The 143,408-nt window shown below is 34.0% G+C and overlaps 7 protein-coding genes, 2 long non-coding RNA genes and 5 pseudogenes across 27 annotated transcripts; 7 read left to right on the forward strand and 7 right to left on the reverse strand.

Moving 5' to 3' along the window:
• Positions 1–1,584: 1,584 nt before the first annotated feature.
• Positions 1,585–7,617, reverse strand: LOC148588049 (uncharacterized). 3 transcript variants are annotated; one of them, XM_088517191.1, is made up of 4 exons: positions 7,281–7,324; positions 7,067–7,134; positions 2,096–4,099; positions 1,585–1,937 (listed from the first exon to the last, which is right to left on the reverse strand). In XM_088517191.1, the coding sequence occupies exons 1-4, from the start codon at positions 7,322–7,324 to the stop codon at positions 1,585–1,587; spliced, it is 2,469 nt and encodes an 822-aa protein (XP_088373317.1). The 3 variants fall into 3 exon arrangements, with proteins under 3 accessions (XP_088373317.1, XP_088373319.1, XP_088373312.1); XM_088517193.1 differs by lacking the exons at positions 7,067–7,134; positions 7,281–7,324 and adding an exon at positions 7,578–7,617; XM_088517186.1 differs by lacking the exon at positions 7,067–7,134 and having other exon boundaries at positions 7,285–7,339.
• Positions 7,618–9,911: 2,294 nt separating this feature from the next.
• LOC148588050 (uncharacterized) lies at positions 9,912–10,739 on the reverse strand (annotated as a pseudogene).
• Positions 10,740–10,770: 31 nt separating this feature from the next.
• Positions 10,771–18,242, forward strand: LOC148588051 (putative LRR receptor-like serine/threonine-protein kinase RFK1; annotated as a pseudogene). The gene is made up of 6 exons (XR_015911588.1): positions 10,771–10,804; positions 11,164–11,259; positions 11,352–11,573; positions 11,801–12,021; positions 17,582–17,732; positions 17,853–18,242. The product of XR_015911588.1 is annotated as a putative LRR receptor-like serine/threonine-protein kinase RFK1 (transcript).
• Positions 18,243–19,106: 864 nt separating this feature from the next.
• Positions 19,107–27,850, reverse strand: LOC132169337 (uncharacterized). Of its 6 annotated transcripts, XM_088517148.1 has the most exons (7): positions 27,139–27,850; positions 25,025–25,168; positions 24,728–24,875; positions 24,221–24,288; positions 21,599–21,619; positions 19,616–21,475; positions 19,107–19,459 (listed from the first exon to the last, which is right to left on the reverse strand). In XM_088517148.1, the coding sequence occupies exons 1-7, from the start codon at positions 27,848–27,850 to the stop codon at positions 19,107–19,109; spliced, it is 3,306 nt and encodes a 1,101-aa protein (XP_088373274.1). The 6 variants fall into 6 exon arrangements, with proteins under 6 accessions (XP_088373274.1, XP_088373269.1, XP_088373271.1 ...); XM_088517143.1 differs by lacking the exons at positions 24,221–24,288; positions 24,728–24,875; positions 25,025–25,168 and adding exons at positions 25,754–25,897; positions 26,047–26,190; positions 26,265–26,408 and having other exon boundaries at positions 19,616–21,619; positions 27,139–27,607; XM_088517145.1 differs by lacking the exons at positions 24,221–24,288; positions 24,728–24,875 and adding an exon at positions 23,710–23,853 and having other exon boundaries at positions 19,616–21,619.
• Positions 27,851–32,144: 4,294 nt separating this feature from the next.
• Positions 32,145–33,487, reverse strand: LOC148588052 (receptor kinase-like protein Xa21). The gene is made up of 2 exons (XM_088517221.1): positions 32,710–33,487; positions 32,145–32,488 (listed from the first exon to the last, which is right to left on the reverse strand). Exons 1-2 carry the CDS (start codon positions 33,344–33,346, stop codon positions 32,145–32,147), a joined length of 981 nt encoding a protein of 326 aa, XP_088373347.1. The 5' UTR covers positions 33,347–33,487.
• Positions 33,488–37,295: 3,808 nt separating this feature from the next.
• Positions 37,296–56,425, reverse strand: LOC132169341 (uncharacterized; annotated as a pseudogene).
• Positions 56,426–63,923: 7,498 nt separating this feature from the next.
• On the reverse strand, positions 63,924–66,598 carry LOC148588053 (uncharacterized). Its single transcript, XM_088513955.1, has 4 exons — positions 66,208–66,598; positions 65,570–66,159; positions 65,368–65,413; positions 63,924–64,195 (listed from the first exon to the last, which is right to left on the reverse strand). Exons 1-4 carry the CDS (start codon positions 66,596–66,598, stop codon positions 63,924–63,926), a joined length of 1,299 nt encoding a protein of 432 aa, XP_088370081.1.
• A 5,118-nt stretch (positions 66,599–71,716) lies between these two features.
• On the forward strand, positions 71,717–74,358 carry LOC132168645 (uncharacterized). 2 transcript variants are annotated; one of them, XR_015912631.1, is made up of 4 exons: positions 71,717–71,869; positions 71,932–71,999; positions 73,510–73,656; positions 74,252–74,358. It is a non-coding gene; the product is annotated as an uncharacterized LOC132168645 (long non-coding RNA). The 2 variants fall into 2 exon arrangements; XR_009438897.2 differs by lacking the exons at positions 73,510–73,656; positions 74,252–74,358 and adding an exon at positions 72,233–72,630.
• Positions 74,359–74,934: 576 nt separating this feature from the next.
• On the forward strand, positions 74,935–76,108 carry LOC148588054 (uncharacterized). The gene is made up of 2 exons (XR_015912632.1): positions 74,935–75,149; positions 75,267–76,108. It is a non-coding gene; the product is annotated as an uncharacterized LOC148588054 (long non-coding RNA).
• An 804-nt stretch (positions 76,109–76,912) lies between these two features.
• Positions 76,913–82,186, reverse strand: LOC132169343 (uncharacterized). Of its 5 annotated transcripts, XM_088512047.1 has the most exons (5): positions 81,798–82,186; positions 81,268–81,653; positions 81,048–81,191; positions 77,423–79,426; positions 76,913–77,265 (listed from the first exon to the last, which is right to left on the reverse strand). In XM_088512047.1, the coding sequence occupies exons 1-5, from the start codon at positions 82,184–82,186 to the stop codon at positions 76,913–76,915; spliced, it is 3,276 nt and encodes a 1,091-aa protein (XP_088368173.1). The 5 variants fall into 5 exon arrangements, with proteins under 5 accessions (XP_088368173.1, XP_088368183.1, XP_059436376.2 ...); XM_088512057.1 differs by lacking the exon at positions 81,048–81,191 and having other exon boundaries at positions 81,268–81,510; positions 81,655–82,186; XM_059580393.2 differs by having other exon boundaries at positions 81,268–82,186.
• Positions 82,187–92,805: 10,619 nt separating this feature from the next.
• On the forward strand, positions 92,806–101,104 carry LOC132168629 (putative leucine-rich repeat receptor-like serine/threonine-protein kinase At3g14840). 3 transcript variants are annotated; one of them, XM_088512100.1, is made up of 22 exons: positions 92,811–93,105; positions 93,182–93,253; positions 93,336–93,404; positions 93,719–93,790; positions 93,901–93,972; positions 94,082–94,153; positions 94,263–94,334; positions 94,431–94,502; positions 94,627–94,698; positions 94,790–94,861; positions 95,310–95,378; positions 95,662–95,727; positions 96,281–96,345; positions 96,461–96,497; positions 96,633–96,676; positions 96,888–97,264; positions 97,333–97,528; positions 97,872–98,009; positions 98,824–98,942; positions 99,079–99,289; positions 99,410–99,647; positions 100,430–100,552. In XM_088512100.1, exons 1-22 carry the CDS (start codon positions 93,044–93,046, stop codon positions 100,449–100,451), a joined length of 2,289 nt encoding a protein of 762 aa, XP_088368226.1. In that variant the 5' UTR covers positions 92,811–93,043; the 3' UTR covers positions 100,452–100,552. The 3 variants fall into 3 exon arrangements, with proteins under 3 accessions (XP_088368234.1, XP_088368226.1, XP_088368233.1); XM_088512107.1 differs by lacking the exon at positions 100,430–100,552 and adding an exon at positions 100,823–101,104 and having other exon boundaries at positions 92,812–93,105; XM_088512108.1 differs by lacking the exons at positions 99,410–99,647; positions 100,430–100,552 and having other exon boundaries at positions 92,806–93,105; positions 98,867–98,942; positions 99,079–99,187.
• A 7,507-nt stretch (positions 101,105–108,611) lies between these two features.
• Positions 108,612–118,991, forward strand: LOC132168630 (putative LRR receptor-like serine/threonine-protein kinase At1g07650; annotated as a pseudogene). Its single transcript, XR_015909781.1, has 24 exons — positions 108,612–108,711; positions 109,547–109,736; positions 110,429–110,500; positions 110,576–110,644; positions 110,725–110,796; positions 110,884–110,955; positions 111,073–111,144; positions 111,438–111,509; positions 111,604–111,675; positions 111,796–111,867; positions 111,958–112,029; positions 112,316–112,384; positions 113,418–113,483; positions 113,899–113,964; positions 114,057–114,092; positions 114,246–114,289; positions 114,514–114,890; positions 114,956–115,151; positions 115,453–115,590; positions 116,351–116,469; positions 116,644–116,854; positions 116,979–117,216; positions 118,119–118,269; positions 118,432–118,991. The product of XR_015909781.1 is annotated as a putative LRR receptor-like serine/threonine-protein kinase At1g07650 (transcript).
• Positions 118,992–124,236: 5,245 nt separating this feature from the next.
• On the forward strand, positions 124,237–136,865 carry LOC132168622 (putative leucine-rich repeat receptor-like serine/threonine-protein kinase At3g14840). Of its 3 annotated transcripts, XM_059579615.2 has the most exons (24): positions 124,237–124,367; positions 125,096–125,279; positions 126,894–126,965; positions 127,055–127,123; positions 127,203–127,274; positions 127,376–127,447; positions 127,554–127,625; positions 127,739–127,810; positions 127,885–127,956; positions 128,051–128,122; positions 128,221–128,292; positions 129,135–129,200; positions 130,965–131,024; positions 131,121–131,186; positions 131,267–131,302; positions 131,400–131,440; positions 131,735–132,105; positions 132,181–132,379; positions 132,807–132,938; positions 134,299–134,417; positions 134,600–134,810; positions 134,941–135,178; positions 135,822–135,972; positions 136,257–136,865. In XM_059579615.2, exons 1-24 carry the CDS (start codon positions 124,256–124,258, stop codon positions 136,638–136,640), a joined length of 3,015 nt encoding a protein of 1,004 aa, XP_059435598.2. In that variant the 5' UTR covers positions 124,237–124,255; the 3' UTR covers positions 136,641–136,865. The 3 variants fall into 3 exon arrangements, with proteins under 3 accessions (XP_059435598.2, XP_059435607.2, XP_059435603.2); XM_059579624.2 differs by lacking the exon at positions 135,822–135,972 and having other exon boundaries at positions 136,257–136,385; XM_059579620.2 differs by lacking the exons at positions 134,299–134,417; positions 134,600–134,810.
• Positions 136,866–139,769: 2,904 nt separating this feature from the next.
• Positions 139,770–143,408, forward strand: part of LOC132169356 (putative LRR receptor-like serine/threonine-protein kinase At1g07650) — a 16,049-nt pseudogene continuing 12,410 nt past the window's right edge.

Here is a 143,408-nt window from a genome sequence, read left to right on the forward strand (position 1 = left end):
TGTGCATAATTAAATTCAGATATCTAATATATTGTGTAGAAGTGTTTTGATATGTCATGGAATATTTGTTAGAATAATATGTCAAGTATGGTTTTCAAATTTTAAATTATGAAGTGTTAGTTTACTCTAATGGGGGGTGCATATGAGTTAAGTAGAACTAATTATTTTCTTGAAGGAGATTTTGTTGAGCTAAATTGTGAGGGCATATTTCTTCGGAGGTTGTAAGCGTGCTCGAAGGGCGAATGACCATTCCGGATGCGATCTTGGAACCAAGTACCTATAGTGAAGATTTGAGGTTTAAGGCCATGAGGGACCTCCATCGACAAAGGCAAGAGCACAGTTCGAGCGGAAGCCAGATCCAAAACTCGACTACAGTCCATACATTTTGCTCTTCCTCTACATCTGGGTACGACTCTGGTGAAATCAAACCCGAATCAAGATCATGTTGAGTTGGGGTGAGCATTGTTCTCGGTAGTTCACTAGTCATGATAGGTATTTTTTTAACAGATAGATTCTTATCTCCATCAAGGAGACGAAACTGAAGTTTGAATTGTTTATGTGAATATTTTTTAGTGTGAGTGTCCACCTACTAGTAGAGATTTTACTTGGGATTTCAATTGTTTATGTGAATATTTTTTAGTGTGAGTGTCCACCTACTAGTAGAGATTTTACTTGGGATTCCTTGATTTGATATGATTTTTGTAAAAAACAATTCCATAGTTAGAGCAAGAATATATTGAGATTTTTTTTATTTTATTTTTTATTTATTTGTGTTTTGGTTTTATAAAAATTGTGGAATGTAATTTGATGAAAAAAATGCAAGAAAATTTGATTCTGACTTCTCTTCTTTTGTGGTTGTTATTATTTCCTGGAATGATTCATTTCTCCATTTCTTTATGAAACAACTTTCTTTTCAGATCATAGTGATGGCTTGAATAATGCATAGGAAACCCTTGTGTGAGTTATGTCCTTATCTAAATCACTGAATTTTGTAGAAGAGAAATGATTGAATTTATTCATTTTTCAACTATCTTTTAATTATCTCCAAAGTGAATGGATGAATCTACCATTAAATCTGTGTGAGGTTTATATGAGTTCACAAATCTAATGGTTGGTCTGTTGAATTTGTAGGATGGAATGAAAAAAAGATGGGGAAAAATCACTTCTCTTTATAAATGATGCAACTTATGACATGCTTGGCATGAGTTTATTCTAAGAAAAAATGAAGTGATCTGAATGCCCCATGCGTTGTTGGTGTAATATTTACATACAATGATACATCTATTATAAATTTATAACAAGTACCAAAATTACAACCCCACAATCGCTATCATTTGTGTCTCGAGATAAAAAAAAAAAAAATGATTTGTTGCCTTTAACACTTTGAGACTAACTTAGTATACCCATTAGTGACACATGATAGGTCACTACAATCATTAAATATACAAGTTATAAATGTTACTATATTAGCTACTATAAAAAAGCAATGGCTAGAAACAAATCTCATAGGAGTCTCAAGATTATTATATTATTTCAAAAGCACAAACATGAAAGGGCTATAAACAAACTTGATATTTTCTCATATTAGCTTCCTTCCGTATCATGCAGAAACTTCAATTTAATTTTGTTGAGTATGATTGAAATATTGTTTGCCTTAATCCTCTGTTCAGGTAACTCAGCACAACACTGCAAAGCCAATCCCATTATGGATGACATACAATTCTCCATAGAAGCATAATCTCTTTCTGTTCTTAACAAATAGGCATCAACAACTTTAGTTACTGAATGGGGTGATGATTCCTCCACCCAACGCTTCAAGCTCATTTCTCCAGCAAAAATGTTATCAGTAGGTTTCTTTCTTGTGAAAGTTTCCATCAACAAAATACCATAACTATACACATCACCTCTTGTAGAAACAATCCCTTCCGATCCAAATTCTATTTGTAATAGAAAAACTAATCATCAGAACATAATTATATATTTCAAATATATAAAGTGCTAAAATCAGTATTGAACTAAAAACCTATATTTATCTATGTATGAATGAGTAGATTGAATACACAAGTAAATTCAAGTTGTAGGCTAAAAACATCACCTGGTGCCATATACCCAATAGTAGCAAGAGTCATAGTTTGTATCATAGAATCCCCATCACCAAGCAACTTGGAAATGCCAAAATCAGCAACGTGCGCGACCAAATTTTCATCTAATAAGATATTTCTAGGTTTCAAATCACAATGAGCAATAGGTGTTGAAGAACCATAGTGAAGGTATTCCAATGCTGATGCGACATTGATCATTATATTTAGTCTTTGTAAGATACTCAAACAGTGGTCTTGAGAATACAACCACTTCTCAAGGTTCCCATTAGGCATGTATTCCAACACAAAAGCTTTAAAGTTCATGTTACTACACGTGGTAATGATTTTGACAAGATTTCGATGACGAATATTGTGTAGTATCCCACACTCTGTATCAAAACTCTTGACTGCCCCTTCTACTGCCAAGTTGAAAACTTTTACTGCAACAATCATTCCATCTGAAAGTGTTCCTTGATATACTGATCCGAAGCTCCCATTACCAAGTAAGTTGAGTGAACTAAACCCTTCTGTTGCTTGTAAAAGTTCTTGTTGGGAAATTCTTCTCCATGTCGTTACAGGTAACGAGTTTGCATCCATTGGAAATTTTGTATTCCTTTTTCTGCATCTTGTCCATGCTAATACAAGAGTAACTACAAGCATTGTTAATCCAATTGTTGGTAATACATACTTTAGTATACATACTGATGCGGTCTTTTTGGCTCGGGAAACACCTTTTTTACACGGGGGAACTTGAAATCGGGGAGCACCACAAAGTCCATCATTTGACATAAATGATGTAGCGAAGAAGTGTACAAATGGTCCTCCTACAGGAATTTTTCCTCCTAATCTATTGAAAGAGACATTTAGATATTTGAGATACGAGAGCGCTTCTAAGGAAGTGGGGATCTCTCCAGATAAATTGTTACTAGAAAGATCCAAGAATTCCAAGCTTACTAGTTCACCAAATGATTCAGGAATTGAGCCTTCTAATTTATTGTTCGCCAAGGAGAGATTAGCTAGATCTTTGAGGCCACCAATTGTTGCTGGGATATGACCAAATAGTTGATTTCTTGATAACTCCAATACTCTCAAGACCTTCAAATTCCCAATCTCTAATGAGAGAGGGCCACTTAGATAATTTGATGAGAGTTGGACCTCCAAGATATATGTACGGCTCCACAAGCTCATGGGAATCGTGGAAGTTAATTGGTTGAAGCCTAAGTAAAGATATCTTAGAAATGTGAGATTATTTACACATGCAGGAATAGGTCCAGAAAGCTCATTACCACCTAAACCCAGAGCGAACAAGCTCTCTAAATGACAAAGATCGGATGGGATGGGACCTTCTAGTCTATTATTAAAAAGATTGAGAGCTTGAAGCTTGTGCAATCTTCCCACTGTAGTTGGAATAGGTCCATCCAATTTATTGAGATATAAAGACAAAGTCATCAAATTGCTTAAATTTCCTATATCTCTTGGAATGCTGCCTTTAATATTGCAATTATATATGTAAATTTTTTGAAGAGAAGTGGAGAGATTTCCAATGGAACTAGGAAGGACGCCATTCAATGGATTATCTGACAAGTCTAAAGTATTTAGATATGCCAAATTCGACAAAGAAGAGAAAAAGTTAAATTCTGGAGTGGATGATTCAATGGTCAAATTATTTCTTGCTAGGCGGAGCCACTTGAGGAGCCTTAAATTACCAAGTGGTTTAGGAATTAAGCCTGAGAATGAGTTGTCTCCTAGATCGAATTGAGTGAGTTTCGAAGCATTGGAGATAGAGCTAGGTATTGTTCCACCCAGTTTGTTATAATCAAGATAAAGATGCTGAAGATTTGGAAAGAAGAGGCCTGCATTTGATGGAAGATGGCCTGAGAGGTTATTCAAAGGCATAACAATTTCTCGTATTGTTGAGATATTAAAGATTTCAAATGGAATTGAACCATTGATGTTGTTGGAACCGATATCGAAGATCTCAAGGTTTTGTAGATTACCAATCTCATTTGGTATTGCACCTAACACAATATGAACAACCACACATTATTATTCAAAACAAAAAAATAATGTGCTTTAAATGAATCATACATACAAGTGAACAGATGTCTAAAAAACACCAACCAAAACTTCAAATTAAGAGCTAATTAATATATAAGTCACTCCATCAACTTTCCTCGTTTTACACGGCTAGTTGGCCACCTTGTCGATTGAGCCTCTATTTTATTAGTTGAGCTGTGTGGACAATCATATTAATTTGTTATTAGCGTGAGCCATGGATGTGATATTTTCTAAGCCTTAACTTTCAACATGCAAAGAATAGGAGAAAGGGAAAAAGAAAAAAGAAAAAAGACCACAAGAGGTGAAGACACAAGTTAATGCACTCTTTGTTTTAAACTAATCAAATACCAATTTGGTTAGTGTGTTCAATTGAGTCACGCAAAATGCATGACGAAATAATGGTGGGCACATTTGTTGTTGTCTAGAGAACGCTTTAAGAAGGCAATGCCCAATGGGCTTAACTTTGTTAAGTGGGTGTGGATTGAGGCAACAATGATCAATATATAGATAACAAACAAACAGAGTGCGTTTAGTCTTTTGCTTATTTTTATTTCTATACTAATACAACGTTACTAGAAAAAATGTTATTGTTGTTGCACTACTTGATTTGTGCATGCAAGCAGCTCCATTAGAAAAGCCCAACCCACATATCTCACTAATCACCAATCAACACTATGTTAGGAGTGCGTCTCTTCCAACCCAAGGGATAGCACTCTAGCTAGCAACAATATACTATGTTTGTTAATATGTTTCTTGGGATATTTTTCGTTTTTAAGTTGAAGAAAAAAAGTTTTTATATCAAAAATTATTTATTTGTATTTAATAGTTTTTTATGTTGAAGATATTTTTTAATGTTTTCGTTTTTAAAAGAGAAAACAAAAATATAAATAAACAAAGCCTAGATTACTATCCACTAGAGTTTTCTATTTTCATAGAATTTTTTTTAATTACGTTCTTTTGTTTCCTACACTGTTGTGCATAATTATTTTGTACTTCCAATTCAAAGGTATCCAATCTGACGCTATCAAAAGGCAACATCCTGAGTAAATGATGTTATTTATATAATCAATCAACTAAAACAGGATTAAACATACTTTCAAAGTTGTTGTAGTTAAGTTTTGATGTTGGGAGCAAACGGTTAAGTTTCAAATTTATGGAGATACACTTCTGGTGAACCTATTATCCCCACCAACCGAAAAATTGGAATTGTTAGCACTTGAAAGAAGTGAATGATAGATAACCTATAAAATAGTTACCATTTATAAACAAATGTGGAAGTTTAATCAACAAAAGGGTAAAAAAAATGCTAAACAAACCTTCAAAGTTGTTATCGCGAAGGTCTAACTTGGTAAGCATGGTTAAGTTTCCAATTTTCGAAGGTACTCCTCCGGCAAAACTATTATCCCGCAATGATAAATATTGCAATTGTTTGCACTTGAACAAAGTGGGTGGAATTTTTCCATGAAACTGATTATTAGACACATCAAGCCCTTGTAATTTGGGAAGATGATTAAACGTATCTTCCGGAAGTTCACCAGACAACTCATTAGCGTAAAGATATATGACTTCCAGTGAAGACATGTTGAAGATAATGGAGGGCATCGAACCAGAGAGCTTGTTCTCTATTAGATTAATTCTTTGCAAAGTGGATATGTTGAAGATGGAAGAAGGAATGGAGCCTGAAAGTTGGTTAAAACCAATGCCAAGTATTTGCTACGATGATATGTTAGATAGAGATGGTGGAATGGTACCTGTAAAACAATTACCATTTAGAAAGAAAAAAAAAATGAAGTAATTTCTAGTAGACTAAAATAAGACTAAATGTACGTTTTAATGTTTACCAATGATGCTATTGAACCCATGACAATATTGTTTTAAATTACCATAAAATCAAGCTACGTTTTAGAAAAATTCACTTTTCTTAAAGAGATATTTAAACTCGTCTCTTTTGATTAATTTTTGGTAAGTCTTGCAAAAAGTTAACAGAGTAGAAGATTTTCCAGTTAATTAGTCATGATATTTTGAAAAACGTTTCGTCCAAAGTAAACAATTATGTTAGTCATTTATGTTAAATTACTTATTTATTATCCTTTTTCTCTTTTGAATGAAGCCCACCCCTCAAAAAAAAAAAAAAAATACAAAAGCAAGATGAAAAAAACATTGCTAGATATTCAATTGAAAGGTACCCGGCCCATCGAAGGAAATGAAAAGGCATATATGTTGAGTCAATGATATCATCCATGGATCAATCAACTCAAGCATGACTAAATATTCCTCCAATGCAATTGTTGTTTAGGTATAATCCTATGAGCAAGATTAAGTCTCCAATTTTTGAAGGTATGTTTCATGTGAATCTATCAACCGACAATGTTAGAATTTGCAGTTGTTTGCACTTAAACAAAGTAGATGGGATAGTACCTATAAAACAGTTACTATTTAGAAACAAATATTGAAGTTTAATCTATAAAATGCTAAAAGAATACTAAACAAACCTTTAAAGTTGTTATAGGCAAGGTATAACTTTGTAAGCATGATTAAGTTTGCAATTTCCAAAGGTACTCTTCCCGTGAATCTATTAACCGACAATGATAGAATTTGCAGTTGTTTGCACTTAAACAAAGTAGATGGGATAGTACCTACGAAATAGTTACTATTTAGAAACAAATATTGAAGTTTAATCTATAAAATGCTAAAAGAATACTAAACAAACTTTGAAAGCTGTTATAGGCAAGGTAAAACTTTGTAAGCATGATTAAGTTTCCAATTTCCAAAGGTACTCTTCCCGTGAATCTATTAACCGACAATGGTAGAATTTGCAGTTGTTTTCACTTAAACAAAGTAGATGGGATAGTACCTATGAAATAGTTACTATTTAGAAACAAATATTGAAGTTTAATCTATAAATGCTAAAAGAATACTAAACAAACCTTCAAAGTTGTTATAGGCAAGGTATAACTTTTTAAGCATGGTTAAGTTTCCAATTTCCAAAGGTACTCTTCCCGTTAATCTATTAATCGACAATGATAGAATTTGCTGTTGTTTGCACTTTAACAAAGTAGATGGGATAGTACCTATAAAATAGTTACTATTTAGAAACAAATAATGAAGTTTAATCTATAAAATGCGGAAACAATACTAAACAAACCTTCAAAGTTGTTATAGGCAAGGTATAACTTTGTAAGCATGGTTAAGTTTCCAATTTCCAAAGGTACTCTTCCCGTGAATCTATTAACCGACAATGATAGAATTTGCAGTTATTTGCACTTAAACAAAGTAGATGGGATAATACCTATAAAATAGTTACTATTTAGAAACAAATATTGAAGTTTAATCTATAAAATAATAAAAGAATACTAAACAAACCTTCAAAGTTGTTATAGTCAAGGTATAACTTTGTAACATCCATGGATCAATCAACTAAAGCATGACTAAATATACCTCCAATGCTATTGTTGTAAAGGTATAATTCTGTGAGCATGATTAAGTCCCCAATTTCTGAAGGTATATTTACTATTTAGAAACAAATATTGAAGTTTAATCTATAAAATGCTAAAAGAATACTAAACAAACCTTCAAAGTTGTTATAGTCAAGGTATAACTTTGTAACATCCATGGATCAATCAACTAAAGCATGACTAAATATACCTCCAATGCTATTGTTGTAAAGGTATAATTCTGTGAGCATGATTAAGTCCCCAATTTCTGAAGGTATATTTCCTGTAAATCTATTAACCGACAATGATAGAATTTGCAGTTGTTTGCACTTAAACAAAGTAGATGCGATAGTACCTATAAAGTAGTTACTATATATAAACAAATATTGAAGTTTAATCTATAAAATGCTGAAAGAATACTAAACAAACCTTCAAAGTTGTTATAGGCAAGGTATAACTTTGTAAGCATGGTTAAGTTTCCAATTTCCAAAGGTACTCTTCCCGTGAATCTATTAACCGACAATGATAGAATTTGCAGTTGTTTGCACTTAAACAAAGTAGATGGGATAGTACCTAGAAAATAGTTACTATTTAGAAACAAATATTGAAGTTTAATCTATAAAATGCTAAAAGAATACTAAACAAACCTTCAAAGTTGTTATAGTCAAGGTATAACTTTGTAACATCCATGGATCAATCAACTAAAGGATGACTAAATATCCAATGCTATTGTTGTAAAGGTATAATTCTATGAGCATGATTAAGTCCCCAATTTCTGAAGGTATATTTCCTGTAAATCTATTAACCGACAATGATAGAATTTGCAGTTGTTTGCACTTAAACAAAGTAGATGGGATAGTACCTATAAAATAGTTACTATTTAGAAACAAATACTGAAGCTTAATCTACAAAATGCTGAAAGAATACTAAACAAACCTTCAAAGTTGTTATAGGCAAGGTATAACTTTGTAAGCATGGTTAAGTTTCCAATTTCCAAAGGTACTCTTCCCGTGAATCTATTAACCGACAATGATAGAATTTGCAGTTGTTTGCACTTAAACAAAGTAGATGGGATAGTACCTATAAAATAGTTACTATTTAGAAACAAATATTGAAGTTTAATCTATAAAATGCTAAAAGAATACTAAACAAACCTTCAAAGTTGTTATAGTCAAGGTATAACTTTGTAACATCCATGGATCAATCAACTAAAGCATGACTAAATATACCTTCAATGCTATTGTTGTAAAGGTATAATTCTGTGAGCATGATTAAGTCCCCAATTTCTGAAGGTATATTACCTGTGAATCTATAAACCGAAAATGATAGAATTTGCAGTTGTTTGCACTTAAACAAAGTAGAGGGGATAGTACCTATAATACAGTTACTGTTTAGAAACAAATATTGAAGTTTAATCTATAAAACGCTAAAAGAATACTAAAAAAACCTTCAAAGTTGTTATAGGCAAGGTATAACTTTCTAAGCATGATGGAGTTTGTAATTTCCAAAGGTACTCTTCCTGTGAATCTATTAATTGACAATGATAGAATTTGTAGTTGTTTGCACTTAAACAAAGTAGATGGGGTAGTACCTATGAAATAGTTACTATTTAGAAACAAATATTGAAGTTTAATCTATAAAATGGTAAAAGAATACTAAACAAACCTTCAAAGTTGTTATAGGCAAGGTATAACTTTTTAAGCATGGTTAAGTTTCCAATTTCCAAAGGTACTCTTCCCGTGAATCTATTAATCGACAATGATAGAATTTGCTGTTGTTTGCACTTAAACAAAGTGGATGGGATAGTACCTATAAAATAGTTACTATTTAGATACAAATATTGAAGTTTAATCTATAAAATGCTAAAAGAATACTAAACAAACCTTCAAAGTTGTTATAGTCAAGGTATAACTTTGTAACATCCATAGATCAATCAACTAAAGCATGACTAAATATACCTCCAATGCTATTGTTGTAAAGGTTTAATTCTGTGAGCATGATTAAGTCCCCAATTTCTGAAGGTATATTTCTTGTGAATCTATTAACCGACAATGATAGAATTTGCAGTTGTTTGCACTTAAACAAAGTAGAGGGGATAGTACCTATAAAACAGTTACTATTGAGAAACAAATATTGAAGTTTAGTCTATAAAATGCTAAAAGAATACTAAACAAACCTTCGAAGTTGTTATAGGTAAGGTATAACTTTGTAAGCATGGTAAAGTTTTCAATTTCCAAAAGTACTCTTCCCGTGAGTCTGTTAACCGACAATGATAGAATTTGCAGTTGTTTGGACTTAAACAAAGTAGATGGGATAGTACCTATAAAATAGTTACTATTTAGAAACAAATATTGAAGTTTAATCTATAGAATGCTAAAAGAATACTAAACAAATCTTCAAAGTTGTTATAGCCAACGTATAACTTTGTGAGCATGGTTAAGTTTCCAATTTCCAGAGGTACTCTTCCTATGAAATTATTAGCCCACAATGATAAATATTGCAGTTGTTTGCACCTTAGTAAACTGGATGGAATTTTACCATTAAACTGATTATAAGACACATCAAGCCGTGTTGAAGATAATGAAAGGCACGAAACCAAAAGCTTGTTCTCTCTTAGATAAATTCCTAGCAAAGTGGATATGTTGAAGATGGAAGAAGGAACTAAGCCTAAAAGGTTGTTATATTCAATACTTATTATTTCCAATGAAGATATGTTAGATAGAGATGGTGGAATACTACCTGTGAAACTGTTACCGCTTAGAGACAAATATTAAAGTTTGGATAATAGCCCCATCCATGATGGGATTTCTCTGTTTAGATCATTGAATGTAATAGATAAGTGTCGCAACCGGTAAAGACGAGCCAACTCGTTGGGCATAGAGCCATGAAAACTGTTGTTTTCGACACTTAGGCTAACCAAAAATGAGAGGTTCCCCATGTGTGGGGGAATGGTGCCAATGAGACCCATGTAAGAAAGGTTCAAGGCTGTGACTTGATGATGACGGAAACCACAAGTGATACTGATCCAACTACAAACAGAGGTGCTAGAGGACCAGTTGTTTGTCAAAATATTACGAGGATCATAAGAAATTTGAGCCTTTAAAGCAAGAAGACCAGACTGATCGGCAGTAACGTTGGGAACACTTGCAATAACTAGGCTTGCCATCTAAAAATGTACCATGAGAATTGCCATAAAAATGGGGAATAGAAAACAAGCTCTCTCCATGAGTGGTATATGTTTGTTGAAGTAGTAGGGATTAGTGCAGAGTTCAAGTGAGATTCATGATATATATATAAGGAGATTGAAACATCAAAGAATTGAAAAAGGGGAAAAAATATGGCTTTGGGGAAAAAGAGGGTGGGAATGGTTTGGGCGTTGATGTCATTGGCTTATATATTTCTTTTTTACTTCTCAAGCATCACAATCTTAAGTTCTGACAAGCGGTTGAATTGTTGCTTTTTAATGATGAGATCGATTGTACGATATTAGGATGTGATAGAAATTAATTATAATAAATGATATTTAGAAGAATAATACGTATAAAATAATTCCTTGGCTTACACTAGTTCACATGTGCCTCCTTGGACAGATGTTCAGAGGCTAGAGTTGCAGACAGGTACTTTTACCTTAAAACAAATAAAAGCTGCTACTAATGATTTTGATTCTGCCAACAAAGTTGGAGAAGGTGGGTTTGGTTCGGTGTACAAGGTACTACAACAAACTCTTACTTGATTATCCCATTTGAGCATAGATTTTTGTTCTATTGTTGGGTTCAAGGTCAATTACCTGATGGTACTGTCATAGCAGTGAAGCAACTTTCATCTAAATCAAAAGAAGGAAATCGTGAATTTTTAAACGAAGATAGGCATGATTTCTTGTTTGCAACACCCAAATCTTGTGAAGCTTCAAGGATGTTGTATTGAAGGGGATCAATTATTGTTGGTGTATGAGTACATGGAAAATAATAGCCTTGCTCGTGCTCTATTTGGTCGGTATTATGTCATTCTGTTCAGCTGTAGATACTACTAAAAATAATATGATACAAACTATTATTTTCTTGATTTTCAGTGAAGAATCAAAGCAGGGTCAATTACCTAATTTTCAGGGGTTGTTTCCCATTTTTTGTGCCCTTTCAATTATTTCATTACTTTTTCGCAAAACTTAAAAGTAAAGATTTGAGTGGTTTAGCTATGTTTTCTTGTTTTTTAGGTCCAAAAAACAATAAGCTTAAATTGGATTGGCCTACGAGGCTTAAAATCTGTATTGGGATAGCAAGAGGTTTAGTTTTTCTCCATGAAGAATCAAGACTCAAGATTGTTCATAGAGACATTAAAGCAACTAATGTGTTGTTGGATGGAGACTTAAATCCAAAAATATCAGACTTTGGATTGGCTAAGCTTGATGAAGAGGAGAAGAGTCACATTAGCACCCGAGTCGCTGGAACAATGTTGGTTTCCATCTTTTATAAAACTTATAGTTATTTATTTGTATACTTGTCAGAGTTACATACATGATATGATAAAACCCAAGAAAAATAGTGAGAGAATGAAGAAGGAAATACTTGTATATTTCTTGATGATAATTGTTTTACATGAGGATCTATTTATACAAAGAATTTGGGTTACATAGCCGTTAAGGATTGATGTTGTGATCTTCTATATAAGGAGATTGTTCACGTAGATGGAATGTTAACGTTACAGGCTTGAGATATTATTTTCTCAATTAATTTATGACCGTTGCTAATATTTTCTTCCTCAACACTCCCCCTCAAGTTGGAGTGGATATTCATAACGCTCAACTTGCCAAGTAGGTGATGGAATTGTTTTGAACCTAGTGCCTTAGTAAATAAATCAGCAGGTTGTTGAGTGGTAGGTATGTGAAAAGTTTGAATTATGCCATCCTACAGCTTTTTCCGAATGAGGTGACAATCAATCTCTATATGTTTTGTTCTTTCATGAAAGACGGGATTTGAGGCGATGTGGATGGCCGCCTTGTTGTCGCAATACAATTTCGCTGGTTGTGGATGTGGGATATGGAGGTCTGCCAACAGTTGTTTTAACCAGGTAATTTCACAGCAGGTTGAGGCCATAGCTCTGTATTCTACTTCAGCTGAAGAACGGGATATTGTTGTTTGCTTCTTTGTTTTCCAAGATATTGGTGAGCTTCCAAGGAGTATACAATATCCAGTGACTGAACGTCGAGTGTCTCTGCATCGTGCCCAATCTACATCACAGAATGCATGTAATTGAATGTTGCTTGTGGCTGATAAGAGAATTCCTTGTCCTGGAGATTGCTTGATGTAGCGTAATATTTTATGTGCTGCATCTAAATGAGATGTGCATGGCTTGTCCATAAACTGGCTCAACACCTGCACTGCGTATGCCAAATCTGGTCTGGTGATGGTTAAATAAATCAACTTACCAACTAGTCGACGATATGACGAAGGATCTGCAATGAGGTCTCCATCATGCTTACTGAGTGCCAGATTTTGCTCCATGGGAAAAGTGCTGGGTTTGGCACCAAGGAAGCCTGTGTCTTCAAGTACTTTAAGAGCATACTTTCTTTGTGATAGAAAGATGCCTTTCTTTGAGCGAGCCACTTCGATGCCCAAAAAATACTTTAGGTTGCCCAGATCTTTGAGTTTGAAATGGTCACCCAAATGTTTCTTAAGCTTTTAAATCTGCTCCAAGTTATTGCCTGCCAATATAATATCATCTACATATATGAGAATAGCTGTGAAGTTACCTTTGTGGGATCGGACGAATAGTGAGTAGTCGGCCTTGGATTGTTTATATCCTGAATTAATGAGAGTGGATGAGAGTTTTGCATACCATTGTCTTGAAGCTTGTTTAAGCCCATACAGGGATTTATTGAGTTTAAAAACTCTAGTCTCCCCCTTTTGTCTGAAACCAGGAGGAAGGTGCATGTAGACTTCTTCGTGAAGGTCACCATGAAGGAAGGCATTGTTTACATCAAGTTGATGCAAATGCCATCCGCATGAAGCAGCAAGTGCAAGGAGAGAGCGGACAGTCACCATTTTAGCGACAGGAGCAAAGGTCTCCGTATAATCAAGGCCTGCCTGTTGGTTGTAACCTTTAGCCACTAAGCGAGCTTTATATCGTTCTACAGAACCATCTAGGTGATATTTGATTTTATAAACCCATTTGCAGCCAATGGATTTCTTTCCAAGTGGAAGAGGAGTTAGAGTCCATGTTTGAGTCGACTCAAGAGCATCCACCTCAGCACGCATAGCATCATGCCATTTGGAATCTTGCATGGCCTGCAAAAACGACTTTGGCTCTTGTGCAAGGGAAATAGCAATAGTAAAGGCACGATGGTGGTTAGAGAGGCATGTATAAGATAAAAAGGCATCAAGGGAGTAAGGGTTACCTGACGAACACACCAACGCTGATTCAGATGATTGAGTGGTATGAGATGGCAAAGCCTGTGCAAGATGAAAATCACGTAAGTATGCAGGTGGCTGGGTCGACCGAGTGGATTGCCGAGTGACCGGACAAGGAGAGGGGGCAATCTGGATGGTGGAAGGGGCAACTTGAGCTTCAACAACAGGTGACAACGAGGTAGCGACATCATTAGGAAGATCAAAAGGGATAGGCAAGACCGGTAGAGATTGCTCAGGGGTGGTTTGGGCAAAACGGAAATGATCTTCATGAAAAAAGACATCACGAGAGATGAAGGTTTTGTGATGATCAAGATCATATAGACGGTATTCTTTCTGACCATAAGGATAACCAAGGAAGACACATTGTATGGCACGAGGGTCAAATTTTGATGGATTTTGTGAATGAGTAGAAGCAAAGCATAAACAACCGAAAACTCGTAAGTGATTGTATTGAGGTTTCGAGTTGTGTAACTTCTCATATGGAGATTTTCCAGATAGGAGGGGGGTAGGGGTTCTATTGATCAAATAGGTAGTGGTGAGGATAGCGTCTCCCCAGAAACGTGTGGGTAAGTGGGCTTGAAAGAGTAAGGCTCGGGACATATTGAGAAGGTGACGATGCTTGCGTTCAACAACTCCATTCTGTTGGGGAGTAGAAACACAACTGGTCTGATGAATGATTCCTTTGTCAGAATAAAAGGATGGAATGGTGAATTCAGGGCCATTGTCACTACGAATAACTTTGATGGTAGTCGAGAATTGGTTCTCGATAAGGTTAATGAAGGATTGTAGAAGAGAGCGAGCCTCAGATTTATGTTGCATCAAATATACCCATGTGCATCGGGTGTAGTCATCAACAATGGTCAGAAAATAATGTGCCCCATCAATAGAAGATGTGCGGTAACCACCCCAAATATCAACATGTATTAAGGCAAAAGGTGCAGTAGAAGAAATTTGACTATTTGGAAACGGAATACGTGTTTGCTTAGCGAGAGGACAAACAAAACATTGTTCTGAATTTGAACTACAAATTTCAGATACATTATTGGAAAGAAATGACAAAACTTTATTGGAGAGGTGACCTAATCGGCGATGCCAAAGCTGTGGGGTTGACTTTGCCACCTGACACCGTGAGGGTCTCGTGTTGGTGAAGTAATACAGGCCATCCCGCTCAGTGCCCAGACCAATCATCTTCATCGAGCGAAGGTCCTGAATGAAACAAAAATCAGAAGAAAAAATAATGAGATAGTGCAATGTCCTACATAGTGTACGCACAGAGATCAGGTTAAAATAAAAATTTGGACCACAACGGACATTATGAAGGATGAGTGATGGGGAAAAAGCCACAGATCCAATGTGAGTTACAGAAGCATATGAGCCATTAGGTAATTGGACAGTACGACCATGAACAGGATGGGACTGGGTCAAGGCAGTTGGAGAACATACCATATGATCAGTAGCACCACTATCAAGAATCCATAATGAATCATCAGATAAGATAGAAGATGTACCTGATAGATATGGTTCGGTACTACCTGCTTGGTGGGCCATGGACTGTTGTGGAGTGACGTTATTCAAAATTGCGAGGAGCCGTTGGCATTGATCAGGGTAAAAGGAAAATTGTTGGTAGTGGAAACCTGATGAGCATGGGGCTTAAGACTAGAGCCTGATCCTGAGTTAATCTTGCGATGAGTAGGGGGAATCCGTGAAGTTGGTAGCATCTCTCAGTAGTATGACCATCACGACCGCAATAAGTGCATTTCGGTCTTTCCTTCTTCTGAAAGCTAGAGCGGTTGTCTTTCCGTGGTGGTAGATTTCCTTTTTCAGCCAAGGCAATGCCCTCAATGGTGGGTGGGATGGTAATGCTGCGTTGGCGTTCCTCTTGAAGGACCAAGGCATATGCACGGCTGACTGAAGGCAATGGTTCTATCAAGAGGATATGTCCCCGAACAGCTGCATATGACTCATTATGACCCATGAGGAACTTGATAGTACGCTGACATTGCTGTAGTTTGAGGCCCTCCTTTAGTGCGCCACAGGTGCAAGGAGAGCTGGGCTGAAGTGCTGATAATTCATCCCATAACCCTTTGAGTTTTGTGAAGTATGTGGCGATAGGCATGGTGCCTTGAAAGAGGGTGCTGATATCTTGCTCTAGTTGGAACATGCGAGGACCATTCACTTGAGAAAATCGCTCTTTAAGGTCCGACCAAATGTCGCTCGCAAGGTTGCAATAAATAACACTAGTGCAAATGTCATTAGAAATGGAATTTAATAACCAAGATTTTACCATATTGTTGCAACGGCTCCATTGCGGATAATCTTTGGAGGAGGTCATTGGTGGAGAGATGGTCCCGTCAATGAATCCGAGCTTGTTCTTGGCGTTGAGAGCCATAATGATGGCCCGCTCCAAGTTTGATAATTCTCTCCATTAAGAGACTGAGATGCCAATGCTACACCAGGGTGATCGGAATGGTGGAGGTATAGATGATGATTGGGATCTTGGGAGGGAGGTATGGGAATGGTAGAAGGTGTGGCTTCGGTCATGGTGAAGACTATGGGTTGTTGTTGTTTTTTTTTTTTAGGGAACACTAAACGACCTGTAGCTTAGGGAGGATGGCTAAACTACCTGTAGTTTATGACATGGAAGACATGGAAGACATAGAAGTGTACTGTTTGTGTAGATGGGCTTTAAAAAAAAATTGTACGAGTTGGGCCAGGTCTTAAAAAAGCAAGACAAAATGAGTAACAAAAAAAAAAAAAAAAGGATAGTGGGTTAGGAATGAGCACCTGCTGGCCGAGCCTTCTAGAAGCAATTGCTTCTTCTTGTGCAAAGAGTTTGACTACAAGGAAAAAAAAAAAATTGACCCACCCAAGAGCAATTTTTCTTTTCTCCTTGTCTCACAGCGATCAACAGATCCAGCAGAAAAACTGCACCAACGGAGAAACTGAGGGATGGGTGGGGCAAATCTGACAACACGAGGTGGTGGGCTTGCTGCGGCTTGGGCATTCGACGGAAGTGATGAAACCGGCTGTACAACGCTACTGAATCAGAATTTAGGCACCGATCGGAGTGGGCTCTGACCAAACGGGTACCACACTGATGTAGATGGTGTCCTCTGACCAACGAGGATCATTGGGATGGGTAGAGAATGGCCAACACGTTTTCTAACCGGCGAAAGCGTGTAGGACGACTAGTACCCAAAATCTGGCAAAAATATTGCCGACAGGTAAAAAAAATGAGACTGTTTTTAATTGAAGAAACAGATTTTTAATCTCTAAGAATACGCTCTGATACCATGATAAAACCCAAGAAAAATAGTGAGAGAATGAAGAAGGAAATACTTGTATATTTCTTGATGATAATTGTTTTACATGAGGATCTATTTATAAAAAGAATTTGGTTTACATAGCCGTTAAGGATTGATGTTGTGATCTTCTATACAAGGAAATTGTTCACGTAGATGGAATGTTAACGTTACAGGCTTGAGATATTATTTTTTCAATTAATTTATGACCGTTGCTAATATTTTCTTCCTCAACATGATATTTGCAAAAAAAAATTAACTTTTGGTGTTGAATGACGAGACGTTTAGATTTTGGTTTGCAGAGGATATATGGCACCAGAATATGCATTATGGGGTTATCTGACCTACAAAGCAGATGTTTACAGTTTTGGAGTTGTGGCCTTGGAAATTATCAGTGGAAAGAACAATAACGACTATATGCCAAGTGACAATTGAGTTTGTCTTTTAGATCGGGTACTTTAGAATTCCTCTTTCTTGTTTGATCCATTACACATCCGTTGTCAATCCTTGTTACTTTGATCATAAGCTAAGAGGAACATTTGCATGATAGTTGTTAAATATTTTATGTCGCAGGCTTGTCATTTGCAACAAACTGGAAACTTGATGGAGCTAATTGATGAGAGGTTGGAGTCTGAGGTGAACCAAAATGAAGCAGAAATCATGGTTAAAGTAGCTCTGTTGTTCACAAATCCTTCCTTGTCACTTAGGCCTACCATGTCGGAGGTTGTAAGCATACTCGAAGGGCGAATGGCCGTTCCAGATGTGATCCCGGAACCAAGCACCTATAGTGAAGATTTGAGGTTTAAGGCCATGAGAGACCTCCATCGACAAAGGCAAGAGCACAGTTTGAGCGGAAGCCAGATCCAAAACTCGACTACAGTCCATACATTTTGCTCTTCCTTTACATTTGGATATGACTTCGGGGAAATCAAACCGAATCAAGATCATGTTGAGTGGGGGTGAGCATTCTTCTCAGTAGTTCTCTAGTCATGGTAGGTATTCTTTTAACAGATAGATTCTTATCTCCATCAAGGATACGGAATTGAAGTTTCAATTGTTTATGTGAATATTTATTATTGTAAGTGTCCACCTACTAGTAGAGATTTTACTTGGGATTCCTTGATATGATATGATTTTTGTAAAAAACAATTCTATAGTTAGAGCAAGAATATATGGAGATTTTTTTATTTTCCTTTTTATTTATTTGTGTTTTGGTTTTATAAAAATTGTGGAATGTAATTTGATGAAAAAGTGCAAGAAAATTGGATTCTGACTTTTCTTCTTTTGTGGTTGTTATTATTTCCTGGAATGATTCATTTCTCCATTGCTTTATGAAACATCTTTCTTTTCAGATCATAGTGATGGCTTGAATAATGCATAGGAAACCCTTGTTTGAGTTATGTCCTTATCTAAATCATTGAATTTTGTATAATAGAAATGATAGAATTTATTCATTTTTCAACTATCTTTTAATCATCTCGAAAGTAAATGGATGAATCTACCATTGAATATGTGTGAGGTTTATACAATGATACATCTATTATAACAAGTACCAAAATTACAACCCCACAATTGCTATCATTCGTGTCTCGAGATAAAAAAATAATGATTTGTTGCCTTTCACACTTTGAGACTAACTTAGAGTACCCATTAGTGACACATTATAGGTCACTACAATCATTAAATATACAAGTTATAAATGTTACTATATTAGCTACTATAAAAAAAGCAATGGCTAGAAACAAATCTCATAGGAGTCTCAAGATTCTTATATTATTTCAAAAGCACAAACATCAAAGAGCTATAAACAAACTTGATGCTCTCATATTAGTTTCCTTCAGTATCTTGTAGAAACTTCAATTTGATCTTGTTGAGTGTAATTGAAATATTGTTTGCCTTAATTCTTTGTTCAGGTAACTCAGTACAACACTGCAAAGCCAATTCTATTATGGATGACATACAATTCTCCATAGAAGCATAATCTCTTTCTGTTCTTAACAAATAGGCATCAACAACTTTAGTTACTGAATGGGGTGATGATTCCTCCACCCAACGCTTCAAGCTCATTTCTCCAGCAAAAATGTTATCAGTAGGTTTTTTTCTTGTGAATGTTTCCATCAGCAAAATACCATAACTATACACATCACCTCTTGTAGAAACAATCCCTTCCGATCCAAACTCTATTTGTAATAGAAAAACTAATCATCAGAACATAATTATATATTTCAAATATATAAAGTGCTAAAATCATATTGAACCAAAAACCTATATTTATCTATGTATGAATGAGTAGATTGATACACAAGTAAATTCAAGTTGTAGGCTAAAAACATCACCTGGTGCCATATACCCAATAGTAGCAAGAGTCATAGTTTGTATCATAGAATCCCCATCACCAAGCAACTTGGCAATGCCAAAATCAGCAACATGCGCGACCAAATTTTCATCTAATAAGATATTGCTGGGTTTCAAATCACAATGAGCAATAGGTGTTGAAGAACCATAGTGCAGGTATTCCAATGCTGACGCGACATTGATCATTATATTTAGTCTTTGTAAGATACTCAAACAGTGATCTTGAGAATACAACCACTTCTCTAGGTTCCCATTAGGCATGTATTCCAATACCAAAGCTTTAAAGTTCATGTTACTACACGTGCTAATGATTTTGACAAGATTTCGATGACGAATATTGCATAGTATCCCACACTCTGTATCAAAACTCTTGAATGCCCCTTCTACTGCCAAGTTGAAAACTTTTATTGCAACAATCATTCCATCTGAAAGTGTTCCTTGATATACTGATCCGAAGCTCCCATTACCAAGTAAGTTGTGTGAACTAAACCCTTCTGTTGCTTGTAAAAGTTGTTGTTGGGAAATTCTTCTCCATGTCGCTAGAGGTAACGAGTTTGCATCCACTGGAAGTTTTAAATTCCTTTTTCTGCATCTTGTCCATGCTAATACAAGAGTAACTACAAGCATTGTTAATCCAATTGTTGGTAATACATACTTTAGTATACGTACTGCTGTGGTCTTTTTGGCTCGAGAAACACCTTCTTTACATGGGGGAACTTGAAATCGGGGAGCACCACAAAGTCCATCATTTGACATAAATGATGCAGCGAAGAAGTGTACAAATGGTCCTCCTACAGGAATTTTTCCTCCCAGTCTATTGAAAGAGACATTTAGATATTTGAGATACGAAAGCGCTTCTAAGGAAGTGGGGATCTCTCCAGATAAATTGTTACTAGAAAGATCCAAGAATTCCAAGCTTACTAGTTCACCAAATGATTCAGGAATTGAGCCTTCGAATTTATTGTTCGCCAAGGAGAGATTAGCTAGATCTTTGAGGCCACCAATTGTTGCTGGGATATGACCAAATAGTTGATTTCTTGATAACTCCAATACTCTCAAGACCTTCAAATTCCCAATCTCTAATGAGAGAGGGCCACTTAGATAATTTGATGAGAGTTGGACCTCCAAGATATATGTAAGGCTCCACAAGCTCATGGGAATCGTGGAAGTTAATTGGTTGAAGCCTAAGTAAAGATATCTTAGAAATGTGAGATTATTTACACATGCAGGAATAGGTCCAGAAAGCTCATTACCACCTAAACCCAAAGCGAACAAGCTCTCTAAATGACAAAGATCGGATGGGATGGGACCTTCTAGTCTATTATTAAAAAGATTGAGAGCTTGAAGCTTGTGCAATCTTCCCACTGTAGTTGGAATAGGTCCATCCAATTTATTGAGATATAAAGACAAAGTCATCAAATTGCTTAAATTTCCTATATCTCTTGGAATGCTGCCTTTAATATTGCAATTATATATGTAAATTTTTTGAAGAGAAGTGGAGAGATTTCCAATGGAACTAGGAAGGACGCCATTCAATGGATTATCTGACAATGATAAAACATTTAGATATGCCAAATTTGACAAAGAAGAGAAAAAGTTGAATTCTGGAGTAGATGATTCAATGGTCAAATTATTTCCTGCTAGGCGGAGCAACTTGAGGAGCCTTAAATTACCTAGTGGTTTAGGAATTAAGCCTGAGAATGAGTTGTCTCCTAGATCTAATTTAGTGAGTTTCGAAGCATTGGAGATAGAGCTAGGTATTGTTCCACTCAGTTTGTTATAATCAAGATAAAGATACTGAAGATTTGGAAGGAAGAGGCCTGCATTTGATGGAAGATGGCCTGAGAGGTTATTCAAATGCATACCAATTACTCTTATTGTTGAGATATTAAAGATTTCAAATGGAATTGAACCACTGAAGTTGTTGACACCGATATCGAAGGTCTCAAGGTTTTGTAGATTACCAATCTCATTTGGTATTGCACCTAACACAATATGAACAACCACACATTATTATTCATAACAAAAAAATAATGTGCTTTAAATGAATCATACATACAAGTGAACAGATGTCTAAAAACCCAACTAAAACTTCAAATTAAGAGCTAATTAATAAATAAGTCACTCCCTTCACTGTCCTGGTTTCACACGGCTAGTTGGCCGCCTTGTCGATTGAGCCTCTATTTTATTTATTAGTTGAGCTGTGTGGACAATCATATTAATTTGTTATTAGCGTGAGCCATTGATGTGATATTTTCTAAGCCTTAACTTTCAATATGAAAAGAATAGGAGAAAGGGAAAAAGGAAAAAGAAAAAAGACCACAAGAGGTGAAGACACAAGTTGTTTAATGCACTCTTTGTTTTAAACTAATCAAATATCAATTTGGTTAGCGTGTTCAATTGAGGCACGCAAAATGCATGACGAGATAATGGTGGGCACATTTGTTGTTGTCTAGAGAATGCTTTAAGAAGGCAATGCCCAATGGGCTTAACTTTGTTATGTGGGTGGGGATTGAGGCAGCAATGATTAATAGATAACAAACAAACAGAGTGCGTTTAGTCTTTTGCTTATTTTTATTTCTATGCTCATACAATGTTACTAGAAATAATGTTATTTTTGTTGCACTACTTGATTTGTGCTTGCAAGAAGCTCCATTAGAAAAGCCCAACCCACATATCTCACTGATCACCAATCAACACAATGTTAGGAGTGCGGCTCTTGCAAACCAAGGGATAGCACTCTAGCTAGCAACAATATACTATGTTTGTTAATATGTTTTTTGGGATATTTTTTGTCTTTAATTTGAAAAAAAAAATGTTTTTATATCAAAAATTATTTACTTGTATTTAATAGTTTTTTATGTTGAAGATATTTTTTAATGTTTTCGTTTTTAAAAGAGAAAACAAAAATATAAATAAACCAAGCCTAGATTACTATCCACTAGAGTTTTCTATTTTCATAGAATTTTTTTAATTACGTTCTTTTGTTTCCTACAATGTTGTGCCTAATTATTTTGTATTTCCAATTCAAAGGTATCCAATCTGACGCTATCAAAAGGCAAAATCCTGAGTAAATGATGTTATTTATATAATCAATCAACTAAATCAGGATTAAACATACTTTCATAGTTGTTGTAGTTAAGTTCTAATGTTGTGAGCATATGGTTAAGTTTCCAATTTATGGAGGAACACTTCCCATGAACCCATTATCCCCACCTATCGAAAAATTGGAATTGTTAGCACTTGAAAGAAGTGGATATATGAGAGAGAACCTATAAAATAGTTACCATTTATAAACAAATATTGAAGTTTAATCATCAAAAGGGTAAAAAAATGCTAAACAAACCTTCAAACTTGTTCTGGCCAAGGTACAACTTGGTAAGCATGGTTAAGTTTCCAATTTTCAAAGGTACTATTCCCTTGAATCTATTCCCCGACAATGATAGAATTTGCAGTTGTTTGCACTTAAACAAAGTAGATGGGATAGTACCTATAAAACAGTTACTATTTAAAACAAAATAGTGAAGTTTAATCTATAAAATGCTAAAAGAATACTAAACAAACCTTCAAAGTTGTTATTGGCAAGGTATAACTTTGTAAGCATGGTTAAGTTTCCAATTTCCAAAGGTACTCTTCCCATGAATCTATTAACCGACAATAATAGAATTTGCAGTTGTTTGCACTTAAACAAAGTAGATGGGATAATACCTATAAAATAGTTACTATTTAGAAACAAATATTGAAATTTAATCTATAAAATGCTAAAAGAATATTAAACAAACCTTCAAAGTTGTTATAGTCAAGGTATAACTTTGTAACATCCATGGATGAATCAACTAAAGCATGACTAAACATACCTCCAATGCTATTGTTGTAAAGGTATAATTCTGTGAGCATGATTAAGTCCCCAATTTCTGAAGGTATATTTCCTGTGAATCTATTAACCGGCAATGATAGAATTTGCAGTTGTTTGCACTTAAACAAAGTAGATGGGATAGTACCTATAAAACAGTTACTATTTAGAAACAAAAATTGAAGTTTAATCCATAAAATGCTAAAAGAATACTAAACAAACCTTCAAAGTTGTTATAAGCAAGGTACAACTTTGTAAGCATAGTTAAGTTTCCAATTTCCAAAGGTACTCTTCCCATGAATCTATTAACCGACAATGATAGAATTTGTAGTTGTTTGCACTTAAACAAAGTAGATGGGATAGTACCTATAAAATAGTTACTATTTAGAAACAAATATTGAAGTTTAATCTATAAAATGCTAAAAGAATACTAAACAAACCTTCAAAGTTGTTATAGTCAAGGTATAACTTTGTAACATCCATGGATGAATCAACTAAAGCATGACTAAACATACCTCCAATGCTATTGTTGTGAAGGTATAATTCTGTGAGCATGATTAAGTCCCCAATTTCTGAAGGTATATTTCCTGTGAATCTATTAACCGGCAATGATAGAATTTGCAGTTGTTTGCACTTAAACAAAGTAGATGGGATAGTACCTATAAAACAGTTACTATTTAGAAACAAAAATTGAAGTTTAATCCATAAAATGCTAAAAGAATACTAAACAAACCTTCAAAGTTGTTATCTGCAAGGTACAACTTTGTAAGCATAGTTAAGTTTCCAATTTCCAAAGGTACTCTTCCCATGAATCTATTAACCGACAATGATAGAATTTGTAGTTGTTTGCACTTAAACAAAGTAGATGGGATAGTACCTATAAAATAGTTACTATTTAGAAACAAATATTGATGTTTAATCTATAAAATGCTAAAAGAATACTAAACAAACCTTCAAAGTTGTTATAGTCAAGGTATAACTTTGTAACATCCATGGATGAATCAACTAAAGCATGACTAAACATACCTCCAATGCTATTGTTGTGAAGGTATAATTCTGTGAGCATGATTTAGTCCCCAATTTCTGAAGGTATATTTCCTGTGAATCTATTAACCGACAATGATAGAATTCGGAGTTGTTTGCACTTAAACAAAGTCGATGGGATAGTACCTATAAAACAGTTACTATTTAGAAACAAATATTGAAGTTTAATCTATAAAATGGTAAAAGAATACTAAACAAACCTTCAAAGTTGTTATCTGCAAGGTACAACCTTGTAAGCATGGTTAAGTTTCCAATTTCCAAAGGTACTCTTCCCTTGAATCTATTAACCGACAATAATAGAATTTTCAGTTGGTTGCACTTAAACAAAGTCGATGGGATAGTACCTACAAAATAGTTACTATTTAGAAACAAATATTGAAGTTTAATCTATAAAATGCTAAAAGAATACTAAACAAACCTTCAAAGTTGTTATAGTCAAGGTATAACTTTGTAACATCCTTGGATGAATCAACTAAAGCATGACTAAACATACCTCGAATGCTATTGTTGTAAAGGTATAATTCTGTGAGCATGATTAAGTCCCCAATTTCTGAAGGTATATTTCCTGTGAATCTATTAACCGACAATGATAGAATTTGCAGTTGTTTGCACTTAAACAAAGTAGATGGGATAGTACCTATAAAAAAGTTACTATTTAGAAACAAATATTGAAGTTTAACCTATAAAATGCAAAAAGAATACTAAACAAATCTTCAAAGTTGTTATAGGCAAGGTATAACTTTGTAAGCATGGTTAAGTTTCCAATTTCCAAAGGTACTCTTCCCATGAATCTATTAACCGACAATGATAGAATTTGCAGTTGTTTGCACTTAAACAAAGTAGATGGGATAGTACCTATAAAATAGTTACCATTTAGAAACAAATATTGAAGTTTAATCTATAAAATGCTAAAAGAATACTAAACAAACCTTCAAAGTTGTTATAGTCAAGGAATAACTTTGTAACATCCATGGATCCATCAACTAAAGCATGACTAAACATACCTCCAATGCTATTGTTGTAAAGGTATAATTCTGTGAGCATGATTAAGTCCCCAATTTCTGAAGGTATATTTCCTTTGAATCTATTAACCGACAATGATAGAATTTGGAGTTGTTTGCACTTAAACAAAGTAGATGGGATAGTACCTATAAAACAGCTACTATTTAGAAACAAATATTGAAGTTTAACCTATAAAATGCGAAAAGAATACTAAACAAACCTTCAAAGTTGTTATAGGCAAGGTATAACTTTGTAAGCATGGTTAAGTTTCCAATTTCCAAAGGTACTCTTCCCATGAATCTATTAACCGACAATGAAAGAATTTGCAGTTGTTTGCACTTAAACAAAGTAGATGGGATAGTGCCTATAAAATAGTTACTATTTAGAAACAAATAATGAAGTTTAATCTGTAAAATTCTAAAAGAATACTAAACAAACCTTCAAAGTTGTTATAGTCAAGGCATAACTTTGTAACATCCATGGATCAATCAACTAAATCATGACTAAACATACCTCCAATGCTATTGTTGTAAAGGTATAATTCTGTGAGCATGGTTAAGTCCCCAATTTCTGAAGGAATATTTCCTGTGAATCTATTAACCGACAATGAAAGAATTCGCAGTTGTTTGCACTTAAACAAAGTAGATGGGATAGTACCTATAAAATAGTTGCTATTTAGAAACAAATATTGAAGTTTAATCTATAAAATGCTAAAAGAATACTAAACAAACCTTCAAAGTTGTTATCTGCAAGGTACAACTTTGTAAGCATGGTTAAGTTTCCAATTTCCAAAGGTACTCTTCCCATGAATCTATTAACTGACAATGATAGAATTTTCAGTTTTTTGCACTTAAACAAAGTAGATGGGATAGTACCTATAAAATCGTTACTATTTAGAAATAAATATTGAAGTTTAATCTGTAAAATGCTAAAAGAATACTAAACAAACCTTCAAAGTTGTTATAGTCAAGGCATAACTTTGTAACATCCATGGATCAATCAACTAAATCATGACTAAACATACCTCCAATGCTATTGTTGTAAAGGTATAATTCTGTGAGCATGATTAAGTCCCCAATTTCTGAAGCAATATTTCCTGTGAATCTATTAACCGACAATGAAAGAATTCGTAGTTGTTTGCACTTAAACAAAGTAGATGGGATAGTACCTATAAAATAGTTACTATTTAGAAACAAATATTGAAGTTTAATCTATAAAATGCTAAAAGAATACTAAACAAACCTTCAAAGTTGTTATAGCCAAGGTATAACTTTGTAAGCATGGTTTAGTTTTCAATTTCCAAAGGTACTCTTCCCATGAATCTATTAACCGACAATGATAGAATTTGCAGTTGTTTGCACTTAAACAAAGTAGATGAGATAGTGCCGAGAACACAGTTACTATTTAGAAACAAATATTGAAGTTTAATCTATAAAATGCTAAAAGAATACTAAACAAACCTTCAAAGTTGTTATAGCCGTGGTATAACTTTGTAAGTATGGATAAAGTTTCCAATTTCCAGAAGTACTCTTCCTATGAAATTATTAGCCCACAATGACAAATATTGCAGTTGTTTGCACCTTAATAAATTGGATGAAAGTTTACTATTAAACTGATTATAAGACACATCTAGCCATTGTAGGTTGGGAAGATGATTAAACATATTTTTTGGAAGTTCACCAGAAAACTTATTAGTGTAGAGATCTATGACTTCCAGTGAAGACGTGGATATGTTGAAGATGGAAGAAGGAACTAAGCCTAAAAGATTGTTATATTCAATACTTATTATTTCCAATGAAAATATGTTAGATAGAGATGGTGGAATACTACCTGTGAAACTGTTACCGCTTAGAGCCAAATATTGAAGTTTGGATAATAGCCCCATCCATGATGGGATTTCTCCTTTGAAATCATTGAATTTAACAGATAAGTGTCGCAACCGGTAAAGACGAGCCAACTCGTTGGGCATAGAGCCATGAAAACTGTTGTTTTCGACACTTAGGCTAACCAAAAATGAGAGGTTCCCCACGTGTGGGGGAATGGTGCCTATGAGACCCATGTAAGAAAGGTTCAAGGCCGTGACTCGATGATGACGGAAACCACAAGTGATACCGATCCAACTACAAACAGAGGTGCTAGAGGACCAGTTGTTTGACAAAATATTGCGAGGATCATAAGAAATTTGAGCTTTTAAAGCAAGAAGAGCAGACTGATCGGTAGTAACGTTGGGAACACTTGCAATAACTAGGCTTGCCATGTAAAAATGTACCATGATAATTGCCATAAAAATGGGGAATAGAAAACAAGCTCTCTCCATGAGTGGTATATGTTGGTTGAAGTAGTAGGGATTAGTGCAGAGTTCAAGTTAGATGCATGATATATGTAAGGAGATTGAAACATCAAAGAATTGAAAAAGGGGAAAAAATATGGCTTTGGGAAAAAGAGGGTGGGAGTGGTTTGGGAATTGATGTCATTGGCTTATAGAAAAAAAAAAAAAAAGAAAAAAAAAAGAATATATATATATATATATATATATATATATATATATATATATATCATTGAAAACTAGTGATACTTTTGCTTGGTTTTGTGGTTCTATTTACTTACCTGACTACCCTTTTTTTTTTTTTTTAATCTCAAAACTTCACTCCGATGGGATGGGGCCGACCGTTATATAATTATTATTTGTTTTTTTTTTTTTCCCTAATCGCATGGAAACAACTATTTAAAAGGAGAAGTAATTAAAAAAACATACGTGCACCGAAAAAGAAAAGGAAAAAAAAAAAGAAACGAAAAGAAGAAAGTTGAAAGATCTACCAATAACTACCTTTTATTCTATAAATTATCATAAATGGTTTTATTTTTTTATTTTAATGAAAAATAAGGAAATAAATAATTTTCATGAACAACCTTTTATAATTCCTTTTTCCTTGTAATTTCTTTTTCACGTTTATGAATGATTACATTGAACAACAACGTACATCCACCCAATAAACGTTTTAATTATCATCAAATCAAAATGCATTTTTAGAAATATTTGTTTTTATTCTCAAAGTGATATTGAAAATTAATTGTTTTAGAAAATGTAATAGAAAAACATGGAATCGAAATTCTCTTTAAGTTGAATTTTAAAGTTGCTTTTCTTAAGAAATTATTTGTCTCTTCCAAAAATAATAGGCAAAGGGTTATTACATGTAAGAAAAAAAGGCTTCGCCAATATTTAGGGAAAAGTGAGGAAAAGGGAAGGGGAAGGAGAAATGGGTTACCAAACCGGCCCAAAAACTCTTTTCACTCTTATATCACACCAATTAATTTCTATTACTGTTCCAAAAACTAATAAACTGAAAAGAACAAAAAAAAAAAAAAAAAAAAAAAAAGGCTTTGCCAATCTTTCATGTAAAATAAGAAAGCCGTGCACAATGGTGTAGAAATTAGAACAGCCATGATGAAGACATTCAACTGCAATGTCAATGGTGATATCCAATCTTTCAAGGAAATTAAGAAAATTGGTGTGAGAATCCGATCACTTTTTCAAATTCTCATTACCACCAAATACTACTCATGATAACTTTGACAAATTAATATTCTCTGAAAATTAGTGCGTGTGACCCATGATTTTAATTAATTATCAATTAATATTCCGTGTCTTCATGATCAAGCTATACTCATTTCTGTGCTGAATTAAGATTGCCGTGAACCAAGGGTCTAAATTATGGATTGGGATCCCCAGTAAAGGGGAAAAATTGCCGGTCAAAATTTTTAGAAATCCTGGCAGTTCAAAGTCATCCAAGAGTCTACAACATACCACGTGTCACACTAATAATAAAATAATAAAATATTATTTAAATTTTAAAAAAATATAAAACAAAATAATAAAAAATATGGAGTAGCCTGCCACCCAATTTTTGCCAAATGGGGTGGCCGGCCACCCCTAACCGGTCGCCACCCCCTAGGGCCCTAGGGGGTGGTTCGGCCATCTCTTAGGGCCAAACCCATAAATTATATTTATCGGTTTGGCCCTAAGGGGTGGCCGAACACACATGAGTGAGCTTGTTTGATAACACTTTTTATTTGGATTTTATTGCTTTGTACCAAAATATATATATATATATATATATATATATATATATATATATATTAACAAGCAACTTAAAACAAAAAACACTTAAAATTACTCTCACTTTTATGTAAAATGAAAACACTTTCTTCAAACAGAAAAACACTCTTGACTATGAAATGTCTTGCGTACTATAAAATGTCTCTTTATACTATGTTGTTCACAAACATTCTTGAACTCATCGTTTGTGTACTCAGAACAAAAATCTAACTAAATCTTGACTAGTCCAATGTAAATGTTTATGTTCTTGTGATAATATTTAGAAATCCTGTGATGCATTATATGATCTTTTTGATAATATGTAGAAATCTTCCAATAATAATTTCATGGACTTTACCAAGATTTCTTTTGTTAATGCTTTATTGTTCTCTCTTTTATTTTTTATTTTCCAAATAAAATCATTAACAAACAATTTAAAATACAAAGCGCTTACAAAATATTCAAAATTAATTTACATTTATGTCACATCAGAATACATTTTTATGAAAAACAAAAAATACCTTTTAAAAACATTAACACGCGAGTGAGCTTGTTTGATAACACTTTTTGTCCGGATTTTTTTTGCTTTATACCAAAAAAGAAAAAAACATTAACAAGCAACTTAAACAAAAAAACACTAGCTTAAAATTACTTTCACTGATATTATTGGTAATATATGAAGTTGAGGTTCTTGATGTTTGATATTATTGGTAATATATTAAGTTGATCAGGCAATGGATTTGTAGTCGATGAACTTTATGAGTGGAGGAATGGTGTTATGATTGTTCTTGATGTTTGATATTATTGGTAATATATTAAGTTGAGGCAATGGATTTGTGGTTGATGAACTTTTTGAGTGGAGGAATGGTGTTTCTTGAAGTTTTTGAGTGGAGGAATGGCGTTATGATTGGTGGGCAAGTGACAATTATCCAACCAAATTACACGCTTGGCCCCTTGGAAGGGTCATTGATTGGTTGTTTGTGTAGACATAAAGTTGCTTGAGAATGGCCAATTCAAGTGCTTTTTTGACCTTAAATCAATATATTTAAGGTCTTAACAACATGGAATTTTCGCATTTAATAATAATTTTAACATATTTAATTAAGCAATTGATGCAAATTAAAATTATTAGCTTTTATCGCACAATGCTGATATGGTTTCTAGATTACTAGATTGAAATTGTATATTCCATATAGTTGGATGGTATAAGAGAATAAAGTGTTAAAGGCTTAAAGCAATGATAGAGAGGGAGAGAGAGCGGACTTCAGGAAAGAAAAACAGAAGATAAAATAAAAGGTTGCAAAGCAATAGTGAGAGAAAAATAGATCGAGGGACTAGCCACCACGCCATTTATTCCCTACAAAAGATAAGCTTGTATTTTTTTTTTTTTTTTTTTTTGAAAAAGTATGTATTGTGATATTGAGACTGTGGTGTATTGAGGCTTCCAGTTTTGTGTAATTTTTTTTTTTCTATTATTTTTGTACTTCATCTTTGATAGTGGATTTCTGCGTGATCACCTACGTTAATTGTGGCCTTGCACAACAAGTGGTATTATAACTAAATTTAGTCAAAATATCATTATTTTTTTTTCTATTTAACTATCAAGTTTTTTAAAGTACCTTCATTCGGCTCAACATTTTAACTATCAACTTTTAATATTTTACTTAAAATTTATTGTTTTTATTATTTTTTTATTCTTTATGTAGTTCTGCAGGGAAGAGAGAGAAGTTTAAATAATTTTTAATTAGAGGAGAGAGGATGAAATGATTTTTTTTATTAATAAAATTATAGATTATTGAGCTACAGTGCTCAATAAAGTTGTTGAGCACTGTAGCTCATCAGTAAACTCTTAGTTACTTTGCTGAGCCGGATGGGGAGTGATTTTAACACTATGGCTCAACAAAATAGCCAAAATGCTACTTTGTTGAGTCAGATGTGAATGCTGGAAGAGCCTAACTCTCCGTAGGCCATGGCATACTGCCACGACACTTACCCAAAAGGGTTTAAGTTGAATCAAATTTTTTACCCCCAATCCTCCTAAATTTATCGGAGAACATATTGTTGACCCCCCTTCAGTAAGCGGAACTTCTACTAATCGCCAATTTCACTCCATAAAATCCCTCTAAAGTTTTTCAACTCTATATATTAGTTGCTCCTACCGGAATATGAAAGAGCAACAAATAATATGTAGGTAAATTAGAAAGAATATTTTCTTATCAAAGTCAACCTACCTCCATTGGATAGATAAAGCCTCTTCTTGCCTGCCAAATTATGTTCCATTTTCTCTAATGCCATTCCAAAAGGTAGAGTCCGCCCCTTTAGAATCAAAACCTGTAACAACTAGAGTCAAATCTAGCCATACTTATACTTTATGTGCTTGAAGTTGAGTTTTGTTGGGTTGATAAGATTGGAATCAAATTGCAAACAAATTTTAGCATAAAGAGATCAATATAGATCTTAGCCTAACAAAAATGAAAGAGATGTAAACAAACTTGAAATGCTTACACTAGGCTTCTTAAACATCTCGTAGAAACATCAATTTGATCTTGTTGAGTGTGGCTGAAATATTGTTGAAATTAATCCTTTCTTCAGGTGACTCTGCACAACAGTTCAAAGCCAATCCTAAAATGGATGATACACAATCCTCTATGGTAGCATAATCACCTTCGTTTCTCATTAAGTTGGCAGCAACAAGTTCAATTATTGAAAGAGGCAACAATTCCTCTACCCAATGCTTCAAGCTCATTTCTCCCACAAACTTGTCATCCGTGGGCTTCCTCCTTGTGAAAGTTTCCATCAATAAAATGCCATAACTATACACATCGCCTCTTGTAGAAACAATTCCTTCCGATCCATACTCTATATGTAACCTTAAAGGCTAACATGAGTATATATATATATATATATATATATATATATATATATATATATATATATATATATTGTCACATTTCACATTAATACCTAGTAAAAAAATTTCCAATTTGTTCACATAAATTATATTCTACCGAAATACTATAGTTATCTATATTTATGTAGAAATTAAACGATAAACATTAGTGATACATTAGAAACATCACCTGGTGCCATATACCCAATAGTAGCAAGAGTCATGGTCTGCACTATAGAATCCCGACCACCTAAGAGTTTGGCGATGCCAAAATCAGTGACATGTGCAACCATATCTTCATCTAGCAAGATATTGCTAGGCTTCAAATCACAATGAACAATAGGCATTGAATAACCATCATGAAGGTATTCTAGTGCTGATGCAACATCAATCATTATATTTAGCCTTTGTAAAATACTCAAAGAGCAATTATAGGAATACAACCACTTCTCTAGGCTCCCATTAGGCATGTGTTCTAGTACAAAGGCTTTGAAGTCGATGTTAGTACAAGTGCTGATGATTTTGATAAGATTCCGGTGACGAATATTGCATAGGATTTCACACTCTCTATCAAAATTCTGGAATGCCCCTTCTACCTCTAGGTTTAAAACTTTTATTGCAACACTCTTCCCAACTGAGAGTGTTCCTTTATACACTGACCCAAAACTTCCTTTACCAAGCAAGTTGTTTGTATTGAACCCTTGTGTTGCATATAAAAGTTCATGGAAAGAAATTCTTCTCCATCTTGCTAGAGGCGACAAGTCTACCACTTGTGGAAATTTGTTATTCCCTTTTTGGCATATTCTCCAAACTACTATAAGAGCCATGACAAGTATTGTTAACCCAATTGCCAGTAATACATACTTCAATATGCGAGTTGTTGTGATCTTTTGTGGCCGAGGGGAAACTTCTTTACATGGGGGTACTTGTAGCCGTGGTGCACCACAAAGTGCATCATTTGATGTAAATGATGATTATTATTTGTTTTTTTTTTTTTCCCTAATCGCATGGAAACAACTATTTAAAAGGAGAAGTAATTAAAAAAACATACGTGCACCGAAAAAAGAAAAGGAAAAAAAAAAAGAAACGAAAAGAAGAAAGTTGAAAGATCTACCAATAACTACCTTTTATTCTATAAATTATCATAAATGGTTTTATTTTTTTATTTTAATGAAAAATAAGGAAATAAATAATTTTCATGAACAACCTTTTATAATTCCTTTTTCCTTGTAATTTCTTTTTCACGTTTATGAATGATTACATTGAACAACAACGTACATCCACCCAATAAACGTTTTAATTATCATCAAATCAAAATGCATTTTTAGAAATATTTGTTTTTATTCTCAAAGTGATATTGAAAATTAATTGTTTTAGAAAATGTAATAGAAAAACATGGAATCGAAATTCTCTTTAAGTTGAATTTTAAAGTTGCTTTTCTTAAGAAATTATTTGTCTCTTCCAAAAATAATAGGCAAAGGGTTATTACATGTAAGAAAAAAAGGCTTCGCCAATATTTAGGGAAAAGTGAGGAAAAGGGAAGGGGAAGGAGAAATGGGTTACCAAACCGGCCCAAAAACTCTTTTCACTCTTATATCACACCAATTAATTTCTATTACTGTTCCAAAAACTAATAAACTGAAAAGAACAAAAAAAAAAAAAAAAAAAAAAAAGGCTTTGCCAATCTTTCATGTAAAATAAGAAAGCCGTGCACAATGGTGTAGAAATTAGAACAGCCATGATGAAGACATTCAACTGCAATGTCAATGGTGATATCCAATCTTTCAAGGAAATTAAGAAAATTGGTGTGAGAATCCGATCACTTTTTCAAATTCTCATTACCACCAAATACTACTCATGATAACTTTGACAAATTAATATTCTCTGAAAATTAGTGCGTGTGACCCATGATTTTAATTAATTATCAATTAATATTCCGTGTCTTCATGATCAAGCTATACTCATTTCTGTGCTGAATTAAGATTGCCGTGAACCAAGGGTCTAAATTATGGATTGGGATCCCCAGTAAAGGGGAAAAATTGCCGGTCAAAATTTTTAGAAATCCTGGCAGTTCAAAGTCATCCAAGAGTCTACAACATACCACGTGTCACACTAATAATAAAATAATAAAATATTATTTAAATTTTAAAAAAATATAAAACAAAATAATAAAAAATATGGAGTAGCCTGCCACCCAATTTTTGCCAAATGGGGTGGCCAGCCACCCCTAACCGGTCGCCACCCCCTAGGGCCCTAGGGGGTGGTTCGGCCATCTCTTAGGGCCAAACCCATAAATTATATTTATCGGTTTGGCCCTAAGGGGTGGCCGAACACACATGAGTGAGCTTGTTTGATAACACTTTTTATTTGGATTTTATTGCTTTGTACCAAAATATATATATATATATATATATATATATATATATATATATATATATATTAACAAGCAACTTAAAACAAAAAACACTTAAAATTACTCTCACTTTTATGTAAAATGAAAACACTTTCTTCAAACAGAAAAACACTCTTGACTATGAAATGTCTTGCGTACTATAAAATGTCTCTTTATACTATGTTGTTCACAAACATTCTTGAACTCATCGTTTGTGTACTCAGAACAAAAATCTAACTAAATCTTGACTAGTCCAATGTAAATGTTTATGTTCTTGTGATAATATTTAGAAATCCTGTGATGCATTATATGATCTTTTTGATAATATGTAGAAATCTTCCAATAATAATTTCATGGACTTTACCAAGATTTCTTTTGTTAATGCTTTATCGTTCTCTCTTTTATTTTTTATTTTCCAAATAAAATCATTAACAAACAATTTAAAATACAAAGCGCTTACAAAATATTCAAAATTAATTTACATTTATGTCACATCAGAATATATTTTTAATAAAAACAAAAATTACCCTTTAAAAACATTAACACGTGAGTGAGCTTGTTTGATAACACTTTTTGTCCGGATTTTTTTGCTTTATACCAAAAAAGAAAAATACATTAACAAGCAACTTAAACAAAAAAAAAACTATAGCTTAAAACTACTTTCATTGATATTATTGGTAATATATTAAGTTGAGGTTCTTGATGTTTGATATTATTGGTAATATATTAAGTTGATCAGGCAATGGATTTGTAGTCGATGAACTTTTTGAGTGGAGGAATGGTGTTATGATTGGTGGGCAAGTGACAATAATCCAACCAAATCACACGCTTGGCCCCTTGGAAGGGTCATTGATTGGTTGTTTGTGTAGACATAAAGTTGCTTGAGAGTGGCCAATTCAAGTGCTTTTTTGACCTTAAATCAATATATTTAAGGTCTTAACAACATGGAATTTTCTCATTTAATAATAATTTTAACATATTTAATTAAGCAATTGATGCAAATTAAAATTATTAGCTTTTATCGCACAATGCTGATATGGTTTCTAGATTACTAGATTGAGATTGGATATTCCATATGGTTGGACGGTATAAGAGAATAAAGTGCTAAAGCAATGATAGAGAGGGAGAGAGAGCGGACTTCAGGAAAGAAAAACAGAAGATAAAATAAAAGGTTGCAAAGCAATAGTGAGAGAAAAATAGATCGAGGGACTAGCCACCATGCCATTTATTCCCCACAAAAGATAAGTTTGTATTTTTTTTTTTTTTTTTTTTTTTTTTGAAAAAGTATGTATTGTGATAATGGGACTGTGGTGTATTGAGATTTCCAGTTTTGAGTAATTTTTTTTTTTCTACTATTTTTGTACTTCATCTTTGATAGTGGATTTCTGCGTGATCACTTATGTTAATTGTGGCCTTGCACAACAAGTGGTATTATAACTAAATTTAGTCAAAATATCATTATTATTTTTTTCTATTTAACTATCAAGTTTTTTAAAGTACCAACATCCGGCTCAACATTTTAACTATCAACTTTTAATATTTTATTTAAAATTTATTGTTTTTATTATTTTTTTTATTCTTTATGTAGTTCTGCAGGGAAGAGAGAAAAGTTTAAATAATTTTTAATTGGAGGAGAGAGGATGAAATGATTTTTTTTATTAATAAAATTATAGATTATTGAGCTACAGTGCTCAACAAAGTTGTTGAGCACTGTAGCTCATCAGCAAACTCTTAGCTACTTTGCTGAGCTGGAAGGGGAGTGATTTTAACACTTTGGCTCAACAAAATAGCCAAAATGGTACTTTGTTGAGCCGGATGTGAATGCTCGAAAAGCCTCCCTCTCCGTAGTCCATGGCATACCGCCACGACACTTACCCAAAAGGGTTTAAGTTGAATCAAATTTTTTACCCCCAATCCTCCTAAATTTATTGGACATATTGTTGGCCCTGTCACTAAGCAGAACTTCAACTAATCGCCAATTTCACTCCACATAAAATCCCTCTGAAGTTTTTCAACTCTATATATTAGTTGCTCCTACCGGAAGATGGAAGAGCAACAAATAATATGTAGGTAAATTAGAAAGAATATTTTCTTATCAAAGTCAACCTACCTCCACTGGATAGATAAAGCCTCTTCTTGCCTGCCAAATTATGTTCCATATTCTCTAATGCCATTCCAAATGGTATAGTCAACCCCTTTAGAATCAAAACCTGTAACAACTAAGTCAAATCTAGCCATACTTATGCTTTATGTGCTTGAAGTTGAGTTTTGTTGGGTTGATAAGATTGGAATCAAATTGCAAACAAATTTTAGCATAAAGAGATCAATATAGATATTAGCCTAACAAAAATGAAAGAGATGTAAACAAACTTGAAATGCTTACACTAGGCTTCTTCAACATCTCGTAGAAACATCAATTTGATCTTGTTGAGTGTGGCTGAAATATTGTTGATATTAATCCTTTCTTCAGGTGACTCTGCACAAACAGTTCAAAGCCAATCCTAAAATGGATGATACACAATCCTCTGTGGCAGCATAGTCTCCTTCGTTTCTCAGTAAGTTGGCACCAACAAGTTCAATTATTGAAAGAGGTAACAATTCCTCTACCCAACGCTTCAAGCTCATTTCTCCCACAAACATGTCATCCGTGGGCTTCTTCCCGGTGAAATTTTCCATCAATAAAATGCCATAACTATACACATCGCCTCTTTTAGAAACAATTCCTTCCAATCCATACTCTATATGTAACATTAAAGGTTATATATATATTGTCATATTTCACATTAATACCTAGTAAAAAAATTTCCAATTTGTTCACATAAATTACATTCTACCGAAATACTATAGTTATCTATATTTATGTAGAAATTAAATGATAAACATTAGTGATACATTAGAAACATCACCTGGTGCCATATATCCAATAGTAGCAAGTGTCATGGTCTGCACTATAGAATCCCCATCACCTAAGAGTTTGGCGATGCCAAAATCAGTGACATGTGCAACCATATCTTCATCTAGCAAGATATTGCTAGGCTTCAAATTAAATCACAATAAACAATAGGCATTGAATAACCACCATGAAGGTATTCTAGTGCTGATGCAACATCAATCATTATATTTAGCCTTTGTAAAATACTCAAAGAGCAATTATAAGAATACAACCACTTCTCTAGGCTCCCATTAGGCATGTGTTCTAGTACAAAGCCTTTGAAGTCGATGTTAGTGTTAGAATATATTATTTCCTTTGTTAGAATATTTTATATTTCCGTTATTTAATTTGTAATGTAGGGTTTATTTCTTTCCTTGTGTATTTTAGGGTTTAATTTGGGTTTCTTGGTCACTACTCATTGTCTCTCTATAAATAGAGAGTTATGTAATATTGATTGATACAGTGAATATACAAGATGCAACCCATACGTCTCTATCCGCTTCCGCTCTCTTTTCTTTCTCTTATATTTTAGTATTTTATATTTTATATATATTTTATCATGGTATCAAAGCCATGTTTCTGTTTCTGTGGCTTTCAATAAAAGTCTTATGACGTTTCTATGGTGTTTACTAGCATTCTCTTCTGATGATCTCTTAATTTTGTTGTGATCCACAGCTTTATTCATTGGCGAATCTTGGCACAATGTGGTTTTGGCCCTTCACGGGAATTTTAACGGCTAGTTTCCGTTCTCTGGCCTCATTGTCAGTTGCGGCTTGCCCTTCACCGGATTCTTTTAGTGGCTTGTCTACGTTCTCCGGTATTTATCCGGCCGTCACTTTCAGCCTTTCTCATCTTTGTTATTGGCGAACCCTGGCACAATGTGGTTTGCCCTTCAAGGGATTTAATGACTAGTTTTCGTTCTTTGACCGTCATTGTCAGTTGCGGCTTGGCCCTTAACCAGATTCTGTTAGCAGCTTGTCTCTATTCTCCGGTATTTCTCCGGCCATCACTTTCAGCCTTTCTCGCCAGCATTGTCTTGATCCAACCATCGACTTCAGATGCCTTCAATTTATTCTCTTTTCCAAACTCAAGCTTACACCTTGAGTTTGAGGGGTGATGTTAGAATATATTATTTCCTTTGTTAGAATATTTTATATTTCCGTTATTTAATTTGTAATGTAGGGTTTATTTCTTTCCTTATGTATTTAGGGTTTAATTTGGGTTTCTTGGTCACTACTCATTATGTCTCTATAAATAGAGAGTTATGTAATATTGATTGATATAGTGAATATACAAGATGTAGCCCCTATGTCTCTTTCCGCTTCCGCTCTCTTTTCTTTCTCTTTTATTTTAGTATTTTATATTTTATATATATTTTATCATGTTAGAATATATTATTTCCTTTGTTAAAATATTTTATATTTCCGTTATTTAATTTGTAATGTAGGGTTTATTTATTTCCTTATATATTTTAGGGTTTAATTTGGGTTTCTTGGTCACTACTCATTGTCTCTCTATAAATAAAGAGTTATGTAATATTGATTGATACAGTGAATATACAAGATGTGGCCCATACGTCTCTATCCACTTCCGCTCTCTTTTCTTTCTCTTATATTTTAGTATTTTATATTTTATCATATTATTAGAGCCATGTTTCTGTTTCTGTGGCTTTCAATAAAAGTCTTATGACGTTTCTATGGTGTTTTCTAGCATTCTCTTTTGATGATCTCTTAATTTTGTTGTGATCCACAGCTTTATTCATTGGCGAATCTTGGCACAATGCGGTTTTGGCCCTTCACGGGAATTTTAACGGCTAGTTTTCGTTTTCTGGCATCATTGTCAGTTGCCGCTTGGCCCTTCACCGGACTCTTTTAGTGGCTTGTCTACGTTCTCCGGTATTTATCCGGCCGTCACTTTCAGCCTTTCTCGTCTTTGTTATTGGCGAACCCTGGCACAATGTGGTTTGGCCCTTCAAGGGATTTGATGACTAGTTTTTGTTCTTCGACCGTCATTGTCTGTTGCGGCTTGGCCCTTAAGCGGATTCTTTTAGCATCTTGTCTCTATTCTCCGGTATTTCTCCGGCCGTCCCTTTCAGCCTTTCTCGCCGGCAATGTCTTGATCCAACCATCGACTTCAGATGCCTTCAATTTATTCTTTTTTCCAAACTCAAGCTTACACCTTGAGTTTGAGGGGTGATGTTAGAATATATTATTTCCTTTGTTAGAATATTTTATATTTCCGTTATTTAATTTGTAATGTAGGGTTTATTTCTTTCCTTATGTATTTTAGGGTTTAATTTGGGTTTCTTGGTCACTACTCATTGTCTCTCTATAAATAGAGAGTTATGTAATATTGATTGATATAGTGAATATACAAGATGTGGCCCCTATATCTCTTTCCGCTTCTGCTCTCTTTTCTTTCTCTTTTATTTTAGTATTTTATATTTTATATATATGTTATCATGTTAGAATATATTATTTCCGTTGTTAGAATATTTTATATTTCCGTTATTTAATTTGTAATGTAGGGTTTATTTATTTCCTTATGTATTTTAGGGTTTAATTTGGGTTTCTTGGTCACTACTCATTGTCTCTCTATAAATAGAGAGTTATGTAATACTGATTGATAAAGTGAATATACAAGATGTAGCCCATACGTCTCTATCCGCTTCCGCTCTCTTTTCTTTCTCTTATATTTTAGTATTTTATATTTTATATATATATATTTTATCATGGTATCAGAGCCATGTTTCTGTTTTTGTGGCTTTCAATAAAAGTCTTATGACGTTTCTATGGTGTTTTCTAGCATTCTCTTCTGCTGATCTCTTAATTTTGTTGTGATCCACGGCTTTATTCAATGGTGAATCTTGGCACAATGCGATTTTGGCCCTTCACGGGAATTTTAACGGCTAGTTTTCGTTCTCCGGCCTTATTGTCAGTTGCAGCTTAGCCCTTCACCGGATTCTTTTAGTGGCTTGTCTACGTTCTCCGGTATTTATCCGGCCGTCACTTTCAGCCTTTCTCGTCTTTGTTATTGGCGAACCCTGGCACAATGTGTTTTGGCCCTTCAAGGGATTTAATGACTAGTTTTCGTTCTTCGACCGTCATTGTTAGTTGCGGCTTGGCCCTTAACCGGATTCTTTTAGCAGCTTGTCTCTATTCTCCGGTATTTCTCCGGCCGTCACTTTCAACCTTTCTCACCGACATTGTCTTGATGCAACCATCGACTTCAGATGCCTTCAATTTATTCTCTTTTCCAAACTCAAGCTTACACCTTGAGTTTGAGGGGGGATGTTAGAATATATTATTTCCTTTGTTAGAATATTTTATATTTCCGTTATTTAATTTGTAATGTAGGGTTTATTTATTTCCTTATGTATTTTAGGGTTTAATTTGGGTTTCTTGGTCACTACTCATTGTCTCTCTATAAATAGAGAGTTATGTAATACTGATTGATACAGTGAATATACAAGATGTAGCCCATACGTCTCTATCCGCTTCCGCTCTCTTTTCTTTCTCTTATATTTTAGTATTTTATATTTTATATATATATATTTTATCATGGTATCAGAGCCATGTTTCTGTTTTTGTGGCTTTCAATAAAAGTCTTATGACGTTTCTATGGTGTTTTCTAGCATTCTCTTCTGATGATCTCTTAATTTTGTTGTGATCCACGGCTTTATTCAATGGTGAATCTTGGCACAATGCGATTTTGGCCCTTGACGGGAATTTTAACGGCTAGTTTTCGTTCTCCGGCCTTATTGTCAGTTGCAGCTTGGCCCTTCACCGGATTCTTTTAGTGGCTTGTCTACGTTCTCCGGTATTTATCCGGCCGTCACTTTCAGCCTTTCTCGTCTTTGTTATTGGCGAACCCTGGCACAATGTGTTTTGGCCCTTCAAGGGATTTAATGACTAGTTTTCGTTCTTCGACCGTCATTGTTAGTTGCGGCTTGGCCCTTAACCGGATTCTTTTAGCAGCTTGTCTCTATTCTCCGGTATTTCTTCGGCCGTCACTTTCAACCTTTCTCACCGACATTGTCTTGATGCAACCATCGACTTCAGATGCCTTCAATTTATTCTCTTTTCCAAACTCAAGCTTACACCTTGAGTTTGAGGGGGGATGTTAGAATATATTATTTCCTTTGTTAGAATATTTTATATTTCCGTTATTTAATTTGTAATGTAGGGTTTATTTCTTTCCTTATGTACTTTAGGGTTTAATTTAGGTTTCTTGGTCACTACTCATTGTCTCTCTATAAATAGAGAGTTATGTAATATTGATTGATACAGTGAATATACAAGATGTTTCCCATACGTCTCTATCTGTTTCCGCTCTCTTTTCTTTCTCTTATATTTTAGTATTTTATATTTTATATATATTTTATCAGTTAGTACAAGTGCTGATGATTTTGATAAGATTCCGGTGACAAATATTGTGTAGGATTTCACACTCTGTATCAAAATTCTTGAATGCCCCTTCTACCTCTAGGTTTAAAACTTTTATTGCAACACTCTTCCCATCTGAAAGTGTTCCTTTATACACTGACCCAAAACTCCCTTTACCAAGCAAGTTGTTTGCATTGAACCCTTGTGTTGCATATAAAAGTTCATGTTAAGAAATTCTTCTCCATCTTGCTAGATGCGGCAAGTCTACCTCTTGTGGAAATTTGTTATTCCCTTTTTGGCATATTCTCCAAACTACTACAAGAGCCATGACAAGTATTGTTAACCCAATTGCCAGTAATACATACTTCAATATGCGAGTTGTTGTGATCTTTTGTGGTCGAGGGGAAACTTCTTTACATGGGGGTACTTTTATTCTATAAATTATCATAAATGGTTTTTTTTTTTATTTGTTTTATTTTTTTTTATTTTAATGTAAAATAAGGATAAGTGTTGCAACCGGTACAGACGAGTCAGCTCATTAGGCATAGAGCCATGAAAACCATTGTTTTTCATGCTTAGAGAAACAAGATATGAAAGGTTTCCTATATGAGGAGGAATGGTTCCTACAAGACCCATGTCAGAAAGGTTCAAGGCTGTGACTCGATGATTACCAAAACCACAAGTGACACCGATCCAACTACAAACATTAGTCCCAGTAGACCAATTGTTTGTCAAAACATTATAAGGGTCATAAGAAATACAAGCTTTTATGGTAAGAAGAGAAAATTGATCCGTGGCAATGTTAGGAACCAGAGCATTTCCTAAACTAGCCATGTAACATTGTGCTAAAAGCAGTTCGACACTGAGGAGGAATAGGAAACAAGTTCTGTCCATGAGTAGTTTATGTTGGTTGAGGTTCTCGGATGGGATTAGTGTGGCACTCAAGGATGGACAAGAGAGGCTGATATATATAAGGAATTAAATGGCAGCAACCAAAAATTTAGATATTTCTAACAGAGTATAAAGCAAACAGTTTATCATGTAAACCTATGAAATTTTGGGCTGTGGCTCTGTTTCTTGCCGGCCATCATCATAAGAAATTAAATGGACAAGTTGTGACTATTTGGAGAAGTGGTGGCCTTTAGTTCTTGTCAATACTATTTATCGCCCAACTTAATTTCTGTATCTATCCAAACTAAAGCAAATGGCACAAGTGCATAGAATCCAACAAGTATCCCAACAAGACTACATCTGTTGGTCTGACCAACAAAATATTCTTACACAAACATAAAGGTACAAACACATATGTAGTACAAGATCTAAATACTAATATTTGTTGGTCAAACCAAAAAAAATTTTTCCTCGCATCAAACATTTGAAAATATTAAAAACATTTTACAAAAATTATTTTACGCTGAAATAAATGGAGCCTGGCTTCATTTTTCCTCCTTATAAATACAAGAAAGCCAACTCATAAAAACACCCAATTCCTTCAACCAGAGAAAAGAGTTGATAGAAAAAAATTTATAACCTCCCAGCATTCCCATACCTTTGTCACACAGTAGATACTCTCTGTGGCTACAAAAGATGGGGAGCTGTGCCACAAAAATACATGGTAAAACATTAGCTAATAAAATAAGGGCAATCCAAGCGTCTAAACATTACAAGAAAATGTAAATGGCGCACTCAAATATACATAAAATATCCAAAACAAATACTTAAAACAAAAAAAAAAAAAAAAAAAAAAAAAAAAAAAAAAAAGATTAAAAGATTAAAAAAAATCACGAAAAAAAAAAAAATTCAATATCTATTATTATTATTTTTTTCAAATAGGTAATAAAAATAAATGTAAACATACTCATTTATGATAGCTTAAAAGAGTTTAACAACAGACTGTAAATGTGTATAAGTATATATTGATATCTCATTACACCAAATATAAAAAATAAAATAAAAAATGCAGCGTTAATGTGATCCTTTTTTTTTTCTTCTAATAATTCATGGACAGTCCTAGAGCTAGCTTTCAATTGTGAGAATCGCTTATAATCAATTATTAGAACTTATTTATTTGGCCAATCTTTTTTGTCTTGTTCGGGCTGGCAAAACAAGTACTTGATATGACCCATTTACGACCCGTTTATCCTATGCATGTTTTTTTTATAATAAGGTTCATATAGGCGTCACAAAAAATAGTTACATGCATAGGATAAACAAATACCTATTTATTTGCCAGGTACCTATTTTGCCAACCCTACTTGTTCACTTTTAAGTCCTTTGCTAGGAAACATAATTGATTAATTTTGTATTTTGTGCAGATTTCAAGCTTTGTCCAAATGGTGGTAGAACCAAGCAAACTGTTGATATCATTCAGAGGTCGCAATTGGAGCAGTATGCTTACTACTCTTTTTAGTGGGAATCCTTTGGTGGAAAGGTTGTTTGTGTAGGACAAGAGGGAGAAAAACAGGTACAGCCTGTATCAATTGCTTGATTCTCAAATTGACTTAATTACCTCTACATAATCAATTTTAAGGAGTAAATGATGCACAAAGAGTAGGTTGTCTTGACTTTTGAGCTTCTTTAATTGTTTTACTTATTTTCACTTGCTAGAGAAATGAATGCAAGTGTGCATTATTAAATTCTGATACCTAATGTATTGCTAGGTGTAGGCTTATTAACAATATCTAGGCTTTGATTTCCTTTTAGAAGTTGTTGGTGCGTTTTTCAGTCCGAGGATTTGCTAGCCAGCGAGTTTTCTTCATGGTTGAGCTATGAGAGGACTTCCTGAATGAAAATGGTGTTCTTGCAAAACAAGGGCAAGAACAGAGAGTCTCCGGTTGGGGCCAAAGACTCTCCGATGTTTAAGTTAGTATCTTTATTCATATATAAATCAGTATGTGAATGGTGAGTAATGTGTCTGAGATTTATGGGGAGAGCGAAGGGTTAGAGAGAGATAGAAAGAGATGTGTCTCTGGGAGAGAGAGAGACGTGGGATGGAGAGATCTTTTGGAGCCCCTTGGGAAGGGCTCGTAGGAGAGGAGGAAGAAGAACCCCTTATACAGGTCTTCATTTCTCCTTTTATTTGTAGTGCAAAAAATGGTCGACATATATCACATTGTGAGTGGTTGATAGCACATTGTAAATAAGTGTAAAGAAATGGGGCCCACTAGGGGAGATTTTCTCCGCAAGAGAAGTGTTTTGATATGTTATGGAATATTTGTTGGTGTTAAGTATGGTTTTCGAATATTAATGCAGTGTTAGTTTGCTTTAATAAGAGGTGTAAGAGTTAAGTAGAATTATTTAGAGGAAACTTCACTTACCCTTCATGAACTTATGCGCCTTTTGTAAACACCTTTGCAATATTCAAAGTTTCTCACTTTGGTGTAGCGAACTTTGATTTCCTTCCACTTTTCCCCTTCCCTTAGTATTTTCTGTTAAATCCTAATTGATGGTGTGAAATTACTAAAATACCCTTACTCATTTTACTCATTTTTCTATTTAATTTAACGGCATGGGGTATTTGGAATGAAATGAAAGTTCGATACTCCAAAGTGAGAGACTTCGAATATTGGAGAGGTATTTGCAAAAGGTGCGTAAGTTCATGGGGGTAAGTGAAGTTTCCCCAATTATTTATTTTCTTGAAGGAGATTTTGTTGCGAGAAATTGTAAGTGCATTTTTCTCTTTTACATCACAATCTTATCTTTTGACAAGCGGTTGAATTATTATTTATTTTGCTTCTTAATGATGAGATCCTGTGTATAAAATTTACAATTTTAGTAAGTGATATAAATTAATTATGATAATGATATTTAGAAGAGTAAGGAAAAAATATAAAAAAAGCGGCCTCCAAAACTAACTATTGTTTGCGATAGAGCCTCACATTGTTCAAAATATACTAAAGTAGCTCATCAAACTACTAAAGTGTGTCAAAAAGACTACACTTTTTATATATTCTTATAATACCCCTATTCTTTTAAAAACTACAATAAAAAATTTGATAAAATAAATATTAAACTAAACTATTTCTTAAAAAAAAAAAAAAAAACTAATGGGTGAATAAATACAAAAAACAAAAAAAACAAAAAACAAAAAACAAAAGGAATAAAGGTATAAAAAATATGGATAAATGCAAAATCAAACTTTGTGGTTGGCCTATTACAAATCACTCCATGTCATATGAAAGTAAAATCAGAAGTTCCTGGGATATGCAAAAAAAAAGAAGTCCCCGAAGTCAAATTCTGTTAAAACATTTGACGAATTATATTAAATGTCACGTCAACACCAATAAAAACGGTGACATGTGTTATTCTTAATAAAAAAAATATAAACACATTAATTTTTTTTTAAAAAAAAAAAGAAGGTAAGGGGTAGCAGGGGAAGAGAGCCGCCCATCGCCACCTCAGGGGTGGCTCCCAAATGGCCACCCCTTTCCTTCTTCTTTTTTTTTTTTTTTTTTTTCAAAGATTAATTTTTTAGTTTTTTTTATTAATTATTTTTTTTTATTTTAAGCTCTGTTTGTTTCGCCGTAAAATGATTTACGAAAAATGTTTTACATATTTACAAGTGTTTGGCACAACGTAAAATAATAGTCAACGGAAAATATTTTCCCTTTGACTGAAAGTTCATCTTTAATTTTAGGAAAATGGTTTACGATTTTTAAAACCGTAAACCATTTTCTGACTTTCAATATCTCATTCTAGAATCGGCCGACCATGCTAAGACCGCCCAGGATCCGCTCGAGACCTGCTCGAGAGCTGACCGGGACCCGCCTAGGACTCGCCCGGGATTCACTTGGGACCTAACTGGGACCCATCTGGGACCTGCCCGGGACCCACCGAGGACCTGACCGGGACCCGCTTGGGAGTTGACCGGGACACAACCGGGACCCGTCGGGGACCTGCCTAGGATCCCGCTGGGACCTAATAGAGACCCGCCCGGGACCTCGTCGGGACTTGCCTGGCACTTGACCGGGACCCACCCGATACCTCCCTGAGACCTTGCCAGGACCTGGCCGGGACCCGCCAGGGACCTGACTTGGACCCACCCGAGACTTGTTGAGGACTTGCCCAGGACCTGCTTGGGACCTAACCGGGACTTGCTCGGGACCTCTCCGAGACTCGCTCGGGACCTAACCGGGACCCGCCGGGGACTTGATCAGGACCCTCCCAGAACTTGACCGGGACCCGCTGAGACCTAACCGAGTCCCACCTAGGACTTGACCCGTACCCGACCTGGACCCCACCAGGACTTGACCGGGACCCCGTCGAGACCTGACCGGGAACCGCCCAGGATTCAACTGGACCTACCTGGGACCCGTAAATGACCTACTCGAGACCTGCTTGGGACCCGACTGAACCTGCTTGGAACCCACCTGGGACTTGGTCGGGCCCTTCCCAGGACCCGCCCGTGACTTGACCAGGACCTGCCCGAGACTTGACCGGGACCCCACCGAAACTTGCCTGGGACCTGCTTGAAGTGTATATAAAGCTAGTACTTACAAGTTACAAAGAAACTAAATTCATTGGCTTACTGGTTTGCATGTGCCCTCCTTGGATAGATGTTCAAGACGTAGATTTGTAGAGAGTTACTTTTACCTTAAAACAAAGAAAAGTTGCCACTAATAACTTTGATTCTGCCAACAAAGTTGGAGAAGGTGGGTTTGGTCTGGTGTACAAGGTACTACAACAAACTCTTACTTGACTTATCCCATCTGAGTATTATGTCACTCTGTTCACCCTTGGATACTACTAAAAATAATAAGATACGAACTATTCTTTTCTTGATTTTTTGGTTCGGCAGATCTATGAAATTTGATTTTTAATTTTTTTTTTCTTTTTCTTTTTCTTTTTCTTTTTTTGGTTTCTCCTTGTATGTTTCTTGTGTTCTTGGGTTGTGTCCCTTGTGCCAATTCAATTATTTAATTACTTTTCCAAAAAAAATAAGTAAAGATTTGAGTGGTTTAGATGTGTTTTCTTGCATTCGTAGGTTCGGAAAACAGTCAAGTTAAATTGGATTGGCCTACAAGACTTAAAATTTGTATTCGGATAGTAAGAGGTCTAGTTTTTCTCCATGAAGAATCAAGACTCAAGATTGTTCATAGACATTGAAGCAACTAATGTGTTGTTGGATGAAGAAAATATTGACGTAAATCATTTCTCTTTATAAATAATGCAATGAGTTTATTCTAAGAAAAAAATTAAGTGCTCAGAATGCCCCATGCGTTGTTGGTGTAATATTTACATACAATGATACATCTATAACAAGTACCAAAATTACAATCCCACAATTGCTATCATTTGTGTCTCGAGATAAAAAAAAATAATGATTTGTTGCCTTTAACACTTTGAGACTAACTTAGAATACCCACTAGTGACACATTACGGGTCACTACAATCATTAAATATACAAGTTATAAATGTTACTATATTAGCTAGTATAATAAAGCAATGGCTAGAATCAAATCTCTTAGGAGTCTCAAGATTATTATATTATTTCAAAAGCACAAACATTAAAGAGCTATAAACAAACTTGATGCTCTCAAATTAGCTTCATTCAGTATCTTGTAGAAACTTCAATTTGATCTTGTTGAGTGTAATTGAAATTTTTTTTGCCTTTATTCTTTGTTCAGGTAACTCAGTACAACACTGAAAAGCCAATTCTATTATGGGCCATAGAAGCATAATCTCTTTCTGTTCTTTACAAATAGGCATCAACAACTTTAGTTACTGAATGAGGCGATGATTCCTCGACCCATCGCTTCAAGCTCATTTCTCCAGCAAAAATGTTATCAGTAGGTTTCTTTCTTGAGAAAGTTTCCATCAGCAAAATACCATAACTATACACATCACCTCTTGTAGAAACAATCCCTTCCGATCCAAACTCTATTTGTAATAGAAAAACTAATCATCAGAACATAATTATATATTTCAAATATATAAAGTGCTAAAATCAGTATTGAACCCAAAAGCTATATTTATCTATGTATGAATGAGTAGATTGATACACAAGTAAATTCAAGTTGTAGGCTAAAAACATCACCTGGTGCCATATACCCAATAGTAGCAAGAGTTATAGTTTGTATCATAGAATCCCCATCACCAAGCAACTTGGCAATGCCAAAATCAGCAACATGCGCGACCAAATTTTCATCTAATAAGATATTACTGGGTTTCAAATCACAATGAGCAATAGGTGTTGAAGAACCATAGTTCAGGTATTCCGATGCTGACGCAACTGATAAGTGCTAAAATATTCATATTTTCAGCCCTTAACTTGCATGTTTTAATCCTTTGGTTTTGGTTAATTAGGCCATTTTACTTCCTTTTTGTATTTTCTTGTGTTTTATAGGCTTTTGGAAGAAAAGAAGCGTTGCTGGACAAATTCCAAGCTTAAAGGGCAAATTGGGAAGACCTAGAAGATATGGTTAAGCTCAGCCAATCATGGTTAAAGTTTAATCAAATAGAGGAAAGGATCAATTCGGAATTTCTCACATTGAAGTCAAATCGGATTGGATGAAAAATTGGATTCTGAACATGTCTCGGTATTTTGACCATAACTTTCAGCTCAGATATCCGATTTAGGTGATTCAAGCGGCATTGAAAATCTAACTCAAAGGGTTACAAATCATTGTGAAATATAATTTTCCCAATTCGGAGCGGCGCATGGCCAAAATCACGTCGCAAGACAGGACCGCAATTTTGGGCAAATCCTATTCCGATTTGGACTTATGTTTTCTTTATCCTAATTGGACTTGGACTTAAAACTCTGAATTTTCTAGGTTTACTTGTGTAACAACAACTTCTAAAGCCTATAAATAAACCTCTTAGGTTCTAGGAATAAGTGTGGAGAAAAGAGGCACAAGCTCTGGAAAGGAATTGAAGGCTAAATCAAGAGGAGTTTGGGTTTTTTCTCTTCCACCCTTTTATTATGTAGTTTATATTTTATTTAGGGCTAGATTGAAACCCTAGTTATGTTTAATTAATATTTCAATACTGGCGCCTTGTGATGATCATGTTGTGCTATTTAACTTGATTAATACATGTTTGCATGAATTCCTCATATGTGTATGCCTGATCAACATGTGCATGTGGTATGGACTTGTTAGTTAGATCAATTTGGATGACCGAGTCCTGGGTTTAACATAAGTAACAAGAGATATCCACGCCGGATTCTTGGGTTAATCAACATCGGGAACCGGGAGTATGTATTCATGCCCTAGGCCTTGTGTGTTTGTTGATTTCCATAGAACATATGCTTTTCTAAAGAACAACTTAGTATAGACCATGCTAAATCCTTTAAGAAAGAAAATAGTTAGAGTATGGACCAGTGCCTAACTCGTTGCTTAGGGAAATCAATAGCTTAAGGAGTTAGGGTTTAATCCTTAGGTTGGCAAACATTAAATATGCATAACTTGATCAAAACATTGGCATATTGTTATATTAACTAAATATAATTAGTGGTGGATATCAAAACCCTAATCCTTTTTAGTTTTTGTTTATCTTTTATTTTATTAAATTCAATCGTGACAATTGAATTTTCTCTTTTAATTAAATAAGAATTTACTTCTAAACATAATTTACCAATCCTCGTGGGAATGATCTCGTATTTGCCTGCTGTACAATTGTTTTGATCTTGTGCACTTGCGAGTTAAAACGTACAATTATTTACCTATTAATTTAGGTATATTTTTGCACAACAGTGACATTGATCATTATATTTAGTCTTTGTAAGATACTCAAACAATGATCTTGAGAATACAACCACTTCTCTAGGTTCCCATTAGGCATCTATTCCAATACCAAAGCTTTAAAGTTCATGTTACTACACGTGCTAATGATTTTGACAAGCTTTCGATGACGAAAATTGCATAGTATCCCACACTCTGTATCAAAATTCTTGAATACCCCTTCTACTGCCAAGTTGAAAACTTTTATTGCAACAATCATTCCATCTGAAAGTGTTCCTTGATATACTGATCCGAAGCTCCCATTACCAAGTAAGTTGTGTGAACTAAACCCTTCTGTTCCTCGTAAAAGTTCTTGTTGGGAAATTCTTCTCCATGTCGCTAGAGGTAACGAGTTTGCATCCACTGGAAGTTTTGCATTCCATTTTCTGCATCCTGTCCATGCTAATACAAGAGTAACTACAAGCATTGTTAATCCAATTGTTGGTAATACATACTTTAGTATACGTACTGTTGCGGTCTTTTTGGCTTGAGAAACACCTTCTTTTCACGGTGGAACTTGAAATCGGGGAGCACCACAAAGTCCATAATTTGACATAAGTGATGCAGCGAAGAAGTGTACAAATGGTCCTCCTACAGGAATTTTTCCTCCCAGTCTTTTGAAAGAGACATTTAGATATTTGAGATACGAAAGCGCTTCTAAAGAAGTGGGGATCTCTCCAGATAAATTGTTACTAGAAAGATCCAAGAATTCCAAGCTTACTAGTTCATCAAATGATTCAGGAATTGGGCCTTCGAATTTATTGTTCGCCAAGGAGAGATTAGCTAGATCTTTGAGGCCACAGATTGTTGCTGGGATCTGACCAAATAGTTGATTTCTTGATAAATCTAATACTCTCAAGACCTTCAAATTTCCAATCTCTAATGAGAGGGGGCCACTTAGATAATTTGATGAGAGTTGGACCTCCAAGATATTTGTAAGGCTCCACAAGCTCAAGGGAATCGTGGAAGTTAATTGGGTGAAGTCTAAGTAAAGATATCTTAGAAATGTGAGATTATTTACACATGCAAGAATAGGTCCAGAAAGCTCATTACCGCCTAAATACAACGTGAACAAGCTCTCTAAATGACAAAGATCGGATGGGATGGGACCTTCTAGTCTATTATTAAAAAGGTGGAGAGCTTGAAGCTTGTGCAATCTTCTCACTGTAGTTGGAATAGGTCCATCCAATTCATTGAGATATAAAGACAAAGTCATCAAATTGCTTAAATTTCCTATATCTCTTGGAAGGCTGCCTTTAATATTGCAATTATCTATGTAATGTTCTTGAAGAGAAGTTGAGAGATTTCCAATGGAACTAGGAGGGACGCCATTCAATGGATTTTCAGACAATCCTAAAAAATTTAGATATGCTAAATTTGACAAAGAAGGGAAAAAGTTGAATTCTAGAGTGGATGATTCAATGGTCAAATTATTTTCTTGTAGGCGGAGCAACTTGAGGAGCCTTAAATTACCAAGTGGTTTAGAAATTAAGCCTGAGAATGAGTTGTGTGCTAGATCTAATTCAGTGAGTTTTGAAGCATTGGAGATAGAGCTAGGTATTGTTCCACTTAGTTTGTTATAATCAAGATAAAGATACTAAAGATTTGGAGGGAAGAGGCCTGCATTTGATGGAAGATGGCCTGAGAGGTTATTCAAATGCATATCAATTACTCTTATTGTTGAGATATTAAAGATTTCAAATGGAATTGAACCATTGAAATTGTTGGAACCGATATCGAAGATCTCAAGGTTTTGTAGATTACCTATCTCATTTGGTATTGCACCTAACACAATATGAACAACCACACAATATTATTCAAAACAAAAAATAATGTGCTTTAAATGAATCATACATACAAGTGAACAAATGTCTAAAAAACCAACGAAAAATTCAAATTAAGAGCTAATTAATAAATAAGTCACTGCCCCCACTGTCCTCGTTTCACACGGTTAGTTGGCCACCTTGTCAATCGAGCCTCTATTTTATTAGTTGAGTTATGTGGACAATCATATTAATTTGTTATTAGTGTGAGCCATGAATGTGATATTTTCTAAGCCTTAACGTTCAATACACAAAGAAGAGGAGAAAAGGAAAAAAGAAAAAGGCTACAAGAGGTGAAGACACAAGTTTTTTAACGCACTCTTTGTTGGTTAGTGTGTTCAATGAGTCACGCAAAATGCATGACAAAATAATGGTGGGCACATTTGTTGTTGTCCAAATAATGCTTTAACAAGGCAATGCCCAATGGGTGTAACTTTGTTAAGTGGGTGTGGATTGAAGCAGCAATGATCAATAGATAACAATCAACAGAGTACATTTAGTCTTTTGCTTATTTTTATTTCTATAATCAATCAACTAAAACAGGACTAAACATACTTTCAAAGTTGTTGTTGTTAAGTTCTAATGTTGTGAGCATGGTTAAGTTTCCAATTTATGGAGGTACACTTCCGCTGAACCCATTATCCCCACCTACCGAAAAATTAGAATTGTTAGCACTTGAAAGAAGTGGTTATATGAGAGAGAACCTATAAAATAGTTACCATTTAGAAACAAATATTGAAGTTTAATCTACAAAAGGGTAAAAAAATGCTAAACAAACCTTCAAAGTTGTTTTGGCCAAGGTATAACTTGGTAAGCATGGTGAAGTTTCCAATTTTCGAAGGTACTCCTCTGGCAAAACTGTTATCCCACAATGATAAATACTGCAATTGTTTGCACTCGAACAAAGTGGATGAAATTTTTCCATCAAACTGATTATAAGACACATCAAGCCGTTGTAATTTGGGAAGATGATTAAAAATATCTTCTGGAAGTTCACCAAACAACTTGTTAGTGTAAAGATCTATGACTTCCAGTGAAGACATATTGAAGGTAATGGAGGGCACCAAACCAGAAAGCTTGTTCTCTATAAGATAAATTCCTTGCAAAGTGGATATGTTGAAGATGGAAGAAGGAATGGAGCCCGAAAGTTGGTTAAAACCAATACTAAGTATTTGCAACGATGATATGTTAGATAAAGATGGTGGAATGGTACCTGTAAAGTTATTAACATTTAGAAAGAAAAATACTAATTTCTAGTAGACTAAAATAAGACTAAACATATATTTTCATGTATAGCAATGATGATATTGAACACATAACAATATCGTTTTAAATTAGTATCAAATCAAGCAACGTTTTAGAAATATTCTATTGTTATAAAGTGATATTCAAACTTGTCTCTTTAGATTAAAGTTTGGTAAGTATTGCAGAAATTCAACAGAGTTAAACACTTTCAGTTAATTAATCATATATGATATTTTGAACAAAATTTAGTCTATAGTACACAATTTTGTTAGTCATTGATCTTAAATTACATATTTATTCTCATTTTCTCATTTGAATCTAGCCCACCCTTCCAAAAAAAAAAAATGAAAAGAAAAATGGAAAAAAAAAATGGTAGATGCTCAATTAAAAGGCACCCCATTGAAGACAATGAAAAGGCAAATATATTGAGTCAATGATGTCATCCATGGATCAATCAACTAAAGCATGACTAAACATACCTCCAATGCAATTGTTGTAAAGGTATAATCCTGTGAGCATGATTAAGTCCCCAATTTCTGAAGGTATATTTCATGTGAATCTATTAACCAACAATGATAGAATTTGTAGCTGTTTGCACTTAAACAAAGTAGATGGAAAGTACCTATAAAACAGTTACTATTTAGAAACAAATATTGAAGTTTAATCTATAAAATGCTAAAAGAATACTAAACAAACCTTCAAAGTTGTTATAGTCAAGGTATAACTTTGTAAGCATGGTTAAGTTTTCAATTTCCAAAGTTACTCTTCCCATGAATCTATTAACCGACAATGATAGAATTTGCAGTTGTTTGCACTTAAACAAAGTAGAAGGGATAGTACCTATAAAATAGTAACTATTTAGAAACAAATATTTAAGTTTAATCTATAAAATGCTAAAAGAATACTAAAAAAACCTTCAAAGTTGTTATAGCCAAGGTATAACTTTGTAACATCCATGGATGAATCAACTAAAACATGACTAAACATACCTCCAATGCTATTGTTGTTAAGGTCTAATACTGTGAGCATGATTAAGTCCCCAATTTTTAAACGTATATTTCCTGTGAATCTATTAACCGACAATGATACAATTTGCAGTTGTTTGCACCTAAACAAAGTAGATGAGATAGTACCCATAAAGCAGTTACTATTTAGAAACAAATATTGAAGTGTGCTAAAAGAATACTAAACAAACCTTCAAAGTTGTTATAGCCAAGGTATAACTTCATAACATCCATGGATGAATCAACTAAAGCATGACTAAACATACCTCCAATGCTATTGTTGTTAAGGTCTAATACTGTGAGCATGATTAAGTCCCCAATTTCTGAAAGTATATTTCCTGTGAATCTATTAACCGACAATGACAGAATTTGCAGTTGTTTGCACTTAAACAAAGTAGATGGGATAGTACCCATAAAACAGTTACTATTAAGAAACAATTATTGAAGTTTAATCTATAAATGCTAAAATAATACTAAACAAACCTTCAAAGTTGTTATAGCCAAGGTATAACTTTGTAAGCATGGTTAAGTTTCCAATTTCCAGAGGTACTCTTCCTATGAAATTATTAGCCCACAATAACAAATATTGCAATTGTTTGCACTTGAACAAAGTGGATGAAATTTTTCCATCAAACTGATTATAAGACACATCAAGCCGTTGTAATTTGGGAAGATGATTAAAAATATCTTCTGGAAGTTCACCAGACAACTCGTTAGTGTAAAGATCTATGACTTCCAGTGAAAACATATTGAAGATAATGGAGGGTACCAAACCAGAAAGCTTGTTCTCTGTAAGATAAATTCCTTGCAAAGTGGATATGTTGAAGATGGAAGAAGGAACGGAGCCTGAAAATTTGTTATATTCAATACTTATAATTTCCAATGACGATATGTTAGATAGAGATGGTGGAATACTACCTGTGAAACTGTTACCGCTTAGAGACAAATATTGAAGTTTAGATAATAGCCCCATCCGTGATGGGATTTCTCCTTTGAAATCATTGAATTCAACAGATAAGTGTCGCAACCGGTAAAGATGAGCCAACTCGTTGGGCATAGAGCCATGAAAACTGTTGTTTTTGACACTCAGGCTAACTAAAAATGAGAGGTTCCTCATGTGTGGAGGAATGGTGCCTATGAGACCTATGTGAGAAAGGTTCAAGGTCGTGACTCGATGATGACGTAAACCACAAGTGATACCGATCCAACTGCAAACAGAGGTGCCAGCGGACCAGTTTGTCAAAATATTGCAAGGATCATAAGAAATTTGAGTTTTTAAAGCAAGAAGAGCAGACTGATTGGTAGAAACATTGGGAACACTTGCAATAACTAGGCTTGCCTTCTAAAAATGTACCTTGAGAATTGCCATAAAAATGGGGAATAGGAAACAAGCTCTCTCCATGAGTAGTATATGTTGATTGAAGTAGTAGGGCTTAGTGCAGAGTTCAAGTGAGATTCATGATATATAAGGAGATTGAAACGTCAAAGAATTGAAAAAGGAAAAAAAAAAAAAAAAGTTTTTGGGAAAAAGAGGGTGGGAGTGGTTTGGGCGTTGATGTCATTGACTTATATATATATATATATATATATATATATATATATATATATATAATTGAAAAGTAGTTGAAAAACGCTATGCCGACTCCAAAAACTTGTTTATCACATTTATGCGGAATTAATAGTACTATGAAGCAATAAACAATTTAATCACCCAAAATATATAAAGCAATAAAGAGGCAGACACAGATATTTTGGTTACGAAGATGAAACCTTTTAGAAACCGATTTAAAAGTAAAACCTCTCTGGGGCAGCCAAACCCAGAAAATCACTATCAAAAGATTATCCAGAGATTATAGACACTAGGAACGCTTACAACCCTTTGCAAGACTTCGGCTCTGTAAGATCGACAAGCCTACAACTCATTTTCTTACTCTCAATCTTCTTCAACGTGATTCTCCTTTACCGGACCCTTCCGATAGACTTCTCAACCGTAGATTTATCCAAGGAATAACTAAAACTCTAAGAGACTCAATTTAACGCTCACCACATATGATCTCCCTTAGTACAGCCTCCGACGAACTCTCTGGGAGCGAAAATCCGTGCCTCTCTCTTCTATAATGACGTATATATATCAGTATTTCAAACTCTAGACCTGGGCCCTCTAAAAACACGTTTTTGGGCATAATAGGTACGTGGTGTCCAGACAGGTTAATGGGTTGTACGGACAGGGCCTTGCGAAGCAAAAATATGTTTGCTGGAAAGCCTGTCCGGACAGCCTAGCACCATGTCCGGACATGGCCTGCAGTGGAGAGAAAACAACATTCTGGAAATGTTGTCTAGCCTTGATCAACAGCTCCGATCGATGGGTGTTTGTGGTTCGATTGAGCTGAAATTTTGCAGAGACATTCATGACACATGAATCTACATTATGAACGGTGGAGATTTGATTCTGAGTATTTTATATCAGTGTTTGAGCCCGTGGACAATAACCTCTACATTTTGGAACTGAATTAAGCCAATACAAAAACTAACAGTAGTGATTTGTGATCATACTTTTGCTTGGTTTTGTGGTTCTATTTACTTACCCGACTACCCATTATTTGTTTTTTTTCCCTAATCGTTTGAAACAACTATTTAAAAGGAGAAGTAATTAAAAAAACATTCGTGCACTGAAAAAGAAAAGGGAAAAAAAACAAAAAAAATGTCTAAAAAAAACAGAAACGAAAAGAAGAAAGTTGAAAGATCTACAAATTAATAACTACCTTTTATTCTATAAATTATCATAAATGGTTTTATTTTTTTATTTTAATGAAAAATAAGGAAATAAATAATTTTCATGAACTACCTTTTATAATTCCTTTTTCCTTGTAATTTCTTTTTCACGTTTATGAATGATTACATTGAACAACAACATCCACCCAATAAACGTTTTAATTATCATCAAATCAAAATGCATTTTTAGAAATATTTGTTTTTATTCTCAAAGTGATATTGAAACTTAATTGTTTTAGAAAATGTAATAGAAAAACATGGAATCGAAATTCTCTTAAGTTGCATTATAAGGTTGCTTTTCTTAAGAAATTATTTGTCTCTTCCAAAAATAATAGGCAAAGGGTTATTACATGTAAAAAAACAGGCTTTGCCAATATTTAGGGAAAAGTGAGGAAAAGGCTAGGGAAGGGGAAGGAGAAATGGGTTACCAAACCGGCCCAAAAACTCTTTTCACTCTTATATCACACCAATTAATTTCTATTACTCTTCCAAAAACTAATAAACTGAAAAAAAAAAAAAAAAAAAAAAAAAAAGGAAAAGAAAAGAGTTTTGCCAATCTTTCATGGAAAATAAGAAAGCCGTGCACAATGGTGTAGAAATTAGAACAGCCATGATGAAGACATTCAACTGCAATGTCAATGGTGATGTCCACTCTTTCAAGGAAATTAAGAAAATTGGTGTGAGAATCCGATCACACCAATTTTTTTAAAATATGGGTATACACATTTTTAAAAAATATTCCATGTCTTCATCAAGCTATACACATTTCTGTGCTTAATTGATGAAGACTATACACATTTCTGTGCTTAATTAAGAATGCCGTGCACCAAGGGTCTAAATTATTGACTGGATCAACAAGCTAGTGATGATTTTTACAGGATTTGAAGACCTTTGTATTGCATGCCAAAAATCTCAACATCAATCAACTTGGTTTTATCGAAATTGCCAGTCATCAATTGCTCAAGTTGTTGCTACAAATTGATTAAAGTCTTCTATGTTATGCCAAATGAAGTAGATATTTTGATTTGATTCTTTACCATTTTTTGTGAATAATAATAATAATAATAGAGAGAATATATTGCAATGAATATATTTCAAGTATTTCAAATGACCAAATAGTTGCAAGCTCACTTTATGGGACATTGCAAGCTCACTTTATTTAATACAAGTTGAGATTCCCTACAATTCTTTTTAAATTTAAAATTCTCAAATTTATAAATCTCAACCGTCCATTTCATTTAAGCGTCTAAAATAAGCCATGTTTCAAAATTTAATGAGGAAGCTACTAAACCTACGTTTCCTTGAGAGTAGCTTCCTCGTTAAATTCTGAAATATAGCTTATTTTAGACGCTTAGATGAGATGAACGGTTGAGATTTATGACTCTAGAATTCTGAAAATTCTATGGTATCTTAATCCAAAAATTATCAAAATTTTTGAAAGGAAATAAGCCTCAAGAAACAACTTACGTCTCTAGAAATCGCTTGAGAATAAGATAATAATGGTATTGAAAATGCATGAAACAGAAATTAAAGCAATACAAAACTTGCACAAATATACAAAAGAAGGAAATTCATTCATCACCCATAAACCCAATACAAACATAGCATGATAATGGTAAAAATGAGGAAATAATGAAAAGTCAGCTGAAGATCAAATTTTATTCGCACAATATATATATATAAATTCCATCAATAATACTTTCGATAAATTAACAAGATTTAATTTTGTTATATTTAACGCTGTATATAATGTCAAATCATTTAAAATATTTAAATGACATGGTAATCTGGCAATATGTGTAGCACTATTTATGCCCTACGAATGCCGAACCCAATTTGAAACCGTTTTGTCTTCATCAAGTCAGATATTTCTGTGCTTAAGAATGCTGTGCACCAGGGTGCGGAAATAGCCATGATGGAGATATTTCATGTGCAACCATGTGTTCATCTAACTATACACATTTCTTTGCTTAAGAATGCCGTGTACCCCCGTGCATAGAAATAGGCATGATGGAGATATTCCATGTGTACGTCTTCATCTAGCTATACACATTTCTTTGCTTAAAAATGCATAAATACCAATGGTCTAAAGTTAGGACTAGCTAGATCAACTAGTGATGATTTTTACAACATTCTCACCACCAAGTTCAATTCAGTCATGTCTTGGGTCCTTTGATGTTGCCAATTTGAAGACCTTTTTATAGCATGCCAAAACTCCCAACATCAACCAAGTTGTTTTTATCGAAATTGTCCGTCATCAATTTTTTATTTATTTTATTTATTTTTTCTAATTAAATAAGAAAAATGGTACAATGGATCAAACACCAAAAAAAGAATGAGCTTCCAAGTGGAGACCAAAATATAGCCTATTGGACTCTTCTCTAGTGGTGAATATATATGTCTATTATGAACCATCAGTAAATCTGTCTCTATTTTTCTCATTGTTCCACTTTTCTATTCCAATCTCAGTCTAATCCAATTTAATACAATTCACTCTAATTCTACTGGTCCAATCAATGCGTCTCATACGGAAGAAGACTTTCAAATCCAAAGACGCATTGACTATCGCGTCATTTATTGCCCCATCATCCCTGTTTTTTTTTTTTTAGTTATAAAAAATCATTACCGTAGCATACTGGAATCTATGCTTTTCGATAATATAAAGTGAATTCAAAATAAATGTTAATTAGTCTCAGTAATCTTACATGAAGAGGGGTCGTTGACTAACCAATTATTGTGTTTGTGCTGTGAGCATAAGGGTATCAACCCAGTTCCGATTTTCAGTTATTGGCCTAAACCAAAATCTGGACCCGGGGTACCCCTTTTTTTTTATTTTGAAAAACCGAGACCTGGTTATTCAGACCGGGTAACCGGTTTATATATATGGTTACCCGGTTATAACCAGGTGCCAAAAATCGGAACCGGAACCAGGTACCCAGTTATCGGTTTTTTCAAACCGGTTTCCCGGTTACCGGTTAGTACCCGGTTTTTTTTGATACCGCTAAGTGGGCATTCACAATTACTCTACAAATTAACTTTTTAGTTGATTTTGCTCTGCTAGCTAATCACTAAATAGCTCCCAATGTTGACTCTCTAATTTTTATACTATTCAAATATGGAGAGAAAATGTAGAGAGAGAAAGATGAGATAAAATAAAAAATAATAAGAAATTATTTTAACAAAGTAGAGAAACATTAGAGGGTGGAATATATGGTGTGTAATTGGAAAAATGGATGCTAAAATAGAAAAAGATAAAAATTTCTTAATAAAATTTAACTAAATCTTGACTAGTCCAATGTAAATGTTTATGTTCTTGTGATAATATGTTGAAATCCAGTGATGCATTGTATGATCTTTTGGATAATATGTAATCTTCCAATAATAGTTTCATAGACTTTACCAAGATTTCTTTTGTTAGTGTTTTGTCTTCACTCTTTTATTTTTTATTTTCAAAATAAAATCATTAACAAACAATTTAAAATACAAAGCACTCACAAAATATTTAAAATTAAATTTATATTTATGTCACATCAGGATACTTTTTTAATAAAAACAAAAAACAAAAAATACCCTTTAAAAAAACATTAATACACATGAGTAAGTTTGTTTGATAACACTTTTTGTCCGGATTTTTTTTTGCTTTATACCAAAAAAGAAAAAAATATTAACAAGCATCTTAAAAAAAAAACACTAGCTTAATTAAAATCACTTTCACTTTTATGTAAAATGAAAACACTTTTTTTTTTTCAAACAAAAAAACACTCTAATTTTTTATTTTTTACAAACGAACAATGTTTTCTTGAACCGATGAGAAAGGTGAAGAGTAAGCTGTAAGGAATGGCAGCTAGCCTAGCTTAGACATGGTTCGACATAGGGAAGGTGTACCCAATGAACCTTATAGATCAAAGTTAGCTAGACATATATTAGACGTAAATAAATAAAGGAAAAAATAAAAAAAAGTCTTTCAAACTAACAATTGTTTGCGACAAAGTCTCATAATGTTCAAAAAGTACTAAAGTAGCCCATTAAACTACCGAAGTGTGTCGAAAATGCCACATCTTTTTTTATATTCCTATAATACCCATATTCTTTTAAAAACTAAATTAAAAATTGATAAAATAAACTAAACTATTTTTAAACAAACAAAAAAAGAAAGAAAAAAAAAAAAAAAACCAAGGGGCGAATAAATACAAAATATTTTTTTTGGAACGAATAAAAAATTAGTCACTATAGTTGGCTTAAATTACAAATTGCTCGCGCGTATAAAAAATATGAATAAATGCAAAATCAAACCATGTGGTTGGCTCAATTGGTAGCTACCCCTTCCCCCCCCCCCCCCCCCCCCCCCGCCGCCTTTTTTTATTTTTTTAATTATGAGAAATTAATTTTTTTAGTTTTTTAGTTTATTAATTTTTAGTTTTAGTTTTTAAAAGAATAAGGGTATTATAGGAATATAAAAAAAGATGTGGCCTTTTTGACATACTTTAGTACTTTGATAAGCTATTTTAGTACATTTTGAATATTATGGAGCTTTATCGCAAACTGCTGTTAGTTTGGAGTATTTTTTTATATTTTTCCCATAAATAAACCTTTCACGTTATAATTCAAAGTAAAAGAAGCTTAATACAGAAACTGGCCTGGTTTTATAATATTGTCAAACATCCCGGCCTTAATGGGAAAAATAAAAAATAATTCAATCATTCTGGTGTGATGTATATCATCTTTTTGATCAAGGTTTCTGATAAAAAATTGAACTGAGAAGAAATTTTGTATATATTACTTGATGTCAATCGATTTACATGATGGATATTTATACATAAAAAATTGGTTTACATAACCGTTGTAAATTAATATTAAGATCTTCTATACATGGAAATTATTTATGTAGAAGGAATGTTAACGTTGCTGGTTGGAGATTTGCTTTTCTCAATTGTTTTATGACCGTTGCACAGATTTATTTCCTCAACACTCCCCCTCAAGTTGGAGTGGATATTCATGACACCCAACTTGCCAATACAATTTTGCTGGTTGTGAATGTGAGATATGGAGGTCCGCTAATAGTTGTTTCAACCAAGTAATTTCACAGCAAGTTGAGGCCATAGCTCTGTATTCTGCTTCAGCCAAGGAACGGGATATTGTTGTTTGCTTTTTCGTTTTCCAAGATATTGGTGAGCTTCCAAGGAATATACAATATCCAGTGACTGATCGTCGAGTGTCGCTGCATCGTGCCCAATCTGGATCACAAAATGCATGTAATTGAATGTTGCTTATGGCCGATAAGAGAATTCTTTGTCCTGGAGACTGCTTGATGTGGCGTAACACTCTGTGTGCTGCATCTAAATGGGATGTGCGTGGTTTGTCCATAAACTGACTCAACACCTGCACTGCATAGGCCAAATCTGGTCTCGTAATGGTTAAATAAATCAACTTACCAACTAGTCGACGATATGATGAGGGATCAGCAATGAGGTCTCCATCATGTTTACTAAGTGCTAAATTTTGCTCATGGGAAATTTGCTAGGCTTGGCACCAAGAAAGCTGGTATCTTCAAGTATTCCAGGAGCATACTTTCTTTGTGATAGAAAGATGCCTTTCTTTGAACGAACTACTTCAATACCCAGAAAATACTTTAGGTTGCCCAAATCTTTGAGTTTAAAATGGTCACCCAAATGTTTCTTAAGTTTCTGAATCTGCTCCAAGTTGTTGCCTGCCAATATAATATCGTCTACATATACAAGAATGGCTGTGAAGTTACCTTTGTGGGATCGGACGAATAGTGAGTAGTCTACCTTGGATTGTTTATATCCTGCACTAATGAGGGTGGAAGAAAGTTTTGCATACCATTGTCTCGAAGCTTGTTTAAGCCCATATAGGGATTTGTTGAGTTTGCAAACTCTAGTCTCCCCCTTTCGTCCGAAACCAGGAGGAAGGTGCATGTAGACTTCTTCGTCAAGGTCACCATGAAGGAAGGCGTTGTTGACGTCAAGTTGATGCAAGTGCCAACCACAGGAGGTAGCAAGGGCAAGGAAAGAGCGGACAGTGACCATCTTAGCAACAGGAGCAAAGGTCTCCGTATAATCAATGCCAGCTTGTTGGGTGTAACCTTTAGCCACTAAGCGAGCTTTATATCATTCCACGGAACCATCTGGGTGATATTTTATTTTGTAAACCCATTTGCAACCAATGGGTTTCTTTCCGAGCGGAAGAGGGGTCAGAGTCCATGTCTGAGTCGACTCTAGAGCATCCACCTCAGCACGCATTGCATCTCGCCACTCAGAATCCTGCATGGCCTGCAAGAAAGACTTTGGCTCTTGTGCAAGAGAAATAGCAGCACTAAATGCACGATGGTGGTTAGAGAGACAAGCATAAGATAAAAATGCGTTAAGAGAGTAAGAGGTACCTGAGGAACACACCAACGTTGACTCAGATGATTGAGTGGTACGAGACGATAAAGCCTATGCAAGATGAAAATCACGCAAGTATGCAGGTGGCTGGGTCGACCGAGTAGATCGCCGAGTGACCGGAGGTGGGGAAGAGGTAGTCTGAGTGGCAGAAGGGGCAACCGAAGCTTCAACGACAGGTGACAAGGGGGTAAGGACATCATCAGGGAGGTCAAAAGGAATAGGTAAGACCTGCGAAGATTGCTTAGGGGTGGTTTGGGCAAAGGGGAAATGATCTTCATAAAAAAGTACATCATGAGAGATGAAGGTTTTGTGGTGATCAAGATCATATAGATGATATCCCTTTTGACTATAAGGGTAACCTAGGAAGACACATCATACAGCACGAGGGTCAAATTTGGATGGTTTTGGGAATGAGTGGAAGCAAAGCACAAACAACCGTAAACTCGTAAGTGATTGTATTGAGGTTTAGAGTTGTATAACTTCTTATATGGAGTTTTGCCTGATAGGAGGGGAGTAGGAGTTCTATTGATCAAATAGGCAGCGGTTAAGATAGCGTCTCCCCAAAAACGTGTGGGGAAGTGGGCTTGAAAGAGTAAGGCTCGAGACATATTGAGAAGGTGACGATGCTTGCGTTCAACAACACCATTTTGTTGTGGAGTAGAGACACAACTAGTTTGATGGATGATGCCTTTGGCAGAATAAAATGATGGAATAGTGAATTCAGGACCATTGTCACTACGAATTATTTTGATGGTGGTCGAGAATTGATTTTCGACAAAATTAATGTAAGATTGCAGAAGAGAGCGAGCCTCAGATTTATGTTGCATCAAATAGACCCATGTACATCAGGTGTAGTCATCAACAATGGTCAGAAAATAATGTGCCCCATTAATGGAAGGGGTACGGTAACCACCCCAAATATCAACGTGTATTAATACAAAAGGTGTGGTAGAAGAAATTTGACTAGTTGGAAATTGAATACGAGTTTGTTTTGCTAAAGGAAAAACAAGACATTGTTCTGAATTTGAACTACAAATGTCAGATACATTATTGGAAAGAAAAGACAAAGCTTTATTGGAGAGGTGACCTAATTGACGATGCCAAAGCTCTGGGGTTGACTTTGCCACCTGACACCTTGCGGGTCTCGTGTTGGTGAAGTAATACAAACCATCCCGCTCAGTGCCCAAACCAATCATCTTCGTCGAGCGAAGGTCCTGGATGAGACAAAAAGCAGAAGAAAAAACAATGAGACAATGCAATGTGCGACATAGTGTACGCACATAAATGAGGTTAAAGTGAAAAGTAGGAACACAAAGGACATTATGAAGAACAAGTAATGAGGGAAAAGTCACAGATCCAATGTGTGTTACGGAGGCATATGAGCCATTAGGTAATTGGACAATACAACCATAAACAGGATAGGATTGGGTCAAGGCAGTGGGAGAACAGACCATATGATCAGTAGCACCACTATCAAGAATCCATAATGAATCATCACATAAGACAGAAGACGTACTTGAGAGAGATGGTTCGGTACTACCTGCTTGGTGGACCATGGACTGTTGTGGAGTAACGTTATTCAAAATTGCAAGTAGTTGTTGGCATTGATCAGGTCTAAAAGGAAGACTGCTGGTAGTGGAAACCTGATGAGCACGGGGCTTAGGACTGGAGCCTGAGCCAGAGTCAATCTTGCGACGAGTATGAGGAAATCTGTGAAGTTGGTAGCACCACTTAGTAGTATGACCATCACGACCGCAATATGTGCATTTTGGTCTTTCCTTATTCTGAAAGCCAGATCGATTGTCCTTCCGTGGTGGTAGAGTAGCTTTTGCAGCTAAGGCAATGCCTTCAATGGTGGGTGGGGTGGTAATGTTGCGTTGGCGTTCTTCTTGAAGGACCAAGGCATATGCACGATTGACTGAAGGCAATGGTTCTATTAAGAGAATATGTCCCCGAACAGCTGCATATGACTCATTGAGACCCATGAGGAACTTTATGGTACGCTAACATTGTTGAAGTTGGAGACCCTCTTTTAGTGTGCCACAGGTGCAAAGGGCGCTAGGTTGAATTGCGGATAGGTCATCCCATAACCTTTTTAGTTTTGTGAAGTATGTGGCGATAGGCATGGTGCCTTGAATGAGGGTGCTGATATCTTGCTCTAGTTGAAACATGCGAGGACCATTCACTTGAGAAAATCGCTCTTTAAGATCCAACCAGATGTCCCTCGCAAGGTTACAATAAATAACACTGGTGCAAATGTCATTAGAAATAGAATTTAATAACCAAGATTTTACCATATTGTTGCAACGGCTCCATTGCGGAAAATCTTTGGAGGAGGTTGCTGGTGGAGAGATGGTCCCGTCAATAAATCCGAGTTTGTTCTTGGCGCTAAGAGCCATAGTGATTGCTCGGCTCCATGTTTGATAATTTTCTCCATTGAGAGATTGAGAGGCCAATACGACACCCGGATGGCCGGAATGGTGGAGGTATAGATGATGATTGGGATCTTAGGAAGGAGGTGCGGAGGCTGTGGGAGTGGTGGTTTCCGTCATTTTTTTTTTTTTTGTTTTTTTCGACACTAAACTACTTGTAGCTTAGGGTGATGTGTAACCAACCTAAACTACATGTAGTATAACAGGGAGGCAGATTGGATTGTGGGCTTCAATTAATAAATGGGCTTGGATAAAAAATATGAAATAGGCTACTGGTTTTGGGCTTAGTAAAAAAAAACTAAATGGAGACTTAGGATATGGGTCAGATCCAACAAAAGAAAGCTTTTAAAAAAAAAAACAAAACAAAAAAAATATAAAGCAAGGGTTTACCTAAAAGCTGAAAAAAAAAAAAAAAAAAAAAAAAGAGGATCTTCTTCCTCTTTGGTGCAATGACAGAACGCACAAGGAAGGCCACAGATCAGTGTGCTCAAGCGGAGGTGAGTGAATCGTTTGAACTGGCAGACCAGAACAGGTCAAAGAAAAATAGGAAAGAGAAATTCTGATTGTGGGTCGATGGCTACGGCGTGGGTGTGCGACAGGAGTTGGAGGACCGGCTGCTGCAACACCAATAAGCACGGGTTGAGCGCGGGTTGGAGCGGAGAAGACCTCTGAGCAAGGATCGGAATAGGCAAATCGGCGTGGATTGGTGACCTCTGACCAAACGACCACCACTGGGTCACTAGCGTGATGCTGAAAATGGTGGCCTCTGACCAACGAGGACCATTGACGAGTTGAGGATAGCACGAACGTTTTCTGACGAGTGAAACTAGCACCCAAAGTAATCGGGCAAGATATTTCCGAGACATTGCAACAGAGAAAATAACTAAGTGCAGCAGGTAAGAGAAAAAAAAAAAAAAAACGAGACTCAGTTTTTCAATTGCAGAAACAGAGTTTTTGCATTCTCTCAAAATCAACGCTCTGATACCATGATAAAAAATTGAACTGAGAAGAAATTTTGTATATATTACTTGATGTCAATCGATTTACATGATGGGTATTTATACATAAAAAATTGGTTTACATAACCGTTGTAAATTAATATTAAGATCTTCTATACATGGAAATTATTTATGTAGAAGGAATGTTAACGTTGCTGGTTGGAGATTTGCCTTTCTCAATTGTTTTATGACCGTTGCACAAATTTATTTCCTCAACAGTTTCTGACGCAAATCTTACAGCACACAAAGCAGGATGGTGGAGGGCAGAATGGCAAGACCATGGATGATCATCAGCTTTACCCTTCAAACACTCATATTTCTTCAATGCATGGAAGCAATATTATTCGAAGTCAAAGTCCAAGCACCACGTCTTCCTTCTGCCGAGGGTAATTAAACACCTACACTTTCTTCTTCTTCTTCTATCAATCGTTATCCAACCGATTTACACGGTTGGCCCGTTGGAAGGGTCATTAATTGGTTGTTTGTGTGGAAAGTTGTTTGAGACTAATTCAAGTGCTTTTTTGACCTTACTCAATATATTTTAGGCCTTAACATGGAATTTTCACATTTAATATTAATTTTAACATATTTAACCAATTGATACAAACTAAAATTATTAGCTTTTGACCCACAATGTTGATATGATTTCTAGTATTACAATATTGAAATTGTATATTCAATATAGTTGGAAATAAAGCAATGAGTAATGTAATATACTACACTCCGATCTCATCTCACTAGGCTAATGAGTGGTACTGTGGTAGTGCCCATTAGCTTTTGATTTTTGATTTTTTTATGGGCAATGCCATATCAACCCAGTTAAATGGGATCAGTGTAGTATATAAAATTACTCATAAGCAATTGATATAATTTCAATATAGTTGGATAGTATAAGGGAAAGAATACTTGGCATAAAAGTAATGCTAGGACCTACATTTTTATTCAACAATGTTGACATAACAATTCAAACTAAAAGATTGACCCAAAGATTGCTTGGGAGTCGGGACTGTCACTTCAACAATATTATATAATAAACATGTAGTTTCTAACATTACTCTTATGCTAAATATAGAGGGCAAGTCCTATAGAAGTTTCGAGAGATTTTTTTTTTAATGTAAATTAAATTATTGAGCATTTTAAGGCAAAGTTAATGGGAAATTAAAAAATTAAAATTAAAATTGATGAGGTTGGTGTATAATGCATGCAGTGGAAGCAGTTGGTGAAATAGCTACACAAGTGGGGAAGAAAGATTGGAATTTCAGCGTAGACCCATGCAGCGATGGCTCGAGCTGGGTAACACCAAAATGGCAAAATCGGATTTGAGGCCATGGTACAACAATTCTCTAATCTGCAACTGCTCCTACCCTGCTGGTGTATGTCACGTGGTTCAATTGTATGTCACCCTTCATTTCCCTTATGCCATCCAACTATATATGTTGAAATTGTGAATTGATCAACTTTTTATTCCACCAAAATCAGAAAAAAAAAAAAAATAAATAATAATGACATACAAAGTCCCTAAATGGCCTTTTAATCAGATATGACTTTAATCTAAGAAGGCAAAATTATCATTCTATGCACTTTTTGGAATAACTAATCGGTTCCTCTCAATTTTATTTGAAATAATTAATCATACTACTTCTATTGGCCGTTGTGGTTTTTTTTTTTTTTCTTCCTGAATTTGTAATTGTAAGGGTAGTTGTCTTTTTGAGATTTTCTAAGAATATTTTTGTCTTTTCGTGAAACAAAAAGAATACAATGCAATTTTATGATAATTTGGAAGACAAATTGTTTCAATTAAAAGTTTAGAAATGACATTGTAAATTGCCTCCAGTTTGAAGGGGTAGCATTACTCTTTTCTTAAAATTAATTGATGAAAAATATTGAATTTATTTATTTAATTAAAATAAGAGATGAATTATGAGAATAAATTTGAACTTTAAAGACATTTATTTTGATACAAAAATATTAAATTTAATTACTTAAAATGAGAGGTGAATAAAGACGTGGCCAATAACACACCTGATGAGACAGCACTCGCACGGTGATGAGGCCAATAGAAGCAGAAAATGAAATGAAGAGGATCCTATTCGAATAGAGGCATGGATGGCACGTGGGTCAAGTTGACTCAAAATAAAAACAGAAAAAAAATAAAAATAAAAAACGGAGAGGAGTGGAGGAGGAGGGGCAGTAGACTGAGGGAGGAGCTCCCTCCTCCTCCCCGGTGGACGCTCTATTATGAAGATCAAAACACTCACTGAGAGAGGGAGCTCGCTGGACGAGGGGAGAGAGATGAGCTCCATAATTGGGAAATTGCAGATTGGGTTGAATAATGGTTATATTATTTACTTCTGAGCCAGCGAAATTTTGGATTTTTCCATCCTCTGTTCATACATATATACATGAAGATGATCATTTTCCTAGTAATAATCAGATGGCATTTAATCTCTTACCTATAATTATTCTTGTTACAGATTTCTTAAAGGGCAGGATCTTGATGGTGTGCTTCCACCTTCCCTGGCGAAGCTTCCCTACCTGAAGACGATGCAAGAAGATTCACCAACAATTTGTTCCTGATTTTTAAGATTTTTTTCTTTAATAATTGAATTTTTAAGTTTTCACTTTTTAATAAAACAAATAATTATGATTTTAATATAATGTGCCAAAAAATGCTGAGGTGCATGGCTTAATGGCATCACTTTATTGGATGTAAAACACATGGAAGGTCGACCATTTGAAATCCGCAAAAAACCTAAACAGTTAAATTCAATTTTTTAAAAATTCAAGGAGTGATTGCAAATAGGGGGTTTATTCAGAAATTTATTTTATATTTACCTTGACTTAAAAAAAAAACTTCACAAACTTCAACATATATAGTATCTGCTGATTTTGTCAATCAGCGGAAAGTCCAATTTATAAATTTAGTTAAAATTCGGCAAAGCTTAAATTATTCAAAATATATAGGTTTGATTGTAATTAAACTTAATAATTTGAGGGGGGAAAAAAAAAAAGAGAGGAGAAGAGGGAAAGAAATAATAATAAAGTACTATGATTATAATTAATGGAGATATTCCTGTTATATTCAGTCAATTCCTTTTTTTTTTTTTTTTTTCTTCTTCTTTTTTATCTAATAAATTAGGCCCATGCTTTAGAGTTCAGTTTAGCGTCAAGCTACAACTTGTACTCTTTTGTTCAATGTAGGTAGAAAGCCCTAAAGAACCCGACTCGACTCGACCCATGTATATTGTTTGAGTTTGGCATGTTAATATCGTAGGCTATAATCAAGCTGAGCTGAGCCGAGCTTTAGGATTTTTAGATTGGCTCGTTTACGATGATGCTTTTTCGAGTCGAACTATGAAATGTGCGTTCTAGCTCAGTTCGTTGGAAGATTGGGTGGACTTGACCTCAAGCTTAAATTCGTTGAGAATGCTATTCGAGCCGTGCCAGGCTCAACTTGTGCTCGAGTTAAGCTATTAAATTCTTTAATGTATGATACGAGCAGAATTTAAGCCCGAATTTTTAAAAAACCTCTAGACATTTATCTATAGTATAAATATATAATACGTACCTATATAAGACATATTATACTATATTTACTACAAGCAATATTATGGACAAGGAAAAGGTCATAGAAATTGAGATGCATGATATGAATTCCTTCAAGTTTTCCTTTGGCTTATAAATGCACAATTCAGAACAATATAGAAAAGCATAAAGACAAATTTCAACTAATTTTTTGAAGTCGAATAGTATGAATTCAATTCTATGATCTTTATTGTTTGGTAATCATGCATAAAGCTTATAAGAAATGCACTATCTCTTGATTTAATTTTAGTCTTTCAAATTATCCTTGCTATAAAATTATTTCAGATTGTCTAATATTTTGGAGCTTAAATAGTTGATACTTTTGGAATTGAATATTTTGTAGGGATGAAAGTTTAGAACCGCTAATCGCTTTTAAAAGCGGTTAGTAAAAATCGCTAACCGCCTAGGCGGTTGCGGTTAGTGGTTATTGGGTTTTTGAAAACCGTTAACTATATATTTATATATATAATGACATATAATCTTCCTCCCTTCCTCTCATCTCTGCAGCCTCTTCCTCATTCTCTCTCAACCTCTTGATTCTCAGCTCTCTCTTCTTAGGTTCTCACTCTCAACTACATCGCCTCCCTCTCCTCTTACTCTCAGCCTCCTTTGCCGACCTGTCCTCTAACTCTCTCGCCGCCGTCTCCTCTTTTAGGTATTTTATTTTAATTTCAAGTATAAATAGATTTCTCTTGTTTTGAGATATTTTATTTCCAGGACTATTTGAACAAGGATTTTGGCCATCTCTGTTGAAGATTTGAGATCATTTTAACCGATTAAACGAGGTAAGAACGATTTCTCACAATTTGGAATTTATTTCAATATTCCAAGCACTAGGTTTTTTATTTTGGGATTTCTGCAATTTCTTGGATTTCTGTTTAAATCTGCATATGATTAGCATGTAGGGGTACATTATGATTGTTAAGCAGTTTGTTTTTCCTTTTGAGAATGATCCCGTAAAAGAATTTTCATTGTTTTAGAATTCTACAATTACCTGATGATTTTGCAAATCTTGCAGTGCAAGTACGAAGTAGGCGTAACGTATTTCTGAAAATTCTACAATTAGAATTCACGGAGATGCATTTTTCTTGTAATTTAAGTTAGCCAGCAGAAGATGGATCAGCATTCAGAAGCACATTGTTATTACAAGAACTCCTTTTGTATCATAACAATCGTATCACAGACTCTATGCGATATACCCATTTACATTTCCTACCCCGTAGATTATATATATAGTATATATAGAAAAGGAACTCCTGTAAACCTCTAACGACCAAAACAAATATATGCATCCGTTTGTGATGATGTTGGTTGAAATGGGTTTTTTTTGGTTCGTTGATTTTTTTATGAAAATTATAGAATTTTGGTATATAGCAATTTGTAATGCTAAAATCGCCATGAAAAGAAAAAAAAAAAAAAAAAAAAAGTTTAAAGTGAGAAAAAAACGTCTAAAGTGAGTCCTAAACCGGCCCAAAACCGAAACAAAACCAGCCTAAAATCGGCCCAAAAAAAAGCCCAATAAGAGGCCCAAAAAATAGCCGGATGTGGTTAACCGCTAACCGGTTAGCGGAGGCAGTTAGTAAAATGTACTAACCGCCTCGGCGGTTGCGGTTAGCGGTTTTAGCCACTAACCGCAACCGCCTTTCCACCCCTAATATTTTGGTTTCCTGATTTCTCACAAATGATTGGGTTCATTGCCAAATGATAAGATTAAATTGCAATGTAGTAATTGTTGTGATTGGGACAGTGCAGCATTGTGATCCCTTTTTCCTTTTTTACTAATAATTCATGTAAAGTCCTAGCTGTCATTTGTGGGAATCGCTTATAATCAATTATTAGCCCTTATTTGTTGATCCACTGGGCTGGATATTATGCTTTATGTGCTAATGATAGTCTAGGAAGTAACAACTTGATATACTTGCAACCTTCATTGTATGCAACTGTTGCTACTTGTATGCTTTAAGTATGATATATCTTTCTCCATCTTAGGTAGGGTCAATTCTTAGTTTCAATTTTGTGATAAAATAAGAATTTTGTAGCTTGTCTTAGGCGAAAGATTTTGTATGGGATTTTGGGATGTTCACTCGCTTGTATGCAAATCACATCCCCAAGCCCCGTCCCTGTGCGCCTAATTCTATTTTGTGTGTAATTAATAGGTAAAATTCATTGGTACACATTCCATGTTTATGTCTACCTTATTCAGTGAATATATATATGGCTAAGCTTTCTTGTCTTGTTCACTTCAAGTCCTTTGCTAACAAGAAAACATAATTGCTTTATTTTGTTTTTGAACAGATTTCAAGCTTTGTCCAAATGGTCGAACCAAGAAAACTGTTCATATCATTGCTGGAGTTGTAATTGGAGCAGTATGCTTACTACTCTTTTTAGTGGGAATCCTTTGGTGGAAAGGTTGTTTGTGGATGACAGGAGGGAGAAAAACAGGTACACGCTCTTATTAGTTGCTTGATTCTCAAATTACTGATTAAAAAAAAATGGGTTGATTTTCAAATTGATTTAATTGCCTCTACATAGTCAATTTTAATGAGTAAATGGTGCACAAAGAGTAGGCTGTCTTGACTTTTGAACTTCTTTAATTGTGGTTTATTGATCTTCAGTTGCTAGAGAAATGAATGTATGTGTGCATAATTAAATTCAGATATCTAATATATTGTGTAGAAGTGTTTTGATATGTCATGGAATATTTGTTACAATAATATCTTAAGTATGGTTTTCAAATATTAAATTAGGAAGTGTTAGTTTACTCTAATGGGGGGTGCATATGAGTTAAGTAGAACTATTTATTTTCTTGAAGGAGATTTTGTTGAGCTAAATTGTGAGGGTATATTTCTTTTTTACTTCTCAAGCATCACAATCTTAAGTTCTGACAAGCAATTGAATTGTTGCTTCTTAATGATGAGATCCATTGTATGATATTAGAATGTGATAGATATTAATTATGATAAATGATATTTAGAAGAATAATACGTATAAAATAATTCCTTCGCTTACACTAGTTCACTTGTGCCTCCTTGGACAGATGTTCAAGGGCTAGAGTTGCAGGCATGTACTTTTACCTTAAAACAAATAAAAGTTGCTACTAATGATTTTGATTCTGCCAACAAAGTTGGAGGAGGTGGGTTTGGTCCGGTGTACAAGGTATTGCAACAAACTCTTACTTGATTTATCCCATTTGAGCATAGATTTTTGTTCTCATATGAATAAATGTTGGGTGCAGGGTCAATTACTTGATGGTACTGTCATAGCAGTGAAGTAGCTCTCATCCAAATCAAAACAAGGAAATCGTAAATTTTTAAACGAGATAGGCATGATTTCTTGTTTGCAACACCCAAATCTTGTGAAGCTTCATGGATGTTGTATTGAAGGGGATCAATTATTGTTGGTGTACGAGTACATGGAAAATAATAGCATTGCTCGTGCTTTATTTGGTGAGTATTATGTCATTATGTTCAACTGTAGATACTACTAAAAATTATAAGATACAAACTATTCTCTTCTTGATTTTCTGGTTTGGCAGCTCTATGGAAATTTGATTTTAGTTTTTTGGTTTCTCCTTGTATGTTCCTGTGTTCTTGGGTTGTGTTCCATTTTTTGTGCCCTTTCAATTATTTCATTACTTTTTAGAAAAACTTAAAAAGTAAAGATTTGAGTGCCTTAGCTATGTTTTCTTGTTTTTTAGGTCCATAAAACAATCCGCTTAAATTGGATTGGCCTACTAGGCTTAAAATCTGTATTGGGATAGCAAGAGGTCTAGTTTTTCTCCACGAAGAGTCAAGACTCAAGATTGTTCATAGAGACATTAAAGCAATTAATGTGTTGTTGGATGGAGACTTAAATCCAACAATATCAGACTTTGGATTGGCTAAGCTTGACGAAGAGGAGAAGACTCACATTAGCACCCGAGTCGCTGGAACAATGTTAGTTTCCATCTTCTATAAAACTTATAGTTATTTATTTGTATACTTGTCAGAGTTACATACATGATATTTGCAAAAAAAAATTTAACTTTTGGTGTTAAATTACAAGATGTTTAGATTTTGGTTTGCAGAGGATATATGGCACCAAAATATGCATTATGGGGTTATCTGACCTACAAAGCATATGTTTACAGTTTTGGAGTTGTGGCCTTAGAAATTGTCAGTGGAAAGAACAATAACAACTATATGCCAAGTGACAATTGCGTTTGTCTTTTAGATCGGGTACTTTCTAATTCCTCTTCTTGTTTGATCCATTACACATCCATTGTTGATGCTTATTTGCATGATAGTAATTAAATATTTTATGTCGCAGCCTTGTCATTTGCAATAAAATGGAAACTTGATGACTCTAATTGATGAGAGGTTGGAGTCTGAGGTCAACCAAAAGGAAGCAGAAATTATGGTTAAAGTAGCTCTGTTGTGCACAAATGCTTCCTCGTCACTTAGGCCTACCATGTCGGAGGTTGTAAGCATGCTCAAAGGGCGAATGACCGTTCCAAATGCGATCCTGGAACCAAGCACCTATAGTGAAGATTTGAGGTTTAAGGCCATGAGAGACCTCCATCGACAAAGGCAAGAGCACAGTTCGAGCGGAAGCCAGATCCAAAACTCGACTACAGTCCATACATTTTGCTCTTCCTCTACATCTGGATACGACTTCGGTGAAATCAAACCTGAATCAAGATCATGTTGAGTGGGGGTGAGCATTCTTCTCAGTAGTTCACTAGTCATGGTAGGTATTCTTATAACAAATAGATTCTTATCTTCATCAAGGAGACGGAACTAAAGTTTCAATTGATTATGTGAATATTTATTAGTGGGAGTGTCCACCAGCTAGTAGAGATTTTACATAGGATGCCTTGATATGATGTCATGATTTTTGTAAATAAAAAAAATAATTCTATAGTTAGACCAGGAATATATGAAGATTTTTTTTAAAAAATTATTTATTTATTTATTTATCTGTGTTTTGATTTTATAAAAATTGTGGAATGTAATTTGATGAAAAAAGGCAAGAAAATTTGATTGACTTTTCTTCTTGTGGTTATTATTTCCTGGAATGATTCATTTCTCCATTGCTTTATGAAACATCTTTCTTTTTAGATCATAGTGATGGCTTGAATAATGCATAGGAAATTCTCGTCAGAGTTATGTCCTTATCTAAAATCTAAGTGCTCAGGATGCCCCATGTTTAAGTGACAAGTGTCATTTAACATTTTTGAGTTTTTTAAAAAATTAATATTTGGGTTTTTAGGTTAATGAAATGACAATAAATGACTATTAAAATATTAAAGAAAACATGTGAGGAATAATACTTGTCACTTATTAGACTAGGTTAAATAAAATTTCTTCCAAATGAATTTGGAGAAAATTTTTGTCCTGTGTGTAATATCTACATACTATGACACGTCTATAACGAGTGCCAAAAATACAATCTCACAATTTCTATTAATTGTGGCTCTAAATAAAAAATAGTGATTTTTTTGCCCTTAACAGTTTGAGACCAACTTAGAATACCCAGTAGTGGCACATTATAGGGCACTACAATCATTAACTAATACCAGTGATAAATGTTAATATATTAGTTACCATAGCAAAGCAATGGCTAGAAACAAATCTCTTTAGGGGAGTCTCAAGATTGTTATATTATTTCAAAAGCACAAACATGAAAGAGCTATAAACAAACTTGATATTTTCTCATATTAGCTTCCTTCCGTATCGTGCTGAAACTTCAATTTAATTTTGTTGAGTATGATTGAAATATTGTTTGCCTTAATCCTCTGTTCAGGCAACTCAGCACAACACTGCAAAGCCAATCCCATTATGGATGACATACAATTCTCCATAGAAGCATAATCTCTTTCTGTTCTTAACAAATAGGCATCAACAACATTAGTTACTGAATGGGGTAATGATTCCTCTACCCAACGCTTCAAGCTCATTTCTCCAGCAAAAATGTTATTTGTAGGTTTCTTTCTTGTGAAAGTTTCCATCAGCAAAATACCATAACTATACACATCACCACCTGTAGAAACAACCCCTTCTGATCCATACTCTATTTGTAATAAAAAAACTAATCATTAGAACATAATTATATATTTCAAATATATAAAGTGCTAAAATCAGTATTGAACCAAAAAGCTATATTTATCCATATATGAACGAGTAGATTGATAGACAAGCAAATTCAAGTTGTAGGCTAAAAACATTACCTGGTGCCATATACCCAATAGTAGCAAGAGTCATGGTCCGCATCATAGAATCCCCATCACCTAACAACTTGGCAATGCCAAAATCAGCAACATGTGCTACCATATCTTCATCTAATAAGATATTACTCGGCTTCAAATCACAATGAACAATAGGTGTTGAATAGCCATAATGAAGGTATTCCAGTGCTGAGATGACATCAATCATTATATCTAGTCTTTGAAAGATACTCAAAGAGCAGTCTTGAGAATACAACCACTTGTCTAGGTTCCCATTAGGCATGTATTCAAATATAAAAGCTTTGAAGTCCATATTACTACAAGTGGTGATGATTTTGAGAATATTCCGATGACGAATATTACATAGTACCCCACACTCAGTATCAAAACTCTTGAATGTCCCTTCTATTTCCAAGTTGAAAACTTTTATAGCAACAACCATTCCATCTGAGAGTGTCCCTTGGTATACTAATCCAAAGCTTCCTTTACCAAGTAAGTTGCTTGCACTGAACCCATTGGTTGCTTGTAAAAGTTCTTGTTGTGAAATTCTTCTCCATGTTGCTAGTGGTAACAAGTTTGCTTCCACTGGAAATTTTGCATTCCTTTTTCTGCATCTTGTCCATGCTAATACAAGAGCAACTACAAGCATTATTAATCCAATTGTTGGTAATACATACTTTAGTATACATATTGCTGCAGTCTTTTTGGGTCGAGAAACATCTTCTTTACATGGGGGAACTTGAAATCGGGGAGCACCACAAAGTCCATCATTTGACATAAATGATGCAGCGAAGAAGTGTACAAATGGTCCTCCTACAGGAATTTTCCCCCCCAGTCTATTGGAAGAGACATTTAGATATTTGAGATACGAAAGCACTTCTAAGGAAGTGGGAATCTCTCCAGATAAATTGTTACTAGAAAGATCCAAGAATTCCAAGCTTACTAGTTCACCAAATGATTCAGGAATTGAGCCTTCGAATTTATTGTTCGCCAAGGTGAGATTAGCTAGATCTTTGAGGCCACCAATTGTTGTTGGGATATGACCAAATAGTTGATTTCTTGATAACTCTAATACTGTCAAGACCTTCAAATTTCCAATCTCTAATGAGAGAGGGCCACTTAGATAATTTGATGAGAGTTGGACCTCCAAGATATATGTAAGGCTCCACAAGCTCAAGGGAATCGTGGAAGTTAATTGGTTGAAGTCTAAGGAAAGATATCTTAGAGATGTGAGACTATTTACACATGCAGGAATAGGTCCAGAAAGCTCATTAACACCTAAATCCAACATGAACAAGCTGTCTAAATGACAAAGATCGGATGGGATGGGACCTTCTAGTCTATTATTAAAAAGACTGAGAGCTTGAAGCTTGTGCAATCTTCCCACTGTAGTTGGAATAGGTCCATCCAATTTATTGAGATCTAAAGCCAAAGTCATCAAGTTGCTTATATTTCCTATATCTCTTGGAATGATGCCCTTAATATTGCAATTACCTATGTAAAGCTCTTGAAGAGAAGTGGAGAGATTTCCAATGGAACTAGGAAGGACGCCATTCAATGGATTATCTGACAAGTCTAAAATATTTAGATATGCCAAATTCGACAAAGAAGAGAAAAAGTTAAATTCTGGAGTGGATGATTCAATGGTCAAATTATTTCCTGTTAGGTGGATCCACTCGAGGAGCCCTAAATTACCAAGTGATTTAGGAATTAAGCATGAGAATGAGTTGTATCCTAGATCTAATAGAGTGAGTTTCGAAGCATTGGAGATAGAGCTAGGTATTATTCCACTCAGTTTGTTGACTTCAAGAAAAAGTTGCTGAAGATTTGGAAGGAATAGGCCTGCATTTGATGGAAGATGGCCTGAGAGGTTATTGAAAGGCATGCCAATTTCTCGTATTGTTGAGATATTAAAGATTTCAAATGGAATTGAACCATTGAAGTTGTTGGCACCGATATAAAAGATCTCAAGGTTTTGTAGATTACCAATCTCATTTGGTATTGCACCTAACACAATATGAACAACCACACATTATTATTCAAAACAAAAAATAATGTGCTATAAATGAATCATACATACAAGTGAACAGATGTCTAAAAAACCAACCAAAAATTCAAATTAAGAGCTAATTAATAAATAAGTCACTCCCCCTACTGTCCTCGTTTCACACGGCTAATTGGCCAAATTGTCAATTGAGCCTGTATTTTATTAGTTGAGCTATGTGGACAATCATATTAATTTGTTATTAGCGTGAGCCATGGAAGTGATATTTCCTAAGCCTTAACTTTCAATATGCAAAGAAGAGGAGAAAGGAAAAAAAAAAAAAAAAAAAAAAAAAAAAAAGAAAAAGAAAAAGACTACAAGTCTACAAGAGGTGAAAAGATACAAGTTTTTTAACGCATCTTTGTGGTGGGCACATTTGTTGTCGTCTAAATAATGCTTTAAGAAGGCAATGCCCAATGGGCTTAACTTTATTAAGTAGTGTGGATTGAAGCAGCAATGATCAATAGATAACAAGCAACAGAGTACATTTAGTCTTTTGCTTATTTTTATTTTTATGCTAATACAACGTTACTAGAAATCATTTTGCTTTTGTTGCACTACTAGATTTATGCATGCAAGCACCTCCATTAGAAGAGCCCAACGCACATATCTCACCGATCACCAATCAACACTAAGTTAGGAGTGCGGCTCTTCCAACCCAAGGGGTAGCACTCTAGCAACATATACTTTGTTTGTTAATATGTTTTTTGGGATATTTTTCTCTTTTAATTTGAAAAAAAAAAAAAAAATTAATGTGATATAAAGGTGAAAATTATTTATTTGTATTTAGTAATTTTTTATGTTGAGGATATTTTTTAATGTTTTCGTTTTTAGTCGAGAACAAAAATATAAATAAACAAAGCCTAGATTACTATCCACTAGAGTTTTCTATTTTCATAGAATTTCTTAATTACATCCTTTTGTTTCCTAGAATGTTGTGCATAATTATTTTGTAGTTCTTATTGAAAGGTATCCAATCAGAGGCAATCAAAAGGCAATATCCTAAGTAAATGATGTTATTTATATAATCAATCAACAAAAACAGGACTAAACATATTTGCAAAGTTGTTGTAGTTAAGTTCCAAAAAAAAAAAAAAAAAAAGGTAATTTCTATTAGAAAAAAAATAAGACTAAATGTACGTTTTAATGTTTACCAATGATGCTATTGAACCCATGACAATATTGTTTTAAATTACCATCAAATCAAGCTACGTTTTAGAAAAATTCACTTTTCTTAAAGAGATATTTAAACTCGTCTCTTTTGATTAATTTTTGGTAAGGCTTGCAGAAATTTAAAAGAGTAGAAGATTTTCCAGTTAATTAGTCATGATATTTTGAAAAACGTTTCGTCCAAAGCAAACAATTATGTTAGTCATTTATGTTAAATTACATATTTATTATCCTTTTCTCATTTGAATGAAGCCCACCCCTCAAAAAAAAAAAAAATACAAATGCAAGAGGAAAAAACATTGCTAGATGTTCAATTGAAAGGTACCCAGCCCATCGAAGGCAAACGAAAAGGCAAATATGTTGAGTCAATGATTTCATCAATGTAATCAACAACTAAACCATGACTAAACGTACCTCCAATGCTATTATTGAAAAGGTATAATTCTGTGAGCATGATTAAGTCCCCAATTTCAGAAGGTACACTTCCTGTGAATCTATTAACTGGCAATGACAGAATTTGTAGTTGTTTGCACTTAAACAAAGTAGATGGGATAGTACCTATAAAATAGTTACCATTTAGAAACAAATATTGAAGTTTAATCTACAAAAGCTTAAAAAAAAAAACTATACAAACCTTCAAAGTTGTTATAGCCAAGGTATAGCTTAGTAAGCATGGTTAAGTTCCCAATTTTCGAAGGTACTCCACCCGTAAAACTATTATCCCATAGTGATAAATATTGCAATTGTTTGCACTTAAACAAAGTGGATGGAATTTTTCCATGAAACTGATTATAAGACACATCAAGCCGTTGTAATTTGGGAAGATGATTAAACATATCTTCTGGAAGTTCACCAGACAACTCGTTAGTGTGAAGATCTATGACTTCCAGTGAAGACATATTGAAGATAATGGAGGGCACTGAACCAGAAAGCTTGTTCTCTCTTAGATAAATTCCTTGCAAAGTGGATATGTTGAAGATGGAAGAAGGAATGGAGCCTGAAAGAATGTTATATTCAATACTTATCATTTCCAATGAAGATATGTTAGATAGAGATGGTGGAATACTACCTGTGAAACTGTTACCGCTTAGAGACAAATATTGAAGTTTGGATAATAGCCCCATCCATGATGGGATTTCTCCCTTGAAATCATTGAATTCAACATATAAGTGTCGCAACCGGTAAAGACGAGCCAACTCGTTGGGCATAGAGCCATGAAAACTGTTATTTTTGACACTTAGGCTAACTAAAAATGAGAGGTTCCCCATGTGTGGAGGAATGGTACCTATGAGACCCATGTAAGAAAGGTTCAAGGCCGTGACTCGATGATGACGTAAACCACAAGTGATACCGATCCAATTGCAAACAGAGGTGCCAGCGGACCAGTTTGTCAAAATATTGTGAGGATCATAAGAAATTTGAGTTTTTAAAGCAAGAAGAGCAGACTGATCGGTAGTAACGTTGAGAACACTTGCAATAACTAGGCTTGCCTTGTAAAAATGTACCATGAGAATTGCCATAAAAATGGGGAATAGGAAACAAGCTCTCTCCATGACTAGTATATGTTGGTTGAAGTAGCAGAGTTCAAGTGAGATTCATGATATATAAGGAGATTGAAACATCAAAGAATTGAAAAAAAAAAAAAAAAAAAAAAAAAGCTTTGGGAAAAAGAGGGTGGGAGTGGTTTGGGTGTTGATGTCATTGACTTATATATATATATAATTGAAACGTAGTTATTTGTGATCATACTTTTGCTTGGTTTTGTGGTTCTATTGACTTACCCGACTACCCATTATTTGTTTTTTTTTTCCCCTACTCGCATGGAAACAACTATTTAAAAGGAGAAGTAATTAAAAACACATTCGCGCACTGAAAAAGAAAAGGAAAAAAAAAAAAAAAAGTCTAAAAAAAGAAACGAAAAGAAGAAAGTTGAAAGATCTACAAATAACTGCCTTTTATTCTATAAATTATCATAAATGGTTTTATTTTTTATTTTAATGAAAAATAAGGAAATAAATAATTTTCATGAACTACCTTTATAATTTCTTTTTCCTTGTAATTTCTTTTTCACGTTTATGAATGATTACATTGAACAACAACATCCACCCAATAAACGTTTTAATTATCATCAAATCAAAATGTATTTTTAGAAATATTTGTTTTTATTCTCAAAGTGATATTGAAACTTAATTGTTTTAGAAAATGTAATAGAAAAACATGGAATCGAAATTCTCTTAAGTTGCATTATAACGTCACACCAATTAATTTTTATTACTGTTCCAAAAACTAATAAATTGAATTAATTTATTTTTATTTTTTATTTTTTTAAAAAAAGGTTTTTCCAATCTTTCATGGAAAATAAGAAAGCCGTGCACAGTGGAAATTAGAACAGCCATGACGAAGACATTCAACTGCAATGTCAATGGTGATGTCCAATCTTTCAAGGAAATTAAGAAAATTGGTGTGAGAATCCGATCACTTTTCCAAATTCTCCTTAGTACCAAATACTACTCATGATAACTTTGACATGATTGTCGTGACTTTGACAAATTAATATTCTATGAAAATTAGTGCGAGTGATCCTTGATTTTAATTAATTATCAATTAATATTCCATGTCTTCATGATCAAGCTATACTCATTTCTGTGCTGAATTAAGAATGCCGTGAACCAAGGGTCTAAATTATGGATCGGGATCCCCAGTAAAGGGGAAAAATTGCTAGTCAAAATTTTTGAAAATCCTGGCCGTTCAAAGTCATCCAAGAGTCTACAACATGTCACATGTTACACTAATAATAAAATAATAAAATATTTTTTAAATTTTTTAAAAAATATAAACCCTAAAATAATAAAATAATAAAAAATATGGAGTGGCCGGCCACCCCCAACCGGTCCTTAAGGGTGGCTTCTAGGGCCTTAGGGGGTGGTTTGGCCGCCTCTTAGGGCCAAACCCATAAATTATATTTATCAGTTTGGCCCTAAGGGGTGGCCGAACACACATGAGTGAGCTTGTTTAATAACACTTTTTATCTAGATTTTATTGCTTTATACAAAAAAAGAAAAAATATTAACAAGCAAAAAACACTTAAAATTACTTTCACTTTTATGTAAAATGAAAATACTTTCTTCAAACAAAAAAACACTCTTGACTATGAAATGTCTTGCGTATTATGAAATGTCTCTTTATATCATGCTGTTTACAAAAATTCTTGAACCCGTCGTTTGTGTACTCAGAACAAAAATTTAATTAAATCTTGACTACTCCAATGTAAATGTTTATGTTCTTGTGATAATATTTAGAAATCCGCATTATATGATCTTTTTGATAATATGTAGAAATCTTCCAATAATAGTTTCATGGACTTTACCAAGATTTCTTTTGTTAATGCTTGAACGTTCTCTCTTTTATTTTTTATTTTCAAAATAAAATCATTAACAAACAATTTAAAATACAAAGCGTTCACAAAATATTTAAAATTAATTTACGTTTATGTCACATCAAAATACATTTTTAATAAAAACAAAAATTACCCTTTAAAAAACATTAACACACGCAAGTGAGCTTGTTTGATAACACTTTTTGTCCCGATTTTTTTTGCTTTATACCAAAAAAGAAAAAAACATTAACAAGCAACTTAAACAAAAAACACTAGCTTAAAATTACTTTCACTTTTATGTAAAATGAAAACACTTTTTTTCAAACAAAAAAATAATCTAATTTTTTATTTTTCCCAAACGAACTACATTTTCTTGAACCGATGAGAAAGGTAAAGAGTAAGCTGTACGGAATGGCAGCTAGCCTTGCTTAGACATGGTTCGACCCGGGGAAGGTGTACCCAATGAATCTTATAGATCGAAGCTAGCTAGACATATATAGACTTAAATAAATAAACCTTTCACATTATAATTCAAAGTCAAAGAAGCTTAATACAGAAACTGGCCTAGTTTTATAATATTGTCAAACAACCCGGCCTTAATAAAAAAAGTTAAAAATTAAAAATTAAAAATTAAAAAATAAAAGAACTGGCGTAATTCAATCCTTCTGGTGTGATCATGTATATCATCTTTTTCACAAAGGTTTCGACGCAGATCTCACGGCACACAAAGCAGGATGGTGGAGGGTTGAATGGCAAGACCATGGATGATCATCAGCTTCACCCTTCAAACACTCATATTTCTTCTATGCATGGAAGCAATATTATCATTCAAAGTCAAATCCCAAGCACCACGCACTACAAAAAACAGAATTTTTATTGACATAGGTTTACTGACGTGTCAGGTCGTCTGACACGTCAGTAAACCCTCCTGACGGGGCCATCCTGACGTGTTTCGGTCGTGAAGAATGTGGGTGTCAGGAATTGAGAATTCCTGACGTGTCATTTTTGGCACGTCAGAAATTACTGACGTGCTAAATCCAACACGTCAGGAAATTTTGACGTGTTCAATTTAACACGTCAAAAATAATTCCTGACGTGTCAATTGTTGACACGTCAGTAATTACTGACGTGTCATTTGTTGACACGTTAGGAAATTTTTTGACGTGCCAGAATAGCGCGTGAGGAATTTTCTGACATGTCAATTTTGACACGTCAGAAAATTCCTCACGTGTCAAAAACTTACATGTCAAGAATTTCTGACGTGTCAATTTTTGACACGTCAGACAATTCCTCAAGTGTCAATTTTTGACACGTCAAGAATTACTAACGTGTCAGTGATTGACACGTCAGTAATTCCTGACGTGTCAATTTTTGACACGTCAGGAATTACTGACGTGTCAATCACTGACACGTCAGTAATTCTTGACGTGTCAAAAATTGACACGTCGGCAAATTTGGTTCGTTTTGAATTTTTTTTTCCCTCCCCCCTATATTTTTTGTGATTTATTTCAGGACTATACCCGAATTTTGTGTTACGGTTCACCTGATATTCAATCTATCCATCAAATCCATGCAAATAATATACAATTTTTCCATCAAATAACATACTTCATATCCATTAACATCAATCACAAACTATCCACCAAAACTAACTTCACCACACCATAATGACACAAATAACATAATATATATACACCAATCACAAACTATCCACCAAAACTAACTTCAACACACCAAAATGACGCAAATAACATAATATACACCAATCACAAACTATCCACCAAAACTAACTTTAACACACACAAAATGGCACATACTAACATAATATACACCAATCACAAACTATCCACCAAAACTAACTTCAACACACCAAAAATGTCACATACTAACATAATATACACCAATCACAAATACAATTACATCAACTTATACACAACTGTGAATAACCTCAAATTCTCAACCAGACTATCGATCATTGACATCCATAGCATCCTCTCGACGATGTCCATTGACGTACGTCTTCCTGCTGCTAAAGGTAATTAAACACCTACACTTTTTTCTTCTTCTTCTTGATGTTTTATATTATTGGTAATTTATTAAGTTGAGGCAATGGATTTGTAGTCGATGAGCTTTTTGAGTGGAGGAATGGTGCTATGATTGGTGGGCAAGTAACAATTATCCAACCAAATCACACGCTTGGCCCCTTGGAAGGGTCATTGATTGGTTGTTTGTGTAGAAATAAAGTTGCTTGAGAGTGGCCAATTCAAGTGCTTTTTTGACCTTAAATCAATATATTTAAGGTCTTAACAACATGGAATTTTCACATTTAATTATAATTTTAACATATTTAATTAAGCAATTGATGCAAATTAAAATTATTAGCTTTTATCGCACAATGCTGATGTGGTTTCTAGATTACTTGATTGAAATTGTATATTCCATATAGTTGGATGGTATAAGAGAAATAAAGTGCTAAAGCAATGGTAGAGAGGGAGAGAGAGCGGACTTCAGGAAAGAAAAACAGAAGATAAAATAAAAGGTTGCAAAGCAATAGTGAGAGACAAATAGAGGGACTAGCCACCATGCCATTTGTTCCCTACAAAAGAGAAGTTTGTTTTTTTTTTGAAAAATATGTATTATGTGCTAATGAGATTGGAGTGTATTGAGGCTTCAGATTTTGAGTGATTAATCCTTTCTTCAGGTGACTCTGCACAACAATTTAGGATTGGCATTGAACCCTTGTGTTGCATATAAAAGTTCATGGTAAGAAATTCTTCTCCATCTTGCTAGAGGCGACAAGTCTACCTCTTGTGGAAATTTGTTATTCCCTTTTTGGCATATTCTCCAAACTACTACAAGAGCCACCAAATATTGTTAACCCAATTGCCCGAGTGCTTCCAAGGACTTGGGAATCTCTCCAATCAAATTATTACTAGAAAGATCCAAGACTTCCAAGCTTACCAATTCACTAAACACTTTTGGAATTGAGCCTTCTAATCGATTCTGTGCTAGGCAGAGATAAGCTAGATCTTGGAGGCCACCAAATGTTGTTTGGATGTTACCTGATAATTGATTACTTGATAAGTCCAATACTATTAGAATTGAACCTTCATATTTCCAATTTGTAGTGAGAGAGAACCACTTGAAGAATTTGATGACAAGTTGACAACCAAGAGATCTGTAAGGCTCCATAGGTTCAAGGGAACTCTGGAAGTTAACTTGTTACTGGCTAATTAAATAGAGATGTCTTAAAAAAGTAAGATTATCTCCGTTGAGTGGATTTGGTGCAAGAACTAAATGTTTGAGATACTTGCAATTCGACAAAGAAGAGAAAAAGCTCGATTCTTGAGATTCGAAGGTCAAATTGTTGTCTCCTAGGCCGAGCCACTCTAAGAGCCTTAAGTTACCAAGTGATTCAGGAATTATTCCTGAGAATGAGTTTTTAGACAAATCTAGGCTATACAGCTGTGAAGCATTGGAGAGAAAGCTAGGAATTTTTCCACTTAATTGATTTCCCCAAAGATGAAGTAGTTGGAGATTTGGGAGGGGGAAGCCCATTATTGAAGGAAGATGGCTTCGGAGATTATTTGAAGCTATTGAAATCGTTTTTATTGCTGAGATATTGAAGATTTCAAGTGGAATTGGGCCGGTAAAGCGGTTGAATCCAATACTGAACACCTCTAGACTTTTCAGATTACCAATTTCCCTTGGTATTTCACCTGCCACAATATGAACAATATTGCACTACTTTAATAAATCATACATCAAGTGAGAGATGTTTAGCACTCTAGCAACAATATACTTCGTTTGTTAATATGTTTTTTGGGATTTTTTCTCTTTTAATTTGAAAGAAAAAAAAAAAAAAAATTCATGTGATATAAAGGTGAAAATTATTTATGTGTATTTAGTAGTTTTTTTTTTATGTTGAGGATATTTTTTAATGTTTTCGAAAGAGAACAAAAATATAAATAAACAAAGCCTAGATTACTATCCACTAGAGTTTTCTATTTTCATAGAATTTCTTAATTACTACATCCTTTTGTTTCCTAGAATGTTGTGCATAATTATTTTGTAGTTCTAATTGAAAGGCATCCAATCTGAGGCAATCAAAAGGCAATATCCTAATTAGTAAACGAAGTTATTTATATAATCAATCAACTAAAACAGGATAGGATCAAGAGTGGGAATGATCCTCCCTTGTAACCTTTTCCCGCATTTGATTAAAAAAAAAAAAAAAAAAAAAAAAAAACTAAAACAGGACTAAACATACTTTCAAAGTTGTTGTAGTTAAGTTCCAAAAAAAAGAAAGGTAATTTCTAGTAGACTAAAATAAGACTAAATGTATATTTTGAATGTTTACCAATTATGATATTGAACCCATGACAATATTGTTTTAAATTACCATCAAATCAAGCTACGTTTTAGAAAAATTTGCTTTTCTTAAAGTGATATATATTTAAACTCGTCTATCTTGATTAATTTTTGGTAAGTCTTGCAGAAATTTAATAGAGTAGAAGATTCTCCAGTTAATTAGTCATGATATTTTGAAAAACGTTTCGTCTAAAGTAAACAATAATTATGTTAGTCATTTATGTTAAATTACATATTTATTATCCCTTTTCTCATTTGTATGAAGCCCACCCCTCAAAAATAAAAAAATACAAATGCAAGAGAAAAAAACACTGCTAGATGTTCAATTGAAAGGTACCAGGCCCATCAAAGGCAATGAAAAGGCTAATAAGTTGAGTCAATGATGTCATCCAACAAGTATCCCAACAAGACCACATCTGGTTTCGTCGCATCAAATATTTGAAAATATCAAAAACATTTTACAGAAATTATTTTACGCTGAAATAAATGGAACCTGCCTGGCTTCATTTTTCCTCCCTATAAAAACACCCAATTCCTTCAACCAGAGAAAAGAGTTGATAGAAAAAATCTATAACCGCCCAGCATTCACATACCTTCGTCACACAGTAGATACTCTCTGTGGCTACAAAAGATGGGGTGCTGTGCCACAAAAATACATGGTAAAACATTTGCTAATGAAATAAGGGCAATCCAAGCATCTAAACATTACAAGAAAATGCAAGTGGCGCACCCAAATACACATAAAATATCTAAGAGAAATACTTAACAAAAAAAAAGGAAAAAAGATTAAAAAAAAGTCACGAAAAAAAAAATTCAATATCTATTAGTTTTTTTTTTTTTTTTTTTTTTTTTTTCAAATAGGTAATAAAAATAAGGGTTAAATTCTTTTCCAGTACCTGTGCTTTGCGCCAGAATCAAATAGTCGCCTTGGTTTTCAAAAATGTCATAAATGGTACCTATGGTAAGCAAATAAACCTACTTGGTACTTTCATCATGATTTTGTTAGTTTTTTTAACGGAGCTCCACATAACCCTTACACGTGAACTGTTACCTATGGTTTCAAGGCGATATGTGGTGTGGTAACTATGAGCTTAAGTGATCACGTTCAGGTCATCACGCGATCACTTTTCCGTCAGAGAAGACGGCACTCATTAAAGGATAGGCTGAATTGCAAAAAATTTAAACTTTAGGAGGTGCATTGTAAAAATTGAAACATCGGGGATCGAATGGAAAATTGGCTCAAACTTTGAGGAAGTAAAGTGTACTTTTCCCTTAAATATTTTATGCCGCAAGCTTGTCATTTGCAACAAACTGGAAACTTGATGAAGCTAATTGATGAGAGGTTGGAGTCTGAGGTGAACCAAAAGGCCATGAGAGATTTGAGGTTTAAGGCCATGAGAGACCTCCATCGACAAAGGCAAGAGCACAGTTCGAGCAGAAGCCAGATCCAAAACTCGACTATAGTCCATACGAAACTGAAGTTTCAATTGTTTATGTGCATATTTAATTAGTGTGAGTGTCGACCAGCTAGTAGAGATTTTACTTAGGATGCCTTGATATGATGTCATGATTTTTGTAAAAAAAAAAAAAAAATCTATAGTTAGAGTAGTATTGAAAAAATGATAGTTAAAATGGTGAGGCTGCTAATTGATAGCTAAAATATAGAAAATAATATATATATATATATATATATATATATATATATATATAGTAAAATTTTGTGAGTCTACTGGAATGCTTTAAGTACTAGAGTTAATTTTATTTGAGCCCAAGCATGTTTGAGATAGTTTTTATCCAAAGGTAAGCTAATTAATTTGATTAGGCAAAACAATCTCATAATCACAAGATTAATGAATCTCAATGGTGGGGTGAACCTACATGCTTGAACACCCGTATCGAATGCTATGCATGGGCCAACTTACAATGGCATTTGGGCTATTACGGATTTGCTCTGAGCCTCTTAGGAAAGTTTTTTTTTTTTTTTTTTTTTTTTTTTTTTTTAACAAGCGGTGGGAAAGGAAAATAAAGATTCGAACTAGTGATCTTCGCTTTATGAGGCGTGGTCCTTAGTCGATTGAGCTGCCTCTTTAAGACTCATAATGAAAGAATTTAGCAACACAAATTGGACGAATGTTCATTTTTCAAAACGCCAAGAGTGGTGTTGGCAATGCCATTATGTCATGAAAGGATCTAGATGTTTAGTAATTTATTCTTTGAATTATGAGTATTTCGGATAAAAAAATATAAGGTTATTTTTGTTGTGAGACGTAAAATGTTTATTGAAAAATGTGTTCTTTATTTTTTGTGTTTGGTATAACCGAAAACAGTGATCAAACCAAAAACATTTTTCGGTTGACTAAAATTTTTTTTTAAAAAAAATAATTTCTGTAAAATAGTTATACTTTTTTAAAACGGTAAACAATTTTTCAAGTTTGAGCTTCTCCTTATTGTACATACAGTCTCGCGTAGTTCATTCTTTGTCACTGCCAGAGGTAGTTGAAATCCATCACAAGAGTTTGTTAGAAGTCGCCGGCCATTTTTCGGTCACCGACTGTCGCTAATTTTCTATATAAACCAAATCCCGAAAAATGTTTTCATTTTCGACAGAAAACATTTTATGTCGAAACAAATAGACCATTAAGAGAATCTTTATAAAGTCTATATGTTGAAATGGATTTTGGACGGTTCACCTACTTCTTCAAGCTAGTGGACTCGATATATATATATAAAATTGGGACAGCCTGTATCTATTCCAATCCAAGTTTAAACGAATTTACAATACAATTCAGTCAACATTTGTCGAATCCAATTTAATACAATTCAGTCTAATTCTTCTGCTTCAATCATTGTTAATAATATTAGATCTTAGGTTGAGATTTATTTCAAATATATAAAGGGGAGTACCACATGGGGGAGTAATTTCTATTCTTTTTTATAATGACTAATCTAATGCTTGATTAGGACAGTTGCTTCAACATTATAGAATAAAAATGTAGTTTATAATATTACTCTTTATTTAAATCGTATATGAAAAAGAAAGACATGAAGTAAAAAATGATATTTTAAGCCCAAAAAGGTCACTACAATTAATGACGTTCGAATAGTAACATTTTGCAAATATCCTTAAACATGATGACTGGAATAAAAATTAAGAACGTTTGAACAGTAAAAATGTCACTACAATGCGACATTTTTGCTCACACCTACACTTTCTTCTTCTTCTTCTTCTTAAACACTTACACTTTTTTCTTCTTCTCGTCTTCTTCTTACAAATCACACGCTTGGCCCCTTGGAAGGGTCATTGATTGGTTGTTTGTTTGTGTAGAAAGTTGTTTGAGAGTGGCCAATTCAAGTGCTTTTTTGACCTTAATCAATATATTTAAGGTCTTAACAACATGAATTTTTCACATTTAATATTAATTTTAACATATTTTAGCAATTGTTACAAAATAAAATTTTTGGTTGTATTTGGCAACGGCCATGGACCTTTATTATTCATATTTTACACATTTAAACTTTCAACATTCTTATTTTTTACATCACATCGATCACTTTTTATTACTACTCAATTAAAAAAAATCACTACAAAACTAATTTTTTCATTTTTTCATACCAAACATTCTTACTTTTTTCTTACATCAATCAATTTTTGCTACAATAACATGCTATTAAACAGTAACATGCCAATGCCATACGGACCCATTAGGCTTTTTATCCACAATGCTAATATGTTTTCTAGCATTACCATATTGAAATTGTATATTCAATATAGTTGGATGGTATAAGAGAACTAAAGTACTAAGCAATGAGTAATATTATATACTACACTCTCATTTCATTGGGCTAAAGGGTGACAATACCCATTCGCTTTTGATTTATTTTTAATGGGTATTGTCATATCAACTCAGTTGAATGAGAGTTATAACATATACTATTACTTATAAGTAATTGATACAATTTCAATATAGTTGGATAATATAAGGGAAATACGTCCTACTTAGCATAAAAGTAATGCTAAAAGTCACATTTTTATTCCGCAATGCGAACGTAATAGTTCAAAATTGATGAGGTTGGTGTAAATTGCAGTGGAAGCACTTGGTGAGATAGCTACACAAGTGGGGAAGAAAGATTGGAATTTCAGCGTAGACCCATGCAGCAATGAGTCGAGCTGGGCAACACCCAAATCGGGATGGAGGCCACTCTACAACAATTCTCTAATCTACAATTGCTCCTACCCAACTGGCGTATGTCACGTGCTTAAATTGTATGTCACCTTCATTTCCCTAATGCCATCCGACTATGTTGAAATTGTGAATTAAAATGAGAGGTGGATATGCCACGTGAGCAAAGAAGACTTGGCGTTAACGGTGGTGCCTGACTGCCTGTAACACACGTGATGAGGCGGCGCACCGTGATGAGGCCAACAGAAGCGGTGGAGGCCGGTGAAATTGCTGGTGATGGCGCGTGGGTCAAGTTGATCAAAAAAAAAAAAAAACGGAGAGGAGGAGGAGGAGCGGTAGACGGAGGGAGGAGCTCCCACCTTCTCCCCGGTGGACGCTCTCTTGTGAAGATAAAAACACTCACGGAGAGAGGGAGCTCACTGGAGGAGGTGAGAGAGAGAGACGAGCTCCATAATTTGGGAAATTGCAGATTGCGTTGAATAATGGTTTATTTACTTCTGAGCCAGCGAAATTTTGGATTTTTCCATCTTCTGTTCATACATATGTACGTGAAGATGATCCTTTTCCTGGTAATAATCAGATGGCATTTAATCTCTTACCTATAATTATTCTTGTTACAGATTTCTTAAAGGGCAGGATCTCGATGGTGTGCTTCCACCTTCCCTGGCGAAGCTTCCCTACCTAAAGACGATGTAAGAAGAGTCACCAACCATTTGTTCCTGAAAATCAATTTGAAGCTTCTAATCTAACAGCCCATTTTCCTCTTGCTTGTAGTGACCTCACTCGAAACTATCTCACTGGTACAATTCCACCCGAATGGGCTTCTACAAAGTTGAAATTCCTATAAGTTATTGCTGAATGTTAAATCGCTGCTTATCTCAAAAGTTAAAGTTAAATTGAAGCTGATAGAAAAATAATTTATTTAATTTATATTTTAACGCTCTCGTCTAAAATGTGGGCTAAAACTCTTCCTTAAAATGAGAGGTAAATGATGGAGATAATGTTTGAATTCAGAACTTTGACTCTAATACCATTTTAAAATACTACTTATCGTAAAGGTTTAGGCTTTTATGATGAAAGGCAATTTAACACTGAATTCATGTCTTGGGTTAGCCCGTGAATGGTCTTTCTTATTGCTTTAAGCTGATTCACTGCAGGTCCATTACTGTAAATAAGTTATCAGGGCCAATCCCAAGCTACCTGGGAAACATTACCACTCTTGTATACATGTATGCTCGTATTGTATCTTTCTTGCTCACCCTTTTTTAATCTAGTAGAATGCAACATAGTTTGATTTGCTTTAGCTCAGCTTTAATATTGATGAAGACTATATTTTCAGGAGCATAGAGAACAATCTGTTTTCTGGAATTGTTCCCCCTGAGCTTGGGAGTTTGGTTAACCTGGAGAATCTGTCAGTGTTTCTTTTTTAATCTTTCTATTCATTTTCAAAGATTTGACAATTCTTTTCTTAATTATCCACTAAGTTGAACTGGTCTGAACATCCTATTTGATGACTGCAGTATTCTTAGTGCTAACAATCTCACTGGAGAGTTGCCAAAATCTCTCACTAATCTAACCAAATTAATGGAACTGTAAGTGGTTGCAGCCCATTTCTATACTTCATAGTAATTTTATATATTTACTTGAAAAGCTTCAGCTCTCTATGTTATTTAATCTTGTTTCCAATTTGGCTATATGCAGTAGGATTAGCAGTAACAACTTCAATGAACGAATACCTGACTTTTTTCAAAGTTGGAAACAACTTCAGAAATTGTATGTGGTCTATTTTTTTTTTTTTTCCCCATAATGTTAAAATCTCTTCTAGTAGAACATTCAGATTCTAACCCATTAGAATTTTGTTTTTAACAGAGAGATTCAAGCTAGTGGTCTTGAGGGTCCCATTCCCTCTAGCATTTCTGTCTTGAGTAGTTTAACCGAGCTGTAAGTTCTACCTTCGAGGTACACTAGGATTCCATAATCTCTTTTGCATCTTCTTGTGATACTCAAATTAACATGACTTGTTGCTTAAGAAACTAACAGTTATTAATAATGCACTTTAATGCAGAAGGATTAGTGACTTACTTGGTGAGGGTTCTGAATTTCCATCCTTAAGTAACATGACAGGCATGAAAAGATTGTATGTGAATCATTTTTCTGTAAAATTTCAAGAACTAAAATGATACAAATTTATAGCAATTTTGCTTAGATAATGGCGGTTGATATTGCAGGATGTTGAGGAGCTGCAATCTCTCTGGACCAATCCCTGCATTTATATCAGAAATGACACAACTACAAATTCTGTAGTTCTTCTTTCCTTTCTGTTTTCCTCTCTTTTTTTTCTTTCTCCATACGGCTATTCTTTTTTAAAAAATAAAAATAAAACATTATAAGAACTCAGCTCTACACTTGTGTTTTCTCAAATTAAATGTTTAGTATTTTTTTATTTTAAAACACAACGAAAGAAAAAGTCAATTATGTTACATTTATCAATAAATAAATAAAAAACACAATGAAACAATTTCTTAAGTGAACCCCACCTAAAGACACTTTTCACTCACCAAAAAACACTTCTCACATTTATTTTTTTTGATAAGTGACACTTCTCACACTTCTCACATTTATGTCACATTAAAACACCTTTTCAAATGAAACACATAAACCACTTTTTAAATCATTACCAAACATATTGAGTCTTATGTCTTAGTCATTTTCTGTTTTTATAATTCCTTCATCATTATATCCATGCAGAGATCTTAGCTTCAACAGATTGGAAGGAAAGGTTCCAGATTTTGAAGGTCTAGCATACTTGCAAAACATGTAAGTGTAGAGTCGAAACCCTAAATCTAGCTCTATTGTCGAGAAGCTCAAATAAAAAATTAAAAAGCACACAGAATAATTATTTGGCTTTTCTCCTATCTTCATAGGTGAAGATATAAGGAATTTCACTGTCATCAAAGACAATATATTGCTTATGATTGCCACACTCACACACATACATTGTCATCATCAAAAAAGTATATTTTACAGTCGAATTTTCCTCCTTTAGTGATGATATCGGTAAGTGTTTAACCAGAGCGTGATTATGTTGCTATTTGAACAGGTTTTTGACAAGCAACTTGCTAAATGGGCCTATTCCAGACTGGATCAAAAGCCGGGGTAGTAGCTAGTATATAATTCATCTTGAACTCTATTTGAAATTTGGATGACATGTTTCTTTTTCTGTTATTTTTTAAGTTTATCAAAAAAAAAAATTTATATTTATGCAGATATATAATCTTTGCAGACCCCTTTATGGTCAGTGGGAGATCTCCTTCATTCATATTGTATGAGTGAATCCAACTGATTTTGCTACCAGCATAGATTTACTTGCACCATTTGACTCCAGTAAAAAAGAGCGGAGGGATTTTTTTTTTTCCCATTGTTATGTTGGATCTCTGTTATTTGGAAAGACAATGTTAACAAGTAATTTGGAGTTGGTTATGGAAGTTTGGTGGTCTTAGCTTGAATTGATAGGTTAAACTGCTGATTTAGAGTACATGTTAGATGCAGTCAGCATACTACTTCTATAAGGGCCAGATGTTATCCGTCTAGGTGTTTCAGGAATATTCAAATGAATTCCTTTTGAAATTATCTTTATTTTATCAAAACCTTTTCAAATATACCTTTTCTTTTCTTAAGGATTTATAATGAGTTATTAATGAAAATTCGTTTTTGTGCAGCCAAATAGATCTTTCATACAGTAACTTTTCAGAAAGCTCTGCACCACCTACTTGTCGAGAAACTCTGTAAAAACTTTTCTTATCCTTTTTAATCTTAATTTAATTTTACTTGAAATTTTTATACTTACCCTCTTTTAAACTTTCTAGTTTTTGAAAACTAACTAGGTTCTCATTTCATCATGAATTTGTTTGATAGCTTCTCTGGACAGGACAACTTGTAAGCTTTTGTAAACTTAGAAGAAGAACCAATTTTTTTTTTTTTTTTTTTTGCTTTTATTTTGGAGAAGCATTTCCTTCTTTCATTCTAATATTGCTAAAGTTCACACTTCTTTATTGCATGCCACTAATTAAGAACACTTGGCGGCGAGTGCCTGCGGACCTATCCATGCTCAAAAGGTAATTATGTTACTTTTTTAAAATTATGAGGTGTATGCTTTAATTATGTTTTCTGACCTTCCTTTTGATATTTTCTTTCATAAATGAAAAAAAAAAAATGATAACTATTTCATCTTTTTATTGGCGATCAAGTAAATGAAACAAGACAAAGTTAATTTCCATTTCTTATATCTTATTTCATTAAAATGCTGTTGTTTTTGTTTCTGGGTAGATCGCTATTCATTGCTTATAAATTGCGGTGGAAGTGCAACCACTATTGGAAACATAGAGTACGAAGGGGATCAAAACCAAGCAGGTCCAGCAAAATTTGTTCCTAACACCGCTAGTTGGGGATTCAGTAGCAGCGGAAATTTTTGGGATGTCAACAGTACCTCAGATCAATACATAGCAAATAATGTGTCGATACTGAGAATGAATAACTCTGAATTATTCACGAGTGCACGGCTCTCTCCTCTTTCTCTAACATACTATGCATGGTGCTTGGCAAATGAAAATTATACTGTTAAACTGTACTTTGCAGAGATAGTATTCAAAGACAACAAATCCTTTTATAGTCTTGGAAGGCGGATGTTTGATGTTTATATCCAGGTACATGGTTATATTTGTTTTGCTTATGCATACATAGAACACAATTTTATTGATATAATTTATTGCAGGAAAAACTTGAGTTGGAGGATTTTGATATTGAAAATGCTGCACAAGGGGTTGATAAAGCAGTTGTTCGGGAATTTAAAGCAATTGTGAGCAATAAAGTTTTACAGATCCGCTTTCACTGGGCTGGGAAAGGGACAACAGCTGCACCAGAGAGAGGAACATATGGTCCTCTCATCTCAGCTATCTCTGTTGAATCTGGTAACCATTTCATGAATTACGAGAATATTTTTACTGTCCAACTTCTTCCATACTAATTAGATTGATGAACAATAAAAACAAAGCACGATATAGTTCAAGTAGAACCCATGATTATTTACTGTCAAAAATATTACTGAAAACAAGATTAAACTGCTAGTAGATGGAAGAAATCAAAATTTTTATGATCTTCTTTATACTCTTACTCTGATATCATGTGTTTGAACCATCCATTCATATCTTGTTTTAGATTGGTCCACCTATGTCTATCTGTATGGTACTACACTACTTGTATTCCAGAATGCAACTTATAATCAGTTTCCTTAACTACTTATCTCTTTTGCAGATTTCAGCCCCCCTAATGATGACAAGAAGATATTCATTATTGTTGGAGCTGTAGTATCAGCCATATTGGTCATTTTTATGATTTTAGGCTTTCTAATGTGGAAAATTTACATAGGAGGCAGGATATCAAGGGAAAAAGGTAATCACCAGGCGCTCATTTTCATGCAAACATTAGAAATGATAATTGTTATCTTCTCCAACTATTCACGAAGTTGAAATAACGTATATATTTACCAACTTGTATATACTATTGCAGTCTGCGTGTTGTATTGTTTAATATTTCCCTTGATGAAAAACCAGTAATCCAAAGTACACCATGAAAGAAAGTATACTGTTGCTGGATTGCATAGCATAAGAATCTGTCTTCATGATAGTTTTCTTTGGCTTTTCCTGTACTTGTATTGGAGTTAGTTAGTTTCAATCATAATCATATATGATATGACCAGATCGTACTGAAATTTGAGATCAATGTTTTTTAATAGAATCTAAATGAAGGCATATTTACATGAGAGATGGATAGCTTGAGATCACTGCGTTGAGTAAATGGGAGAGATAAAAGATTATAGATTTCAATTAACTCTCTTTTTGAAATGTCCTCTAAATGATCTTATCATAAGTGTTGCAGAGAACCAAAAGGCACATCTCTTGGTAATAGGCACCAATGAAGCTCCCTTTTTATTTGTTTTTTTTTTTTTTTTTTGATTCCCAATACACTTCTGACTGCTGAGTAGACGTAGGAAACAAAATGAAACCCTAAATCTAGTAAACTTCGGGTATATGTGGTTGACCAACAGCAGTATGGTACTACTTTCTCACCGCATTTGTTTGGTCACATTCTATATGACATCTTCTAAGTAGTCAATAGACACAAAAATACTAATTAAAAAAATAAATCATATCATTTATAAGGTGTAATCTAACATCTTAGCCCCACCTTTTCATTCATTTGACAAAGCTGAGAGGATTAGATCTGCAAACTGGTTTTTTCACCTATAGGCAAATCAAAGCAGCCACTAACAACTTTGATGCTGCAAACAAGATTGGGGAAGGTGGTTTTGGATCTGTATACAAGGTATTCCACAATGTCATCTTCCTTCAATTTTAGGATATCTATTTTCTTTTTCTTACTTATCCGTGTTACCTAGAGGCATCTCATTAGATCATGAATACATACCTAAAGATGTATATTTTTTCTATTTCTGATGCAGGGTATACTGTTAGATGGTACTATAATTGCAGTTAAGAAACTTTCTTCAAAATCAAATCAAGGAAATCGTGAATTTGTGAACGAAATAGGAATGATATTTGCTTTACAACACCCAAATCTTGTTAGATTCTATGGATGTTGTGTTGAAGGAAATCAACTATTCTTGGTATATGAGTACATGGAAAACAATAGCTTGGCACACGCTTTGTTTGGTAAGCTTTTTCACTTTCGTATTCTACATTGACTAAAGCATAGGAACCTAACACTGCAAATGATCTATATAAGAAACTAAGTTGATGAATTCCCCATTGGACTATCTATGAAAAATATAGGTCCAGATGAATACCGGTTAGAATTGGACTGGGCTACGAGGCAGAAAATATGCATTGGCATAGCAAGAGGTCTGGCTTTCTCGCATGAGGAATCAACCTTGAGAATTGTTCATAGAGACATCAAAACTACCAATGTGCTATTGGATACAGACCTTAATCCAAAGATTTCTGACTTTGGTTTGGCCAAGCTTGACGAAGAGGAAAACACCCACATCAGCACTCGAGTTGCTGGAACCATGTAAGCTACATCTTTCCCTCACTCTTTCAATTTGGAGACTACTTGTTACTTTTCTGTTTGGCCTCCCTAGTTATCGACTAAGAGATAACTGGGACAGATATTAACCTTAATGTCTATGTGAGATGCTGCCCTGAAACCGAACCAGAACAGCTGCAGCATTTAAAGTCTGCATATTCGAAAAGTTTCCATATGGAAACTGTTCTAAACATGAAACATGAACTAATAATTTGGACAAACTTGTGTCCAAATATCTGCCTATTCGACCCTTAACGTAAGTGCTACCCCTAAATATATACTCCCTTGGTTTAAATTAAGAATTAAATAATTTAGAGAAACTCGTGTCCAAATATTCAGTTTCCCTATAACAATGCTTTAATTCCCATTTCAAATATTCTCAAAAACTGCTACAATGTCACCAAGTGAAACAGAGGAATTTTTGACATCTTGTGGAATTGTAAAACCAACCCCATTAAATTTGAGCTCAATGACCAGACAACTTGTGTGGGCAATGGTACAAGACTACATCAGTTATCTATTTGCATGTTGCAAAAGTAATGAAATTATCTTCTTCCCTGTCGGTAATAATTTTGTGTATCTTTAATGGAATGGATAACTTCTCAATTCTAGTAGCTTATTGATTGCATAACTGAATGCTAATGCAAGAGAAACATGAGGTGGTAACTAAGTTTCTATTCATGATCATGTTGGACTTTTTCGAATACATAAGATAAGAGCTTCATACTAGTGAACCAGGGAGTCAAAATAAAATCTTTATTTTGCTGAGGATACATGGCGCCAGAATAGGCATTATGGGGTTATTTAACCTATAAAGCAGACGTCTACAGTTTTGGAGTTGTTGCATTGGAAATTGTTGCTGGGAAGAACAACATGAAATACCGACCAAATGAGAATTATGTATGCTTACTAGATTGGGTAAGATTTGATCTTTTCCTTTTAATATTTGAATTTGAAACATGGCCCAGAGAAGGGTTGCTTCTTTGTGGCTTTCCGCTTAACTTAAATAAACTAAACTAGGTTGAGATTGACTCATTCACTTTAGGCGTGAATTCAGCTACATGTATATTTTATTTTTCTACTACTTGTTTTGGCTACTTTGTTCTTTTCTTTTTATTTGCTACATTTCATTTCCAATCTCTTCTCTATGCTTCTTCCAGGCCTTTGTTCTAAATCAAAAGGGTAATCTAATGGAGCTGGTCGATCCAAAGTTGGGTTCCGAGTTCAACGAGGAGGCAATTAGAATGATCAAAGTAGCTCTATTATGCGAATTCATCACCAGCACTTAGACCCACCATGTCTGCAGTAGTAGTGAACATGCTTGAAGGCCGAACTGTTGTTCATGAACTTATAACGGATCCAAGTATATATGGCGAGGAATTGAGGTTTAAAGCCTTAACACACCCATTTGATGTGGTCAATGAAGCTGATAGACTTATTCAGTCATTAGATTCAACATAGCTTGCCTCTTCTTTTACATCTTTTCTGGATCTCTATCTAATTAATCTTGATTTTTCGGTACTGCCATGCAAAACGCTTTTTTCTAATTGGAAAAGCATTTGCTTCACCAACTCCAATCCGGAGGGGGGGTTTTGGTACTGTTGTTATTTATCACATTGTAAACTTGCAGATGAATATGTTCTGTAAGATGAAGCAAAAGATATTTGATCAAATTGATTTGATCTTAATGTCCCACATGAGTTAAGTATGATCTTAATTATGTGTATGTAACTTCTTAGACACCCTTTTCTTGCAAGCGGGTTTTAAGAGTGAGTTCTACTCAAGATTTGTATCCTAATGTGTCCTAAGAGAGACAATTTGCAGATTCAAGAATAATTTCCATATACATAAATGTTGAAGTTGCTTATGAACTTTGTCAAGCAATCATGCAATCATATGCACTGATCTTTCTTGCAACAGACATTCTCTCCAAGTGTTGCGAACTTTGAATTTGTCTTTTGAGAACGGACTGCGAGATCTTTGTAATATCCTCGATTTGATGTGTTCCCCCAATCTATAATCATTTGAAAAGATGGTTCCATTCAACTTTAAACATGTAAAATATTAAATTAAAGAAAAATAATTCATTTCTTTTCCGTTCATTGAATTTTTATCATTAAAAATTGAGAGAATGAGAAAATGATCGGTAGATTAACCGTTTACCCCCTACTGACTGCGACCGAGCCGACATTTACCACCTACCACCAGAAGTTGGTCGGTAATCGATTAAGGATTTCTATACCAAAGGCGGTTCGATTTGGTTAATTGGTATATATATCTTTTTGTCGGTTAACTGAATTAACCAATAAGTAACCGAATTAACCAATAATAAATATAATTAACCCATAAGTAATGGATAATAAATATTCTCTGACCAATTTATTAGTAGAAGTGTAGAACATATGTATGATGAACTCTTATCATATATATATATATATAAAAGCCGAGTTTTGGCTTAGAGAGTGCGTAGAATTGTGACACGTGTCCTCAACCGGTCCTATTAGAAAGTACCTACAATTGCGACACGTGGCGTTTTAGATGTTAGCCTTTTAGTGAGACAATTAAAACATAGGAGTTTTATTTGTAATGCATTGAATTGTCTAAATGAGGAAAACAAAAAGTTTTCAAATTCTCACTTTCTCTCTCTCTTTATCTAATTTTATTTTCATCTTCTCTTGCTTTATGTTTATATCTCAATATAAGACAATTAAAACGTATAGGTTTTATTTGTAATATATTTAATTGTCTTAATGAAGAAACAAAAGGTTCACAAATTCTCTTGCCTATAATTACGACACGTGGCGTGAATAGTTATTCATAGCAACAACTTGAGCAATTAATTGATGACCGACAGGGCTAATGGTGGGAAGCTCATTCAGTTTTTGGTATTCGATTCATTACCCCTTTCCTTATTCAATTAAAAAAAAAAAAAAAATTGATGACTGACAATTTCGATAAAAACAACTTGGTTGATGTTGGGATTTTTGGGGCATGCTATAAAAAGGTCTTAAAATTGGCAACATCAAAGACCCAAGACATGACTGAACTTCTTGTTGAGAATCTTGTAAAAATCATCACTAGTTTTTTTTTGTTTTGTTTTTTTGTTTTTAATAAGAAATGTGTATAGTTAGATGAACACATGGTTTGACATGAAATATCTCCATTGTTGGAAATAAATTCACACTATAAGCCTACCAAATTCTGGGCCTAATGGCCAATGATAGGCCCATGAAGATATTAATTAAATAGTAAGGACTATTTAATTAAATTGATAGTCTTATATTCCAATTAGGATAATATTGGAATAAAGACGTCATACTTATCTCTATAAAATGATTACTTAAGATTATCTTTACATGATATCTGTTCAATGTTTATCTCTACATGATAGCTGTTGAGTTCTATCTCAACTCTGGACTCTCAAACCAATTCAAATAAGAAGGTCCAGTCCAAGTCTACTTCAACAGCCCGAGCCTATAAATAGGCCCCTACATAAGGTACTGAAATATCTGGAATCTTGAATCCTGAATTATCCTCACATATATTATTGAGCGTATTGAATTATTGTGCGTTGAAGCACAATATTTCTATTGGAAACTTTCTGACTTTGGCATCGGAGTGTCCCCGGTTCTCCAGGGACTCCCTTACAATATTGCTTTTTTTGTAGTGATTTGGAGTACACGAGGACGTATTGAAGATCCCGAAAAAAGCGCATTCGCCGTGTTGAAAACTGTTCTAACATCCATCATGGCTATTTCTGCACCCTGGCGCACGGCATTCTTTAGCACAGAAATATCTGGTGCTAGACTACATAATTTAGTCTACATGTCATTCACACTAATTTTCTTAAGCACAGAAATTCTTAAGCACGGCATTCACACTAATTTTCATAGAAGAATTGGTCAAAGTCACCACAATCATGTCAAAGTGATTCTAATTTCTACAATTTAGTCATGGCTGTTCTAGTTTCTACACCGTTGTGCACGGCGTTCTTATTTTCCATGAAAGATTAGAAAAACCCCCTTTATATATATATATATATATATATATATATATATATATATATTTTATTCAGTTTATTAGTTTTTGGAACAGTAATCATATATATATATATATATATATATAAGCCGAGTTTTGGCTTAGAGAGTGCGTAGAATTGCGACACATGTCCTCAACCGGTCCTATTAGAAAGTATCTAAAATTGCGACACGTGGCGTTTTATATGTTAGCCTTTTAGTGAGACAATTAAAACATATGGGTTTTATTTGTAATGCATTGAATTGTCTAAATGAAGAAAACAAAAGGTTTTCAAATTTTCTCTTTCTCTAATTTTATTTTCATCTTCTCTTACTTTATGTTTATATCTCAATATGAGACATAATTGTTTTAATGAAGAAAACAAAAGGTTCACAAATTCTCTTGTCTAGAATTGCGACATGTAGCGTTTTAGATGTTAGCCTTTTAGTGAGACAATTAAAACATAAAGGTTTTATTTGTAATGCATTGAATTGTCTAAATGAATAAAATAAAAGCTTTTCAAATTCTTTCTTTTCATGTTCTCTCACTTTATGTTTATATCTCAATGTGAGACAATTAAAACGTATAGGTTTTATTTGTAGTATATTTAATTGTCTTAATGAAGAAAATAAAAAGTTCACAAATTCTCTCTCTCTCTCTCTCTATTTTTCTTTTTATCTTCTCTTGCTTTCTCTTTATATCTCAATGTGAAACAATTAAAACATATAGGTTTTATTTATAATATATTTAATTGTCTTAATGAAGAAAATAAAAGGTTTACAAATTCTCTCTCTCTTTCTTTATTTTTTTTTTATCTTCTCTTGCTTTTTTTTTTTTTTTTTTTTTTTGACATGTCCGCACAAGAGGGAGGAGGGGGATTCGAACTAGTGACCTCCACTTCATTAAGTGTGGTCCCAGCCGATTGAGCTACCTCTTGGGGACTTCTCTTGCTTTCTCTTTATATCTCAATGTAAGACAATTAAAACGTAGGGGTTTTATTTGGAATGCATTTAATTGATATCTTAATGGAGAAAACAAAAGGTTCCCAAATTATCTTTTTCTCTTTGTTTATTTTTCTCTTTTCTTCTCTTGCTTTCTATTTATATTTCAATATTCTTTTGTAAATTTCACACTCAATTCAGGAAAAAGACGAGAGGGAGGGAGAGTGAGAGTTTCCAATAGTTGTTTCTCAATGAAAAATTATACTACAGTTCTTTTATTTCTTTTCTTTTTGCTAGAACATTTATTTTCCATTATATTAGTATTGTCATTTTATATATTTATTTTTGGTGCTTATGTTCTTCCATTTTTGTTTTTGTCCCCTATATTTTTTTCTATTTTTTTTTAAAAAAAATTTCTACTTTTACTTTCTATTTATATCAATTAATTCCAGAAAAAGACAAGAGAGAGAGAGAGAGAATTTCTATTCTTTTTTTCTCAATGAAAAATTATATTACAGTTATTTTCTTTATTTATTTAATTTTTCCTATAACAGTTCTTTTCAATTTTCCAATCATTGTTTCTCAATGAAAAATTATACTATAGTTTTTTTTTTCTTTGTTTTTTTTGTTTTGTTTTGCTTGAAAAGTTATTTTCAATTATATTAATATTTTCATATTTTTGTTTTTTAGTATCTTTATTTCCGGTGCTTATGTTCTTCCATTTTTTGTTTTTGACCCTTATTTTTTTCTTTCTAATTTATATATTATTTTTTATTCAAATGATTACTTTTCTTTTGTAAATTTTACATTGAATTCATGAAATATTAATAGTGGGAGTTTCTTTTCTAGAAACTCAATTTTTCCAATATATTTCACTCTCAATTTTTCAATCATAGATTTTTTTTTTTTTTTTTTTTGTCTTTGTTTTCCTATATGTCTTAAAATTAGTTTCTTTTACTTTTATATATATGAAGGATGGTCAATATATATATATATATATATATATATATATATATATATATATATATTTCATTATATTAGTATTGTCATTTTATATATTTTTTTTATCTTTACTTTCATGCTTATGTTCTTCCATTTTTTTTTTTGTCCCTTATATTTTTTTTTTCTATTTTTTTCTTCTTTTACTTTCTATTTATATCAATCAATCCCCAAAAAAAAAGAGAGAGAAAGAGAGAGAGAGAGAGAGATCCTATGAAAGTTTCTATTCGTTGTTTCTCAATGAAAAATTATACTATGGTTATTTTATTTCTTTATATTTTTTTTCTTATAGCAGTTCTTTTCAATTTTCCAATCATTGTTTCTCAATGAAAAATTATACGACCGTTTTTTTTTTTTTTTTGCTAGGATTGTCATTTTCAATTATATTAATATTTTCGTTTTTTTATCTTTATTTCCGGTGCTTATGTTTTTCCATTTTTTTTTTACCCTTATTTTTTTTTTCTAATTTATATATTATTTTTTATTCAAATGATTACTTTTCTTTTGTAAATTTTACATTGAATTCAAGAAATAATAGTGAGAGAGTTCGTAGAAACTCAATTTTTCCAATATATTTCACACTCAATTTTCCGATCATAGATTTTTTTTGTCTTTGTTTTCCTATGTCTTAAAATTAGTTTCATTTACTTTTATATAAGTGAAGGATGGTTGAAAAAAAAAAAAAAAAATCTATTTGACTAAACCTTTTCTAATATTTGTGGATTTCATTGGAACTGAGAAAAATATAGAAAAAAAGAGTTCTTTTTTATTATATTAGTATTTTTCATTTGTTTACATTTTTTTTTGTCCTTAATTTCTATTCTAATTTATATATTATTTTTCATTCAAATTTTATTAATTTTATTTAATAGAGGTTACAAATTTTCTTATTTATATTTAATTGACTTCTGTTGTTATTTTTGTTTTTGGGTGTTCCAATAATCCTGCCATTGTTTTTTATCTCTTTCTTTTTTAAAAGAAAAATTAAACTACCAACATTCTTTTGTTTACAAAATTAGTAAACATAATTCTAATCATATATCAATATGCTCATTTATTTTAGAACAATTCTTTATTTTTGTCAGTGGTATCATTGTTGGAATATAATGAACTTTCAGGAGTTGAACTGTCTCCTCACAAACAATTTTTTTGAGAAGTGGTATCATTGTTGGAATATAATGATTAATCAATCATTTTCTATAATTGATTAATCTAAGTTTTTATTTGGAATTTTTTTCGTTTATATTTCATTTTAAACTACATATATGGGAACAAATATTTAACACGTTTCAATTTATAAGAACAAAAATTTATGAATTTTTAAATTTATTGGATATGTGGGTTTATGCTATTAAGTAAAACTATGGTTTAAAATGATCTTATGAACATTTGTCATTTTTGGTAGATAATTTGTTAATTAAGAGAAGAAAATAAAATTTGTTGTTGATAATCTTTTTTTAAAAAAACAAAATGGTACTTAATTATATATAAAAATAAATAAATAAATAAAAAAACCAGGCGCGTAGCGCGGGCTCTAAGCTAGTTGTGTTAATTAATGGGCCCATTTGAAATTTATTTGGTTCAATAAGCAATTTTAGCCCAAAAAACCATTTGGGCCCCCAACACAATCAATTTTTAGCCCAATTAAAAAAGCTCGTGGTTAACCAATTAACTGAATCAATTTTAACAAAAATATCCATTTAATCGAAACTTTCGAAATAAATTCTTATCAAAATGTAATTAGTGAATTAACTGATTTAACCGATAATTTCGGTTAACCGACCAAAAATGGCTTTACATAATCGAATCGAATCAATACCCACTCCAAAGGACCAGATATGATGTATAGCACGTCTCTAAATTAGAATAAGAGGTGAACTACATAGGTTACTGTTTATCTTAAGTTGTTAAGAAATTATTATTTAATTAATATTTGAATAGTCAATGTTACAAAATCTTTCCAATTTTCGCTTGATTGGCGTTGCCAACAAGTAGCCAGTCAATGTTAAGTTGATTTTGTATCCAAAAATGTCCGTGTTTAATGATAAATCATTGATTATTATCATTGGACTAATTGAAATAAATTTACTAAGGAATTGATCGGTCTCTGTTTTTGTCCAACCAGCTTCAATATATACATTGATTTTCCACAACTTAGAAGACTAAGGCCTCATTTGGCAACACTTGCTTAGAATAGCTTTTTACTTCTTCTTCCTTCTTGTATTTTTTCTTTTTCTTTTCTTCTTATACAAAATGAGTATGAACAAACAACTTAACCCAAGAAACACTCGAAAACATATTCTAAATGTGGTAATCTATAAGAAATCCTAAAGTCCAAAGTCAAAGATGACTGCCATAAGAGAAGAAAGACCAAAAGTCTAGCATATATATCATATTATTGTGCCGTGTAGACTAGGAGCCCCTTTTTCCTTTCTTTATTTTCTCTTTTATTTCTATACTAATTTGCTGGCCTTGACCAGCTTATTTACTCAAGTCAAGAAACCCCTACTTTCTGCAACTTTATTGCATTGAATTGGTCTGGAGCTCCAATTTTAAGGGGCTTAGACGTGGGAGTTTTGCTTCAAGATTAAGTTGCATTATCTATCTCTCTCTCTCTCTCCCCATTCCTACCAATTGTAGACTAAGAAGGGCTCAAACACAAGCATTGCAATTGTAAGGTTAGAATTTGGTAGAAACTGCATTACATTATTCAAATATTGCAGGTTAATTACAAGAGAAGCATTTATATATGGAAATTATTATTATTATTATTATTATTATTATTATGTTTTGTTTTTGTTTTTGAGAAATATATGGAAATGATGATTTAGATGGCTAAACATTTGAATATATAAATGTGAAGGGGTAGTAACAATGTAACATCAAATAATTGATTTAGTTGATATAATTGATCATTTTTAGTAACTAATGATATTGAGATATGACATTTTCTATGCAGCATTGCAAAGCCTTATGATCAGTAGAGGAGAAGATGGCAAGACTTGTTCCTTCTATTTGCTTTGTTCTACTCATCTTACTTTTGTGCATGGAAGCACAAGCAGGCCGTCTAGGCCCTACTCCTGATGATGAAGGTGAGGAGACCTTAAATATCTATGCTAGAAATGGAGAGGATCCTTGTCATTTGTGCTTAATTCGCTCGGTAGTATCGGGGTTTAGCAGCCAATCATTGATGGGTGAGCGGGTTTGAATGCCACACGCTTAGGAGGCATTGGACTATAAAACATTGGACAGAGATCCTCTCCATTTTAAATCAAATGAGTAGTGTTAATTTCATGGTCAAAATTTTAAAATTAGTATACCTAATAATTTACATGATTTTATATTATTTAAATTTTTTAAATGACGTGCTAATATTGTCTTCATATACACGTACACCACTTGAAACCAACATAAATTTCTTTTAAACTGGTTTAAAATAATTTCCTTCAATTTACCTTATAATTTTGTCATGTGTTGCTTACCAATGTGCGAAACATGACTTTTTAATAGAATTATTAAAATAAAAATTCTCACAAGTGAAAATTAATAGATGACAGCATAAGGTACGATATTCGCCTGCTCTAAACAATTGTAGGCCACCACCTGTTGTTGCCTCTCTTAAACTGCTATAATCTCTGTGAAATTTAAATTGCCTAATTTTAAGAGACCCTTGGCCAATCAAAACATATCAAAAGGCACTACAAAAAATAAAATAATAAATAAAAAGAATTGTCAAAATATATTCCGTACGACCTCACATTTATGGAAATTTCATTACATTATTTATTTATTTATTTATTTTTTGGGTACGAAAAACATTACTTTACTTTTTAACTAGAGTCAACTGTCATGAAGTATACATATGGAACATTTTTAAGGCAAAATTAATGGAAAAATAATTGATGTGTTTGGTGTATTATTATGCAGTGGAAGCCCTTCGTAAAATAGGCAAAGAAATGGGGAAGAAGGATTGGGATTTCAGTGTGGATCCATGCATGAAGCATCCAAGCTGGGACACACCAAAATCGAAATTGAGGCCAACGTACCAGAATTCTGTGTTCTGCAATTGCTCAAAACATGCAGATAAGTCGTCACGTGTATGTCACGTGGTTCAGCTGTAAGTACCTTTCATTTTCTTCTTAGATTCAACAAATAAGTCTGTCACATATGATTGAAAGAAAATATATACAAAAAAAAAGGTTGTAATTTTTCGTAAATTTTTTTCTAGGAAATTATTTTTCAAAAATATATTTTTCGCAGAAAACATTTTTCCCAAAAAAACATTTTAGCCTTTGAAATTTTATTTTATTATTATTATTTTTAATTTTCTTTTTCAAAGCACAACTCTTTAATTACAACGACTTAAACCAAGAAATATAACATGAATTCAGTGTCACAAGATCGAGAACACAAAAAATAACTAAATAATTATATAACTTGAACATCCAAATACATACTGCCACTATTAATTTAAAATAATCATTTAGCTCTCAATTTCCTCAAGATTGATACTGTGAAATGAAATGAAAGATCACCTAAAAAAAGCACTTACTTCTAAGGGAGCAAGCGATTTGGTTGGCTTAGCACACCTATTCCCACCAATCACCATGAATGTGCTGCCAAGCTTGAGATATTGTTTACTTCTTAGCCAGTGATATTTTCAATTTTCTCATTTTCTGTTCTAACATATATATAAGTGAAGAAAAATCCTTTCCTAGCAGATTAAGGGTTTCAAAAGTTGTGATGGAAGAATAATCAGATGATATTTGATCTTTTACCTGTAAGTGTTCATATATGTCACATGCACAGATGTCTTGAAGGGCAGGATCTTGATGGTGTGCCTCCACCTTCCCTAGTGAAGCTCCCCTTCCTTCAGAAAATGTAAGAAGAGTAATTGTGTTTTACTGATTAGTCCCTGAAAATTGATTTAATCTTCTAATATCCTCTCCCTTGTAGTGATCTCTCTCGAAACTACCTTACTGGTACAATACCAAGCCAATGGGCTTCTCTAAAGTTGACATATCTGTACGTTTCTACTCAATTAGCCTATGATTTTACCCTGCAAATGTTCATTCGTATTGAATTAAGCTTGTTTATTAATGCAGGTCCTTTAATGTAAACAAGTTATCAGGACCAATCCCAAGCTTCCTGGGAAACATTACCACCCTTAAAACTTTGTATGCTCTTATTATATCTGGCAATGTTGCATGATTTTTTGATTTGGTTTATCCCAGCTTTGATATTAACAAAGACTATATTTTCAGGATCTTAGAAAACAATCTGTTTTCTGGAATTATTCCCCCTCAACTTGGAGATTTGGTTAACTTGGAGTGCCTGTTAGTCTTTCCTTTTATCATTTTTTGTTTTTTTCTTTCAAACCAGATTTGATGATTCATTTCTTAATTAACATTAAGTAAGTTGAACTGGTCTGAACTTCTATTTGATGACTACAGGAAGCTTAGTTCCAACAATCTCACTGGAGAGTTGCCTATCTCTCTCACTAATCTAACCAGATTAGACGAATTGTAAGTGGTTGTAACTTATTTCTATACTAATAGTAGCATTAGCTATTGTTGTGAGTGCACTTGTGAGTGTTATGTTCCACATTGAGAAAATATAAAAGAAAATAGTGATTAATATACTTAAGTAGACTTTAGCCCATCAACTTAGGCTTTTAGGCTAGAATTGTGTTCAATTATGTATATTAATGTACTCTTGGTAAAAACTCCATAACCACTTTATCTCGCAACAGCTATTTACTTGGAAAGCTTCAGGTTTCTATGTTATTCAATTATGTTTCCAATTTGGCCATATGCAGTAGGATTAGCAGGAACAACTTCACTGGAAGAATACCTGACATTTTTCAAAGATGGAAAGTTATTCGGAAATTGTATGTGTTATTTTTTGTTCTTCCTATAATGTTAAATCTCTTCTAGAAGAATATTCAGGTGTAATCTAACCCATTAGAATTTTTCTTTTAATAGAGAAATTCAAGCTAGTGGTCTCGAGGGGCCCATTCCTCCTAGCATTTCTGTCCTGAGTAGTTTAACTGAACTGTGAGTTCTGCCTTCTAAGTAATCTTTGGTTGCATAAAATCTCTGTGGTATCTTCATGTTATACTCAAATTAACAAGACTTGTTTCTTTAAGAGACTAACACTTATGCAATTTTGTGCAGAAGGATTAGTGACTTATTTGGTGAGGGTTCTAAATTTCCACTGTTAAGTAACATGACAGGCATGACAAAGTTGTGAGTCATTCTTTTACTGTAAACTTTCAAGAACTCTAATAATACAAAGTTGTAGCACTTTTTCTTAGAAGATGTCGGTTGACAATGCAGGATGTTAAGGAGCTGCAATCTTTTTGGAACAATCCCTGCAAATATATCAGAAATGGAAGAACTAAGAACTTTGTAGTCCTTCTGTCCCTTCTATATTCCTCTCATTTTTTGCTTTGTTTACTGAAACATTAGTGTACTACAGGCCCCAGATATTGATATTGGCATATTAAAGCATACGGTAGATAATTATTTTCAGTAATGATTTTGCTCATTCATCTCTAGAATTAAGATGTTTTTCTGAATCTACACTTTAAAAGCTGGACATTTATGTCTTATCAGGTTCAATATGTTCACCTTTAGATCATTTTATAAAACTTCTTTTGTGTTATTATAACACCTTTTTCATATATCCATGTAGAGACCTCAGCTTCAACAGATTAGAAGGGGAGATTCCGGATATTGAAAGCCTAACACACTTGAAAAGCTTGTAAGTGTTGCTTCAAAACCCTAAATCTAGCTCTATTGCAGAGAAGCTCAAATAAACAATTTAAAGGAGCACAAAGCACACAAATATATCATCAAGGAGATCAGAGTGCTTATGATTACCATTTATATATTGTGACACCCCAAATATGTCATACATCAATTGTGTACTAATGAGGCTTAACTGTATAAGTAGTTTTGGAGAGCTCTAACTGTAATTTTAACTAGCTAGTCATTTTAGAGTATAGCACATATATGATTAACACTTTTCTTGGGTTGTGATAAATGGTATCAAAGCCAATCTAGTAATACCATATGGCATTGGAATATTGTAGTGTGACATGGGCCAAGATGAGGATGTTAGGGATGTAAGTGAGATATTTATGACACCCGAGAAAGTTCCTACATTGGTTCATATTAAGTGAAGCAACTAGGTTATACAAGTAACTCTATGATGCTCTAATTGTAACTTTGATTAGTCTTGTGAAATATACTGTGAATAAGGCTACTGCTTTTTCTTGGTTGACAAAATATTGTGAGACTCTTTTAAATTAAGTCTTCCAATGCGTGGATGGATTGTGAAAATGTTGCATGGGTGCTAAGTCCTACATTGGTTTCTTATTGCGTGAGACTAGGTTATATAAATCACTTTAGGGAATTCCAATTGCAACTTTGACTAATCATTTTATAATTATAGAACGAACTGTGTAAATTGTATTCGAGCCAACTTAGTTATGCCATATGGCATTAGGTCATTAAGATTTTGAAGTGAGACTTGGCAAGAATGTTGGGGATTTGATTCAGAGAGATTGTGATACTCTCAATTATGAAACTTAATTCCAACAATAGGTATATGGATTATAAAGGCATGTATGTGTCATGTCCGATGTTACTTTCTTTGGGTTGTGACACACACACACATATTTCTATTTCTACTCACAAAGTATTTTACCATCCAATTTTTGTCCATTTTCTTCCATTAGTAATTATATAAATAAGTTTTTAACCAATGTGTAATTGTGTTGCTATTTGAACAGGTTTCTGACAAGCAACTTGCTCAATGGGCCTATTCCAGACTGGATAAAAAACAGAAACAATGACTAGTAATTCACCTTGATTTCCACTTGAAATTTGCATGACATTTATTTATTTATTTTGTATGGCTCTCCATATATATAATCTTTACAAGCATTCAGAATGTTCAAATATATATTGCCTTGACTTTGATTCATCTCATGGCCTCTTTATGGTCAATGGGAGATCTCCATCAATCATATATAATAGTGAATCAATAGATTGAAGTGTTGGGTTTTGTGTACATGTTAGATGCAGTCGATCATACTATTTCTATATGGGGTTAGATTTTATATGTCTAGGTGTTTTTGAAATATTCAAACTACAATCATCTCAAGATGTTACCAATTTTTAGTGTAAAAAATTTTATCTGAACTTTTTATAAGGTACCATTTTTTTTATGCATTAATAGTATGTTCTTAATGAAAATATGTGTGTTTGCAGCCAAATAGATCTTTCTTATAATAATTTTTCAAAAAGCTCTGTGACACCTACTTGTCAAGCAACCTTGTAAGAACTTTTCTTAAGTTTAGCTTTGCATACTTTGCTCTCTTCATAAGCTTTCTAGTTTTTCAAAACTAACTAGTTTCTCATTTCATCAGAAATTTGTTCGAGAGCTTCGCTGGATCGAACAACTTGTAAGCATCTAACTTGTAAACTAATAAGAAGAACCAATGTTTCTCTGTTTTTTTTTTTTTTTCTTTTTTTTTCTTTTATTTTGCAGAAGGGTTTCCATTTTTCACTTAAACTTGCTTAAGTTCACTCTTCTTTCTTATATGACATTAATTAAGAACACTAGGAAGCGAGTGCCTGCAGGCCTTTCCATGCTCAAAAGGTAATTATTTTACCTTACATTCAAATTCTGTGGTGTGTGCTTTACTTATGTTGTCAGGCCTTCCATTTTGATAATTTCTTTCAGAAATGAAAAGGGGACAGTTAATATTTCATCTTGTTTCTGGTAACCTAGTAAATGAATCACCAAGACAAAGTTAATTTCCTTTTTGCTCTATAATGTTTGCTCATATCCTATCTCATCAAAAACCTGTTGTTTCTTTGTAGATCAATATTCCTTGCATATAAATTGTGGTGGAGGCTCAACAACTATTAAGAACATAGAGTATGAAGGAGATCAAGATCTAGCAGGTCCAGCAAAATTTCTTCCATTCACTAGTAGTTGGGGATTCAGTAGCAGTGGAAATTTTTGGGATATTAACAGAACCTCAAATCAGTACATAGCAAATAATGTATCAATACTCAAAATGAACAACTCTGAATTATACACGAGTGCACGACTCTCTCCCCTATCTCTAACATATTATGCGCGTTGCTTGGCAAATGGAGAATATACTGTGAAACTCTACTTTGCAGAGATAATATTCAGAGACAACAGATCTTTTTACAGTCTTGGAAGACGGATATTTGATGTTTATATCCAGGTATGATGTCATATTTGTTTTGCTTTCTGCATAGAACACAACTTTATTGATTTTATTTGTTACAGGAAAAACTGGAGTTGAAGGATTTTGATATTGAAAATGCTGCACAAGGGGTTGATAAGGCAGTTTTTAAGGAATTTAAAGCAGTTGTGAGGGATAAAGTGTTACAGATCCGCTTTCATTGGGCTGGGAAAGGGACAACAGCTGCCCCAGAGAGCGGAACATATGGTTCTCTCATCTCGGCTATCTCTATTGAAGCTGGTAACCATTTCTTGTAGTATGAGAATCTTCTACTATCCAACTTCTTGTATTGATGAAACAGTAAAAGCATAGCATGTTATATTTGAGGTAAAACCCATGATTATTTGCTGTAAAAAGTATTACTCAAATCAAGGTTATAATCTTCTTTTTACCTTACTTTGATAATTTGTGTGTTTGAACTATCCATTCATATCTTGTTTTGGATTGATCTGCCTATATATCTATATATATGCACGGTACTACTTGTATTCCAGAATACAACTTTATAATCAATTTCCTTAACTATTTTTCTCTTCTGCAGATTTCAATCCCCCTGATGATGACAGGAAGATATTCATTGTTGTTGGAGCTGTAGTATCAGTGCTATTGCTCATTTTTATGATTATAGGCTTTCTTTGGTGGAAAAGCTACATAGGAGGCAGGATATCAAGGGAAAAAGGTAATCAGCAGCTGCTCATTTGGATAATTTATCTCCAACTATTCACGAAGTTGAAACAATGTACTGCAATTTCCCAATGGCTTTATATACTATTGCAGTTTGTGTGCTATATTATAGAAAATTTTCCCTAGATGAAAAATCATCAGCAATCCAAAGTACACCATGAAAAGCAACTATACGGTTGCTGGATTGAAAAGCATTGGAATCTGTCTCCATGATAGTTTTCTTGGGCTTTAACAATTCTGCTACTAGAGTTGGTTCCAATCATAATCATAAATTATATGACCAAAACATAAAGAAATATGAGATTATTGTTTTTCATAAAGTCTAAATGTCTAAGAAGGACCCATGTAAAAGAAGTATGCAAGAGATAAAAGATTGTGGATTTCAATTAACTCTCTTTCTAAAATGTCCTCTAAATGATCTTGTCTTAAGTGTTAAAAACAACCAAAAGGCATATCTCTTGGTAATAGCCTAATAGGCACCAATGAAGTTCCTTTTTTCTTTTTTTTTTATTCCCAAGACACCCGTGATTGATGTGCAACATAGGAAACAAAATGAAACCCTAAATCTAGTAAACAATTGGGGTTTAAGTGGCTGATCAACTGCAGTGTGGTTCTTTCTCACTGCATTTGTTTGGTCACATCCTATCTGACAACTTAGAAGTAGTCAATAGACACAAAAATACTAATAAAACTAGTCATATCATTTATAAGATACAATCTGACATCTTAGGCTCGCCTTTTCATTCCTTTGACAGATCTGAGAGGATTAGACCCGCAAATTGGTTTTTTCACCTACAGGCAAATCAAAGCAGCTACTAACAATTTTGATGCTGCAAACAAGATTGGGGAAGGTGGTTTTGGATCTGTATACAAGGTATCCCACAACATCAACTTTCTTCAATTTTAGAATTTTTGTTTTCTTTTTCTTACTTATCCATGATACCTAAGAGGCATCTAATTACATTATGAATACTGTATATTTTTCATAATACCTAAGATATCTAAGAGGCATCTAACTCAACTGTATATTTTTCTATTTCTGGTGCAGGGTATACTGTCAGATGGTACTATAATTGCAGTTAAGAAACTTTCTTCAAAATCAAATCAAGGAAATCGAGAATTTGTGAATGAAATAGGCATGATATCTTCTGTACAACACCCAAATCTTGTTAGATTATATGGTTGTTGTGTTGAAGGAAATCAACTATTCTTGGTATATGAATACATGGAAAACAATAGCCTAGCACGTGTCTTGTTTGGTAAGCTGAGTTTTTCACTTCAGTGTTCTGAGTTGATTAAACCCTAGGAAACAAACCCTGCAAATGGTCTATATTAGGAACCAAGTTGATGAATTCCCTATTGGACCATCTATGCCAAATGTAGGTCCAGAGGAATACCGATTAGAATTGGACTGGGCTACGAGGCAGAAAATATGCGTTGGTATAGCAAGAGGTCTGGCTTTCTTGCATGAGGAATCAACACTGAGAATTGTTCATAGAGACATCAAAACTACCAATGTGCTACTGGATAGGGACCTTAATCCAAAGATCTCTGACTTTGGTTTGGCCAAGCTTGATGAAGACGGAAAGACCCACATCAGCACTCGAGTTGCTGGAACAATGTAAGCTACATCTTTCCATCTCTCTTTCAATTTGGACCTACTTGTGACTTTTCTGCTTGGCCTCCCTATTTATTGACTAACAAATGATGGGAACAACTAGTAACCTTAATGTCTATGTGAGATGCTTCCCTGAAACTAAACCAAAACAAGGCAGCATTTAAAGTCTCTGCATATTTGAAGATTTTCCTTATGGAAAGTACTATAAGTCCTGGCTTCAGCATGTGGTAGAATGCAATCTGTCTATATTCAGAACAAAACCATCATTGCAGAGAAATTCATTGCTAAATGATTCCACAATTATCAGTTCGTGCTTTGCCAACTGGTCTAAATATGAAACATGAACTGATAGTCTGCTGTAGATTTCTTATGCCCCAATACTTGATGCAACAAACATTTATTCAATTTCCTTGTAGTGTAAAATTTGCAGGAAAAAAAAAAAAAAAAAAGCTGCCTACTCAACCATTAACATAATGCTACCCCTAAATATATACCAATGCTTTAAAAACCATTTAAAATATTCTCAAAAACTGCCATATGTTACTAAGTGGAACAAATAAATTCTTGACATCTTTTGGAGTCATAAACCAACCCTATTAAATTTGAGCTCAATGACCATACAACTTGTGTGGGTAAAAAGCTACAAGACCTCGTCAGTTATCAATTCGCAAGTTGTAAAAGTAATGAAATTATCTTCTTCCTAGCCAGTAATAATTTTGTGTATCTTTGATGGAATGAACTTACCACTCAATTCGAGCAGTTTATTGATTTCATAGCTGCATGCTAAATGCAAAAGAAATAAGATGTGTTAACTAAGATTCTGTTCATGTTGGAATTTTTCAATATGTAAGATGAGAGCTTCATACTAGTGAGCTAAGAGTCACAATACAATCTTTATTTTGTAGAGGATATATGGCGCCAGAATATGCATTATGGGGTTACCTAACCTATAAAGCAGATGTCTACAGTTTTGGAGTTGTTGCATTAGAAATTGTTGCTGGGAAGAGCAACATGAATTATCGACCAAATGATAATTATGTATGCCTGCTAGATTGGGTAAGATTGATCTTTCTCTTTTAATATATGAATTTGGAACATGGCGCGAATTCAGCAATATGATATATATTTTTTCTACTATATATGTACATTTGGCTACAGTGTTCTCTTCTGTTGATTTGGTACATTTCATTTCCCTTCTCTTTTCTATGCTTGATGTAGGCGCTTGTTCTACAACAAAAGGGTAGTCTAATGGAGCTGGTGGATCCGAAGTTGGGTTCCGAGTTCAATGAGGAGGCAATTAGAATGCTCAAAGTAGCTCTATTATGCTCTAATCCATCGCCAGCACTTAGACCCACCATGTCTGCAGTAGTAAGCATGCTCGAAGGCCAAACTGTTGTTCATGAACTTTTGATGGATCCAAGTATATATGGTGAGGAATTGAGGTTTAAAGCCTTAAGACACCCACTTGATGAGGTCAATGAAGCTGAGAGCCTTATTTTGTCATCAATTCCAACATAGCTTGGACCCTCTTCTACAACTGTTTACATAGCTCGAGGATGACTTCATCCTAGAACGCCTAGAGCTGTACACGTGTCACTTTATTAGATTGGTTTGTATGAATTAACTACAAACCAGTTTGTAACTAATTTATGTCCTGGTGGAAAACACAAGGGCGGCTAACTTGCCCGGATTGATCTGCTGTACTTGTCAAGGATAGTATCTGTTTATCTTTCTATTTGATTTAAGATTATGATTAGGTTATCCTAATGATAACTAAATGTGGGTCTATTTTCATTTGTAAGATTTGTCTTTAAATAACGTTGAGTATCAATAAGAAAACATCAATCACATGTTTTTTTTTCCTGATCAAATAGACAAAGAGAACAAAACAAGAAAAACACCAAAACAAAAGAGAAAACAAGAAACCAGCAGAGGGAGCTATTGCCTAAGGAGGGTTGACAACTTGACATCACTAATGGGCACAAAAATCACAGGAGGCAGGGCAAAAATGGGAATGCCTCCACTTTGGTTAGTAGAAGTGGCACATCTAGCAAGATTATGTGTAGGCCGTTAGCACTGTAATGAATTTTTCTAAACGACCAATCTGGAATGCACTGTAAGAGATGGCGGGCCAGTTAGCGCTGTGATTAACTTTTCCTGATGAATCGCCACAAAATAATTCTAATTAAATCCATAATGTCAGAAGCAACAAAAAGATAGGAGTGGAGAGGCCAAGGAGATTCACACCAAAGAAACTTGGAATAGTGACAATTCATTAGCTAGCGGTGGAGCCCTCCTGAATCAGAAGATTATTAGCAGATTTTATAGTAAAAACGCCCTTACTATCTGGCACCCAAAACATTTTATCGTCAGTAGAGCACTGAGAAATGTGAATTTTGAAGATCGTATCAACCAAATTTTGATCAAACAACTAAGAGATGTTTCTTTCAACCCAAACCTTAAAGATTGAGGATCATTAAATCTGCCACTTTTAATTTGTAGAGATAACACCGATTTGCAATAAGCTCTCCGAAAATAAAAATGTATTAAGAGCTCATGTGGTATACAAAAATAACAAATAAGTCTCTTCACGTAACTTTCGTCTAATCTTTTTACAAAAACCATTAAATAACAAATACGTCTTATGGGTGACACGTGTCATAATCTGATTGATACTGATGTAGCATTTTTAGGATTTTTGTCAAAAAATTAGACAGAAGTTGGGTGCATAGATTTATTTGTTATGTGTGCATAACATAGAGAGCTCTTCAAACATTATTATAGCACATAAATTTTATTGTAAATCGAAGTAATCACACTGACTAATTTTGCATTTTTCCTTTAAAGTTTTAGACATAAATTCCTTGTCTTGAGTTTTATGGGGTTGTTGGTCTGACTAAAGCTAAATGTCATTCCTATATCCCTCTTGTGTCGTTTCAAAATTAATGTGGCTTTTAAAATTATTATTGAATCAAAATTAAATAGTGATCTATACAAATCTAATGGTGATTGTAAGTTACATCAATTTTGGAGAGATACAAAAGGGACATAAAAAAGACTTCTAGTATTACTATTTTGGTTATTAATCCTTAAATTGGACCAAGATTCTCTAAATTTTATTGACAGGAATAAAATATTCTAATAATATGATAATATATTTATCATATCTATAAAATAAATTTTAAACATAAAAACAACTTCTCTACATTTAAGTTTAAAAAGAAGAATACTTCTTTCTTTCTTTTTGTAATTCTTATTTCTTTATTTTTGTAATTCTTTCTTTCATTTATAGAGAGAGGAACCGATGAGCAAGCCTATCAATTTTCTATTGTGAATGTTGAGTTTCACATTGAGAAAATATAAAAGAAAATAATAGTTAATATACCAAAGTAGACCTGAGCCCATTAACTTAGGCTTTGAGGCTAGAGTGGTGTTCAACTATGTATAATAATGTACTATTAGTAAAAACTCCATAACTTCTTTATCTCCACTCCGTCGGGTTTGGAATTGTGTCCGCTTCCACAACTCATGACAAGAGACACTCTTGAAAATGTAAAAGGACCTACAAGCGAGTGAGAGTACTCACAAGTGAGGGAAAGATTATTGTAAGTATTGAGTCTCACATTGAGAAAATATAAAAGAAAAGAGTAGTTAATATACTTAAGCAAAACTTAGCCCATTAGCGTAACCTTTTCGGTTAGAGTAGTGTTCAACTATGTATATTAATATACTCAAACTCCATAATCGCTTTATCTCCTAACATGTTCCTTAATTCTTATGAAGCGCTTTCATCAACTGCACCAACGAATTCCTTAATAAATATGCCCTTTTGTTAGGTTCGAAAGCAACCTATCATTGAATAAATCATTGAATAAGGAGAAAGATCCTTGAAATGGAGAGGATCCCATTTCCATTGAATATCTACTAGTCTTGGCTAAAGGAGCCCCACAACTTATGTCATTTATCAAATGAGGAATGATAGACTTGGATCACAATTTGTAAGTAAAGTATAGATTCTTAAATTATAGAATTTAGGCCGTTCATTTAGTTAAAACATTTGAAAAATGACATGTATTAAAATTGTAGTATGTTACATTTCAAAATTAAGTATATTTTTATCATGTTCTTGCTTTTTATGTTAAATGGTACTTTGATTCTTGTGTTGGATGGCCGTTAGGAAAAAATAAAAAATAAATAAAAATACTAGCATTAGGAAAAGACAAATATATGACCGTTGTCCGTTATGATAAAATTCACAAATATGACTGTTATGATAAGACAAATATTTAAAAATATGACCATTAAAAAAGACAAATATTTAGAAATATGACTGTTAGGAAAAAATAAAACACTCAACAATATCAATGTTAAAGAAATAATAAAAAAAATTGTAAAATAATATTTAAATAGAATAATGAAAGTAGATAACTAAAATTGTGAGGCTGCTGGGAGTGGTTTAAAAAAGCTGATAGTTTAAATAGAGAAATGTAATTTATTTTGGCTAATAAATTTTGGTAAGTATATTTGGAATGCTTTTACCCATTATTTTTGGATTAAATGGTACTTTGATTCTTGTGCTTTTGGACGATTATCAAATAATAACTTGGATTTAAAAGATTGTTACACGTGATATTACTTGAGCTTGTCTAAACGCATTATTTGGGAAGCAAATTTTGGAGAATTATTTTTTAAAATGTAGTATTTCTCTTGCTCATTCTAGGCATTAGTATCCATCAAGGTGTCGCCGTCAAGTGTACCCCACCCATATCGATGACTTCATTCTACTAATATTATTTTTAGAGTTTATTATACTTTTACGAAAGTTACGTGGAATTAATTTCAAGACGGTGAATTTGGTAGTTTTATCGATAAGTATTTTGTTTGAAGAGTGAAATTATTTACCGTAAAGTGTTATATTATTTTTTTAATGTTTCAAATTGAGATATTTGTTTTCTTTTGAAGAGTGCAAGACACTTTATTTACGAGTAAGAAATAATTCCAACATAAATTTACGTGGTCGTATTCTCACACCAATTTTCTTAAAGTTGTTGAGAGATTGGACATCAGCGTTGACGCATTGACTTGGAATGTCTTCATTCATATGGCTATTCTAATTTCTACACCCTTGTGCACTGCATTCTTAAGCCAAAAAAAAAAGAAAGTAAACGTCTTGCTAGATGAATAATAATTGCTCAAAATATATATATCTAGTACTAGACTTTAGTTAATAATTGCTGAAAACATCATTGATTAACTGGAGAAGATTTTACTTAGACACGTTTCTTTCTACGTAAAATGGTTTCCGTCGTAAAATATTTTTAACAGAAAATAATTTCTTGAAAAAATGATTTCCTGCATATTTTGAGCAATTATTATTCACAAAACATTAAACAAGAGAGACTTTTTCAATATATCACTTTGAGAACAACAAAATACTTCTAAAACCAGCTTGATTTGATGGTAGTTTAAAAGGTAATTCATGAAAACTGTTTATTTAATTAGATTAAAGAAAAACAGTTAAAACTTTTTATGATGATATATCAAGAATAAGATGTAATTAGTACTTGTACGTAGATCTTTCAACTTTCTTCTTTTTTCTTTTTTTGCAGGAGTATCGTCATGCAATCAGCTAGAAAAGAAAAGAAAATGTTTATATATATATATATATATATCCTTCATCTACTATAACAAGATGAAATGTGTTGTTGTGGATGCTTATTAATAGGAAAATTAAAATAGGATATAATGTCTTTCAAATAAATTATAGGTTCATGAAGAGGTTGTATTAATTTCAAAGTTGCATTATTGAATTAATTTATAAAAAGAAGTGTCACCTACGTGGCCTATAACATAGTAAGTGTCATGATCAAGGACTATTACGCTTGTTTGTAAACATGATAAATATTACGTGGACTATCACGCCACAATTCGCATTTTAATAATCTTGTAAACTTGAATTGAACTTAATTCAAAAGAATAACTTTTTATGTGGTATCAGTGTGGCACAATCATATGAATTTTGGATAACGAATGAAGTTTTTATTTTCAGTAAAATATAAGAATATAATATTGTAGTCCTCAAGACAAAATAAAATTATAATTAGGAGTCGTACAGCCGACAGCCGAATAGCCCATAACTCTGTACCTCATAAGTGTGAAGGTCCCTTGGTCTAAGCAGCTTAATTTGCAAGAGAAGCTCGTAGAGGAGACCGATGATCAGTGGCGGATTTACATAGGGGTGACCTGGGGGCAGGCGCCCCTTGTAAAATTTTTTTTAAAAAAATTTATTAAGCATTTTCAATCAAAATTTTAAGGGTGCCCCTGGTAAAAGAAAATTACCAAGGCGCCTTTGGCCTTCTTTTTGTCATTCAAATGGTCATTATGTGGAGAAATGAGGCTATTTTTTATTAAAGAGAGAGAGAAACACTAGTAGTCATTTAATTGTGCTTAGTTTATTTCGTAAGTAGTTTAAATTATTATGTGTTTGTGGCGTCGTTAGATGAAGATTTTTAATAGTTACTTTGATTTTTGTTGGGTAATCTGATAAATTTGATTTGATTTGTGATACATATATTATGGTATAATTTATTTTTTGATTGTATTTACCATATTATAAAAAATATATATAATACATAAAGAGAAAAAAAATTATTTTTTTACGTCCCCTGTAACTCCAATTCCTAGATCCGCCACTGCCGATGATGATGATGGCAAGAGTCGTTGTTCATTATATTGGCTTTGTTGTACTCATCTTATTGCTTTTGTGCATGGAAGCACAGGCAGGCCGTGTGAGGAGACTTTTGTTCTTCTTCTTAATTTCTACCTGGATAAATATGTAAACTTTTCCTTCTTTTTAAAAAAACTAAATAAAAAAAAAAAAAAAAATCCCGTACCTCACAAATGTGTAGGGTCCCCCAAGGAACATAAAATAATTGATTTAGTAAGCAATAATATGTGCCTCATAAATGTAAAGGGTCCCTTATATATATATATATATATATGTTCTATGCAGCATTGCAAAGCCTTATGATCAGTAGAGAAGATGATGATGATGGCAAGAGTTGTTCCTTATATTGGCTTTGTGGTACTCATCTTCTTGCTTTTGTGCATGGAAGCACAAGCAGGCCGTCTAGGCCCTACTCCTGATGATGAAGGTGAGGAGGCTTTTGTTCTTCTTCTTTCCATCTGTAAACTTTTCCTTCATTTCAGGTTGGTGGAAATGGAAGATATCTATAAATTAATTAAGGCCTCAGCCTAATGAAGCGTTTAGTACAGCCGGGAGCTTGGGCCATGTTTTCATTTTTAAAACAATTAGTTTATCAAAATTATATTCTAAAATAAATAATGTCAATTCCATACATATATGAAAATTGAAGAAGCTAAATATTTTGTTGACAAATATTTTTAAACAATCCTTCATCAAAAAGTACTCTTTTTGGGCTGACGTTAATGTCATATTGTATTCACCGCTAATTAATGTCATAATGTATTCAACATACTATATATTATGTAACATCATTACAACACTACCGGCTAGTGATATTCAAATCAGATTGGGGTACACGTACATCGGGTGATAATTAGTGATGAAGATATCTTTTTAGGCCGCTTACAAAATGCTATTTATAAAAGATGCTTCTTTTTTAGAAAACAAAAAGAAGAGTTGTTTATAACATAGAGAGCAAAAACTTGATCAAATATTCTTACTTCTCAACTGTAATATGTTACCTTTTTACTATATATTATTTTTCAAACGTTTTAATGTCTAAATTGACTAGATTTCGTAATTTGAGAATCTACAATTATAGTGAATTCTGTTATTTTGCAAACCCTAAATGTTACCGGTGAAAATGATGGACTTTGATACTATTGATGTGTGCAGTTGAAGCCCTTGGTGAAATAGCTCAACAATTAGGAAAGACAGACTGGAAGATGGAGATAGACCCATGCATTAATGACACAAGTTGGCTCACACCGGCGCCACCAAAATCGGAGGAGTCAGTTTACACCAATATTGTCTGGTGCAATTGCTCCTGCTCTGGAGGTGCTTGCCACGTAGAAAACATGTAAGCTCCCTTGATATTTAGTTCCTACTGTTAATTTTTCTTCTTTTTTTTTCCTAGTTGAGAATTGAGATACAAACAGGGGAAAACAAAGAGAAGAAACACAAGAGCAAACTAACACACACAAGCATAATACTAGGGTGATAATTTTTTACACAAAATTATAAAGTTAGGGGTTGGCATAAACAGGTTGACTCGCTTAACCCGTTTATGAAATTATATATATATATATATATATATTTTTTTTTTTTATATATATAATAAATACATGTTAAAGTGAGTTGAAATGGGTCATGTTGGATTAGGTCAAACGGATTAAAGAGGTCCCGTTTGTCACTTAAAGATTGTGTTTAAGATTATAGGTTTGACCCGTTTAATTAAACGAGTTATGTTTTGGTTTAGGTTTATCAGGATGACGGGTTAACCCGACGTACCAACTTATTCTGCCAGCCCTACTTAATACATGATATGGCGGGAATCTTTCCCACCATCCACAGAGGGAACAAAGAATTGGAAATGGTGTCAAAAAAAATCTGGTGGTAGTGGCCCAATGAGTAGGATTGTGAGCATGAAAGTTTCGCCTCTTGATAAGAGGGTTGAAAACAGCCAGGAGGGTCCCATGTGCTTCCCCCCTTCATTTGGATCAGGCCATCAGAAAAAAGGAGATGATTGATGGTGTGGGAGATTCTGAAACCTTTGTTGTTACCTAGGGATTCCTCAGGAAGGAAAAGACGAGAGAATATCAGCACCAAGAAAAATGGGGGCAGAGGATCTCCTTGTCGGAGGCCTCTGTTGGGCTCAAATTTTCCAAACGGGGAGCCCCATTCTATTCTATTGAGGATGCACAGGATGAAAGACGACTCTATATATCCTGTCAAAAGCCTTATACATGTCGAATTTGATGGCTATCAAACATTTCCTAACCTTTTTCGTTTTTCAAAGTATGGAAGAGTTCGTGGACGAAGATGGAATTATTTTGTATATTCCTGCTCGCGTTTAAGGCAGGTTGAACGGTAGAGATGAGATTTGGGAGGAATGGTTTCAAGGGAAAGGCCAAAACTTTGGAGATGATTTTGTACAACGTGTTACAGAGGCTGATGGGGTGAAATTGAGAGACAAGAAAGCCCCAGGATTTTTGTTCCCACAACGAAACCCAGATCGATCAACAACACTGTGAATTGAACTGATTAGGGAATTGCATGGATGTGGAGCCCGGTATGGTCTTTGCGTGTTTGGATTGCGGGTCTGTGATTTGGGTTTGTGGGTGTGAGTGAGGCGGTTGATTTGCTTACCCATAGTTCATAAGTACAATTTATAATCGAGCAAATTGATAATTGGATAGCCAAATTATAAATAGAGTGATAGTTTGAGGTGCTATAATATAGAAATATATATGCAGAACAATAATTAACCACTTGATGAGCAGTAGCTGTCACCAGACTTTTGATCATGTGCAGTGATGATCAATGAGGAAGGAATGATGTAATTGATACCAAGATGTAGGTTCTGGTGAGGGTGCTCAAACTAGAGTGCTAGTCCCTTTTAGTATTGTAATCTATGCTGCAAGTTCATACTTACAAAAGTTCCAACTTTGATTGGCTTATGGTTTACTTGCAGAACACTTACAGGGCAGGATCTTGATGGTATACTCCCACCAGCTCTGGTGAAGCTAAAGTACCTTAAGATAATGTAAGAAGAGTAAACATTGTTTTGTTTTAATTTTCAGCACATGATAAATGATTTATGCTTCTAATTGCAAAATTTCTTCTTGGTTGTAGTGATCTCGCTCGCAACTACCTCAGTGGTAATATACCACATGAATGGGCTACTATGCAGTTGGAACGTATGTAAGTGACTCCTCAGTTCAAGTCCAAGGTTTTGCCAATAAATGCTCATTCTTAATGGAATGAGATGAACTCACTGCAGGTCCATCGCTGTGAACAACTTATCAGGACCAATTCCAAACCACTTGGGAAAAATGACCACTCTTCAATATCTGTATGCTCTTATTGCATCTTTCTTCCTCACTGATTATTTACAGTAAAATTATGTTTGTTTGGTGTAGCTTGCTTTAATTTTGAATGGCATCATATACTCAGGAGCATAGAGAACAATCAGTTTTCTGGAACTGTCCCACCTGGGCTTGGGAATTTGTTGAACTTGGAGGATATGTCAGTATTTCTTTCTTGTCTTTTATATATGACTTTTCATATCACATTTGAGTAGTCATTTCTACCTTCTCAATGATTTGCTTAATCACACTTTTGGTGTCTGCAGCTTTCTTAGTGCTAACAATCTCACAGGGGAGTTGCCCCTGGCTCTCGCCCGGCTAACCAAATTAAGACAATTGTTAAGAGTTTACAACCTTTTACACTGCTTTACTTATGATAACATTAGAATTCTCCTGGAAAAATCCTCATGTTTTATGTCATTTGATTTCTTTCATTTTTGGCCTAATGCAGTAGGATTAGCAGTAACAACTTCACAGGAAAGATGCCAGATTTTTTCCAAAGTTGGAAGCAACTTGAGAAATTGTAAGTGTGCTTTCCTGTTATGCATTCTAAATCTCCTTGATGTAAAGGTTTTAGGATGTATCATCATTTGACAGAGAGATCCAAGGTAGCGGTCTCAAAGGGCCAATCCCTTCTAGCATATCTGTCTTGAAAAATCTAACTGAACTGTGAGTTAAACCTTTAATGTGAATAGTTCTTTAGTTGCAACATTGTGATTAAACATTATTAGCAATAATTTCTTAATTATGCAATTCCATACAGAAGAATCAGTGACCTGCTCGGTGAAGGTTCAGATTTTCCACCCTTAATGAACATGAAACACATGGGGGAATTGTGAGTCATTCTTGTGACCGTAAAATGCTATAGAATTAGAATAATTTGACATGCACTTTTCAGAAATTGTAATTATACAAACTCAATTTATATTGCAGGACATTGAGCAGCTGTAACATCTCTGGAGAAATCCCTGGATATATAGCAAATATGAAAAAACTTAAAAAATTGTAAATGTGTTTCTCCTCATGGAAATATTCCCTTTTATTATCCCTATTCTGAGATTATTACATTGTTAACACATTCATACATGCATTGAGAAACATGGGTTTTCTTTTCTTTTTTTTTTTTCTTTTTTTTCTTAAAAAAATTTCTTTTGTTAGGTGATGCATGTATTCACATCTCAAAATTAATGAAAATATATATTATACCCTCATGTTATTAGGCATAAAATGACAAAATATAAATTTACTTCAAGTTGATTACTTGTGGACTTTAATCCACTTAAAAGTCTCAAATTTTATGTGTTATTTATGTAAAATTCTCTCTCTAGATCTAGTAAAGTAAGCGCAAACCATTGTTGAGGCATTCCATATGAAGAGAGGGATTGGAGAGAAAGATACTGACTCTTTTGGGCCACAGCATCAGCCATATTACCACATAAATATAGTCTGGATATGCTCCTTTTTATTGATCTAGTCTGTGCAGCATCCTCTTTGTTGGATTGAAAGAACAGTGGAGGTAGTTTCTTGCCGAGGGATTAGGGAGCTGTTTGCTCTGCTTCCCCTGTATTCTGTTTGTATTCTCTGGTTTTGCTTTAATTAAACTTAATTATCAGAAAAAAAAAAAATGGAGGAACTTAGGTTATCAATTAAAAAAATTCAAATAGATACTCTTTTAAGTTGCATCCTTGGCCATTGATTTAAGCATATGAATTTTCTATTTCTGAATTACTTATGCCTATAGTTTATATATCACCACATTTTTGACATTTTTATCTTGTTTGCCATATTCAGTTAACTTGTCATTGAAAAATCTGTTCCATGACATCTTTCTTGTTATATACTTGCAGGGATCTCAGTTTCAACAGATTGGAAAAACAAATTCCAGAATTTGAAGGTCTAACGTTGATGAACATGTAAGCTATGTAGATTTAAGAGAGAAACAACCGTGTATGTTAAGATGCATAGGAGGCCTTGCAGATTTTTTGATTCATTAGGAAATGTTAGGGATTGTCGAAACTATGCTATTTAGTGAAAAGTAAAGAAAATAATACACACGGAATTTAAGTGGAGTGTGCCTATGTCCATAGGAGCAAGCTGCTAATTTTTCACTATATCAACAAAGAATAGGGTCTCAACTTATATATGTCGTCCCCTATTAAAACCCTACCCTTATCACACTTCGGTCCGCCCATGAGGCCTTTGTACTAGAGACCAATCTTACTTCCTCACCCAGAATATGAGCCATCATCTCTAACAATCTCAACCTTGGCGAATATTCAGCCCCTTAGCAGATGTCAAATTCTTATGCCTCCACTCAGAACCAATAGGTTGGGGAATGTATTCTTTCTAGCATCAATAAACATCGATCAAGTTCGAATAGTGCTTGAACTCAGCTGTTGTGACAGACTTTGTCAACATATTAAGTACATTTTCAGAAGTGTGAATTTTCTCAAGTATCACTTCACCTGAAACAATAAGCTTGCGTATCTTGTGAAACCTTATATCAATATGCTTTAGTCTTGCCTGATACACTTGGTGCTTTGCCAAGTAACTGACACTCTAACTGTCACAATCCATCTGAACTCCACCTTGCTTTATACCAAGCTCTTTGACTAGCCCCTTTAACCACAACGCTTCTTTAGTATAGTAGCTTCAGCCACTGCAAAGCTTCTGTAGTAGACATTGCTACTAGGGATTGTAGCATGGATCTCCAACAAATACGCCCATCTGCTAGTGAGAAAACATAACATGTACTAGACCTCCTATCATCCAAATCACTTGCATAATGTACATTTACAAATCCCATAACTGAAAATACAGCCCTGTCGCCTTACAAACATAAATAATTTCATGGTCTGTCGTATCCCTTAAGTACCTGAAAATCTACTTGACCGCTTTCTTCCTAGATTTGCCATGTACTTGCTAACCATGCTAACTGCATGAGCCAAATCAGACCTAATACAGACCATCACATCCATCAAACATCCTATTGCTCTAGCACATGGAGCCTTTGACATACCTTCAATTTTTTCCTCTTATCTTTGGGCATGTACTAATGGATAACCTAATGTGATTCGCCAATGGTGCACTTACGTGTTTAACATTCTCCATACTAAACTTCTCTATCAACTTCTTGACATAATTTTTCTGAGACAACCAGAATTTTTTGGCCTCCATGTCCCTGCGAATCTCCATACCACGAGTCTTCCTAGAAATGCCCAAATCTTTCATATCAAACTACTTTTGTAACAAAGATTTCAGCTTGTCAACCTCACACATGCTCTTAGCAGCAATCAGCTTATCATCCATATAGAGGAATAGAAAAATATGAGAACCATCTTCAAGGGCCTTAACCTAGACACAACAATCATCCTCACAACAATTATAATCAATCTGAATCATACAGGAGTCAAACTTTTTTACTGTTGTCATGGACAAGAAAATGCTTTAGCCCATAAAGCGACTTCTTCAATTTACAGACAAGATGCTTCGTCTCAAGTTACTTGAACCCTTCTAGTTGTTCCATGTAAATTTTCTCTTCCAAACCACCATGAAGGAAAGCTGTCTTAACATCCAACTACTCCAATTCCAGATTGAGATAAGCTTCTAAAGCCAACACTTCCCGAAAATTTTCAAACAGGTTTGACAACAATGTGATTATGTTGCTTACTGATCAGGTATCTAACACGTAACTTGCTTAATGGGAGTATTCCAAACTGGATCAGGAACAGTAAAAGGTACAGTTTTTGTAAGATTGACCTTTTATTTACAATTTTCTATTTTCTTTACTTCGATGAAGAGAAATTACATGAAATGAACGTATTTCACTTCAGGAGCATAGATCTTTCTTACAATAATCTTACTCGAAGTCCTCAAGATACTTGTACAGGAACAGGCCTGTAAGTATATTCTTTTTATTCTTCCTTTGTTTAGCTCTTTGACCTTCTAATCTTTGGAAAAACTTGTTTGTCATCATCAGGAATTTGTTCAAAAGCTTCCATGGACAGGAAAACTCGTAAGCTTATGATTCATTAACATTTTTAAGTGTCAGTCAATTTTTATACTTTAATTGTACAGAACCTAACCCTACTTTCTGTTCTACACTAATCAAGAACGCTTGGTGTATGCCCAGAGGACAAACCATGTTCACAAGGTAATATACATTTACACATCTGTTTGAATTTATATTTTAGGTATGTGCTTCAAATTTGTTGGAACTGTTAAAGTATAAATTAAATGATTAAATTTACTTCTTCCTGTCAACTTAAGCTTTTGAGATAATTGGTGATTTAACAGGAACCTCTTCTTTGATAATTTCAATGGTGGAGAAAGTCAGTTAAATGTCCACATATTAAAAAATTAATAATAAAACATTTAACATTATTTTTTGCTCCATTGTATTAGCTTGTATGATAACACCACTAACAATGCTGCTGTTTCTGTGCAGATTACTATTCATTGCACATTAATTGTGGTGGAAGCAGTGCAAATATTGGAAGCATAAGTTATGTAGGGGATACAGATCTTGGAGGTCCATCAAGATTTTACGAAGCGGGAGATAACTGGGGATTTAGTAGCACTGGACACTTTCAGAAAGCTGATATCAAAAACTATACAACAAATAATGTATCTGTACTTAGAATGCATGACTACAAATTGTACATGAATGCACGCATCTCTCCCCTTTCTCTCACATATTATGTGCGGTGCTTAGCAAATGGAAAATATACTGTGAGACTTCACTTTGCAGAGATTGTATTGAGAGGCAACAAATCTTTTTATGGTCTTGGAAGACGAATATTTGATGTTTATGTACAGGTACTAATCACATAATTCATTATGCACTCCATATTTATTGAAGATGATTTGATTTGATTACTTAATATGTTCCAGAGGGAACTGAAGCGGAAGGATTTTGATATTGTAAAGGAAGCAAAAGGGGTTGATACTGCAGTCATTATTAACTTTACAGCAGTTTCAGTTATTAATAAAAGTTTAGAGATTCGCTTTCATTGGGCTGGGAAAGGGACAACAGCTACTCCAAAAAGAGGAATATATGGTCCTCTTATATCTGCCATCTCTGTGGAGGCTAGTAAGTAGCGTAGTTGTTCTGTATTCAATTTTTTTTTTTTTTTTGTCTTTCTAGTTGACATGTTATTTCTTCTCTCTCTCTCTTGTTTATCTGCATTTCATGATCTTTATTATCGACTTATTTTGTAGAGCAGATTGATTAAGATTAGATTGATAGCAAATATAGTAGAAGCAGTACCATAATTAGTGGATGCAAAATTAGACTTAAAAAGAAAAGAAAAGAAAGATTACTTTTCAATTTGATGGAGCTACAATCCAGATTTTTGCCTTTTGATTTTTCTTTTCCTTGACATAGGTTGAATCTCTGTAACATCTTATATATGATATCTTGTTCCAGATTGATCACATAAATGTGTGCCTTTGTATACAACACAGAGTGGAATGCAATCTTACAATAAATCTTCTTGGAAATTTTTCTTTTCATATAGATTTCAGACCTAGCAAGTGGAAGAAGAACATTGCGGTTGGAGCTGTAGTTTTTTCACTATGTGTTGTTTCTATCATTTTATGCATTCTTTGGTGCAAGGGCTGTTTTGGTCGCAGATTATCAAGAGAAAAAGGTAACAAGTACCATGCAAATCTTGATGTAGAAAGGATATAAAAAGAAATAAAAAAATCATTTTCTCCAACTAATTGAGTATCCAGAACATTTGTATTGCATTTGAAGGGCTCAGTACTCTATTTCAGACTTCTAATAGATCTTTCTTTTCTTTTCTTTTTTTTTTTTTTTTTCTTTTATATATACGCCTAGATGAAGAATCAGTAATCCAAAATTAGTGGAACCATGAAATGCAGGGACATGATTCCAAAGGATATGAACCAATCTTTATAATACTTGTTTTTTGTTGCATTTTAACACAGTATGGAATTAGGGTGATGGCAAAGTTTACTAGAGTAAATTGAGCAATGATTAGATAGTTCAATCTCCCTACTTGACTGTGTATCTTCTTCTTCTTCTTCTAAGTACACTACTTGACTGTATATCTTAGGATTAGACTATGTGAAGTATGGGAGAGGAAAATCATAATTGACTTTGTTGGAATCCCAGTAGTTTTAGGACTAGAAATTATAATGCCTTCTTTGGTAGGATTGCGTATCCAGTTATGTTTAACGTGGCTGAGGAAAAGACTGTGAAAGGCATTTGGGATAAGTTGTGTAATATTTTGAAGGAAAATCAATGTCAAACCAGATTCATCATAGGAGAAACATGTACAATCTGAGAATGTAAAAGAGTTTCCCATTTCAGAAGCATCTCAATGAGTTCAATGCCCTTGTCAGTACGTTGACTACTATTGGAGTCAATCTGGAAGAAAAACAGAGTACATGCCAACTACACATGCATTTAAAGAAGCTGTTTGGTTGAAAAGATTGTTTGCTGAATTTGGCGTCAAGCAAGATAGAGTGATTGTTCATTTTGACGTTCATAGTGTATTATGTCCTTAGGATAGGATTAGTATCACACAAAGCTTATGTTAATATGATTACACACATTGTATCCTAGAAGTAGTTTGAGGTTTCATAAGGACAGAGAGGGAGAGAGTCTTATTATATTTTTCCTTGATACAATTGAAGAAGAATATCTTTATTGCTGCGTATTTAGGTAGATAATCTTGCTGAACTAAGTTAAATTCTTATGTCTTGATTCTTAATTCTTGCTTCTTATTTTTTGTTGATATTTTTAGTTGTGCGTGTACTGCTAATTCGAACAGTCTTAAGAGTTTATTTGTTGTTAACACATCCACAGAATCTCATAAAGATTGAGCTTACGCATAATAACTGGAATTAGTGTCTTTTAGTTTCAATTCTTGGTATCATTCTCTCAAATCATCTAATACTCTAGAGGCACTCGGATACAAAATTAAGAAGTCTAACTATTTTGTAAGATTCAGTCAAACATCTTAAGCTCAATTCTTTTGACAGAATTGAAAGGATTGGATCTACAAACCGGTTTCTTTACCTTCAAACAGATCAGGGCTGCCACTAACAACTTTGAAGCTGCAAATAAAATTGGGGAAGGTGGTTTTGGATCTGTCTACAAGGTCAATCTAGATTTCATGTTCCTTTCTTTATTTCCCCCTTTTATTCTCTTCTTTGTTCTTTTTTTTTTTTTTTTTTTTGAAGATTTTGCATGTATATTTCCTATTTGTTTTCTTTCATATTGGTAACAGAAACTTTCAGGAAAACCTATTTGCATACCTGAAGATGCATATTTTTAATGCAGGGTATACTTTTAGATGGTACTATAATTGCTGTTAAGCAACTTTCTTCGAAATCAAAGCAAGGAAATCGTGAATTTGTGAATGAAATTGGCATGATATCTGCTTTACAGCACCCAAATCTTGTTAGATTGTATGGATGTTGTATTGAAGGAAATCAATTGTTCTTAGTATATGAATACATGGAAAACAATAGCCTGGCACGTGCTTTGTTTGGTAAGCTTAATGTTTTCACTTTAGTATTTTTATGTTTACTGTAGAATGGATAAGTAATGAACACTGTGAATAAACTATAATAAGAACTAAGTTTATGAGTTCCCCATTGGACTATCTACAAAATATGTAGGTCCAGAGGAATATTGCTTAAACTTGGATTGGCCAACAAGGCAGAAAATATGTGTTGGCATAGCGAGAGGTCTGGCTTTCTTGCATGAGGAATCAACAATAAAAGTTGTTCATAGAGACATCAAAACTACCAATGTGCTACTGGATAGGGACCTAAACCCAAAGATTTCTGACTTTGGTTTGGCCAAGCTTGATGAAGAGGGAAACACCCATATCAGCACCCGAGTTGCTGGAACAATGTGAGTTACCTTTTTCCTTCTTTCCTTCAATATGGAGTCTTTTTGTGATTCTGTTCCTCCGTTTCTTTTGGCCTCCCAAGTTATTTAGTATGAGATAAAAAGGAACAGACATCAATTGATCTTTATGTCTCTATGAGATGCTGCCCTGAAAGTAAATCTGAATATGGCAGCAATGAAAGTCTGCATATTAGAAAACTCTATATATGGAATGTACTATAGACGTCCTGGATTAAGTATTTGATTGGATTTTGATATGTCAGCTGTTTATATTTGCAACTCAACCATACTTACAGAGTTCATAGCTACATCAATTATCAACCAGTATTCTACCTTTGCAACTTGTCTAAACATGAAACACGTTCTAGTAACTTGCAAGTTGGAAAGGTAATGAAATGTTCTTCTTTCCCACCGACAAAAAAATTATGTATCTTTAACATAATGAAATTACCACTTAATCCTAGTAGCCATATTGATTGCATAATTGCACGTTGAGTGCAAATAAAATATGATTTGGTACTAAAGTATCTCTTGACGCTAGACTTTGTTGAATATGAAATATCAGAGCTTCCTAGTAGTGATCTTTTTTTTCTTTCCTATCTATGCATACTAGTAATCTAAGTCATAATATAATCTTCATTTGCAGAGGATACATGGCGCCAGAATATGCATTATGGGGTTATTTAACCTATAAAGCAGATGTCTATAGCTTTGGGGTTGTTACATTGGAAATTGTTGCTGGGAAAAACAACATGAAATATCGACCAAATGAGAATTATGTATGCCTTCTAGATTGGGTAAGATTGATTTGTTTCTTTTATTATATGCGTCTATAAATAACGTTTAGAGGCCTGGCTACTTCTTTGTCCTTTTCCACTCAATTTGGTCATCTGATGATATGTTACTCTAGACTCAACCAGCAAAATAAACTAACATATGTTGAAATTGTTTGATTTGATCACTTCACACTTGAGTTCAGCATTTTGACATGTATTTTATTTTCTCTGTGAGTATGGCCGCTTATTCTCTTATGTTGATTTGCTACTTTTCATTCTCATTCTCTTTTCTAAACTTATTATAGGCGCTTGTTCTACAAAGAAAGGGTAATATAATGGAGCTGGTGGATCCAAAGTTGGGTTCAGAGTTAAACAAGGAGGAAGCTAGTAGAATGATCAAAGTTGCTCTCTTATGCACTAATCCATCACCAGCACTTAGACCCACAATGTCTGCAGTAGTAAGCATGTTAGAAGGCCAAACCATTGTTGATGAAGTCACCATGGATCCGAGTATATATGGCGATGAAATGGGGTTTAGTGCCTTAAGACACCAGTTTGACCAACTCCAACCAGTACCAATGAGCTCAAGTGGAACAGAGAGCCTTATACATTCATCAGTTGCGACATGGGTTGGATCTTCTTCTACATCTGGCCAGGATATCTATCCAGTTAATCTTGATTCTCAGTAATGCCAGTATAATATTGCCACCAACCATGCTAAATACTTTTTTTCTAATAACTAAACCGCATTTGCTTCACCAAATTCAAGAGTTAAATGAACAGCTGAGTGGTTTTAGTCCATAGTACTTCTGCAGGGATTTGGTTGGGCCTATGGGATGACCATGGGAAAGAGTACATAGCTTTCTTGTTTTACCCATTGTTGAATTCTGAATAAGAGAATATGCTGTACTGAAGTGAAGATTTATAAATAGTGTTTGCAAAAAGCGTATTCTCTTTAATTAGAAATGGATACTATATGCTACACCCCATCACACCCTTTTGTCCCTTTTTCACTTGGCTAATTAATGTCATAGTGCCAAGAACTGAGGGGCTCTGCTAGTGCACATCATGCCAGTGAAGTGGAAGTGTAGTATGTAACATTATTCTGTAAGACTAGAGATCGTTAAAGTGATTTTTTTTTTTTTTTTTCCTTTGAAAATTTAGAGAGTAATTTTTAAACAGTTTATAAAGAGAAAATATTGTTTTGAGTTCAGTATAGCAATGGACTTGATATGGCTCTAAAGAAACAAAACTACATATTCATGAGCAACCTTTCTCAAACGTTCTCTTCTTGCGAAGAAAATCAGAGAGAGTACATGAGCAGGTAGAGATTCATGTCAGCCTTATACAAAGTAATGGCCCTAATGGGTTCCTGCACCCAATAACTCACTTAGATTAAATTTCGAAATGGCCAAAGATTCTCTCTATGATTGTATTTCTTGACCAAGTTGTATTAGGAGACTCGTGCCAACTTAGTGCTCTTATAAAAGAGGGCCTCTCATATGTTACGTAACGCAGTGCACTGCACAAGAGAATCAAAGAAGCCACTAGTGTTTTTTTCTTCTTGGTTTGGAGACAGAACAAGAGAGACAAACAATAAGGTTGTTGTTACTGTGTGAAAGGAAAATAGAGAGACCAGCCGTCATCTTGCCCTAGCAAAAAAGTAGTTTGTATTCTTGTCTCTTTTGTATTCTTCATTTTTTGAGAGTTGATTAGTTGATGAACAATGTCACCTCAGCCCATTAAATGAGAGTGAAATAGAGACGTGATTTTTAACATTTCTCTCTTTATCAAGGCATTGATTGGTCTTTGTTAATGTGCTATCAGCAAATGCGCTTGCAAATTAATGAATGGACAAAATTTTCTTTCAAACTAAGACTAATATATTATGAACGTTAACCAAGCCGAGTTTATACGAGCTTGTATCATTTAATAATCAATTATAATTTCGTGTTCATGAACGGTCTGTTTAATAATCAAGTCGAGCTTGAGTCAAGCTTAATCATTTTGTTATATCTTTTTTTTTTTCTTTTTCTTCGAAGCAATAACGGGGAAAGGGAAATATATAATTACGAGATAACAAAATACAACAAAGGGATGGGCAAACCCACAATACAACAACATTGTAACTCTTGATTGTGCCGTTTTCGATTAGATGCTTACCCCCTTAACTATTAGCCATTAATTTTATAAGGCCGTATCATTCATTTGGCCCATTTCCTTTCATTCATTTAGATCCTCTCTGCTACTCGAGAGTCACATGACTCCCATGGTCCATCACATGGTGTTGAATCAATTATCAAATTTACCCATTTTCAAGAACTGGGTCTGTATAAGGGTAAAAGATGATGAATTTGCTGCGCCAATTTTAGCTATCAGTGGGACTCATGATTCATAACTCACATGGTCCAGCACATGGTGTTGAATCAATCATCAAAATTTACCTGTTTTCAAGAATTGGGTCTGTGTAAGGGCAAAGATGATGAATTTGCTGTGACAATTTTGGCTATCACTGGGAGTCAAGGAAATCTGCTGGGTTAAATTACTAATTATCTCTTTAATAAATAAATTATAATACGTGAAATATTTAATTAAAATAAAATGTAAATGACAAAAACAAAATTTAAATCCAGATTTTTTGTTTTAATGATACCATGTTAAATCAATATTTATTAAATGATATATACTTAAAAAAAAAAACATTTAAATGTTAATGAGAAAATTAAAATAGGGAAAAGAGTGATTGGAATTTTCAGCAAGCAAATAAAAAGGGAGGCAGGGAGTTTCTGATCACGTGGTTCATTGATTTTCAACAACCCATGCATGGAAGGATTTTCGATCTTTTATAAAGGTGATTGTATTTCTACACTGATTTTTATGGTTCTATAGATAGACCCTAAGGATATGTTGGCCATAAGAGAAAAAGTACCACTAGTACGATCTATAGCACATGGGGCCTCAAATTAATAATTGTCCTATTCCATGTATTTTTATATCAATAACTATTAATTAGAAAACGCTGAAAACTTAAATTGTTTCTCACTCGTTTTTAATAAGTAGTTCTAACTAACTGGAGATCATGTTTCATGAAATAAAGATTATTGGTTCGAATCCTTTTATCCCATTTTCCTCTCTTTATGCAAACATATCAAAAAAAAAAAAATGTCCCTCACTCTGAGTAAGGGAATTCGAACCTTAATCTATGGTGTGGAGGGCATAACTATCTATTATTATTATTTTATTTATTTATTTAGACAATAAATATAAGAAATTGACTTTATTCGGTACATTCTTATTCGAGCTAACAATTCGAACAATAACCTGCTGCCAAGAAACCTAACTAATCCGTCCTTCTCTTGCCGACACATTAAGGAGGTTTCAAAAGAAGGGCGAATTACATGTGGAGTTCATTACATGCATGTGTAGTGCAAGGAATGGATGATCCATGCATAAGTGTTAGTGGTTGTAACGTAGGACACTCTAAATATTACAGTAGTAAAGTTTTCTTCTTTCTTTTTCTCTTTTTTTCTTTTTTTCTTTTTTTAAGTAAACTTTTATAATAAATAGTAATTTAACATGGTATCATAATAAAGGTTCAAATCGAGTTTTCCGTCATTCCCCCTCATAAAGTTAAAAATTCAACATGATGGGCCTCACTTTATATATATATATATATACACACTAAATTTTTCTTCCATATATTAAGACCTTATCCTCATGTTAATATATTAAACAAACTGTTGGATCGTAAGGCTTACTTAAAATAGGGTTTTGGAGGAGCAAATGATGGATTTTAAGCTTGAGATAGCTCAATGACAATGGCCGTGTGCACACCCAAGAGAGGTTTTCATATTAGGGTCTTATGCGCGATTCCAAGATTTATAGCTCAAGTTAGGAACGAATTACTACCATGAGCATAATATCACCCTATCAATTAAGAACGGAAGGACCCGAGAGAGATAGGAACGTAAATTTAGGGAGCTCCTGCAATGGGCTTGATCGACCGAGCAATATGCTGAATCAACTTAGACAAGGCACATGGCAACTTGGAATTTTGGCAAAAAAAATTCTAATCCCGGTTGACTCAGTAAGCACGTACTTAATCAATCAAGCTTGACTTTGATTTGACTTGATTTAACTGGCATTAAATGCGAGTCATGAAGGCTTGGTCAATTGAGGGTACTCAAACACTATCAACTAAGACACTTGGTAGCCATCCAGTAATGCGACGAAAAATGGCTTGATTGACCGAGCACTATAGTCTATAGCACCCTCGAAAGATTCTATAAATAGAGGCTAGCTACAATCTCACATAATACTAACCATGTCAACTTAAAATGTGAATTGTCACGTCAGTTTGTAAAATTATGCAAATTATCATGATCAATTTGTAAGAGACTCCTAGAACAAGCTAACATTCTCCAATAAAAAAATAAAAAATGAATAACTACTATTTGCTAGTTCAGTCAGATATTAGAGGGTCAAATTAAAAACTAGTATATTAAAAATGGTATTTTATTACATATTCTCTATTATTTTGCATAAAGTAAGTTTTCAATAACTTTGTAAGGAATATTGATGGTGCAGTGGAAGCCCTGAGGGAAATAGGTGGGCAATAAGGGAAAAAAGACTGGAATTTCAACATAGACCCATGCATCAACGACACAAGCTCTAGCTGGACGACACAAATGATGGAGTCAACGCCGTTGTACAACAACAGTGTCGTTTGCAATGGCTCTTACCCTGGAGGTGTTTGCCACGTAGAAAACATGTAAGCTATCCCCTTTCACTTGATATTTAGGACCAAATAAAGGGTCGATTAATTTCTATGCTTGGGTTAATTCTTAATATTTTATTTATGATGACAATTCAAAAAATAATGACATTCATCACTAACAAATGACATTGTTTTAGTGAATTAGGCTGATACAATTCAAAAAATAATGACATTCATCACTAACAAATGAAGTTGTTTTAGTGAATTAGGCGGATCCAATTATTAACCGCATTCACATATATACCTGCATGTTATTACATAAATAGCGATTAGCAATTATTTGCGCTTTTATAGTCTTAGAATTGAAAGATACGAGGAAATGAGAGTGATAGCAGTACACGGACCACTTCACATCACCTTTAGGGTGATATAAGGGTAATGTAAAATATTACTTGTTTCTCTCTCAATCTTTTCTCACTTTTTGGTGGTAAAGGTTGTTGGCAGTAGGTTGTCCACAAGTAATATTATAAATAAGACCTTTGTCTCTCTTTAATCTTTAAAAGTGATGTGTCATTTAAAATTATTATTAAATTTGAAATAAATCATTATTAAATTCTAATTCAACCACGTCACATTTGAAAATAAAAAAGTGAGAAAATTTATTAGCACTTATAACATTACAAGTAATGATAAGCGTTACCCTTATGTGACTATTAATTGTAATTTTAAAAGGCACGTCAATTTTAATTGGAAAAAAAAAAAACGATGACATCATCAGTAGTCTAGCATTTCTCTGTCGGCGAAGAGAGAGAGAGAGAGCTCACAGTTTCTTTAGCCGGCCGGCTACAACAGGCGGACAGGCCTATACAACAGGCGGACAGGCCTATCGGAATTCGTCGAGTATGACCCGTAATACGTTTCGGTTACCAAAGCATTAGAATTCTGGTTTCTTTGAGGTTAGCTGCAATGGCTGCCACACCGATGTGGAAACCAGATCCATAACAACACCATGAATTAAACCGTCAAGGGGATTCAATGGGTATGTTGGAGAATTTAATGATGGCTAGAACTCTGAACTATAGTTTTTGATAGTACAGTACCTTGGAGAATAAGAAATCGTGTTGAATAAGGGAATGAATATGAAATGGGTCAAAACAGAAATATATGTAAGAACATAAAATTAATACATTTGTTGTTTGTGGGAAGTGAGTTTTTACGATTATTCATATTCAAGGTCATATTTTTGAAAGTTGCACATTTGATTGGGATTATGGGTAACCTGTAAATATCATTTTCATACAGATTTCTTAAAGGGCAGGATCTTTCTAGTGTACTTCCACCAGCTCTGGCGAAGCTACCATACCTGAAGCTAATGTAAGAATAGTAACCATTATTTGTTTTTCTTGTTAGAACCTAAAAACTAATTTCTTCTTCTAATTGCACAATTCTCTTGATTGTAGTGATCTCAATCGCAACTACCTTTGTGGTAATATACCTAGTGAATGGGCTTCTATGAAGTTGGAATTTTTGTAAGTGACTTGTCAGTTCATTTCCAAGGTTAGCTATTATTTTAGGAGGAATTCCTACGGGCAGGGTCACTTCGTGTACCCATCCTTGAGTATAAACCTCGGGTCCATGTAAACTACACCATCCATACAGGCAGGCAAGACTTGGTTGCGTGGCCCCAAGGGTTTGGTAGCACTATGAGGATTCGAACCTCAGTCTTGATGGTTCATCATCACCAAAGACCGAGGCCTGCACCACTAGGCCAACCCCTTGGGGTTTGTGCAAGGTTAACTTTTAAATTCTGGTTCTTATTGCATTAGATGAACTCACTGCAGGGGCCTCAGTGTGAACAATTTATCAGGACCAATTCCAAACTACTTGGGAAACATCACCACTCTTCAATATTTGTATGCTCTTATTATGTCCAATTTTTTTCACACTAAGATTGTGTCATAGTTTTGTTTGGTCTAGCCCTGCTTTAATTTATAAGGGTATTATACACTCAGGAGCTTAGAGAACAATATGTTTTCTGGAAATGTTCCACCTGAGCTTGGACAATTGGTTAATTTGGAGAATCTGTCAGTATTTCCTTCTCATTTTTTATTTGACTTTTCTTGTCACACTTAATCACTTTACAATTGAGTTGCTATATATGAACTTTCCTTTTGGTGACTGCAGCACTCTTAGTGCTAACAATCTAATAGGAAAGTTTCCCACGACTCTCACCCACTTGAAAAAATTAAAAGAACGTTAAGTGTTTTGTAACCTTTTACACTACCGTACTTATGATAACATTCGATTTCTCCTAGAAAAATCCTCAAGTTTTATGTCATTTAATTTCTTAGATTCTTGGCCACATGCAGTAGAATTAGTAGTAACAACTTCACAGGAAAGATACCAGATTATTTCCGAAGTTGGGAGAAACTTGACAAATTGTAAGTATGTTGTCCTGTTATTCATTCTAAGTCCCTTTGACGTAAAAGTTTGAGGATGTATTGTCATTGACAGACATATCCAAGGTAGCGGTCTCGAAGGGCCAATCCCTTGTAGCATATCTGTCTTGAAAAATCTAACTAAACTATGAGTTAAGCTTTCAAAATTAATAGTTCTTGAGTTGCATTGTTGCTGTAAATTTTTATTTTCAATAATTCCTTAATTATGCAATTGTATGCAGAAGGATCAGTGACTTGCATGGAGAAGGTTCAGATTTTCCTTCCTTAATAAACATGACAAA

The sequence above is a fragment of the Corylus avellana genome, chromosome 1, assembly GCF_965113065.1.
Source record: "Corylus avellana chromosome 1, dhCorAvel1.hap1.2, whole genome shotgun sequence".
In the NCBI taxonomy this organism is placed as follows: Eukaryota; Viridiplantae; Streptophyta; class Magnoliopsida; order Fagales; family Betulaceae; genus Corylus; species Corylus avellana.

What these genes read in the sequence shown, in the direction of transcription:
- LOC148588049 (XM_088517191.1), bottom strand. Translation starts at nt 7,324, where the DNA reads ATGCTTACAAAGTTATACCTTGCCTATAACAACTTTGAAGGTTT. An exon ending in TATAACAACTTTGAAGGTTT is followed by an intron (nt 7,135 to 7,280) that starts GTTTAGTATTGT and finishes ATTAACGGGAAG; the next exon opens with AGTACCTTTGGAAATTGGAA. An exon ending in TATTGGGTATATGGCACCAG is followed by an intron (nt 1,938 to 2,095) that starts GTGATGTTTTTA and finishes TATTACAAATAG; the next exon opens with AATTTGGATCGGAAGGGATT.
- LOC132169337 (XM_088517145.1), bottom strand. Translation starts at nt 27,850, where the DNA reads ATGGAGAGAGCTTGTTTTCTATTCCCCATTTTTATGGCAATTATCATG. An exon ending in TTACAACAATAGCATTCGAG is followed by an intron (nt 23,854 to 25,024) that starts GTATGTTTAGTC and finishes ACTATTTTATAG; the next exon opens with GTACTATCCCATCTACTTTG. An exon ending in TATTGGGTATATGGCACCAG is followed by an intron (nt 19,460 to 19,615) that starts GTGATGTTTTTA and finishes TATTACAAATAG; the next exon opens with AGTTTGGATCGGAAGGGATT.
- LOC148588052 (XM_088517221.1), bottom strand. Translation starts at nt 33,346, where the DNA reads ATGGCTCTTATAGTAGTTTGGAGAATATGCCAAAAAGGGAATAACAAA. An exon ending in TATTGGGTATATGGCACCAG is followed by an intron (nt 32,489 to 32,709) that starts GTGATGTTTCTA and finishes GGTTACATATAG; the next exon opens with AGTATGGATCGGAAGGAATT.
- LOC148588053 (XM_088513955.1), bottom strand. Translation starts at nt 66,598, where the DNA reads ATGGCTCTTAGCGCCAAGAACAAACTCGGATTTATTGACGGGACCATC. An exon ending in CTAATGGCTCATATGCCTCC is followed by an intron (nt 65,414 to 65,569) that starts GTAACACACATT and finishes TGTCTCATCCAG; the next exon opens with GACCTTCGCTCGACGAAGAT. An exon ending in TTTGGGCACTGAGCGGGATG is followed by an intron (nt 64,196 to 65,367) that starts GTTTGTATTACT and finishes TGTGTTCCTCAG; the next exon opens with GTACCTCTTACTCTCTTAAC.
- LOC132169343 (XM_059580393.2), bottom strand. Translation starts at nt 82,186, where the DNA reads ATGGAGAGAGCTTGTTTCCTATTCCCCATTTTTATGGCAATTCTCATG. An exon ending in TTTCAATAATAGCATTGGAG is followed by an intron (nt 79,427 to 81,047) that starts GTACGTTTAGTC and finishes ATATTGTGTTAG; the next exon opens with GTGCAATACCAAATGAGATT. An exon ending in TATTGGGTATATGGCACCAG is followed by an intron (nt 77,266 to 77,422) that starts GTAATGTTTTTA and finishes TATTACAAATAG; the next exon opens with AGTATGGATCAGAAGGGGTT.
- LOC132168629 (XM_088512100.1), top strand. Translation starts at nt 93,044, where the DNA reads ATGGTTTATTTACTTCTGAGCCAGCGAAATTTTGGATTTTTCCATCTT. An exon ending in ATTACCACTCTTGTATACAT is followed by an intron (nt 93,791 to 93,900) that starts GTATGCTCGTAT and finishes CTATATTTTCAG; the next exon opens with GAGCATAGAGAACAATCTGT. An exon ending in ACCTACTTGTCGAGAAACTC is followed by an intron (nt 96,346 to 96,460) that starts TGTAAAAACTTT and finishes CTCATTTCATCA; the next exon opens with TGAATTTGTTTGATAGCTTC.
- LOC132168622 (XM_059579615.2), top strand. Translation starts at nt 124,256, where the DNA reads ATGATGATGATGGCAAGAGTTGTTCCTTATATTGGCTTTGTGGTACTC. An exon ending in ACTATGCAGTTGGAACGTAT is followed by an intron (nt 127,124 to 127,202) that starts GTAAGTGACTCC and finishes AACTCACTGCAG; the next exon opens with GTCCATCGCTGTGAACAACT. An exon ending in CTAACCAAATTAAGACAATT is followed by an intron (nt 127,626 to 127,738) that starts GTTAAGAGTTTA and finishes GGCCTAATGCAG; the next exon opens with TAGGATTAGCAGTAACAACT.